The following is a 144,179-nucleotide window of genomic DNA, read 5'->3' on the forward strand; positions in this document are numbered from 1 at the left end:
AAGTGGTAGGACCATCGCACAGTAAACGAAGGGTCCGGGTTCGAGTCTGGCCTAGTTTCGACTTTGTTTTTCTTTTGACGCATGTATGACACCATCATACACACTGTAAGAACCTTCACTAGGCGTCTACTAGCAAGGTCTAGGAGGCTCGAGAGACGTCCGAGAGACGTCTGAGAGACGTTCGATAGACGTTCGAGAGACGTTCGAGAGACGTTCGAGAGACGTCCGATAGACGTTCGAGAGACGTCCGATAGACGTTCGATAATAATTGCGGGGCCCAGGTTCGATAGTAATCACGGGGCCCAGGTTCGATAGTAATCGCGGGGCCCAGGTTCGACCCTACCTACACCGCCGCCATGTTTGTTCTTTTGAGGTATGCGTGACGTCACGGTCGCCATCTTACCCGTAACGTGACGTCTACTAGCAATAGGCGACGGTGGTCTAAAAGGTTCGAGCGCACGATAGCAACTGCGGGACCCAGGTTCGAGTCTGGCCTACCCCGCCGCCATGTTTTTTCTTTTGACGTATGCGTGACGTCATCACACACATACTGTAAGAACCTTCACTAGACGTCTACTAGCAACAGGCAGCAATGGTCTAGGAGGTTCGAGCGTCCGATAGCAACCCGCGGGGCCCAGATTCGAGTCTACCCAGCGTCGAGCCCGACGCGTTTTCTCTCGTGACGTCACGGCCGCCATCTTGCTCATAGAATCAAAAATTCTGGGGTGGAGGAGGAGAGTACCAATAAAGAGGGGGTATCAATTAAGAGGGGGGATCAATAAAGAGGGGATATCAATTAAGAGAGGGTATCAATTAAGAGGGGGTATCAATTAAGAGGGGGAATCAATTAAGAGGGGGTATCAATTAAGTGGGGGGTTAATTAAAAAATATTAATCAATAAATAACATCTTTTGCATAATTAATTAGCAATTTGGGTTAGAATCCCCCTAGTCTATCTACTTAGTGCGTCAATTTTTAACTGATACTTTCCCAAACCGATGGATAACAAGATGTGGAGAAATAGAGTGGCCCACTAGATCACCAGATCTTTCTCCATTGGACTACTTCTTATGGGAATATGTTAAAAACAATGTGTACGGAACGAAACCTGCTAACTTGGCAGACCTTAGGGAACGCATACTGCACCAAGTAAATCTTATTTCACCAGAAATGAGACGAAACGTTTTAAATGATTTCATCTACGATAAGGTTATTGTCAAGCAGTAGACGGAAGACAATTTGAACACTTAATTCAATAAAAACCCGTCTACATACACACGCGCGCGCACACACACACATACACTCACACATAGCAGAGAGGGTTTGGAGTCATTAAATACTGCGGTAATGACGAACCGCGGAGGGACGAACCTTATTTTTGCTGACACATACACACACACACACACACACACACAGGGAGGGGGGTGTAAAGTTCGACCATGCAACCTCCACGCGGTATATCCTGGATAATACTAATATTGGCGGCACCGTAAATTCTAAACCTCATAACTCAGACAATTCTCAATAAAAATAGGTCATCAAGTAGTGTTTTGGAAACGTCTCGCTGTCATCTTTAACACTGTGTGATAAAAAATGGGATATTCTATTTAAAAAAATTATGTTGGCATTGACCTCGCCTTGGTCGCCTCCTCCACTCAAGGTCAACCGGATATAATCATTCAATAGAACTTTTAAAACCCTACAACTTTAGTTGGAAATATTTTTCTTAAAAATGTTTCGTTTTCGAGGTATTTGACCGTTTCTAGACTTTTCTAACTAAAGTGACATGGTCCATTATCGATGATTTTATTAAAAAATTTTACGAACGAAAGTTGCATGGCTTGAAGGACGACACATGACGGAAATGTGGACTTGACCTTGAGTGAAGTGACCTTGTCAAAATCAGGCCAAGGTCATTAATGTTTTTTTAAATAGAAACTACGGTTTTTTATTACATATTCTTGTAGCTTATCTCGAGAGCATTGCAAAATACTCTAACAAAGTTACATTTCATCGAGTACTTTCCGAGTTATGAGGCTTGGAACTTAAGGCAAGACCGATCACTGATCCGACCAATTAAGGCAAGATCAATTCGAATATGTCTTTAGCTGTTAATAAGTCTTGGCTTTAGAAGTACGAAATAAAACCTCCTTGCTTTTATTACAATATCCTGTAAGTTAACAAATATTCTTCGCACATACAAACATAGTATTATTATATTTTTATTGAGTAGTGCACTGAACAACTATGACATTGTTCTGAGAGTTTTCTCATTTAGAGCGACGAAACAAATAGATTTTATGAATTTTTTGTCGCGCAGATAGAAAATTTCACGGATGTAATTGTTTTTGGAGATTATTTAATACTGTATGAAAAATATTTATTAACTTACAGGATATTGTATTGGGTGAGTGCAAAAGTTCGTGCGGAGTTTCAATAGATGGAGTTATAAGCGTCGTAAAGTGTTGTTATTAATACTTCCATCTATATTATATAACGTTGGAAAGGTGACGTCTTCAGCTGTTATTAAAAAAAAAATCATTTGTTTTCATACAAACTGCTTCGAGAAATATCACTTTAAAAATGAGTATCGATAAGGTGCATTTACGGCATGTTATGCTTTACGAGTTTCGGAAGGGAATAAACGTTGCCGCAGCCGTAAGAAACATTCAGGATGTTTATCAGGATGAAGCACCAGCTAAACGAACTGTGGAAAAATGGTTTGCTAAATTTCGGCGCGGAGAATTTAACCTTGAAGACGAGCCACGCTCTGGTCGACATTCTGACATTGATGACGATGTTTTGCGTACTTTAGTGCTCAATAATTCGCGAATTTCAACAGAAGAAGTTGCTACAGCACTAAACGTTGACCGATCAACCGCTTTTCGGCGTTTAAAAAAGATGGGATTCGATTTGAAGCTCGATATATGGGTGCCCCATTTGCTGACCGAGAAGAACAAAATCAAGCGAATTTCTGCAACCGTTTCTTTACTCGGGCGGCTCAATAACGAGTCGTTTTTGGATCGACTAGTGACGGGCGATGAGAACTGGGTCCTCTACAACAATGTTCAGCGCAAACGGACATGGAAACAATCAGGTGAGCATGGTGACGCAATGCCAAAGGCCAGTTTGCACCCGATGAAGGTGATGCTCTCTGTTTGGTGGGATTGCAAGGGCATAATCTATTTCGAGCTTCTCCCCGCTGGCGAAACGATTGATTCGGACAAGTACTGTCGCCAATTAACCAATCTGAATCGAGAAATAAAAGAGAAACGTCCGATTTTGTCAAATCGCAAGGGAGTCGTCTTTCATCACGACAACGCCAGACCACACGTTTCAAAAAAGACGCTGCGCAAACTGAAGAGCCTGAAATGGGATGTCTTAACGCATCCACCGTATTCTCCTGATATCGCACCATCTGACTATCACTTGTTCCGGTCATTGCAAAATTATTTAAATGGAAAAAACTTGACTCTTTGGAGGCCTTAAAAAACGGCGTCTCTTCGTTCTTCGAATCTAAATCGCGCAGTTTTTATGATCGAGGCATCCGTATGCTGCCAGAACGTTGGGAAAAGATTATAGAAAACGATGGAGAATATATCATTGATTGAATAAAGATTTTTGTTTGCCTAATCACTGTGTGACTTTTACTCACAAACTCCGCACGAACTTTTGCACTCACCCAATAATAAAAGCAAAGAGGTTTCATTTCGTACTTCTTGATTCTGTTACAATATTCTTTTATATTTCATACTACATCCTTGTATAACTTAAAATTATTCTTAAAATATTATTAAATAATTCAATAATCAAACTTGTGAACCTGCCCGACTCCGCAAAATAATTAATAAAATATATTTCATTTTCTTGGCGCCGAATATTATTAATACTATTACAAATAATATTACGAATGATATAAATTTTTACAAATAAAACTTGTAAAAATTTGTATTATTTGTAACATTATTATACAATTACAAATAAAATTACAAACAATAATATTACAAATAATATATGTTACAAATAATAATATTATTAATAATAAAATATTTGTAATAATTTCGGTGCGCCGAGTAGACAAAACTTTTCAGTATTGTCATAGAGAGGAAAGGAGAGAGAGACAGTCGCGCCCGCGATTCAGATTATGGGTAAGAAAGAATTAGACTCGCTCGCTGAGCGAGAACGAGAGCGACAAGAAGGGAATGATATTCTCTCTCTCTCTCTCTCTCTCTCTCTCTCGGCGCGTCGACGATTGCCGATCGCATGGTTCACACGGATAGATCGAGCTGACTGTGTGCGTGCATGAGGTGGGGGATGGGGAGGATCCTCGTGCAAGCCCGTCACCAAATTCGCATCACTGATACCAATGATGTCAAAACCGAACAAGCTGCGGACAAGCGTAACTTGTAAATACCGGAGATCGATTGTTTATCAGCTCATAGACAATTAATACGACGAGATACCCGCGGAGACCCGTGTACTTCTCTTTCGTCTTTGCGTACAATTGCGATCAATAACAAATTTTCACGAATTGTTCGGTTTTGACATCGTATATGGTATACGTGTGTATGTATGTGTGTATGTGTACAATTGCGTACACGTACAATTGCGATATACACTTATCATGTTAGCATTCATCATTTTTATTCATGCTAAAAAAAATAAGTATGATTATATAAAGAATTTGTCTGCGTATTATTATACATTCTACATAGTTTTCCCTGTGCTAGTAAAAATAACACACTTGAACAACCTCTACGCTCATATCACAAAGTCTGATCCACTGCGCTACTGAAGCAAATTGGTAATTCTTCTGCTATAACGACATTAACAGAAAAGACTAAACTTCAAACTGCATTTCTCAAAAACATTTAAGATTTTCACCGTTTTTGGATAGCATTTATTACTATTACATCAATATTATACTTTTCTAAAAGCAAAATCGCGCGGTGATTTCAAGGATGAAGATTCCTCTTGTGTGAGATATTAATTATTCATTCTTTATTAATGGGAAAAAATTTTCCTTTGGTTTAAATGTTCAAGAAAAGTTATTTGTTCCCTGCGAATTTTTCAATTTTTATGTTTGTGAAAAGTTTATAAAATTCGTAAAGAATGAAAATTATTTTACTACCTACCTGTTCAAGAGTTGCGCATAAGAGATATATTAACAAATTTGAATCTGAATCAGTCAACAAATTAAATTTTTCATGCAAAGAAGCTCATGTAGGGTAAGCATAAGTAAGATAAGTATAAATAATAAATTAAATATTATTCTCTGAATATAATAATAAATATTTTTTTCTTTAGCTGAATCATCGAAGTAAATATTCTATTATAAATTAACTTTTCGGATTACAATATTAATTTGATTTTTCAGAGTACGCTTTCAAATTGACTTCGGAATACGCTATTAAATTGACTTTTCGGAGTACACTTTTGAATTGACTCTTCTGACTACACATTTGTTAGTTGACTCTATGGAGTACATATTTTTTAATTAACTCTTCGGAGAGAAGAGAAGAGAAACATTTTATATTTTATTTAGAAAATCTTAATTTTTGCAGAAAACTGATTGATGAAGAAAAAAATTAATTCACGACCTCAACGAAGATCTTAAAAAAATTATTGCAAGAAATGAAGTTGTTGTTATTATTAGGAGCGCAAAAAAGTTCTGAGCTCTAGATTTCATACTACTAAAACCACAATTTAAATTGCATTAATTTTCCCGCCCTCTTGTGTTTTTAAAGCAGTGACATTTGGTCTTTCGAAATATCGTGCGATTTGGCGTTTGATGCACATAACCTTAAAATCAGCAGTGTTCACGATGGCAATAACAAAAGAGCATATTCGATTTTCCATCCACTTCGCGTTTCATCTGAAGAAAAATGCTGCTGAAGCCACTGAAATGATCTGTGTTGCATGTGGAGAGAACGCTATAAGTTATGCTACGTGTAAAAGGTGGTATCAAAAATTTCGCCAAGGAGATTTCAGTCTTGAAGATGAACCGCGTGCTGGACGCCCTCAAAAGATTGAAACGGACGAACTGCAAGCATTGTTGGATATAAACTCTGCACAAACTGAAAAGGAGCTTGCAGAGCAACTTGGCGTTACGCGACAAGCCATTTCCACACGTTTACATGCAATGGGAAAAGTTCAAAAGGAAGGCAGATGGGTTCCGCATGCACTGTCCGAAGACAACAAAAATCGACGGCGTGACACGGCACTCACTTTGCTTTCAAGGTTCCGGAAAAAGGATTTTCTGCACCAAATCATTACAGGTGATGAAAAGTGGATACTTTATGATAATCCGAAGCGTAAAAAATCATGGGTTGACCCTGGTCAACCTTCGACATCGACGCCAAAGACCAATATCCACGCCAAGAAGGTTTTGCTTTGCATATAGTGGGATTGGAAAGATGTATTGTATTACGAGTTGTTACAGCCGGGTGAAACAGTAACGGCAGATCGCTATCAGCAACAATTGAGCAATTTGAGCGATGCGTTTGAAGAAAAGAGGCCATTTACTGGCAAAGGACGTCGTAAAGTGATACTGCTTCATGACAATGCCCGACCACATGTTGCGAAAGTGACTCAGGACCATATCTTTGCGTTAGGCTGGGAACTTCTCCCGCACGCGGCGTATAGCCCAGACATGGCGCCTTCCGATTACTACCTATTCCGGTCTCTGCAGCATTTCTTGGCTGATACACATTTTGTAACACTTGAAGAGATACGAAAATGCATTGATGACTTTATCGCCTCGAAGCCGGTGAGCTTCTACCATCAGGGAATTCGCAAGCTGCCCGAAAGATGGCAAAAGGTCATCAATGCAAACGGGGAATATTTTGTTGATTAATATAGTTTTGTTTGTTTTTAAATAAATTTTGAATTTTACAAAAAAAGGCTCAGAACTTTTTTGCGCTCCTAATATATACCATATTGTACAATATTAAAACATACGCGCAATAATTATCTATAATTTGCATATATGGGCGTTTATGTAATTATAAGTAATATAAAAGTCATGACAAATTAATGTGGCCGCGTGTTATCTCTGTCGCGTCATTGCTAGAAATCGTCCGAACTCTCGAAATTATTTTCTTCCCGAATTACGAATATAAAACAATATGGAAAGGAAAACAAGGGGGTGAAAGGGGAGATGGTGACGTCTGCCTTACGGTAACATCGCTGGCTCGCTTCGTCGCGATTGTCTATTCGCTGGTGGTGATACAAAGACCGATTCTTCGTTTTTATCTAACTAATCTAGCTCGCTCGTTAACATAGCACAGAACAGAACCAAATAATTATGGACATAGCACGGAATAGTACCAACAAATCGTGGACATTGGCTTAGTAGTTCATGTCCATGAAAAATGGACCCAATTGGCGCTGCGAATCAGCCAACTTTTCCATAACGCTGTAAATGCAGCCATGCCCGCTCTCAGGCTTCTCTCTGCTATAATTTTCAACCTATAAAGTCTTTTGTTCGTCTCCGTGGCGGTTGGATGTGGTTCCTGTAACTACGCAAATTTTTTGATCGTGGGAACTGCGTACGCGTGTTACTGTTTTTCTTTTACTTTCATACTACTGGAAAATACCCCTACAAAATTTAATCTATCTACACCGTGAGAGTGGCGTTGGAGCAGTATCCTATTTTGCCCAGAGCCATTTATTGAATTGAATTGAATTGAACTTTCAACGTGCAACGAGGACGGGAGGGTGCGGGAGGGGTGGCAAAGGCCCCCTTGCACCCCCGTGTGTGTGTGTGTATACATATGTTTGGTACTGTATGTATACATATGTTTAATACGAGGGTGGTCCGATAAGTACTTAGCCTACAAAAGAAAAACGAAAATTTTGGAAAAGTGGCGATTTATTTCTCAACATAGTCTCCTTTTAGCTCGATACACTTGACCCAGCGATGCTCCAACTTCTTTAACCCGTCTGAAAAATACATTTTCTCGAGGTCTGCAAAGTAGGCCTCCGTGGCGGCGATGACCTCCTCATTCGACTCAAATTTCTGCCCGGCGAGTGACTTTTTCAAGTTTGGAAACAAAAAGAAGTCGCACGGGGCCAAATCTGGAGAATACGGTGGATGAGGCAACAGTTCGTAGCCCAATTCGACCAATTTGACCGTGGCGAGGGCGGAGGTGTGAGCCGGTGCGTTGTCATGGTGGAAGAGCACTTTTTTCTTCGCCAAATGGGGCCGTTTTTTCTGCAATTCGGCGTCGAATCTGCCCAATAATTCGGCATAGTACAGCCCTGTGACCGTTTTGCCCTTCTCCAGGTAGTTGATGTAGATCACACCTTGTGAATCCCAGAAAACGGTGGCCATCACCTTTCCGGCCGATAGGACAGTCTTCGCCTTCTTCGGAGCACGTTCGCCGGGTGAAGTCCACTGTTTCGACTGTTCCTTGGTCTCTGGTGTGTACCAGTGGATCCATGTTTCGTTGACGGTCACGAAACGACGCAGAAACTCCTTCGGATTGCGCTTAAACAGCGTCAAACACTGCTCTGAAGTGGTCTCACGGTTGCGCTTGTTGTCCGGAGTGAGCAAACGCGGCACCCATCGCGCCGACAGCTTTCTCATGCCCAAAATTTCATGCAGGATATGACCCACGCGGTCTTTTGAGATGCCTACTGTCTCAGCTATCTCGCGCACCTTCAATCGGCGGTCTGCCAATACGAGATCGTGGATTTTTGTCATGTTATCCTCCGCGGTAGCCGTTTTCGGGGCACCTGGGCGTGGCTCATCAAAAACCGACGTGCGACCACGTTGAAACTCGTTAAACCAATTTTTGACGGTCGCCATCGAAGGAGAAGAGTCACCGTACACAGCATCCAAGTGCTCTTTGATTTCGCTGCGCGATTTCCCTTCCAAAAACAAGAATCGAATCACCGACCGATATTGCTCTTTTTCCATTTTTCTAAAATCCGCGAACACGCCCGCTTCCACACGCGGTCAAAACAAAACTACGAGTCCGATTCGGCTGAAATTTCGACAGTAGCCGTCTACGAGAATGTACTACACGATAGTAAATTTCTCTTGCGATAGTGGCGCCATAGGTGAGGCTAAGTACTTATCGGACCGCCCTCGTATATGAAAATGTCTTTGGGGAGAGGGCTTCGCCCCTCCCTAACATGTACTATTTTACATTTTTCGACTAAAAAGAACAGACCATAAGTCTCTGTATTATCGACATGACAGATTTCCTAACCTGGCATGTGTCACTTTTTAACTATTTATTTCTCACAAACTAGAGCCGAGCGACCATTTTTACTTGCAGATTTGGCTTCTACACGTCAAAATACACAAGATAGGTGAGTTTGAGCGAAATCCAAGGTGAGGTCCGTCTTCTAAATAATTACCTACGTTACATATACATTATATGAAACAGTGTTGATAATCTTGAAATCATTGATATATTTGAGCAAAGCTTACGTAAGAGAGTCAAACTATATGTTCAAATTAAATGACGCCAAGATGAAATTTTATACACCTACTATGTTCAGTAAAAATATATGCTTAGTAAACACTTAGTGATTATTCTATATTCTTCTAGATTTATTAAAGATCTAAAATATAATCACAAACATTGATTATTAAAAGAGCATTTTCTTTTCTATCCTTAAAAACAATTCTAAAAATAGCTTGCAAGCTTTCTTATTGGCTATAATCCACTTTTAGAATTATTTTTATCAATAAAAGTTCAGGATATTACTTAAATGTTTAGTAAATGCTAAATGCTTTCTTTTATTGGAGATTGGTGATGAATTCTTCTCACTAGTATGCATTTGTGAAAAGTAGAAACTTTTTAACTTGGAAGCTTTTAGAAATGACTATTTTTTATAAATTCACATTAGGAAAAAAATTCATGATTGCTCTCCTGACCTAAGGTATTGTTCATATTGCTCACAATGGAATTTGAAGTAAAATCCTATTTATAATTTTATGTATCATATAATATTGGATGAATGCAAAAGCTCATGCCTAATTTCAATAAATATTAGGAGCACAAATAAGTTTCCACCGTTTTCTATCAAAAATTAGGAATTTATTGTGAAAGAACGATACATTACGTTTTATTCAAAATATTGTCCATCACTAGCCACTACTTTTTCCCATCTTTCTGGCAGCATTCGGATACCACGTCGGAAAAACTCTTCATCTTTTGAGGCTATCCACGAATCGACCCAATTTTTAGTATCTTCATATGATGTAAAGCGCTGCTTAGACAGGCCATGTGCCATCGACCGGAACAAGTGATAATCGGAAGGGGCAATGTCTGGTGAATACGGCGGGTGGGGTAGGACTTCCCAATTAAGTGTTTCCAAATAGGTTTTGACCGGTTTTGCAACATGTGGCCGAGCGTTGTCATGTAGAAGAATAATTTTGTCGTGTCTGGAGTAGTAATGGGCGCGTTTTTCCTTGAGTGCTCGGCTCAATCTCATTAATTGTGTTCGGTAGAGAGCTCCAGTAATGGTTTCGCTCGGTTTGAGCAACTCATAATACACGACACCAAGCTGATCCCACCAAATACACAGCATGAGTTTTTTTCCATGAATATTCGGTTTGGCTGTCGATGTTGAAGCATGGCCAGGTGGTCCCTATGATTTTTTCTTCTTTGGGTTATCGTAGTGGATCCATTTTTCATCACCAGTGACTATATGATGCAAAAAACCCTTTCTTTTATGCCTGGCAAGCAGCATTTCATACGCACAAAATCGGCGTTCAACGTCTCTCGGCTTCAGTTCATATGGAATCCAATTTCCTTGTTTTTGAATCATTCCCAATGATTTTAAACGATGTGAAATTGCCTGTTGAGTCACTTCTAATGTAAGTGCAAGTTCTTCTTGTGTTTGGCACGAATCTTCCTCCAATAATGCTTCCAATTTCGTGTCTTCGTACACTTTCGGCCTCCCATTATGTTCTTTGTCTTCCGCGTTAAACTCACCGTTTTTAAACTTTTGAAACCACTCACGACAATTTCTCTCACTTAAAGCAGTCTCACCATATACTTCTACAAGCAATCGATGCGCCTCAGCTGCAGATTTCTTCAAATTAAAGAAGTAAATCAAAAGTTCCCGCAAATGACGCTTATTCGGCACAAAACTTGACATTTTCGCACGAAAAAAATTATGTGATGCTGATACGGAGTCACTAATACTTCAAGGTTATGTTATTACCAGATGTCCAAACTTACGATATTACGTTTTACATCTGACAATTTCAATATAACCTTCTGGTGGGGCCATCTTTTGTCAAACGGCGGAAACTTATTTGTACTCCTAATATCATTATTGATATTGCAAAGTGGTTATATTATTAAGTAAAATTTATATATTACATGTAACTAGAAAGGTGACATTTCCAACTGTCATACAAATGTAAGATTGGTTTGCTTTGATTGTATTTCATTTAACAAAAATGATCAAATATAAGTGAAAAAAGGTTCACTTTCAACATATTATACTTTATGAGTTTTGAAAAATATTAAAGTTGGAACTGCAATAAAAAATATATTCAGAAGGTTTATTAGGATCATATACCATAAGAATTATAATGAAATGATATAATAAGTTTTTAAAATTTTGATGCAATAATTTTAATCTGGAACATAAACGATTTGGATAGCTTTTAACTATTGATAATGATTATGAGTAATTTAGTAGATAGTAATTGTAAGAATTTTAACAAAAGAAGTTGCAAAGAAATTAAATATCTGTAAATTGATAGTTTTTAATAAATTTTAATACCTAAAAAAGATTGAATACAATTTAAAACTCAATATTTAGATACCATATGTTTTTACTAAAAATAAGAATTGACCAAGTTTTTTTGGAATAATTTCTTTGCTTAACTAATTAAAGAAGGATCCCTTCCTGAATTGATTAGCAACTAGTGACAAAAAATGGATCTTACATAATAATATTCAATATAAACAGACTTAGAAAAGAAAAGAAATTAACCTGGTCAGCCTATGTCAATACCTTACATTTTCAGAAGACGATATTATTTCTTTGATGAGATTGCATAGATTTAATTTTTTTTAATTGCTTCCTATTGGTGAAATGGTTAATTCCAACAAGTATTGTTAATAACTGGATAATTTTTAGCAATTTAAGAAAAACATCTGATTTTAGTCAAATGGAAAGGTGTCGTCTTTTATTTTTAGCTCTTAAACTTCAACACAAACAGAGCATAAAGAGCTCTGAAGGAGCTAAATTGGGAACTTTTATTGCATTCTCCTATTCTTTGGATATGCGTTACACTATCATATCAGGTGTAGTAAAAAGAAATCCATTATTTTTGCATGAAATTGAAGGCTTTAATTACCATAGTTAGAATGATCCGATTTAGGTCAAATATGCGCCGTTTTGTTTGATAACTTGTTGCCATTTTGAAGGTAATTTCATTATGCCTCTCTCATAGAAGCCCTCGTCCCTATTGGTAAAAAATTGAGACAGTTGATTTTCACAAGCCTCTCTTGAAGCGAATTTTTCACCAGCAAAATTGTTCGCCATGAACAGGAACAGATGGTAATCACTTGGTGCCAGGTCCGGACTATAAGATGGATGCATAAGAACCTCCCAGCCAAGCTCCCGGAGCTTCTGGCGAGTCACTATCGATGTGTGTGGCCTGGCGTTGTCCTGATGGAACACAATTCCTCTTCTATTGGCCAAAGCTGGCCGCTTCTGGGCGATTGCTTCCTTCAGACCAATTGTTGACAGTACAGTTCCGAGTTAAGAGTTTTGCCGTAGGGGAGCAGCTCATAGTAGATAATTCCCTGCCAATCCCATCAAACACACAGCAAAACCTTCCTGGCCGTCAATCCTGGCTTGGCCACCGTTTCCGCTGGCTCACCGCGATTCGACCACGACCGTTTTCGCTTGACGTTGTCGTAAGTGATCCACTTTTCATCACCAGTGACCAACCGCTTCAGAAATGGGGCGATTTTGTTGCGATTCAGCAGCGATTCGCAGATGGAAATTCGGTCCATGAGGTTTTTGTTCGTTAACTCGTGTGGCACCGATACATCGAGCTTCTTTTTGTATTCAGCCTTATTCAACTGGTTCCAAACGGTTTTTTGTGCAATCTTTAGCTCTTGGGCAATCGAAACAGTGCTTACATGACGGTCGGACTCGACAATGTCCATGATTTCATTGATATTTTCGACAATTGGCCTTCCAGTGCATGGTGCATCTTTGACATCGAAATTACCAGAACGGAATCGACGAAACCAAAATTGCGCGTGATTGGCTGTTACAGTATGAGGACCATAAACATTATTCACATTTTCAGCCGCCTGGCTTGCGTTTTCGCCTTTATCGAAGAAAAACTGTAAAATATAGCGTATTTTCTCTTTGCTAGTGTCCATCTTTGACACGCGCTCAAACAAAACTGAGTCAACTAATCACAAAACTGTCAGAAAAGTTTTTTTAGTACGAAATCTCATCTTTCTAACGCCATCTAGTGGAACCCGATCGGACTTATACAACGCGAGATACAGATAACTAAAGCCATCTATTGGAAAAATAATGGATTTCTTTTTACTACACCTGATATTATTTATTCTAGTCATTATAAAACTTACTCTTATTCATTATATTCTACTCATTACAGTTCAAATAAAAATAAATGTTCATTTAACGAAGCTTTAAAAAATATATTAAAATTTTTTAATGAGAAACTGCATACATCCTACGACCATAACATCCATATGTCACCAGAATGTTGGAAAAATATTATACCTCTTTGAAGCTGGCAGCATCAAATTGGCAGAATCGAATCGCACCTATAAAATTTTTTATAGTACATATTTTGTGTTTATAGTACAATATTTTTAGTACATATTTTGTGTTAGTTTGTATTATTAATAAAAATTTTGTATCTCGTGCCATTTTGAAAAAAATCTTGGCGCTACTACTTTCATATGAAGTCGGCAGGACCACAGCAAAAAATAATTAAAAAATAAAAACAAGTACATAAATAGAAAGAGCATAATTTGTGCTAATTTATTCCATAAAAGAAAATTTGATATTTTGAAAAAAAGTGGCACTTTACTCTTGAGCGTAAACTGGGTATGTGATGGTTTCTGAAGAAATGCAGCGGGTACAAAATCTGCAATTACATATTTTAGTAGCACAAAATAAGCGATATTTATTGCAAAACTCGCGACTCGATTCTGCTCATTACACATGATGGCTTTTGGATTGGATATCGCTTATTTTGTGCTACTAAAATATGTAATTGCAGATTCTGTACCCGCGGCATTTCTTCAGAAACCATCACAGACCCAGCTTACACTCAAGAGTAAAGTGCCACTTGTAATGAGCAGAATCGTGTCGCGATTTTTGCAATAAATATCGCTTACATTGTGCTACTAAAATATGTAATTGCAGATTTTGTTCCCGCGGCATTTCTTCAGAAACCATCGCAGATCCAGTTTACGCTCAAGAGCAAGGTGCCAATTGTAATGAGCAGAATCGAGTCGCGACTTTTGGATTGGATTGCGCTTATTTTGTGTTACTAAAATATGTAATTGCAGATTTCGTACCCGCAGCATTTCTTCAGAAACCATCACAGACTCAGAATACGCTCAAGAGTAAAGTGCCACTTATAATGTGCAGAGTCGCGACTTTTGCAATAAATATCGCTTATTTTGTGCTACTAGAATATTGGGTCTGGGAGAAAGTTCGTGGCGTTTTTAGTAAAATTCAACTGGTTTTCTTGTAGTGTGAAAATGAATTTATTTAAAACAAATATGCTCCATTATTATCGACAATGTTTCGCCATTTTCGGGTAGAGCCATAGTGCCATCGGTGAAGAATTTCTGTGGTTTCTGGTTGAAAAACTGAATCAAGTGGTTTTCACAGGTTTCTTTTGAAACCAGCTTAATTCCATTGAGAGAGTTCTGCAAAGATCAGAACAAGTGATAGTCAGAGGGTGCTATGTCTGGACTATACGGTGGATGCATCAAAATTTTCCAACCAAGCAATTTTTGACGGGTTATCAAAGAAGTGTGTGGGCGTTGTCATGATGGAAGACAACACCTTTCCCATTATTCAATTCGGGCCGTTTTCTTTCAATTGCCTGGCGTAATCTCTCTAGTTGTCTACAGTAGAGTTGAGAATCAATCGTCTGACCAACTGGAAGCAGCTCATGGTAGACGATTCCCTTCCAGTCTCATCACACACATAGCATCACCTTTTTCGGCGCCAATTCTGGCTTCGCGAACGCTTGTGACGGCTCACCATCCCTTATCCACGATCTTTTACGTTTCCGATTGTCGTACGTGATCCATTTTTCATCATCGGTTATGACACGTTTCAGACATGGCTCGATTTCATTGCGTTTCAGCAGCGCATCGCAGATGTTAATTCGGTCTATCATGTTTTTCGCGTTCAACTCATGAGGAACCCGTACATCGAGCTTCTTTTTGTAGCCAGCTTTGTGTAAATGGTTCAAGACAGTTTTGTGGTCAATGCTTAGCTCCATACCAATATCGACACTGCTGATATGCTTATTTTGCTGGACTTTTTCAAGAATTTCATCAGCTTTTTCAGTGATTGGATGACTAGAGCGTGACTCATCTTTCACATCAATATTACCAGAACGAAAGCGAGCGAACCATTTCCGCGCAGCAGATTTTGATAAAGTACCTTCACCGTACACAGCACAAATTTTTTCACAAGCCTGTGCAGCGTTCTTTCCTTTGTCGTAATAATATTGCAATATAGCGCAATTTTTCATTACTTTTCTCCATTTTCAAACGCAAACATCTTTCCAACCTCTGCACCAATTTCGATGTTTATACACTCAAAGTAACGCTCGAAGTATCACCTTTCCAACGAGCGTTTAGTAGTGTCGCTGCGATCTGTGTTTCCTGAGTTATTTGCAGTTGACGCCATCTATCGGGAAAAACGCCACGAACGAAAGTTCGTGGCGTTTTTGGGAGAAATCCCAGACCCAATATGTAATTGCAGATTTTGTACCCGCGGCATTTCTTCAAAAACCATCACAGATCCAGCTTACGCTCAAGAGCAAAGTGCCACTTGTAATGAGCAGAATCGAGTCGCGACTTTTGCAATAAATATCGCTTATTTTGTGCTACTAAAATATGTAATTGCAGATTTTGTACCCGCTGCATTTCTTCAGAAACCATCACATACCCAGTTTACGCTCAAGAGTAAAGTGCCACTTTTTTTCAAAATATCAAATTTTCTTTTATGGAACAAATTAGCACAAATTATGCTCTTTCTATTTATGTACTTGTTTTTATTTTTTAATTATTTTTTGCTGTGGCCCTGCTGACTTCATATGAAGGTGACAGTGCCAACATTTTTTTTCAAAATGGCACGAGATACAAAATTTTTATTAATAGCACAAATTAGCACAAAATAAGTACTAAATAATTTGATACGGCATTTCAATTCTGCCAATTTGATCCTGTCAGCTTCAAAGAGGTAAATATTATAGATGATAATGAAAACTGTTTGGTTGATTAGATAAAGACTTTAGTATGCAAAATGATCAAATGACTTTTGTTCAAAAACGGGCATACACTTTTTCATTCATCCAATATTATTATGATTTGCTTGTATCCGATAATCACAATTTTACAACACTCTTACTCGCGTTTGTTATCACAAATAACAAATGTATATTGATTAAAAATCAAAAACGTTTAATAGCAAACTAAGAACAAAGGAGGAAGATTTTCAACTGAACACAAAATAATTAGATATAGTAATTTCTGATCACAGTAAAATTGGACATTTTTCGATTGGATACGCTTCAATTAAACACATTACGTTTAGATGTTACGGTAGATTCAGGCCTGGTCTACAATATGTGTTGTAAGCTGTAAGCCGTAAGATCTGACCAGTTATAGACGATTATTTTTGTAATAATCGACTGTGATTCGCCAATTCTTACGGCTTACAACTTACGACACGTATTGTACCAGGTCTGTAAATATGAAACCGGAATTTGCCCATAGATGGCCCTAGCTGTCAATGTAGTTACCGTCAAACCGCGTCATTGGCGCCATTTCCATTTGTTGACATCTGACAAAGATTTTCAACTCATAACAATACAAGTTTCATACAACAGCATAGTTTGTAATAGCGTTGAACATATCGAATTTTGTGCCTGGAAGCTACGATTTGCGGACAGCATTGATTTTCTGTTACCATTTGAAGAAAACTGCTGCAGTATTGCATCGAATGCTTGTCGAAGCTTACGGTGAGCATGCTCTTGGTAAATCACAGTGGTTTGAGTGGTTTAAAAAATTCAAATGTGGCGATTTTGACGTGAGAAATGAAGAACGTGGAAGATCATCGAAAAAGTTTGAAGACAGCGAATTGCAAGCATTGTTGGATGAAGATGACGCTCAAAGGCAACAATAACTCGCGGATCAATTAAATGTGACACGAAAAGCCGTCTCCATACGTTTGAAAGCCATGGGAAAGATCCAGAAGATGGGAAAATGTGTTCCACATGAACTGAATGAAAGACAGCAGGAAAACCGAAAAACCACTTGCGAAATGCTGCTTGCCAGGTACAAAAGAAAGTCATTTCTCCATCAAATTGTGACTGGCGATGAAAAGTGGATATATTTTGAGAATCCTAAGCGTAAAAGATCATGGGTAACTCCAGGCGAACCATCGACATCGACTGCAAGGCCAAATCGCTATGGACGGAAGACAATGCTCTGTGTTTGGTGGGATCAGAATGGTGTGATCTATTATGAGCTGCTAAAACTTGGCGAAACCGTTCATACTGAACGCTACCGACAACAAATGATCGATTTGAATCAAGCTTTGCGTGAAAAATGACCAGAATATCAAAAAAGGCAACACAAAGTGATTTTGTTTCATGATAATGCACCATCACACACAGCAAAACTGGTCAAGAAAACGATTGAGGCGTTTAGTTGGGAAATACTTTCGCATGCAGCTTACTCACCAGACTTGGCTCCGTCCGATTACTACTTATTTGCATCGATGGGACACACACTTGCTGAGCAGCGCTTCTTACGCAAATGTACGAAAATTGCTCGATGACTGGTTTGCCTCAAAAGAGTAATAGCTTTTTTGGCGTGGCATCCACAAATTGTCAGACAGATGGGAAAAATATATAGCTAGCGATTGGCAATACTTCGAATAAAATATTTTTTATCATTTTCATATAATAAACGTGTATTTTCTATACAAAAATTTCGGTTTCATATTTACATACCTGGTAGACCAAGTCTCACACAGCGTCCAACATACGACATACGTGATCCGTTCTTTTTAGCTGCACTGCTGAACTGGTAGAATAGGTTAGAGTGAGAAAAAATATAGTGACCTCACTTTAACTTATTGCATCAGTTTAGCAGTACAGCTACTTCTTCTTTTTCTTGTTCTTCTAAACTGGCTCCGGGGGAAAGTAGGTGTCCTCATACAGCTGTGTGAACTTGACACCCGACTTTTTCAAAATTAACTTTTCTGCACAAAAAATGTTAGATTTTCGTTTGTAGTTGTTTGTAGTAACATTAATTTTGTTTGTAGTTCGACCGTTCAAAAAATATAAAATTAAAAATATGACACCTATTCGACTTTGAGATATCTCAAATCCGCTTTCGCAGCCTTCTTTAGAATCGTTTGTAATTGTTTGTAGTGCTTTCCGTTTCGTTTGTAGTTGAACCGTTCAAAGATTGTGACAATTTAAACAAACGGCCAAGAGGCCATTCTGTCAATTTTTGAGATATCTCAAATCCGCTTTCGCCACCTTCTTTAGAATCGTTTGTAGTTGTTTGTAGTGCTTTCCGTTTGTAGTTGAATCGTTGAATCATTCTTGAGCATTTTTCTAAATTATTACAATTTTTGGACGGTTCAACTATAAACGAAACGGAAAGCACTACAAACAACTACAAACGATTCTAAAGAAGGTGGCGAAAGCGGATTTGAGATATCTCAGAAATTGACAGAATGACCTCTAGGATGTTTTTTTAAATTGTTACAACTTTTGAACGATTCAGCTATAAACGAAACGGAAAGCACTACAAACAACTACAAACGATTCTAAAGAAGGCTGCGAAAGCAGATTTGAGATATCTCAAAAATTGACAGAATTGCCTCTTGGGCGTTTTTTAATTTGTTACAACTTTTGAACGGTTCAACTACAAACGAAACGGAAAGCACTACAAACAATTACAAACGATTCTAAAGAAGGCTACGAAAGCGGATTTGAGATATCTCAAAGTCGAGTAGGTGTCATTTTTTTTAAATTTATCTTTTGTAAACGGTCAAACTACAAACGAAATTAACGTTACTATAAACAACTACAAATGAAAATCTAACGTTTTTTATGCAGAAAAATTAATTTTGAAAAAGTCGGGTGTCAAATTAACACAACTTCCCCATACTCCATTCCCAAGTTCAGCAATGCAACTAAAACAACGGATATTTATGTCTATTTCTACCAACCTCGGTTAACGTAACCGGTTAGTTATTCTAACAGAATTGACCAATCGCATTGATCGTTAATCAGAATTGTTAAATGCAATTAGTCCATTCTGATGGAATAATCAGTCGGTTAAATTAACCATGGTTGGTAGAAACAGACATTAGGCTGTATTCCGATATTTACTGCCAACAATGAAAATCTATAGTATATATGGCACAAACTACGAAGGTAGTTTGATAAGTCAGTGACTTTTTTAATAAAAGATATTTTTTTCGGCAAATAAGCGTTTTATTTCTCAACGTAGTCTCCTTTTAGCTCGATACATTTAGTCCACCGTTTTTCCAATTTTTTTATTCCTTCCAAATAATAGGTTTTCTCAAGGCCCTCAAAATAGGCGTTTGTTTCAGTGATGACCTCTTCATTCGACCCAAATCTCTTACCGCCCAGCCATTTCTTCAGGTTTGGAAACAGGAAATAGTCGCAGGGGGCTAAATCTGGTGAATATGCTGCATGGGGTAGCAGTTCGTAGCCTAATTTATGGATTTTTGTCATGGTGACTACACACGTGTGCACCCGTGCATTGTCCTGATGGAACAGCACCTTTTTCTTCGCCAAATGCGGTCGTTTTTGCTTCAAATCAATATCGAATTTGTCCAAAAGCTCTGAATAATATTCGCCGGTGATCGTTTTACCCTTTTCAAGGTAATCGATGTGAATGATACCGCGTGCATCCCAAAAAACTGTGGCCATGACCTTGTTGGCCGACAGACCCACCTTGGCCTTCTTTGGTGCACGTTCACCCGAAGAAACCCACTGTCTTGATTGTTCCTTGGTCTCTGGTGTGGTGTGATGGATCCATGTTTCGTCTACGGTAACGAAACGGCGCAAAAACTCGTTCGGATTGCGGCTGAACATCGCCAAACACTCCTTTGAAATGGTCACACGGTTGCGTTTATGGTCGAGTGTGAGCAATCGCGGCACCCATCGCGCGGATAGCTTTTTCATGTCCAAATATTCATGTAAAATGTGATGTACCCGCCTACAGTTGAGATGCCTACAGCCTCAGCCACTTCACGCACTTTCATTCTCCGATCGTCCAATATCATTCCATGGATTTTATCGACGATTTCTGGCGTGACGACCTCTTTTGGGCGACATGAACGTTCGGCGTCACTTGTGCTGGTATGACCACAATGGAACTCAGTAAACCACTTCTTAACCATTGAAATTGATGGTGCAGAGTCCCCATAGTATTTGTCAAGCTTTGCCTTGGTTTCGGTGATGGTTTTTTTACGCAAAAAATAATGCTTAATCAGCACACAAAATTCACTTTTTTCCATTTTCGTTAAAATTCACGAGGTTGTCTGCTTTCAATGGCTGTCAAACACTAACTAAATGGCGCAGCTTGCCCAAACTTGTACAGTAGTCTATTAATAGATGGCAGTTGACGGGAGCAGTGCTGCATTTAAAGTTACTGCGCGGAAAATTCAAAAAGTCACTGACTTATCAAACTGCCCTCGTATGTATTTTTAGTACAGTATCGTATTGCGTATATGATATTTCATCAGAGGTAGGTTGTTTCAACTTCTTGGTAAGTTAATTGATAATTAAATCATATGTCTTTGTCTAAATTAAAGGAAAAACAAAGACAAACATATGATTTAGCAATCAGTTAACTTACCAAGAAGTTAGAACAACCGACTCTAAGACAATTGGCTGAAAATCGTAATATCTAGTGACATTCATGAAATATCGTATGAGACATTTTTTAAGAATAGAAGAAGAATAGAAGAAGGCCCTAAGAATGAATATCGGAACACTGCTTTCATAGGAAAATAGCTCTCTTATGAAGAATTGTATTCTCTATGAGAAATCTATTCTCCTATTGGATATCATATAGAAAGTTGGTTAGGGAATACTGTAGTAGCCATTCAGTATCTTGCTCGCCCAGAAATCATATTTAAAAAACATGCGACATGTAGGACGTTGATTGGGAATACCGCAGTATTCCTTAGTCAATTTCCGCTGAGCGGCAAGCGTTGCTGCGTCCTGTGTGCAATCAGCTATTGAGACGGATTTCAAGGGATACTTTTTCTGATGCGCCCCATGAGAAACAGCAAAAAAAATAGCAAAACGTGCACGATTCTTCTTCACTTTACTTCTTTACAAAAATAGTAAATTAAAAAGTCACAGACGACCAATTGCTCTCTGTCTCTGTCTTATCACCGATGAGCGAACTGCGTGGCAAAAATAAGCACGAGGCGAGTCAGCGGCGATCTTATTACTAATTGTAAGCAAGAATATTCCTGTCTCTTTCCCACCTTATATTTTATGCGATGCGCTATCTGCAATTCGAAAAAAATATTTCGAGATCGCACGGATAATTTCTAACAATGATATAATAACACTAATAGGTGACAATTTTTTATAATTTTTATTTTCAGTTTCATAATTTTTACACTTAATTATGAACATAAATTTGCATATATGTTGTAAATAATAATATGTAATAATTATTAAATTTTAATTATAAATATTAAATAATTTTATTAATGTTAATAATATAAATGGTATCAGTAACTTGAGGTACTCATCTTCTTGCAAGGAAATTAACATACTTATCTATTTTAGAAAAAATTTCTTTATATAAAATGTTTACGAGTCAATATGCAAAGTTATATGATGGATTGTTGAGTGTTTGCAGGAGAAAAATGAACAATTTGGTATACAGGGTGCACGATTTATCTGAAGACATTGAAATATCTCGAGAACTATGCATTGGATAAAAAAAAGTGGGTGATGAAAGTTGTTAGTCTCAAAGGGGGACATCCAATGATACCAAACTCGACCTCCCACCCCACCCCCTGGGGGTGGGGGTTGGGGGCAACTTTGAAATCTTAAATGGAAACCCCCATTTTTTATTGCAGATACGGATTCTACGCCACAAAATACGTAAATTTTGTCCGAAACTTTTTTTTTAATTCGTGATAGATGGCGCTGTAATCGCAAAAAATTATATTTTCCGCAATTCTCCAGAAATGATCATTGGATTGAGAAATAAAAAATACCTGTTCAATATTTTTAAAGAACATAATAAAAGTTATTCCCCCCCCATCCTCTCGGGATAGGGTGGGTGATAACGTTCAAATCTCAAATGGGGACCCACATTTTTCATTGCAGAATTTGCCTTTTATAATAAGCCGTAGTTCGCCATACACCCACAGTGGCGCGTCGAGCAGTTCCCTCTTCGATTCGGGTTCCCATTGGAGATTTGAACGTTACTACCCACCCTACCCCGAGAGGATGGGGGGGGAATAACTTTTATTATGTTCTTTAAAAATATTGAACAGGTATTTTTTATTTCTCAATCCAATGATCATTTCTGGAGAATTGCGGAAAATATAATTTTTTGCGATTACAGCGCCATCTATCACGAATTAAAAAAAAAGTTTCGGACAAAATTTACGTATTTTGTGGCGTAGAATCCGTGTCTGCAATAAAAAATGGGGGTTTCCATTTAAGATTTCAAAGTTGCCCCCAACCCCCACCCCCAGGGGGTGGGGTGGGAGGTCGAGTTTGGTATCATTGGATGTCCCCCTTCGAGACTAACAACTTTCATTAACCACTTTTTTTATCCAATACATAGTTCTCGAGATATTTCAATGTCTTTAGATAAATCGTGCACCCTGTATAGATATTATGCACAATTGGAGGTACTAAAACTGCTGCGACTAAGAATATAAATACTAGTATTGTAGTCGCAGAGGCAAATACTTAATTTATTATACTGAAGAATAGGGATACTAAATTTCGTATGTTGTTTTGTTTCTCATTTTTCTCATTTTCTTTTCCAATATATCAAAATATTATTTAATGCATTTTGTTAATATTGGTATATTTAAGTCGATATTGATATATTTAATATATATTTAACTTATGATATAATTGTGTGTAAAATATTTATGCTTTACACGGTGTGTATGTTCATAAGGTGCGTACCTAATATGCTGAGAGAAAACAAACAGGTGTGTGTGTGTGTGTGTGAAGTTGACGTAACATTTTTCGGAAAATCACAAATTATTGCGAGTTCTGGCTTCCTTTTTAATAGTTCTAGAGTTCTTGCTAAGTTAAACAAATAGTTCCGCTGAATAACGTAAAAAAATGGTCTCGGACAAAGTGATTTGCTAAGTTCACGCTGCGTATCACTTTGTCCTACATGATTTCCGCGCACATATTAGGTGTACAACTTTGCTTCCGCCGTTTTTTTCCGAAATTCGAGGCTTTATTGTAAAAAACTGGTTATATATTTATGATTCAAAGTATTGTCCATCGCTGGCCACTACTTTCTCCCATCTTTCGGGCAGCGTACGAATCCCGCGTTGAAAAAACTGGTCATCTTTTGAAGCGATCCACGAATCGATCCAATTTCTTACTTCTTCATAAGACCGGAAGTACTGGTCAACCAGGCCTTGTGCCATTGACCGGAAGTACTGGTCAACCAGGCCTTGTGCCATTGATCGAAACAAGTTATAGTCAGAGGGAGCAATGTCTGGAGAATACGGCGGGTGGGGTAGGACTTCCCATTTCAACGTTTCCAAATATGTCTTGACCACTTTCGCAACATGGGGTCGAGCATTGTCATGCTGCAAAATCACTTTATCGTGTCTCTCGTTGTATTGCGGCCGTTTGTCTTTCAATGCTCGGCTCAAATGCATTAATTGCGTTCGATAACGATCGCCTGTGATTGTTTCAGTCGATTTTAACAGCTCATAATACACTACGCCGAGCTGGTCCCACCAAATACAGAGCATGACCTTGGAGCCGTGCATATTCGGTTTGGCCGTCAACGTGGAAGCATGGCCAGGATATGCCCATGATTTTCTGCGCTTGGGGTTATCGTAATGAACCCATTTTTCGTCCCCAGTCACAATGCGATGCAGGAATCTCTTCCGTCTTTGCCTTTCAAGCAACTGTTCACAAGCAAACAAACGCCATTCAACATCTCTCGGTTTCAACTCGTACGGCACCCAATTTCCTTGCTTCTGAATCATTCCCATGTCTTTGAGACGTTTTGAAATTGCTTGTTGAGTCACTCCCAATGATCGTGCCAATTCTTCTTGACTTTGACACGAGTCTTTATTAAGTAATGCCTCCAATTCTGCATCTTCGAAAACCTTCTCTCTTCCACCGCTATGCCGGTCTTCGACGTGAAAATCACCGTTCTTGAAGCGTTGAAACCACTCACGACACGTTCTTTCACTAATGGCAGGCTCACTATAAGTATTTAAGAACAGAGATTCGATGAGCCTCAGCTGCAGATTTCTTCATATTGAAGCAGAAAATTAAAACCTCCTGCAAATGACGAGAATTTGGCTCGTAAACTGACATTTTCAATCGAGAATAACTTTATAATGCAGACACTAATCAACTAACGTTTCTATGGGGTTATGTTGACAGATGCTCAAGTTTATTGCATGACATCTATGATCTATTTATTTCGACCACTATTTACCGCTAAAGCCATTTATAGGAAAATGGCGGAAGCAAAGTTGTACACCTAATATATTGTCAGATTTCGCAAAATATATAGTTCTACAATAGTTCTGTAAAGAGTTCTGTTCCATAAAAGCAAAAAAGAATTATTTTAATTAAGTAAAGGTTAGCGTTAATACAGTAATAAGCGTACCGACTTGAGATGCTATCAAAATCTCAGAACTCTGGCCTTTCCAAAAGAGTTCGTCGATCGTTCTCTCTCGCTTCTCTCGGGAGCCTTGAACGAGTAAAAGTGAACGAGGCTGCTGCTTCTTACTAACGGAGGAGCCGACGTCCCCACTCTTTTTTAAATCAGGTACCACGGTCTTTTGACAAAGGATTCTTTGTTAGGCTTCGAGTCGAATGCGAACGAGAAACCAACGGCCAAATTCAAACACGTTGAATCCTCTGCTATATTGTCTCCATCAAAATATTGGAGTGTAGAGCAAAGCAATGCTTAACACATTGGATGCAAAACAAATAATATTTAAAATCGACTGCGATACTACAAAACAGGATTTATAAGTGAAGTATGAATAATATCACTGTTCTTATTTATTACGAATATGTTCTTATTTATCACAATGTATGCAGAAAGAAATATATTTTCGAATGTTAATGATTTATGTTTTCCGGTCTCGCTTTTAAAACAACCATGTGCCTGTAAGGAAAATGCTTTTATACGACGTGCATGGTGCTCTGTGAATTTATGTTTTTTCTGTTTCTATGATAAGTATCACCCTGAAATTGTTCATTTCATATAGAGGAATCTGTGATGTAAGAATTATTTAATATTACTATAACTATATTTGCATACAATAATAAAATACCATTTGTCTCCACCAATTCTTCGCATTTCAGTTTTCTATCCTAGAATTGACCTACATATTAAATACTACATAATCATAACACAGTTCTTACTTATTACGAATATCACGATATATGCTGTGAACATTTCTTGCTAATTGATAAAAAAAAAGAATGATTAGAACCGAACTTGGGTCCTACGGCGTACTAGCTGCAACCGCAGTCGCTGCGCCACGTCCACTGACTCGAAAGTTACTGCTACGTACCGAGTATTCTAGCGCGTAGAACTTCAAAATTTTTTCTCCGAAACTAAGGCCCATTGAGGAAAACCCTTTGATCCTCATGCACAGGGGAGGTCCCTTACAATATATTCGAGAGCCATCAAAATCCTTTATTAACAGGTCTGAGGGTCTCCTTGTGAGTACTTGTGACTTGATATGCTGTCACCTATATCAGGATTTTACGTTAAACCATGGGATTCATAAATAATCTAGCAATATATATGCAATACATATACGCAAACTCATTAGTAGAATTAGTAGAATACATTGATAATGTGGGGATATCAGGCAGGTATAAAATATATCGGCCCACTGCAGATTCTCTCCACTGGCAAAAACTGAGAATTTCGATCTTACATATGTATCTCAGAGGCCTTAAAAGCCCGTATAAACTTTGTCCGATCCAAAAATCTTCGATATTTTACAGGTTTTACATTTGACAAATTTGCGCGTCTGCCATTTTGAATAGAGGGCCTAATTTAAAAATCGGGCTTGATATGATTGTAGAGCAATTCGCGAGTAAATTTAAAAAGAAAGAATGGAAATCGGTTAAGAATTACGCTGTCTAGCGATTTTTGTCCACGAAAAGACCCATTTGACCCACTATGCGGCGGCGAGCGTTCGGATCCCACCGACGACTGCTTCACTTCATGGTTTTTTTCTTTTTTCTTTAATTTTCGACATACAGTAATACGTTATTAATAATTATTTATTTATTTATTTATTTTTTAATTTATTTCGTTTTTATATAAAAAATAAGGACATTTCGGGATATTTGAACGCAATATGAAATAAAAAATATATAAATCGTATGAACTGATTATATATTTTTCAAGCAACGTATAAATTTTATACATATCAAAATCAAATACAAACTTTATAAATGTCTACATATTATAAAATGTTTCCATCGCTTCGTTGTGGATGAAAATTCATGTAAAAACATTGGAAACATAAAACTTTATCGCACCACGAACATTTTATAAATGAATTATGTTGTTCACATACACATTTTTTATTATAAATATTTGGAGGAAAGCATAGCTGGTTAACATTTAAAAACATTTCTCTTTCGTCAGCTAATTTGGACGCATATCATGCATATTGAAGCATACATTTAAATCCAAGATTTAAATAAAAATATATAATCAGTTCATACGATATATTTTTTATTTCATATTGCGTTCAAATATCCCGAAATGTCCTTATTTTTTTATATAAAAACGAAATAAATTAGAAAATAAATAAATAATTATTAATAACATATTACTATATGTTTTCATCACCTACATACAAGCTATCGAACGCACTATGACTCGTTCGAAAAATGATTTTCTATGATAATTGGCGTCATCCCCTTGTTAGCTCTATGTCCTTACGGAGCCCGTGTGCCAAAGTTCTGAGACATCCTGTATATAACCATATATAATTATGTCAAATTAAACATTATTTTATTTAATTATATTTAAACAATTTCCCGAATGATAGGGGAACTTGGGGTATAATGAGACTACGGGGCATAATGGAGTATGGTCGAAAACTTTTTACGGAGATGCTGTCATGCAATAAAACGTTTTGCCATTATTACTGTTAAATGTCTCTTATCACATACCATTATTAATTGTCATATTATTTTTAGTTGAAAGATGCTACAAATTGTTTAATGCGTTTGCTACGTCCTCCGCATCTCTATTACAATTTGCTACGTATATTTACATAAGTTAAACTATGACAAAATTCTTTTTTCGTTTTCGTATGAACATTAATGTTATTAAACCATCTTTTCTCGTCATTTTAATCAAATTCCTGTACAAACACCGATTATCTCTAACGTTTTATATTACATAATCCAAACTTACATATGTCTAGGCATAATGAGATTATACCATTATGTTCTTAAAACATTAAGTTATATTATTTCTGATTGTATGCTTGTTTTATTTTATATAATGAATTGTATATATTTTTTATATATTATATATATTTTATATAATGAATACGAAATATAAAAGCTAGACGCTAGCCAGCTGGAAGCTGGACGCTACCCAGTTGAAAGCTGGACGTTAACCAGCTGAAAGCTGAAAGTTGGACGCCAGCCAGCTGAAAGCTAGAAGCTTGGCGTTTCAAATTTTAGGGGATAATTTTTTTGTTAGTAATTTATTTCTGTCAAATTAATGACCGAATATGTTTTCATACGTATTGATTTAATCATTTTTATTAATATTATATAAAATATTTTTTAGTTTAGTTATACGCGCTTTACAATTGTCGTTAAAATTTTACAGGCCTCTAATTGTATATATAATTTTATAATATATTGTTAAATTATATTATGCGCTAAATAGGTGAAATCATATTTGATAACATTTAAGCGATAATATAAAATTCATTCACACACATACATAATAATGTCTTATAATAAACATATTAGTATATCTAGTTAATATTTTTTTAATTTTGTGTTATATTATCAAGATATTCAATGCACTTCATGCATAACGCGCTTGCCCTTTCTTATTCACTTTGACTTTTCTGTAAAATTGTAGTATAAACATAAATTTCACAAATATGTGATTCAGGAAACAAACGAGAATAAAAAGACAATTGAGCTAGTACGCTGTTAATCATGCGTCAGTTATTTACTTTTAATAATCATAGTTAAAATCTACAAATATCCATACGTATGTTCCAGTCGTAATTTTTCGACTTTTTTCAATAGTAAAATATAAAAATTATAATTCGTGACATTTGTATGATAGTTCATTCGGGAATCGCGGAGATAACATATTTTATAATTGTATTGCATATATGTAAGTTTGTGTTATTCGGAACTTGTCTGTGTAGAGTCCTTATTTGTAACAATGAAGGATTTATAAAATATTCCGTCAACGAATCCGGTCAACGAAAGTTGAGTATTTTCATGACTAGATAAACGTTACTCACCAACAGTAAACGCCGAAGTCCCGCTATTTGCAAGTATTATGTGTGAAAAGTCAAAACCCTACAGCGCCCAATAGCCTCGATAACAAACGTGATTCACCTGTAGGTTAAACAAAAATAAGGAGCAATGCAGATTCGTCAAGAAAAACAACTTCAACAAAGTAATCGTTCACCAACCGAATCAAACACAAACAATCACAATGAAATCGAGCACGTGGTCCAATAATAAACAATAACCATTATTGGCGTGCGATAAGAGATATAATAAACATTGACTATTATTGGCGTGCGTCCACGTTCAAAAATCAAGGACGAGTGACGAGTACCAGACGGCAGAAAGACTTAAAATATATCTTGAAAACTCTGTTTGTAAACAGGATGATACATTATAATCTATCGAGTATTTTGATGATAGATAGATAATTCAGGAAATATACATTTGAAATTTCTGTACAAATAGCGCGCCTCACACGCATTTGCTATGTTGTTATATATGCGATTTATCTCTGCTCACATGTTTATTTTGTGTAAAGGACTGGTCTCACGATGCTCGATTGTGTTAATAATTTTCTATAGGCTAACTTTTATGAAGTTGCATATGGAACATTATATGATAACGTTCATGATTTTGAATTGTTAGTATTATTGTTTTTGTCGAAATCATGAAGGTTGCCATGCAGAGCTCCGTGCACAACTTCATAAGTTAACATATAGAAAATCATTAATATAATCGAGCATCGTGAGACTAATATCATATCATTACGATTAATTAGAGCATAAGAAAATATGCACAAGCAGTCGTGAAGCATAGTGCAATTGTAGAGAAATATCACAGTGTACCTACCTATAGTATTTATCTACTCGGGCAGTGCGGCACATATACCATGAAGTTTTCTCATTGTGTTTTGTCCAAAATATTAAATACCATTTTCTAATATTATATATGGATGGATTTGGTATTTAATGCTCTACAATTTTTGTTCTTACAAAAACTTAAAAATTTTTCCAGAGTAACAAGAGGGGGGGAGTAGTTCAACATTTGAAATTTAAAAAACTGAACACATGGTTGCAAAGAGCATAAAATATTGCAAAACTTTTGTCTGAAACTTTTTTTCATATGACTCATAATTTAGAAAATATTTGATAAAAACGATAACGGCTATTTTTTTTAAGGGGTGGTTTCATTCCCTAAACATGCTCCGAAGCCGATATAAAAAAATATGTATCCCTTAGTTTTTGATGCTCTACAACATATCCGAAGCCCATTCAAATCGGTGAGGGACAGTTGTGACACTCTTCTTGTTAGTCTACTTGATTTTAGAGTTTTGTCTTTTGATATATAATATATACTGGGAAATGTCTTCCATTCAGTCTCAGGTGATCGTTTTCTATTGGGTTACAAGTCCCCCATTTAATTTTCTTTTCAATCAGAGTACTGTGCGACCAACTCAATTCTCTAGCTAATGCAGTTCTAAAATCCAGAAAAGCCATTTTTTGTCTGTCACCAAAAGAGTTATACAGGGTGCACGATTTATCTGAAGACATTGAAATATCTCGAGAACTATGCATTGGATAAAAAAAGTGGTTAATGAAAGTTGTTAGTCTCGAAGGGGGACATCCAATGATATCAAACTTGGCCTCCCACCCCACCACCAGGGGGTGGGGGTTGGGGGCAACTTTAAAATCTTAGATGGAAACCCCCATTTTTTATTGCAGATACGGATTCTACGCCACAAAATACGTAAATTTTGTCCGAAACTTTTTTTTTATTCGTGATAGATGGCGCTGTAATCGCAAAAAATTATATTTTCCGCAATTCTCCAGAAATGATCATTGGATTGAGAAATAAAAAATACCTGTTCAATATTTGTAAAGAACATAATAAAAGTTATTCGCCCCCCCATCCTCTCGGGGTAAGGTGGGTAATTTTTATTGAAACAATTTTTTTCATTCGTGATAGATAGCGTTGAATTTTTCCGAGAAACTACTTTTAGCGTTACACAAGAACAACGACGAGGACGAAGTAGTTTTATGTTCCCTTCGGGTGCTTTTTTAATGTAAGTCCCCTTGCCTCTCACAGATCGGGGTGCTTTTTTAATGTGAGTCCCCTTGCCTCTCACTGTTCAATTAATTAGAGTAAGTGTTCGAAATTTTTACCTTCAACTTCAATACACTTATTGATCCTTTTTTCAAATGACTGTACACAGGATAGAAGCATATCTGCGGGAGTTTCAGCGCAAGCGTTTCTTATGCGTTCTACCATGTTTTCACGAGTTGTTGGCACTTGTTGATTTAAAAATATTGAACAGGTATTTTTTATTTCTCAATCCAATGATCATTTCTGGAGAATTGCGGAAAATATAATTTTTTGCGATTACAGCGCCATCTATCACGAATAAAAAAAGTTTCGGACAAAATTTACGTATTTTGTAGCGTAGAATCCGCATCTGCAATGAAAAATGGGGGTTTCCATTTAAGATTTCAAAGTTGCTCCCAACCCCCACACCCCCAGGGGATGGGGTGGGAGGCCGAGTTTGATATCATTGGATGTCCCCCTTCGAGACTAACAACTTTCATTAACCACTTTTTTGTATCCAATGCATAGTTCTCGAGATATTTCAATGTCTTCAGATAAATCGTGCACCCTGTATAGCACGTATGAGTTAAAAATACTGACATCCAAAAGACGAAAATAGACTTTCATGTACCATTGTTTACTTTTTCGTAGTAAATTATACGGTTTTATAAATTGATCGCCAAGCTCCCATATTTTCATTATAAAAAAGAACGACATTGGGTTTTTTTATAACATCTCCATTATATTTTTTTGTTCAGTTTCAATCATTTCAGGGCAGTGAATAGTACTAAGCATTCTTACAATCTTTTTATCTTTCCAAATAGTCAAACTTAGTTTCGGCGTATGATATATTTTTATATCGCCTGGTTTCATTTTTTTTTGTTTCGACATTTTTTGGCATATATTTTCTTTTTGTTTTGACAGTTCCACAAACATTAGTTTTTTCGTCAACTAATTGTTTATAAAGTACTGGGGAACTGTACCAATTATCAATAATACATAATGTACGACCTTGTTTTGCCAAATTGCCTAATAATAGTTTGACTGCTTTTCCTGATTCCAATTAGTTTGTTTGAAGACAAACTATTATCTTTTCCAGCGTATATCTTGCAATTGAAAACGTAACCACTTTTTGACTCAGAACATTGATAGAATTTTATATCAAATCGTGCCTGCTTTTGTGGGTTATATTGTTTGAAGGCAAGTCTTCCTTTATATAAAACAAGAGATTCATCAATGGCAATGTACGGGCCTGGTTGATATACCGCTTGAAACGTTCGATTAAAGAATTCAAAATACCAGAAATTTTGTCTACTTTATTTGTTCATATATCATTATCAGAAAAGTGAAGGTATCGAGTAATTTCTTGACATCTTCTCAAAGTCATATACTTTCTGAAAAATAAAGTTTCTAACATGTCATCGATAGACCAATACGAAGTAAGACTTGGTTTTTTTACAATGCTCATTACAATCATTAGAGCAAAGTACGTATGTAAATCATCAGAGATTAGTTTTTTCTATCTTACAAGGGGAGGACGCATCGACCGGGACCGTTTGGAACGAAACTTACGGAGTTAATAGTACTTGACTACTAATAACTCATGATAATAGCATACAACACAATATCTCTTCGTTTTCCAGAAAAAACGATCTAAAGAAAAGAACCAACAAAGTGTACGAGTCAGTAAGAAGGGTATTCAACGAAGCGGCGTATCGCAGCAGCGAAGGTAACGGACTACCAAGCTGACGGCTGAGGTTCGATCCCTGCTGTATGGTTTTTTTACTCTGTAAGCATAAGAATGAAACAGAAAACATTAATAAGTAATAAAACTGCGTTTCTTGAATATATTAGTGTTTGTTAAATATATTATTAATGATTTAAATTGCAAAAAAACCGTAAATCTTATCTATAAAATATATAGTGTATGAGAAAATTTTTATATAATAATTGCAATGAGAATAGGAATAAAAATATTATTATGAAATATATAGGAGTGCTATTAACCCCCGGTCGATGCCGTCACAGTGGCGGCATTCGCAAGTCGTCGTAGAAGTCGGTGCCGCCAGGCTGGTATTCATGATTGCCTAGAGTGCGGCACGGCAAACGAGGCTAGCGATAATGAAAGAAAACCTCCCGATGCTAGATTTAAATATTTAGATCAACAGATATCAATGTTTATCGATCTCTTCGAAATCGGCCGACCGCAAAGGGTTAAACTAGTATGAGATAATTTTTCGTAACCTTATATCGTATATATAAAATATTTGTTTCTGTTACAACTCTCTATGTTGTGTTAAAGTCGTGTTGTGTTGAAGTTGTGTTGTATCTTTATCTCTTCTGGTAATCCCCCTCCAAAATCTTCTTTTGTGTCATTCTAAACGATCGTTAAGAATGACGAAATGATTCGAGCATCGGAACAGTCGTCAGTAGAGCAAGCAGCAGTGTGCGTTTACTAGTGATACAGAGCAGTTCGGTGATCATATTTAAATTACATATATCATAACAATGTCAGAGAATCCTTCAACAAGCAAAATAGTTGATGTAGAATCGCTAGAAGAAAAAGATCTTTTGAAAATGAAGATTTTAAAGGTGAATTCACTAATGCTCTCGTATATGCGAATTCTATTTACAAGAGTAATGAATTATTATCGAAAAATCTTCCAACGAAAATATAATATATTTTTACTCCTATTTCCACTGCAATTATTATATAAAAATTTTCTCATACACTATATATTTTATAGATAAGATTTACGGTTTTTTTGCAATTTAAATCATTAATAATATATTTAACAAACACTAATATATTCAAGAAACGCAGTTTTATTACTTATTAATCTTTTCTGTTTCATTCTTATGCTTACAGAGTAAAAAACCATACAGCAGGGATCGAACCTCAGCCGTCAGCTTGGTAGTCCGTTACCTTCGCTGCTGCGATACGCCGCTTCGTTGAATACTAACTCGTTGAATACTAACCTTCTTACTAACTCGTACACTTTATTGGCTCTTTTCTTTAAACCGTTTTTTCTTTAAAATAAAGAGGTATTGCGTCGTATGCTATTACCATGAGTTATTAGTAGTCAAGTACTATTAACTCCGTAAGTTTCATTCCAAACCGTTTCCCAGTCGATGCGTCCTCCTCTTGTTAGTATTCTAAAACTCTGTTTCAATTTTCCAGATAATCTTTAAGTGGAAAGTTTTTTTTCTTGATATTCATTTGTGAAGTGACATATCATTTCAATAATATCATCGGTCAAGAATAATTTAAAAATTTCAGCGGGGTACTTCTCTTATTGATATATATGTCTGATTGAATTCCTGAGTTTGGATCACTAAAAGGGTGTACAGTTGGTACAAACGTACCGTTTTCAGTCCAAGTTAAATCAGAAATAAAATCTTTCCATTGTTCTGACAATGGAACCTCTGACTCATCGGCTGATACATTATCATTTTCGTTCATTCTTATATCAGTATTATCACTAGATAGTGATTAATCATCATCACTATCATCACTTTGTGAAAAATTATTACTATGATCAGCACTCAAGTCCATACTGATGAAGTATGTTGTTTATTATGTAGGGTATCCGAGTGTGTGAGTAAGAGAGAGTGTATGTGTGAGTAAGAGAGGGATGTGTGTGAGAGAGAGAGAGACGGGATGTGTGAGAGTGAGAAAGGGTGAGAGGGAGAAACTGAGGAGAGACCGCGGCGTCTGATGGAGGGATCGACGTCGTTAGAACAGGGCAGCGGCGTCATCAATGGATTTCGCGCGACGTTCGGCGTCGTTTGACCGCAGCGCCTAAAGGAATATACGGATAACGAGTGTTCGGTAGTACCAAAAAACAGAGGATGTACGACGAAGAGCGAATAGCGAACGAGTCAGTTCGCAGCGAGCAGCAAGAGCGTTAAGAGCGATTTTATATAAAAATCGTTAATTTAGTGACTTGAGAAATGACCAATTACTTTTATTTATAATATTAAGCATTTCTAAACATTTTAGTCGCCATATTGATCCACCATTTTGAATTTCTATATTTTGACCTCAAATTCGGCTTCAGCGACCAAAAAAACTGAAGTATATAAATTATTGAAAAAATCCGCCCCGTCATTTTTTGGGGCGGTTTCAATGCATTTTACTGAATTTTGCTCTGCCACGGAAGGGGTTAAAATTCAAGGATAAATTTATTATTAAATTAATAATGCATTATATTCTGCAAATAATGAAAAATCAAGTTATAGTCAACTTTTTATTATAGATACTAACGAAGCGACTAAATGTCATTTAGAAAAAAATTCTAATCTTGATAGGGAAATTTTATATGCAGTAGATGATATAATGCGTAAGAATAATATTTTCGCACAATCTTACCGAGTGATGCATGAAGAAATTCAGAATCAACAACAAATGTCTGGCATTCAAACTATACATGAATTACAATTAGGACTTTTATCTAAGAAAGGTATTGATCGTGATTGATATAACATACAAAAAGTTAACGAAGTTGCAATAATATTTCCTACCACAGCTAACGGGGAAATTCCAGAAACTTATGTCACGATTTATAATAAAAATAATAAGACGTTACAACAAGTTAGTACTATGGATCTAAATATAGTATCATGGATTTATCCATTATATTATCCGTATGGTAATCAAGGTTGGCATAGAGACCTACAACACCAAAACAGTAATAAACGGATAAATAGAAGTAAGTATGTAATAAAAGTATCGGGTGGCTATACGTGACAACTTTAATACTTTTATTATGGGAATACGATTATTCCAATAATGGGTTGTAGATAATTATATTAAAATAGAGAAAGACAGAATCAATTATTGTAAAGAAAATAAAAAACGATTACGAGCTGAAACTTACTAAGGTTTGATCGATTATTTGGAAAGTTCTGCAAATAATGCTCGTACACGTGTAGGAAAAATGATTATTCTTCCGTTAACATTTATGGGTTCATCACGTAACATGATGCAACATTATCAAGATGCAATGGCTATAGTTCGGAAATATGGGAAACCAGATATTCTTATTACCATGACATGTAATCCAAATTAGCGCGAAATTCGAGAAAATTTACTTCCAAATCAACAACCTGCAGATAGACCAGATATATGTGCTCGAGTATTTAATATAAAGAAAGATTATTTGATTTATATTATAGTTAGACAACAATATTTTGTTGAAGTTCTGGCATATGTTTATGTAATTGAATTTCAAAAACATGGTTTACCACATATACACATGTTAATTACACTAAAACAAAATTACAAACTCTTAAATCCTGAAATAGTGAATAAATTTATTTCTGCGGAAATTTTTGATCCTATTGAAAATAAAAATTTGTATAATATTGTTATGAGACATATGATTCATGGATCATGTGGAGCTTAGTGTTTTGTAAATGGTAAATGTTCAAAGAAATTTCCTAAATCATTTAATTCTGAAACAACTATGGATGAGGACGGTTATCCACAATATCGTCGGAGAAATGATGAAACATTGTATGAGAGACAAGGAAGATGTTGACAATCGATATGTTGTTCCATATAGTCCAATATTGTTACTTTTATTTAACAGTCATATTAATATTGAAATAGTGTCATGTATACGATCTGTAAAGTATTTATATAAATATATTTATAAAGGTTACGATGCTGCATTTGTAATTGTAGAAAACGATGTAAATAATAAAGAAATAGTTCGTGATGAAATTCAAGAATATATTGAAGCTCATTATGTTGGACCTGTAAAAGCATGTTGGCATATTTTGAGTAAACCTTTGCAAGTAAAAAGTCATGCCATTATACGTTTACCGATTCATTTACCAAATGGATATAGTATAATTATTGATGATAATTGTAATAACGACTTGATGGAATTTGCTTTGGAACGAGTAACTACGTTACTAGATTATTTTGAATTAAATATTCGAGATGAAGAGGCCAAGCAATATTTATATACTGATATTCCATGTCATTATATATTTAAAAGAATTAAAATGAACGATAAAACTGTTCATCGTTGGGAGAAATGTAAAAAATATTTTAACTGTATTGGATGCATGTATTCTGTTAGTCCATCGCAATTTGAATTATATCATCTTCGGATATTTTTACTAAATACTAAAGGAGCACCGAGTTTTCAAGAATTAAAGACAAGTAATAATGAAGTACATTCGACTTTTACTGCTACATATTTAGCATTAGGACTTATAGAAGATGATAAAGAATAGAATCGTGCAATGAACGAAGCTAAAATTTGGATGATGCCAAAACGGCTTCGTAGATTATTTGTTCGAATTTTGATTCATTGTCAATCAGTGAATCCTAAGAAACTTTGGGATGAATTTAAAACAGATATGTCGGAAGATTATATAAAACGATATGGAGTTCCCATGGGAATAAAGAAAACTTATAATCATATAGTTTATATGTAACACATTGAAGATTTGAGTATTTCTAAGTTTCTTGAGTTGGATCAAGTAGAAGAAGAATATGAAATAAATCATGAAGATTATATACAAAGAAATCATTAATAGGTATACGACAGTATGAACAACTGAACATAAAACAAAAAGAAATTGTTGATACTATCTTAGCAGTAATAGAGGGTAAAAATAATTGTGATAATTGTTTTTATATTGATGGTCCAGGTGGTTCTGGGAAGACTTTTATTTATACAACTTTGTACTATTTACTTGAAAGCAAATATAAAATAGTAAGTAATATGGCTTTCACTAATATTGCAGCAACATTACTTCCAAATGGGAAAACGGTACATCAAGTATTTTGATTACCCGTACTTCTTTTTCCTGATTCTACATCAAACATTAAGACGCAATCTAAAGATGCCGAAAACTTAAAGAAAGTAGTTATGTTCATTTTAGATGAAGCGCCTATGGCACCGCGTTATGTTGTAACGACCAACACTTCTAGCCGTTAGACTGACTGTCGCCGTCGAGCACGCGGCAGGCAGCTGAGCGCGCGCTTCCCCGGATCGCGTTACCATCGCGCTTAAACAGCGCTCACATCTATCCGACAATAGCCGAACTCCAGGCAGCAACGCTCGGGAATAATCGGCTACCGAGTTGTACTCGCGGCGTCGCCGAAAAATAATCGGTGCTCGCCGCATGTTCACGATTAATCCCGACCCTATTCGGGATAATCAACGAATTACATACGGAATAGACCGAAGATGCAAAATCCCGGGTATATAACCCAATCAAAATCTAACAAGAAGGATGAATCTTAGGAAATCAGTCGTCTAGGAATAGTCGTCAGAGAATCTGCAAAACGCTTCCAGAAAATTGTAAGATTCGAGTAAGCAATCTACCAGGCCACAGCCGTCGGCATCTGCGATTGCTTTCTGTTCATTGCGATCTAGAGATCGAACGGCAAGTTTGCCGTTGCTCCGGTGCGTTTTCCGGAACGTTCTCCTTATTGTGTCGTCTTTGCGATCTAGAGATCGAACGGCGAGTTTACCGTTGCTCCGGTGTGTTTTCCGGAACGTTCTCTCGTTATCGGGCCGTCTTTGCGATCTAGAGATCGAGCGGCGAGTTTGCCGTTGCTCCGGTGTGTTTTCCGAAACGCTCTCGGATTGATATTTGTTTTTTTTCGCGACAGAGATCGAACGGCGCATTTGCCCTTGCTCTGGTATGTTTTCCGGGACGATCTCTCACGGGTTTTTTTTGTGTTCTACTTATTATAGAGATTCGAGAGAGAGGCCTCGGCCACTGCCCAGAGGGCGGCTATCAACGACCAGCGGACCCCGGCCTCACATCTTCGCTCGAACCTTACGTTTCGCGGCTCCGTAGCATTTTCTGTATTCGAATCCGTAATAACAAGAAATCTATTCGGTCAGCTGCCAACAGTATACCCGCAAGATCACAGCGTATGAGCATAATTATAATAAAATCGGATTTATCGACATCCGCAATCAGCATAAATAGTTGCTATTGTGTTTTTTCCTCGGAAGTCGACAGCGAGCCCTGCGCCTCGGCCTGCGGCCGACTTCTTGTATATGTACACTCAGAGGCAGGTATGGTGTCCCTCGGCGATGTCGTATATGCCTGTAAAACAATCGAGAGCGATGACAGGCATATATGTATACGCATATGGGCGTACTGTACAGCGCGAAAGAAGTGAAGAAGGAGAAGTGGTGGGAGACGTTCCGATGTTGCATCCTTATCGCACGTCGCACGATCGAGAGAGAAAGCATTATCAGACGTGGTACGGTTAATGGTGTCCCCAATAGCTATCTCACTCACTCTACGCTTGAATGCAGGGAATATGAGTGAGACAGCTATAGAGACGCCACGCTGTCTCTATAGGTGTCTCGCTCGCTCTAATAGCCATGTATCGCGCTTTCCTCTTTTCTCATTAGCAGAAATGCCGATTAAGGGAATTCTGTCTGTAGACCAGAAAAATAAGCTATTTTCACGAATTTTTTTTTCGGAAACTAAGCAGACGATTGATTTCAAACTTGATAGAAATAATAATATATGTTTTATTGATAAGAATAAATTTTTATAGCGTTATATGAATAATAATGTAGCAAATACACAAAAAATAACGTGACGTGTTTAGGCGCGCGCCGTTTCACGGTTCTTATAAAATCTCGAAATATGGTGGACTGGGACAAAAACGCAAGTAAGATAAAAATGCTACTTAAAATGTAGGCTCCGCTCTTGAAAATATAAAAAAAATTAGGGGACTCTTAATAATAATAAAAATTACAATTATAATAACGAAACGCTATACAGCATCTCTTAAAACCAGAGAAAAAACCTTTTTTTATATAAAAAAGTCGATCGATCGATTTCAGCATGTAGTTACATATTCGAAACATGTCTATCTATCGTGTGAACTAGCGAAATTAAAAAATATTAATTTTTTATATGCACCGCGCTGTCTCTATAGGTGTCTCGCTCGCTGTAATAGCCATGTATCGCGCTTTTCTATTTTATAACGCTATAAAAATTTATTCTTATCAATAAAACATATATTATTATTTCTATCAAATTTGAAATCAATCGTCTGCGTAGTTTCCGAAAAAAAATTCGTGAAAATAGCTTATTTTTCTGGTCCACAGACAGGATTCTCTTAATCGGCATTTTTGCTAATGAGAAAAAAGGAAAGCGCGATACATGGCTATTAGAGCGAGCGAGACACCTATAGAGACAGCATGGCGTCTCTATAGCTATCTCACTCATATTTCCTGCATTCAAGCGTAGAGCGAGTGAGATAGCTATTGGGGACACCATTAACCGTACCACGTCTGATAATGCTTTCTCTCTCGATCGTGCGACGTGCGATAAGGATGAAACATCGGAACGTCTCCCACCACTTCTCCTTCTTCACTTCTTTCGCGCTGTATAGTACGCCCATATGCGTATGCGTATATGCCTGTCATCGCTTTCGATTGTTTTACAGGCGTATACGACATCGCCGGGGGACACCATACCTGCCTCTGAGTGTACACGCGCCACGGAAGATAACGCGGCGCGACGCGTTTTTGCCTTCTTCACACCGTAAGTCTCGGTTGCTGAAGCCCCAAGCCTTTTAAACGTCCCAGCCTACCGAGACAATATACGCGTATGATCGCCGATCGTACGCGCTACATCGACACAGCTCTTCAGTTCGATACCAATAGGGCGCCTCAGGCCCTTCATTTCTCTGTATACACTACTAAGATTGGACTGGTGGGAATATCCACTAATTATCTGATATAGAAAATCCACTTCGGCGTACACAATATTTATATTTGGGTTTGCGAATGCGGTCCTCATCGTTGTAAACAAAGCGGCAAGATCCTTGCGAAACAACGAGACCGAGATAGTAGTACGTCACGCGACAACACGCGGTCTCCGTGTGTATAGAAGATAATAAAACATCAATTTACACCCATATATAAGTCTGAATTATTAAGCGTTCACCTTCTCCTAACGATTCCTGCGCCCGAACGAGCCGGAACGCAGAGTCGGATCGTAAGAAAAACCAAACCGGAGGCGAGACCATTATATGGCGATCCTGCTAGGATCCTGTAATTAGAAGAAGGTTATACACGCTAAAATACACCCGCGGTAATCCACCGCCAAGATGAGTACCGCGCCCCGAGCGTGGATCCAGGAACTCAATAAGGCAGAAATTAGCCACCGGCTCGGCCAATACGGCCTGGACACGAGCGGCACGATTGAAGACCTACGTCGCCTATTCCGCCGTTTCGTTACCGAAAACCCAAGGTTATTTAATATACAACACACGGACCGCCGGGTGCTTAACCGGCCCCGAGTACCAAGTGCTGCAAGCACCGACGATGACCCAATATCCGGGTGGGATCCGGCCGCGAAGGCACCCACCGACGCAGAGGCCATCCACGAGATTTACAAGTGGGACTGTAAGTTTACAGGGAAAGATCCTCTCAATTTCCTCGAGCGCATAGACGAACTCCGTGTGTGTTATAGGCTCACGACCCGACAACTATTGGGTCTGGGAAAAAGTTCGTGGCGCTTTTTTTAGTAAAATTCAACTGGTTTTCTTATAGTGTAAAAATGAATTTCTTTAAACCAAATATGCTCCATTATTATCGACAATATTTCGCCGTTTTTCGGGTAGAGCCATGATGCCATCGGTGAAGAACTTCTGTGGTTTCTAGTTGAAAAACTGAATCAAGTGGTTTTCACAGGCTTCTTTTGAAACCAGCTTAATTCCATTGAGAGAGTTCTGCAGAGATTGGAACAAGTGATAGTCAGAGGGTGCTATGTCTGGACTATATGATGGATGCATCAAAACTTCCCAACTAAGCTCTCGCAATTTTGGACGGGTCATCAAAGAAGTGTGTGATCGAGCGTTGTCATGATGGAAGACAACACCTTTCTTATTCAATTCGGGCCGTTTTCTTTCAATTACCTGGCGTAATCTCTCTAGTTGTCCACAGTAGAGTTGAGAATCAATCGTCTGACCAACTGGAAGTAGCTCATGGTGGACGATTCCCTTCCAGTCCCACCACACACGCAGCATCACCTTTTTCGGCGTCAATCCTGGCTTCGCGAACGCTTGTGACGGCTCACCATCCCTTGTCCACGACCTTTGACGCTTCCGATTGTCGTACGTGATCCATTTTTCATCATCGGTTATGACACGTTTCAGAAATGGCTCGATTTCATTGCGTTTCAGCAGCGCATCGCAGATGTTAATTCGGTCTATCATGTTTTTCGCGCTCAACTCATGAGGAACCCATACATCGAGCTTCTTTTTGTAGCCAGCTTTGTGTAAATGGTTCAAAACAGTTTTGTGGTCAATGCCTAGCTCCATATCAATATCGACACTGCTGATATGCTTATTTTGCTGGACTTTTTCAAGAATTTCATCAGCTTTTTCAGTGATTGGACGACCAGAGCGTGACTCGTCTTTCACATCAAAATTACCAGAACGAAAGCGAGCGAACCATTTCCGCGCAGCAGATTTTGATAAAGTACCTTCGCCGTACACAGCACAAATTTTTTCACAAGCCTGCGTAGCGTTCTTCCCTTTGTCGTAATTATATTGCAAAATAGCGCAATTTTTCATTACTTTTCTCCATTTTCAAACGCAAACAACTTTCCAACCACTGCACCAATTTCGATGTTTATACACTCAAAATAACGCTCGAAGTATCACCTTTCCAACAAGCGTTTAGTGGTGTCGCTGCGATCTGTGTTTCCTGAGTTATTTGCAGCTGATGCCATCTATTGGGAAAAACGCCACGAACTTTTTCCCAGACCCAATTATTTTGGGGAATACCAGAAATGTTACACAGGGAACCCTTGTTATGGTACCGCAATCACCGACCGAATTGGAGACATTGGGACGATTTCTGCAAGGCCTTCCTCGAACAATACTTGCCATCCCGATACCGTGAGGAAATGCGACAACAAATGCCGCCAGACGACAAAAACCCGGAGACCGTACCGGAATACGAAAACGCCCTATTAACGTTGATACGACGCAGCGGAGACAGCGACGGAATAGATAATATTACCAATCGCTTATACGACAACCTAGATCCGGGGTACAAGATGTTCCTAGGAGCATACGAAATATCACCGACCTGGGACGGTTGGCCCACAAATACGAGGATTTGCTGCAACAACAACGGGCTCAGGGGAGACCATCCCGTCTAAGCGGATCCACCGTAGCCATCATGACCTACGACCGTGAAGCATGTTGTTGGCGATGCAAACAACCGGGACATTAAAAGCGAGGCTGCGACCAACCAGCACTAAAATTTTGCTCGCGATGCGAGAAGGACGGGGTCCTCACGAGACAGTGTCACCTAACCCCGGGAAACGCCGGCGTGGCCGAGGACGAAGCGGACACTCTGCGGTCCCGCAATTAGACTACACACCGCGCCCGTGTTTAACCATGTACTACCAAGATCGCCCTTTTAGGGCACTAATTGACTCTAGGGCGGAGACATCGCTGATTAGCGCTAAGCATTTGAGATCTGAGGACCGACCCCGCGGACCCCCCGAGCGGATTACCCTGGCCAACGAGACACAGGCTACCACCTGCGGGAGTATGTATCTGTTGTTCCGGGTGGGAGACCGGTAAATGAGCCACCGGTTCACTGTAATGCCACGACTAACTACTTCGATTATCATAAGCACATATTTATGGTCCCGAATTGGCATAACCCTTCGGCCACCGCCGCCTCCCACTAAGATGCACATTCCGAGGATTGAGGTAATCGAGGAGATAGAACCACTCCGGACAGTCGACGAAGAGGGGTAACTATGAGAGTTCTTAAGTAATGAGTTGGGGAAATTCGACACGATCTCTGGACCCACCCCAGCTATCCGCCACGAGATCCGACTGTGACGAGGAGTTACCCCGATCAAGCAGCGTTACCGGTCACTAAATCCAACTATGCAGAATATCATCGACGAGGAGGTGGACAAGATGGAAGTGGACGGCGTTATTGAGTCCTCCCGCAGCGCATGGAGCTCGCCCGTAGTCGCCGTAGATGACGGACCTCGATTTTGCATCGATTTTCGAAAAATCAACGAGGTCACCGAACGAGATGCCTACCCCTTGCCGCAAATAACTGCAACTCTCGACAAATTAGGGGGAGCCAAGTATTTATCGACTCTGGATCTCAAAAATGGCTACTGACAGGTCCCTCTCACAGCGAACAGCAAGGCGATCACCGCATTTACCGTGCCCGGCCGAGGGCTCATGCAGTTCCAGGTCTTGCCGTTCGGACTACACTCCGCACCCGCGACGTTTCAGCGGTTGGTGGACACTATTCTTGGACCTGAATCAGAACCCAACGTATTGGTTTATTTAGACGACATTATCGTGCTGAGCTCCACCTTCCAGGAGCATCTCACTCACTTACACGAGGTCTTCCGCCGACTGAGAGAGGCCCGACTGCGTCTAAAGATCGATAAATGTCATTTTTGTTGCCCACTACTAAAATATCTGGGCCATATAATAGATAAAGAGGGCATTCACACCGATCCAGAGGAAATTAGCGCCATAGCCACATGGCCAGCCCCGACCACCGTAAAGAAAGTACGGCAGTTCCTAGGCCTGGCGGCTTGGTACCGCTGCTTCGTGCCTAACTTTTCACGAATAGCGCAGCCATTCACCCACCTGACGAAAAAGAAAGAAAGATGGAGATGGGGAGACGAGGAAAAGGACGCCTTCCAGCATCTCAAGGATGCTCACGTCACCGCACCGGTCTTGACATGTCCGAATTTTGAGTGGTGATTTATTCTGCAAATCGACGCCAGCCAATCCGGACTGGGAGCCGTGCTGACGCAAGAAACCACGGAGGGAGAAAAGGTCGTCACCTATGCAAGTCGAACACTGAACGACGCTGAGAAAAATTACAGCGCTACCAAATTGGAATGCCTAGCTGTGGTATGGGGCATCCGGAGAATGCGTGAATACTTGGAGGGGTACACCTTCACTGTCCTCACAGATTACCAGTCACTGAAATGGTTCCAAAATATAGAATCACCGACAGGCCGACTAGGACGTTGGAGATTCGAGCTACAACAATATAGTTTCGAGATTCGTTACCGCCGGAGATCCAGTAATCCAGTAATCCAGTAATCAAATCGTCGATGCGTTATCTCGACAACCAGAGGTGGCCGCTCTCACCACCGAACCCGGATGTCCGTGGTACGAAAACTTAAAGGAACAGGTGACCAGGCACCCAGATGATCACCCCGATTATCTGATACGGGACCATGAGGTTTACCGTCATTTTCTACACAGCTTAGATTTCCGGGAAATTCCAGCCACATCACAATGGAAACGATGTCTCCCCATGCTCGAACGTTCAACGGTACTAACTCGAATGCACGACGATCCCGCAGCCGGACATCTGGGCATCGCTAAAACGATTATTCGAGTCGCCGAGCGCTATTATTGGTCAGGCATGGCTCGTGACATCGCGCGGTATGTCCGCGGATGTCACGAGCTACCTGTTTGGCGCATAAAACATGCCAACAAAAGCCACCAGGCCTGCTACATGCCACTCACGTAAATAGACCTTGGGAACAGGTGACTATTGATTTGGTCGGTCCGCTACCTCGGTCCCGCCAGGGACACATTTGGCTGTTCACCATGCAGGATCGTTTCACGAAATGGCTAGAAATGAAACCTCTGCGCCAGGCGACAGTCACAGCGATCGTGAACAGCCTAACCGACACGATTATTTACAGGCACGGATGCCCGGATGTGATAATATCCGACAACGGTCCCTAATTTATCGCCGACGAATTCGTGCATCTTTGTAAAAATTTCGGGATCCACCATCCCACCACTCCAATCTATACGCCGCAGTGTAACCCCGTGGAATGAACCAACCGAACCATAACCATGATCGCGCAATACGTCGATAAACGACATTATCGCTGGAAGGAGTACTTGGCTGCCCTGAGATTCGCGTATAACATAGCCCGGCACGACGCCACCGAATTTAGCCCGGCGTACTTAAACCACGGACGCGAGTTAATCTGCCCGCACCCCGAGGATCGAGGAAACGAAACACCGGCCGTGCCACCGACAAAAGCAGCAAAGATTTTGGAAGAAACCTACGGGCTCGTCAAGTTCCATCTAGCCCAGGCCTTCCAACGACAGGAGCCCCATTACAATCTGCGCCGAAGGGCATGGCGACCACACCTCGGGGAAATAGTCTGGAAAAAGGCACATCCACAATCAGACAAAATAAAGGCGTTTAATGCCAAACTCGCACTCAAATATATCGGACCATTAATTGTAAACAAGATCCATTCTCCGGTAATTGTTGACTTAAAGGGGGAACCTGGTTTATAGGGTCAAGATTTTCGAATTTTTTTGCTTAATCGATAATTAAACTATTCAAGAATATATTCCCAAAGTTTCAGAGCCCAATTCAAAGTATTTTAAAAGTTATAGAATACATGGTGAGTCAGCGTCGCGCAAGTATACGAGCGCTCGGCCGGAGTGGGCCGCGCGCTTACCCGATGCAGATACGTGCTATATGCCGGCACAATATTTGATTACACATTCCTATAGATTGTCACGTAGGTGTATGAGTGTATGCGTGTCTATGTGTGTGTACGTGTGTATAGTTTATAGTTTCAACGATCAGTTTTGTTCTGATTCTTGACGAGTAAAAAGAGTTTCTATTTAGCAAAAGTCGTTTGACAGTTTTAAATATGTATCCAAAAGGCTCAAGAAGTACTTCGCAGCGCATTTCGAAACCGCCGAAAAGAAGATTTTGTGGCAACCAGCATTCCAAGAATGAAAGTGATAATTTAGACGAGAGCATCAGTGCGAAAAAATTAAGTACAGCGAGTATTGATAATATTATTGTGAATCCATTACATTATTATAGAATCATAGAAAAAGAAAAACTTATAAGTCCATTTTGACTTTGAATCCGTATGGCGAAGATTGCCCCGTAAAAAAAGTGAGTACGTCGGACACGTTCAGAAGCGGATGAGGACGCGGCTTCGAAATATAAAAAAAAGGAGAAGCTTGGCGGCAAGGGGAGATTGACCGATCTCGTCATAAAAAAATTAACCACTTACTATAGTTTAGCCATAAGATGAAATGTAGATTCTGTGGGTAATATGAAAAAAAGCATAATGGCAACACTCTATCACTATTGCTTGACCGATGAAAAGCCGAAACATGGAAATTGTCCCGCAGGCGCCGACAGTTGGTGCGAGTGGCGCAAAGCTAAAGCCGCCGGTCAACTCGTAAACTATAAACATCCTGCTCCAGTTATAAAGCCTGATATTGAGAAACACCTTACTTCGATCTATGAAGATCTTTTGACTAGATGTTTAGGCGGGCACACACAAAATTCCAACGAATCCTTCAATTCGACTGTGTGGCGTATCGCTCCCAAACACCTCAATTCGGGCTTTAAAATTGTTCAAATCGCTGCATATTTGGCTACTGGCATCTTTAATGAAGGCTACACTGCCATTTTATTAACAATGCAGTTATTAGAAATCAATATCGGCCAGCAATGCAAAATGTTCGCTGATAATTACGATGCGCAGCGAGTTACAAGAGGGGAGCGGCGCCGAAGCAGCACGACCAAGGAAGCTCGCACAGCTCGTAGACTGGAGCAAATGCAACGAAACGAGTTTTATGAAGGAGCTGAAGGCTTGCAGTATGGCCCTGGTATAGTTGATTAGCATAAGATTGCGGTAAGTCTCCAATAAATGATATTTTTTTGTACCACAAACTTTTTCTCGAAATATAATTTTCGTACTTTCTTAAAATCTGCGGGAAAGATAGAAAAAAAACTAATTGATCAATCGACTTGATTCAAAGTGCGTTAGCTAGAGAATGAACAACCATTCTATGTGAACCTCAAACATTGGTAAAAACATTAATTTAAATAATTGTTATTGCATAAAAACGGAGGAAATTTTTTCTCAAAACTGTCATTTTTTTGTTCAAGCGCTAAAAAGTTCTGTATTTTACGGTTTTTAACCATGTTGTTGGTTCACATAAAATAAAAATACATGAAAATTAATAATCTTTCTGGTTTTTTTGTTTCAGATCAAAATTGCAGGCTACATTTTTCCCGCAGATTGGCAACTCGGTTGGCGAGGCGCTCTGATACACCATGGCGCCATTTTGCAATTATTTTACAATATAAAAATTTTTTTACATCTTCAAATAGGCAGTTAAATATTATAAAAGTTTTAGGAACCTCAACTGCATCATTGTCAATAAAAAAAATTCATAAAAATCTTTTTTTTAGCCTCTTAAACCAGGTTCCCCCCTTAAGAGACGAACGAGGTAAATATTACTGGAATATTCACGTGCACGATCTGCGCGCCGTAACCGACGACAAATCAAAAGAGATCAACAGCCTAATGATAGAAGGAATACATAACACAGGAAGATCAGACCATATTTCAGAATTAACGAATGTTAAAAGCGCTGAGCGGCCGCGGTAAACACGTAGACATTTGGTATAGGCGGAGTCAACGTGCGATAAGAGACGAGCGCGCGCGACGAGTAGCGAGCGAGCGCGAACGACGAGCGAGCGAAGGCAAGCGACAAGAGGTGGCCGCCCAGCGCTCTCTACGCGCTTATTGGCTCACATGTTTCAATTAATAACTCGATAACTATTGCCAATTTGACATTATGGTATATGACTTTTCTTCTCGGCTACACCCAATCTATCTCCAACTTTCGTCTGTATGATAAGCTTTCAAACACCCTGTATATGTTTGGGAGTTATATGAGAATCATTTTCTTTCATTTTTTTGCTAACTTTTACATATGCAATATGCGAAGGAGGAAAGCACTTTCCATTTGAATCAATACATATAAATTCTGTAGTTTTCAATATCTCTAATAATAAGTTATAATCGTACATTTTTTATAAAAACTAAATAAAAACTGAATAATAAAGAAATAAGTATTAAGACACTTATACACCGTTATGCAATGCATAAATTCTGAATAATATATATTATAAAAATCTAACATTACTGAAGAGAGATCTAATGAGAAAAACCTCCTCGCATCGAGCGAGACACGCGCCATTCGATGCTGCAGTTCTTCAAACCTTAGTGACAGTGGCTTCCTTAGTTGAAATTGCTGCTTATACCTGTCGTCTTTTGAACAAATACCGAGCTGTAACAATAACTTGCAATCATATAATTTTTTGTAGATTGTAAATAAAATAACTCTCTAAATCTGTAAATAAAATAAATTTCTAAATAACTCTCTAAATCTGAATTAGTAAAATTCATTGTCTTTTTAAGTAAATTTCATTCTTTCAGATTTAGAGAGAAAGAAAGAAATATTAATACTCACCAATTATATACAGGTATATACTTATATATAGGTATATACTTATATGTATTGTATAAATTCTGAATCGTATACACATTGTGAAAATCTGAGGATACTAAAGAAAGAAAAATTTCCTTAAGGCACTTTTCGATGCTGCTCCTCTTCGATAAATGCTGGCGACTGAAGACCAGCGGGATTGAAATCGCACTGCTTCTCGCTAACTGAAACAACTGCCTGTTGCGAACGCGAAGTGGCTAGTCGTCGCGTTTGATGAAGCTGCTATCGCTAGAACTCGAAAAACGGCGGCATCAAGCGGCGTCTCAAAAAGTTTTTCTCATTAGATCCTTTTTCAGTATTTTCAGATTTTCACAACGTATATATTATTCAAAATTTATACAATGCATATATATGCATAATTGTGTATAATTAGTACGTATTAATATTCATCTCTTTATTTAGTTTCTATTTACAATCTATAAAGAAATATACGTGCGAATACAATTTATACAGATTAGTTACAGATTAGTATTTGTTCAAAGCGTTTAATGTATTGGGTGAGTGCAAAAGTTCGTGCGGAGTTTCAATAGATGGAGTTATAAGCGTCGTAAAGTGTTGTCATTAATACTTCCATCTACATATTATATAACGTTGGAAAGGTGATGTCTTCAGCTGTTATTAAAAAAAAAAATCATTTGTTTTCATACAAACTGCTTCGAGAAATATCACTTTAAAAATGAGTATCGATAAGGTGCATTTACGGCATGTTATGCTTTACGAGTTTCGGAAGGGAATAAACGTTGCCGCAGCCGTAAAAAACATTCAGGATGTTTATCAGGATGAAGCACCAGCTAAACGAACTGTGAAAAAATGGTTTGCTAAATTTCGGCGCGGAGAATTTAACCTTGAAGACGAGCCACGCTCTGGTCGACTTTCTGACATTGATGACGATGTTTTGCGTACTTTAGTGCTCAATAATCCGCGAATTTCAACAGAAGAAGTTGCTACAGCACTAAACGTTGACCGATCAACCGCTTTTCGGCGTTTAAAAAAGATGGGATTCGATTTGAAGCTCGATATATGGGTGCCCTATTTGCTGACCGAGAAGAACAAAATCAAGCGAATTTCTGCAGCCGTTTCTTTACTCGAGCGGCTCAATAACGAGTCGTTTTTGGATCGAGTGACGGGCGATGAGAAATGGGTCCTCTACAACAATGTTCAGCGCAAACGGACATGGAAACAATCAGGTGAGCATGGTGACGCAATGCCAAAGGCCAGTTTGCACCCGATGAAGGTGATGCTCTCTGTTTGGTGGGATTGCAAGGGCATAATCTATTTCGAGCTTCTCCCCGCTGGCGAAACGATTGATTCGGACAAGTACTGTCGCCAATTAACCAATCTGAATCGAGAAATAAAAGAGAAACGTCCGATTTTGTCAAATCGCAAGGGAGTCGTCTTTCATCACGACAACGCCAGACCACACGTTTCGAAAAAGAGGCTGCGCAAACTGAAGAGCCTGAAATGGGATGTCTTAACGCATCTACCGTATTCCCCTGATATCGCACCATCTGATTATCACTTGTTCTGGTCATTGCAAAATTATTTAAATGGAAAAAATTTTGACTCTTTGGAGGCCTTAAAAAACGGCGTCTCTTCGTTCTTCGAATCTAAACCGCGCAGTTTTTATGATCGAGGCATCCGTATGCTGCCAGAACGTTGGGAAAAGATTATAGAAAACGATGGAGAATATATCATTGATTGAATAAAGATTTTTGTTTGCCTAATCACTGTGTGACTTTTACTCACAAACTCCGCACGAACTTTTGCACTCACCCAATAGTAACATACGAGGGTAGTCCCAAAAGTACCAACAAAGAAAACACAAAAAATTTGGGAAAAAATATCTTTATTTCTCTATATAGTCTCCTTTTAGCTCAATATACTTTTCCCAGCGATGTTCAATAGCTTCGATACCCTGTTTACTACATGGGCTGAAAAGTCTTTAGCCTGACATATAGATGGCGCCACAAACTAAAAATCCTTATATTTTCTATAGAGTACCAACCTTAACTTAGAAGCTGTAAAAATTTCATGATATTTCGTTGACTCGTGTACAAGTTATAGCTTTCGAAGTGACGTTACCTCTGAATTTATTTTTACTATGGAAAAAAGTGAATTTCGTGTTTTGATTAAACATTGCTTCCTGATGGGAAAAAACACTGTTGAAGCAAAGGCATGGCTTGATAAATGTTACGGCACATCTGCCCCACCGAATTCAACCATCAAATATTGGTTTGCTGAGTTTCGTCGTAATCGTACGAGCACAAATGATGCACCACGTTCAGGAAGGCCAAATGAGGCAGTTACTCCAGAAAACATCCAGAAAATCAGTGAAATCGTGTTGAATGACCGCAAAATGAAATTGAGTGAGCTAGCTAACATCATAGGCATCTCAAAGGAACGCGTTGGTCATATCATTCATGAATATTTACACATGAAAAAGCTTTGCGCGCGTTGGGTGCCGCGTTTTTTGACAATTGAGCAAAAAGCGGAACGTGTTCGACTTTCAAAGCAAAATCTGGCCCTGTTTAACCGCAATAAGAAGGAGTTTTTGCGTCGATTTGTCACAATGGATGAAACATGGATCCATCACTACACACCGGAGTCCAATCGGCAGTCAGCGGAGTGGTTATTGCCTGGTGAAAGCCGTCCGAAGCGCCCGAAGACACAACAATCAGCCGGCAAGGTTTTGGCCAGTATTTTTTGGGATGCGCATAACATAATATTCATTGATTATCTTGAACATGGTAAAACTATCAATAAAGAATATTACTGTACATTACTGGATCGATTGGACGACGAGGTTAAGGTCAAACGGCCACATTTGGCAAAGAAAAAAATTTTGTTTCACCAAGCAATGCTCTAGCTCACTCGGCACGACCGATAAATTAAAGAAATTGTGCTATGAATTGGTCCCGCATCCCCCGTATTCTCCAGACCTGGCCCCCAGCGACTATTTCCTTTTTCCCCGACTGAAGCAGTGGCTCGCTGGTAAAAGATTTTACTCGAATGAGGAGGTCAAGTTGAAAACAAATGCCTATTTTGAGGGACTTGACACCGAGCACTATAAGACCGACATCGAAATGTTAGCGGACCGTTACACTAAGTGCATTACTCTAAATGGAGATTATGTCGAGGAATAAAACACTTTTTTCATTAAAAAAATCGTTTTTTCATTGTTAAGCCAAAGACTTTTCAGCCCATGTAATATAGTGGGAATCGTCGAGCTCCTCAAAATAGCCATCAAGCCACCTTGGTCCATCGTTTTGACTGTTCCTTCGTCTCAGGTGTGAAGTGATGGACCCATGTTTCATCCATGGTTATGAATCGACGCAAAAACTCGGCTTTATTGCTGCGAAACTTCGCCAAATACTCGATTGAAACATCCTCACGACGCTGTTTTTGTTCGAATCGCGGCACCCATCTTGCGCACAGCTTTTTCATGTCCAAATTTTCAGTCAATATGCGATACAGCACTTTTTGAAATTCCTATCATGTCTGCTAACTCGCGCATTTTCAGTCGACGGTCATCCAATACCATTTTGTGGATTTTCTTTACCATTTCTGGCGTGGTCACCTCATTTGGTCGACCACTGCGATGTTCGTCTTGGCAGCTCGTACAGCCTCGTTTAAACTCTGCCACCCAATATTTTACTGTTGTAAACGAAAGAGCAGACTCCCCCAGAGTAGAATCTAGCTCCGCTTTGATATTCGTTGGACTGAGGCCTTTCAAATGAAAGTATTGTATCACATAACGATAACCAATTTTTTCCATGTTTACAAATTCACTGAGAGCGTTCACTATTGATGACTGCCAAACAAATACTAAACAACGTAGCGTCGTCAAACTTCAAACTTAAACTTTATAAGGTTGGTACTTTCTATCATATTCATTATTTTCAAACAACAACCGCTATCTATACATCAGGTCAGGTACTTCTGAGACTACCCTCGTATAACACCGAAAATTTAAATGCTAATACGTCTGATGCTACTTTTCAATATTATCAACATTCGTTACAACACAATACTAAGATTTTTCGTTTAATTATTTCTAAAAACAAATGAAACGAATTAAACCCGGTAAATATAATCGTCATTACTTAAAATTGAAGTTTGGGAAATGATTTCACGTATTTGCCTCTAAAATATAACAAAATAAAATTTTTTATTATGTTCAAAAACGCGATATAATTCTCAGGTTATAATACAAAATGTTTTATTAACTTTTATGCCGTATGCAAGGAATGTAACGTAATATTACAAGGCGAATTGTTTCGAAAACCGGTTAGTAAACAAGATATATTTGAACGCACCTTAAATGGATCAATGATTAAATGAATTACTTAAAAAAAAAAGATAATGAAAAGGCTTTCTGCAGCAGAAAATTACAAGTGATTTATTAACTACAAAAAGAGATACAATAATCTGGCAGTGAAAAAACAACAACAAGATTAGATATAGAGATATAAAGCCATCAATTTTATATTTCTGTCAGAGTTCGTAAAATATGTATATGGTTCTACAATAGTTCTATAAAGAGTTCTGCTCCATAAAAGCAGAATAGAATGATTTTAGTTCAGTAAAGATTAGCGATAATACAGTAATAAGCGACTGGAGACACTAGCAAAATCTCAAAGCTCTGGCCTTTCCAAAAGAGTTCTCAAATAGTTATGAGCATAATAAAACATTTTTCAAAGAGTTCTGGACATTCGCAACGTTGTATGATTTTTAAATCAGTTAAGACTGCCCAAGCGCGTCATATTTTGAGAGAATAAGGCGACATGATAGACGAAATTTTGTAATTCTCGAGCTCTAATTTATTTATTTAAAAATCATATAACGTTGTGAGTGCCCGGAACTCTAGAAAATGGTTTAGTATGTTGAGAACTATATGAAAAATATTTTAAATGAACGAGAACTACAAGATTTCGGCTAGCGTATCATCCTATTCTCTCAAAGTACGGCACGCTCGGGCAGTATTAATTTATTTAAAAATCGTATAACGTTGCTAGTGCTCAGAACTCTTTAGAAAATGTTTTTTATGCTTATAACAATTTGGGAACTCTTTTGGAAAGGCCAGAGCTTTTGAAAGGCAGAGATTTTGATAGCATCTCAAGTCGGTACGCTTATTACTATATTATCACTAACCTTTACTTTATTAAAATCATTCTTTTTTGCTTTTATGGAGCAGAACTCTTTACAGAACTATTGTAGAACTATATATTTTGCGAAATCTGACAATGCACATATATGCATGGAAATCATGTAGGACAAAGTGATACGCAGCGTGAACTTAGCAAATCACTTTGTCCGGAGCCATTTTTTCGCGTTATCCAGCGGAACTATTTATTTTATTTAGCAAGAACTCTAGAACTATTAAAAAGGAAGCCAGAGCTCTCAATAATTTGTGATTTTCCGAAAAATGTTACGCCAATTTCACACACACAATAAGCAGTTGGTTTGACAGTATTGGCGTCCCCTTATCTTCAAAGAAATATTGTCTATTGAACAAATTACGCGTTAGTCAACGACATATATACCTAGACCAAGCATTCTCTCTATAAAATATAACTGGAAGTTGGCAGTTTGAGACAGAAAGGAATAGTTTTGCGTCTATTTCTTTCTCATTCTAGCTTATCTCGATTGTCAAGAGTCGCCATATTTGTATTACAGTTACCAAATTAAGTATATCAGGTGTAGTAAAAAGAAATCCATTATTTTTCCAATAGATGGCTTTAGTTATCTGTATCTCGCGTTGTATAAGTCCGATCGGGTTCCACTAGATGGCGTTAGAAAGATAAGATTTCGTACTAAAAAAACTTTTCTGACAGTTTTGTGATTAGTTGACTCAGTTTTGTTTGAGCGCGCGTCAAAGATGGACACTAGCAAAGCGAAAATACGCTATATTTTACAGTTTTTCTTCGATAAAGGCGAAAACGCAAGCCAGGCGGCTGAAAATGTGAATAATGTTTATGGTCCTCATACTGTAACAGCCAATCACGCGCAATTTTGGTTTCGTCGATTCCGTTCCGGTAATTTCGATGTCAAAGATGCACCACGCACTGGAAGGCCAATTGTCGAAAATATCAATGAAATCATGGACATTGTCAAGTCCGACCGTCATGTAAGCACTGTTTCGATTGCCCAAGAGCTAAAGATTGCACAAAAACCGTTGGGAACCATTTGAATAAGGCTGGATACAAAAAGAAGCTCGATGTATGGGTGCCACATGAGTTAACGCAAAAAAACCTTATGGACCGAATTTCCACCTGCGAATCGCTGCTGAATCGCAACAAAATCGACGCATTTCTGAAGCGGTTGGTCACTGGTGATGAAAAGTGGATCATTTACGACAACGTCAAGCGAAAACGGTCGTGGTCGAATCGCGGTGAGCCGGCGGAAACGGTGGCCAAGCCAGGATTGACGGCCAGGAAGGTTTTGCTGTGTGTTTGATGGGATTGGCAGGGAATTATCTATTATGAACTACTCCCCTACGGCAAAATTCTTAACTCGGAACTGTACTGTCAACAATTGGACCGTCTGAAGGAAGCAATCGCCCAGAAGCGGCCAGCTTTGGCCAATAGGAGAGGAATTGTGTTCCATCAGGACAACGCCAGGCCACACACATCGATAGTGACTCGCCAGAAGCTCCGGGAGCTTGGTTGGGAGGTTCTTATGCATCCACCTTATAGTCCGGACCTGGCATCAAGTGATTACCATCTGTTCCTGTCCATGGCGAACAATTTTGCTGGTGAAATATTCGCTTCAAGAGAGGCTTGTGAAAATCGACTGTCTCAATTTTTTGCCAATAGGGACGAGGGCTTCTATGAGAGAGGCATAATGAAATTACCTTCAAAATGGCAACAAGTTATCAAACAAAACGGCGCATATTTGACCTAAATCGGATCATTCTAACTATGGTAATTAAAGCCTTCAATTTCATGCAAAAATAATGGATTTCTTTTTACTACACCTGATATTTATAGATGAAAGAAAAATATAAAATATATGAAAGAAATATAAAAAATATGTAAAATAAATTTAATATCTCAAAATATATTAAGCAAATAAAAAATGTTCCAGACAAAATTGTTCAAATTAATTGGTAGAAAAAGATAATATAATAAAAAATTTGGATTTCCATTTAAGAAAATCGATAATCAGTAAATATCTCGAAAATGGAGCCATCGACAAACAAAATGCTATTGCTGTCCTATGTCTCCCTTCAAGCTAAACAATTTTTGTCTTAAGCATTTTTCGATTTAACGCAGTGTTTCTGAGATATTTGAGTCCCTTTAAAATGGGACACCCTGTATATCACAGTTAATATTTTACGATATATTTATATGAATATTATTATTATATTTGCATGTGTGTGACTTGCATATACGACTTGAGTGATTTGCATATACTAAGTATCTAAATATGACTTGATTACCAGTGGTTTCCAATACAAAAATATATTTGTTGTTTAGAAGTACGAAAACATATCCATTGCTTTGCGTTATATCATATTTGGGCACATAAAATTTCAACCTCCCAATTCATATAGTTTCAACATTTGTTATTCAAAACCTACTATAGCCTTGGTATTCTTTATGTAGATCAGTGCTTAGAATTAGTTTCACTTTTCAGGCGATTTTTGGAAGTTTTCCTCTCATTTACCTTCCCCTTATTATACACTTTACTACCGAAGACTTTTAACTAGCTAGAAGACTAAAGAAAGGCTTTTCTACTTTATTTGGTCTCAAGAATATATTGTTACAATAATGCCCTATCTTCTATTAACTTATCGACCTTCGGAAATTTCAAAATCATCAAATTAACAAAAGTCAAGGTGCTATTATAACAATATATTCTTGAGATCAAATAAAGTAAAAAATACTAATACCACTTTTTCATCCAACAAACAGTTAACGAGATATCGTAAGTTAAATACTGAAATGTTATCAAGTTTTTTTTAAATATCTCAAAAAATGTTAGGCAAATAAAAAATGTTTTAGACAAAAGTTGTTAAAATTAATCAATAGAAAAAGATGATATAATAAAAAAATAGAGATTTCCGTTTTAAAAAATTAATCTGACCTTAACCTGACCTTAGCAACGCCACTTAACATCAAACTGATAAGGCTAATAGATAGACCTCTTGAAACTCTACAATTTTCATTTATAACGTCTTTCAAAAACTGAATCCCTCTGAGATTTCAGGTTACAGGATATTACTCATCTTTTTGACTCACCCTATATATCCAACAATCGTACTTTCCGTCTTCGTTGATATCATAACATCTAAGAGGCGCTTACCAATAGTTGTAAAATTAGCTATAATTACAGTTACTGATAAAGTCTGGCCATCGGTCGTGCAAGTGGAGTAAGGGAAAGGAAAGGAGAAGTGTGGGGAAATACTGTCTAAAATCGCCTGAAAAGTGAAAGTAATTCCGAGCATTGATGTAAATTATTGTTTCTGTTTAAACTTTGGGAATTATTATATTAATTCAAATCGCGAGAAGCGAGTCTTATGTCAGATTTTTGTCTCCAATCCAGAAATTCATATTCTGACGTCTTGTTTTGATACTTCGTAGCGTGAACTAGAAATTTTATAATTGCAAATATAAGAATATTGAGACATTTAAATTATATTTTTATTCTACGAAAACGAGCATACCCAAAATTTGAAGATTCACTTTATTATGATGAAATTTTCAGTTAGCAAATGTTAAATCGAGATATAGAAAACCCGCAACACAACACGAATATAAAACATCATCGCAGAATATATTATTGATAGAAAATTATTATTTTGATGTCTTCTTTATTTTGTACAAAATTTGTCGGTTTAATTTTTTAACAACTTTCATGCGTGCATGCATGTGTGCGTGTGCGCGCATATATGTATGCATAAGTTACATTATATATATGTGTACATGTATATGTTGCAGATCATTTAGAAAGCAAGGAAAAAATGACATTACAACAATTCGCGGATTTATTGAGTGTAATAACAATCGGCATGTGTTTCGTGTTGAAAATTCCGCAAATATTAAAATTGATGTCCGTGAAATCAGCCGATGAAATATCCACATTAGGATTATTTTTAGAATTAACAAGGTACTTCAAAAATTATCAAATTCACTTTTGCAAATAATTGATCGATCAATTTTATCATCTTTTTTTCCAGTTATACCGTGATGACTAGTTATAATTATACGAACGGATATGCCATACTATCTTACTTGGAGTATCCGATCATACTAATTCAAGAATACATCTTGATATTTCTAGTCTTAAAATATTTAAACAAGATCAATATGTGGGCTTTTATATATTCCCTAATATATTTTACGTTGAGCAGTTGTTTGGTGTTGGAAATTGTACCAAAAGTTGTTCTTACACTCTTAGCAGTTAGTATCTTTTTTTGTGCTGAGATATCTCTCATGAAGGTAATTACCATTTTAACAAATATTTTTGGATCTTTTTAGCCTATGTGCACTCCAATTTCCGCTTCCAGTAAAGTCGTCCAATTACTAGCTATACTTCGAGCTAAGAATGCAGAGTCTGTATCACCTCTTACTTGGTTCATATCTGCCTTTACGAATCTGAGTGAGTTCGCAAATAAAATAATATTTTTTCTTAGTAAATCGAATTTGATAAATAACTATGTTTCAGCTAGAGTATTTACGATATGGATGGACTCGGCTGACATGTTACTCCTGGGAAACTTTATCATCTCGGTGCTGCTAAGTTTCAGCGTCATGTTCTCTGCGCTTTACTACAAACACCGTCCTGTAAAGCATGACTAAGAAAGAAAAATTTATACGATTGGTCTAGCCAAGCGTATCCTATGAAATTGATGACTGTATCCTATATATTTATTTTTATTTTTAATAATTGTAAAATATTTATTTTTCTGATAATATTGTGCATATAAAATAATGCAAATTGCAAATTTTAGTTTTTAATTAAATAATTATAAAATTAAATTATTAATTAATTATAAAATTAAAGAAGAGATTTAGTCGAAAATTATATTTGTCGTATTCGAATCAATTTCATTCCCGTTTCACTGGCCTAATTTACGAGACAATATATTTTGGAAGAACTATAGATGCGAAACTATATTCTATGGGAACGGCGCACACATTTGAAGGATACCATATGTTTTCGATCCACATGGTCATTCTTTTGGATCTCAGTGATCTTCAAAGTTGCACTCTGTCCCATCGTCAAATCACATGGAAATGATAGTGAGTGTAATAATATTTTGCTATAAACAAATTGCTATTGCATCCTAAGAAAGTTTCTATTCAGCGCATATATATGAAAATATTCGTAACTTATAATATTTACCTAAGAAAGATATAACAAAAATATCAATAAACAATGTATATAATAATGATTATAACAAATCTCTAGAAGAATTATGTAATTATTCAGATGTCAATCTTTTATCTTAAGTAGAAAGTTGACATCTATATTAAAACACAACACGTAATCAGCAAGATATAAAAATTCAATGAATCCATGCTAAGCTGCGATTTGAAGACCACTGATTCATTCCACCCCCACCGGGCCTTTCTCATCTGGCGAGTCGCCGGCATGTTAGATGAAACGTGGTCTGGATAGTCGGTACCAAGAAGGCGCGCAGGCATCATAATCGTCAGTATCTCTCTCGCTTGGAAGAGCGAGAGAGCGCCAGTGAGGCGGTGGGTGCGGAAGGAAGACGAGTGTAAAAAGGAAGAAAGAAAGTATAAGAATCCCTCGGGACAAAGCTATAGGAGAAGGTGTTGATTTTCTGTTGCTGGCGGGATGCGGTCACTGGCGATCCTGGTCGGGCTCCTGCTGGTCATTCGGCTCTCCAGGTGCGAGATCTTGACGCCACCGTATTTCAACCTAGCCGAGGGCAAGGAGATTGTTGCCTCAGCCACATGCGGTGTCGATACCACTGGTCCAGAGCTTTATTGTAAACTTGTTGGCGCAAATGCAGACCAGGACGAAGATATCAATTTGATTCAAGGACAGGTACGAATAATTATACCAAAAGATATCCGAAGCGTATATAACGTAATGCAATATATTATACATAGAAAGATATATCTTCTAATAATCCTATAATCGAAATTATAGCGAGATTCATTTGTTCAAAATTGAAGCGTGCGAGCGCGCGCGCGTGTGTGTATGTATAACGAGAATGAGAGCGGAATATTAAAAAAATCTTCCGTTATCATGAAGAAGGATAAGTGGATTGAATTTTACAATTGAAAGGATTTTAGAAATTGTCATGTTTTAAATTTATATTTAATATAATTACAGCGATATTAATATAGGCAACGAGAGAGAGAGAAGTTATTTAATATTTGTCTAATATTCTCGCGCGTTAAGGAGATTGTGATATTTTCATCTCCAGTATTCACATTGAGGTTTTTTACCATTGAATTCTGTAAGTCCAAGAGTTTATCGGTTACGAGGCATCGACCCGTTTATTCTCTACTTCCTTTTCTTCTTCTCTTCTTTTGTGTAAAAAATATGTATCGCGTAAACATTTAAAATGATCTGCCGAATGTGACTTTCCTCTATCTTGAAACCTCGATAAGAGAGAAATAATTATCTATTACTTTGGAATACATGAATGATACTGTTCGTGAAAGATCGTTTTTATCAATTGGTCATTGAATACAAAGGTGTTTATTAATCAAAATCGCATACCTTTCTTGTTATGATATATGAATTATGAAAAATTACATCATATATATTATACAAAATTGCGCAAGTATATGTGTATGTATTAAACATATATATTAACATGTATATATATTAAATATTATATACATATATATATATAACATTTAATTATATAGATACATATATATATCCAGGAAAAAGAACCATATAAATTTATTCATAACCATACGTAATCATATATGTATAATTATATATGCTCATGATAAAAAAAATGCTGTTATACAAATACAATCAAAGTAAAAGCTTATGATTTTAGCAACATATGATGTCAACGTTTATTTGAATATAACTATTTCTTCTTTTTTTCATATTTAACATCATTCTTTTTTTCATGCAGACATATGATTGTATATGTGGCCATATATGGACAAACTTATATATAATTTATTTACAATTGTATATAATTTTATATAATTATATATAATCATATATGATCTTTTTCTCCCGAGTATATATTTTAAATATCTTAATTAAAATTTATAAATATTTCAGTTAGGAAAATTGCTATGTCAAGAACTAAAAAATATAACTAAAAACTTAAATAAAAGAATTATAGAATTCTTTTACTTAAGAATTTTTATTTAAGAATTATAGAATATGGAATAAGAATTTTAAAATTTCTGTGTAATCTTCGTATACTCTAAGAGATCATAGTTGTACCGTTCCAAAATGATCACCATTCTCCAATGCTTTTCTGAAATTACGGGTCAGCATTCTATTAACGTTTTTTGAAAAAAGAATTTGTCGACAAGTCAGAACAAAGGACACGCGGCTTCCTTAAAGAAGATCCAGCCAAGAAAACCAGTTCGCGTAGGATTTATCATTGTATTCTCACTATGCGACAGACTCGCAGGATCAGTGTAATATTTTCTATAGTGACGATTCTTTCGAATTTAATTAGAAATACGCGTTGTGAATTTAATGCGTTCATCATGAATATAAATAACTCGCGCGTATTATGTGTGTATCGATATAATTTCGCTGCGATATTAATAATGCATGATTTGTTAGATCTGACAATTTTAATTCGCACTCGTAATTATAAAATATTCAGTGAGGACTGTTTCATCTATATTCATATTTTAATTGCCGCACCGGACATAGCATATGAAGCAGATTAACAATACTAACTTGGCCCTTCTTGAACTGTTAATATTTAGATCACGAGGCTGTAATTCACAACGTCGTCGTGTCCGCGTACCTATTTCGAGCGCAGAAAAAAGTGACATCGCGTAAATTAGAAGTAAGAAGACCGATAATATATAAGATAAGGATGACCCCTCGATAACATTCGATCTCGTTTATATGTCCGAAATTAAGACGCTTTCTATAACATCAATGGCTTATATTAGAAGTAATACTATTTGTCAAGTTTTGAAGCTCCGAATAACTCGACTTTGAAACCTCGATTTTTTAAATTCTATTCAAAGATTTGAAATATGGAAGTTCTTAATAAAATTCATCAAAGATTTGAAATATGGAAGTTCTTAATAAAATTAATCTTGGCGAGTGCAACAAGATACTGTGCAATTAATATTGTTCAGATATTTGATTATTTGAAAATTCTCTATTCAAAATTTCGTTGTTTGAATATAATGCTTGAAATATAATGCCATAAAAATTTGAAACTTGGAAGCTTCGAATAAATAAAGCTTCGAATATAATTTACAGCTTCAACGTGTATAAGTTTTAAGAGTTTCACTCGCTTGGACAATTTCTTGAAATTGCTTTCTTAAGTTAGTAATCGTGATTATAAACATTTTGTTAATGAGAAATTTTCCTTTCGAAGAAATCTAATTTTTTCTGTTATCTCACATGTAGAAAAGCAACCTTTTGAAATTACAGTTTATTGATTTATTTATCCTTTCTCTTCCTATATACTGTTATAAATTTTGTCTGTTCAAAGGTATGCGATTATTGCGATCCTGATAACCCCGAGAAGAGACATCCGCCTGAATATGCAGTCGATGGTATGGAGACTTGGTGGCAATCACCACCGTTATCTAGGGGGATGAAATATAACGAGGTTAATTTGACGATCAACCTGGGACAGGTAAGTTTTAATTGCGTGAAGTTTAAAAATTATTAAAAATTATATATTGAAAAATTTTTTAATGCTCATTAAAAAGAAATCTATGACGACAGGAAATGATGAGACATGGCAGTCTTTTATCGGCGACATAAACATTCTATCATTCGCGTAGGCGTTTTCCTGCAAGTGGGAAGATTTATCGTTGGTCGTTTCCGGAGAACAATGAGCAAATCAACTTTCATATCTATCTTGAATTTTATAAAAATTATTAGTTCTACTATATTATTATTTGCGTGTTGTTATTTACAATAAATCAAAAAATGTTTTAGTGTTTATTATATAATTATATAGATGAAAATCGCGACATATTCCGTAAAATTAATTGTAATAATTAATCAATTGTACATATAATTTAATATTTGCGCGAGGTAATTAACTGTTACCGAGAGCGCAAACTGCTTTCGTAAGTATGAAATGCGTGCGATATTTGTCGCCCCTTCGCTAATAACCTTCGTAGAAAATTTTATTTACGTCTTCTTCGTTCCATGTCTCTTCTCCCCGCTTCCCCCTCTCTCTCTCTTTCTCTCTCACTCGCTCTTCTCTTTCACCTCTCGTTCCTCCTAGCTTTTGCTCTCCTTCTTTCTTCTTGCACCTTCTAGTTTTCTGTTAATAATTCGCTTGTATAAATTATTTTTCGATTGATATCGATTGATATCGATTGATATTGATTGTTGCCTGTTTTTCTCGTCATCTTCAACATTTTATTCCGCTATTTATTATACTTTTCAATCTTTCATAAAACTATTGTTTCAATAAATTAACTTTATCTCTTCTTCCTCATTCTCGACTTCGTCCATATGTCCATGGTCTTCATAAATATTCATAGAGCATGGAGAATAGCGTATAGCGCACATCTGGCGTTCACTTCTTGGTTTTTACTCTTGATCGTATTATTTTGACTGAAACAACAAGAATGGGTTCTCATATATATCGCGGATATAAAGGCTCAAACAGCAGAGCAGCAATAGATTTCAGATGCAACAGTAATAGGTTTTCTTTGTGAGAAAGGAAAGATCAAGATAACGCAAGTGAAATTACGAAAATTTTTGATTATAATTTGTTCGAGTCTAAATGAATTCTTTTCTTATATATCTTTTCTCTATTTTTGTCCCCAGGAATTCCATGTGGCTTACGTTTACATGCGAATGGGCAACTCTCCTCGGCCGGGACTTTGGGTCCTAGAGAAATCAAAGGACTACGGCAAGACTTGGTCACCCTGGCAGTACTTCTCGGACTCCGCCAGCGATTGTCTCACGTACTTCGGTGTGGACAGTCATAAGCCGATTATTCGGGACGACAGCGTGATCTGCACGACTGAATTTTCGCAAGTGGTCCCGCTCGAGGGTGGCGAGATTCCGATCTCAATCCTAAACAACCGACCTTCAGCAAAGCACTACTTCAATTCGACTCTACTGCAGGAATGGACGAGGGCAACTACTGTCCGTTTCCGCTTTCTTAGGACGAAGAACTTGTTAGGCCATCTGATGTCCGTGGTTCGTCAGGATCCTACCGTTACCAGAAGAGTGAGTATCATCAATCATCTTCACGCTTAAAATTTCCTTAGTATTGTACGTTATGATAAATTATCAATGTTTTATTAAGTATTAATGATAACTCGATAAAAAGTTTTTGTTTAGTAATGCAAGGACATTCCGATTAGCAACAATTCTTTTGATAAAAGTAAAGAATGGGTCTTAATTTACATGCTTTCCGATCGAACAAAACAATATAACAGGAAATATTATCATAGCATAGAAAAAGAATGTTTTCTAAATAAATTTTTGATAGGTGTCATAAATTCCTACAAAAAAATAACATCAGAAAATTAATAATAATATTAAAAAGTTACGCATACTCGAAGTAAAAAATTACATATTGAAAATAATGTTCTTTTATTTTAAATTTATAGAATATTTTAACACAATTACTATAAAATATGTGTACAATTTATTGAAATTTGTGATTTAGTGCGTATGCGTGCGCGCATATGTGTGTGTATATATATGTGTGTGCGTTCTTTTGGCTCCTGATTTTTGTTCAAAATTTTTACCGTTGAAAAATCTTCGAAATGAGCTAAAACATTAGATAAATGTTTATCAACGCTAGCTTTGACTATTTGTTCTGGGTGTCTAAGACCACTCGTACATCCCTTTTCTTTCAAAAATTAACTTTTTGGAGAAAAATGTTTTAGACAAAAATTGTATGGTTTCAAGGAAGACATAAAACAACTACAGTCTGTAAAGTAAGAGCGTGCACGGCATACCATAAATGGCAGTTGGCTTCAAATATCGTCCTAGTTTTTTTGTGAGCCGATAGATGAAACCTTTGTCGTGAATGCTTTGTCACAAAAGATTCAGTTGGCGTCGAACTCTAACTTGAGAAACACGTTAACCGCCATGAGTGCCGTATAAGCATCACGCTACGAGGCTGTGTTCCTTTGTTCCCACCCCAAAGGACCAAAAATGTCATATGCAGTGGCTGCTAAATACATGGGAAAGTCAAAATCGTTCGTCGCTAAGTGGGTTCAGCAATATAAGAAGATCAAAAATGTCGATGACTTGCCAGAACGTGGCTCGATAGGCAAAGTGATGCCGAATATGGAAAATAGAATATGGAAAAAAAAATTGTGAATTTGTTTAAGTGGAACCCGACCTTAATGCTTAAAATTTATGAGAAGTGTTTGTTGCCAACTGCTGAACGATGTTTCATAAAAAAAACGAGGACTGGATCTTACAGGAAGACAACGACCCAAAACACCGGAGCAAGCTTTGCACTGAGTGGAAAGAGCAGTCTGCCATTGTCACACTTGATTGGCCATCGCAGTCGCCAGATGCAAATCCCATTGAAAATGTGTGGGCATATCTCAAGCATAAGCTTCGAGGAAAAAGAGTCTGCACTTTGAAGCAGCTGACATGACAAATTCGTCTCATTTGGAGGTCTTTACTGAACGAATACGCAGTCAACTTAATGGAAAGTATGCCTCGGAGATGCCAGGCAATTATCAATGCTGGTGGTGACTGGACTCATTATTAATGATATAGCATTTTTCTTCTCATGGAGTACAACAAATCTATGTAATTAAAAATCATTAAAAATAAATTTTTCTATACATTAACCCGTGTACGCTCTTACTTTACAGACTGTATATGGTTTGTTTACAGATGGCGCCTTTCGAGATATTCACTGATCATTACTTTTCTTAAATGGAAACCCCAATTTTTTATTATATCATCTTTATCAATTAATTTTAATAATTTTCGTCTGAAACATTTTTTTATTTACCTAATATTTTTTGAGATATTTAAGGAAAACTTGGTAATTTTTTCAGTATTTATTTTTCAGTATATTTAACTTACGATATCTTGCTGTTTGTTGGAAGGAAAAATGGTACTAGACTTTTTTATTCTACTTGGTCTCAAGAATATATTGTTACAATAACGCCCTGACTTTTGTTAATTTGATGATTTTGAAATTTCCAAAAGTCAATAAGTTAACAAAAGTTAGGGCACTATTGTAACAATATATTCTTAAGACTAAATACAGTAAAAAAGTCTAGTACTATTTTTTTTCCGACAAATAGTTAACGAAATATCGTGAACTAAATCTTGAAAATGTTACCAAGTTTTCCTGAAACATCTAAAAAAATATTAGGCAAGTAAAAAAATGTTTCAGACAAAAGTTGTTAAAATTAATTAGTAGAAAAAGATGATATAATAAAAAATTTAAGTTTCCAAGAAAAGTAATGATCAGTGAATATCTCGAAAATGGCGCTATCTGTAAATAAACTGTATAGTTTGTATATATATTGGGTGTACAAATTAGTTCGGTTCGTTTTCAAAAGATGGCTCCGGCTGTTATGAATGGTTCATAGTGACTGCCGATTTTGACGGTTTCAGAGAGGTTAGACATCTGCCAATAATATTCAGTTTATATCGCTTTGAGTTTCATACAAAAACCTTGCTTTTTACAGTGTTGAAAATGTCGAATTTTGTGTTAACCAAGCAGCATTTGCGGGAGGTTTTAATTTTCTGCTTTAATTGGAAGAAAAGTGCAGCTGTGCAGCAAATGAAGCCCATCGAATGCTTGTTGAAGTTTATGGTGACGCTGCTCCAACTGATAAATCATGTAGGGAATAGTTTCGACGTTTCAAGGATAGAGATTTCAACGTCGAAGACAAGTCTCGCTCTGGACAGCCAAAAAAATTCGAGGACAAAGAATTAGAGGCATTACTCGAAGGAGATCAGAGTCAAACGCAAGAGGAGCTTGCAGAATCATTGGGAGTGACTCAACAAGCCGTTTCCGTACGATTGAGAGACATGGGATTTATTCAAAAACAAGGAAATTGGGTGCCTTATAAACTGAAACCGAGAGACGTTGAAAGGCGATTTTTCACTTGCGAGCAGCTGATTTAAAGGCAACAAAAAAAGGTTTTTTGCATCGGATTGTAACTGGAGATGAGAAGTGGATATTCTACGACAACCCCAAGGAGAAAAAATATTACGCCAAGCCCGGTCAATTGTTGCCATCGACCTTAATATCAACACCAAAGCCGAACATACATGATTTGAAGATCATGCTCTGTATGGTGGTGACCAAAAGGGTGTTGTTTACTATGAGCTGCTGAAACCTGGAGATCCCATTACGGGCGATCGGTATCGGCTACAATTGATTCGTTTGAGCCGTGCATTGCGAAAGAAACGACTAGAATACGAGCAAAGACATGATAAAGTTTTTCTTCTTCATGACAACGCTCGGCCTTATGTCGCAAAAGTCGTAAAAAAATATTTGGAAACGCTCAAATGGGACGTTTTACCGCACCCGCCGTATTCTCCGGACATTGCTCCTTCTGATTACTAGTTGTTCCGAAGGATACGGCACGATTTGGCAGGTCACCGGTTCACTTCTTTCGCAGAAATCGAAAATTGGCTCCCTTGAAACCATACAACTTTTGTCTGAAACATTTATCTCTACAATCAAAAAGAAAAAAGAAAGTTATTGGAGTGAATAACTTAAAATGACTCACTCTGTACATGCGATTGGGAGTACACCTATATTTTCTGTTGTTAAGTAATCAGAAAAAAGCCTAAAATATATTTCTTCGGTCTGTCTTACACATTTCGTTCTACCGTATATCTCGCGCATTCACGCGAATTGATACACGAATTTTGTTTTATCAATAATTTCAATAATTACCATGATAACTTATAAAATTATAAATTTTTCTATACCGTTTAACAAGTTCCATATCTATACATGACCACGCGGACAACTTGGTTCAAATAGTCTGCATATTTTATGCTGCTCTTTACTTCCTGCTTTCTATTTTTTTATTTTTTACGTCATCTGATGGAATAAGAAATAAAAAGACGTTACAAAACTTAATTGACAATGACGACAATGGAAATGATGTTTGCTAATCAAGAACTTGACAATTTCAAACTTTATGCTAGAATATCATATATCCGCCTATAAAGCATATAGAGTAAGAATAGTAATATGGTTTCGTATGTAATTGGACACCGAGATATCGGTTTAACTCAGAGCTCAGTCGGATCAGCCGTTACGGCAATACACGAGAGATAATCTTTCTTTTTCTTAATTAAAGACATCGTATAAGTACGATGACCATATATACAGGGTGTGGTAAAAGTCTGGAAACGTTCAACTATCTCTTAAAAAATGAATTTTAGAAAAAAACGTTTTAAACAATAGTTGTAAGGTTTAAAAAGACGCATTCAAAGGTATCCGCTTGATCTTGGGTGGCGTTGCCAAAGTCAAGTCAAGGTCAACCTGATATTTGTAAATGGAATTCCCCACTTTTTATTACATATTCTTATAGTTTACCTCGAGAGCTTTTCAAAACACTATAACAAAGTTTTTTTTCGTTAAGTACTTTCCGAGTTATGAGGCACGAAGGTTGTAATACCGCCGACATTAGCATTATCCAAGATGTACCGCGTGAAGGTTGCACGGTTGGATTTACATCTCATGTGTGCATGTGTAAAAAAGTGAGTGAGTGAGCGATTGAATGAGTATGCGTCTACAAATATAAATGTTCAAATTGTTGACCTTCTTCAATTTGACACTGAAGCAGTCGATCATGAAAGCTCCTACAAACATTTTCCAATGTTTCGGAGGTAGTTAATGTCACTTCAGTGGTAATTCGGTGTCGCAAATCATCCAAATTTTGAGGATTTGTTTTGTAAACGCGGTCTTTCAAATATTTTCGGTTTAAATTTTGATACAGTTTGGTTCAGTAGTATAGTGCCCCTCCACATTTTGGATTGCAGGTACGACAGTTTTTAAATGACACTTTTCCTGATAGATTGTTAGGAAGGAGGGGACCAATCGAGTGGCCATCCCAATTACCTAATATGAATTCCTTAGATTTTTTCTTTTGGGGTTATTTAGAAGATTGCGTTTACAAAACAAAAAACCTCAAAATTTGGATGATTTGCGACACCGAATTACCACTGAAGTGGCATTAATTACCTCCGAAACATTGGAAAATGTTTGTAGGAGCTTTCATGATCGACTGCTTCAGTGTCAAATTGAAGGTCAACAATTCGAACATTTATATTTGTAGACGCATACTCATTCAATCGCTCACTCACTCACTTTTTTACACACGCACGCACATACACACGCACACACGAGATGTAAATTCGACCGTGCAACCTCCACGCGGTACATCTTGGGTAATGCTAATGTCGGCGGTACTGCAATCTTCGTGCTACATAACTCGGAAAATACTTAACGAAAATAAACTTTGTTATAGTGTTTTGATAAGCTCTCGAGGTAAGCTATAAGAATATGTAATAAAAAGTGGGGAATTCTATTTACAAATATCAGGTCGACCTTGACCTGACCTTGCCAACGCCACCCAAAGTCAAGTGGATATTACCATTAAATGCGTCTTTTTAAACCTTACAACTTTCATCTGAAACGTTTTTTCTAAAATTCATTTTTTAAGAGATATTTAAATGTTTTCAGACTTTTGCCACACTCTGTATAATTGTCCTCGTTCCGTGCGTGCACATAATACACGATACTATCGTATTTCTAGTTCTATATATCAGGTGTAGTAAAAAGAAATCCATTATTTTTGCATGAAATTGAAGGCTTTAATTACCATAGTTAGAATGATCCGATTTAGGTCAAATATGCGCCGTTTTGTTCGATAACTTGTTGCCATTTTGAAGGTAATTTCATTATGCCTCTCTCATAGAAGCCCTCGTCCCTATTGGCAAAAAATTGAGACAGTCGATTTTCACAAGCCTCTCTTGAAGCGAATTTTTCACCAGCAAAATTGTTCGCCATGGACAGGAACAGATGGTAATCACTTGGTGCCAGGTTCGGACTATAAGGTGGATGCATAAGAACCTCCCAACCAAGCTCCCGGAGCTTCTGGCGAGTCACTATCGATGTGTGTGGCCTGGCGTTGTCCTGATGGAACACAATTCCTCTCCTATTGGCCAAAGCTGGCCGCTTCTGGGCGATTGCTTCCTTCAGACGGTCCAATTGTTGACAGTACAGTTCCGAGTTAAGAATTTTGCCGTAGGGGAGTAGTTCATAATAGATAATTCCCTGCCAATCCCATCAAACACACAGCAAAACCTTCCTGGCCGTCAATCCTGGCTTGGCCACCGTTTCCGCCGGCTCACCGCGATTCGACCACGACCGTTTTCGCTTGACGTTGTCGTAAATGATCCACTTTTCATCACCAGTGACCAACCGCTTCAGAAATGCGTCGATTTTGTTGCGATTCAGCAGCGATTCGCAGGTGGAAATTCGGTCCATAAGGTTTTTTTGCGTTAACTCATGTGGCACCCATACATCGAGCTTCTTTTTGTATCCAGCCTTATTCAAATGGTTTCCAACGGTTTTTGTGCAATCTTTAGCTCTTGGGCAATCGAAACAGTGCTTACATGACGGTCGGACTCGACAATGTCCATGATTTCATTGATATTTTCGACAATTGGCCTTCCAGTGCGTGGTGCATCTTTGACATCGAAATTACCGGAACGGAATCGACGAAACCAAAATTGCGCGTGATTGGCTGTTACAGTATGAGGACCATAAACATTATTCACATTTTCAGCCGCCTGGCTTGCGTTTTCGCCTTTATCGAAGAAAAACTGTAAAATATAGCGTATTTTCGCTTTGCTAGTGTCCATCTTTGACGCGCGCTCAAACAAAACTGAGTCAACTAATCACAAAACTGTCAGAAAAGTTTTTTTAGTACGAAATCTTATCTTTCTAACGCCATCTAGTGGAACCCGATCGGACTTATACAACGCGAGATACAGATAACTAAAGCCATCTATTGGAAAAATAATGGATTTCTTTTTACTACACCTGATATACTTAATTTGGTAACTGTAATACAAATATGGCGACTCTTGACAATCGAGATAAGCTAGAATGAGAAAGAAATAGACGCAAAACTATTCCTTTCTGTCTCAAACTGCCAACTTCCAGTTATATTTTATAGAGAGAATGCTTGGTCTAGGTATATATGTCGTTGACTAACGCGTAATTTGTTCAATAGACAATATTTCTTTGAAGATAAGGGGACGCCAATACTGTCAAACCAACTGCTTATTGTGTGTGTAAAATTGGCGTAACATTTTTCGGAAAATCACAAATTATTGAGAGCTCTGGCTTCCTTTTTAATAGTTCTAGAGTTCTTGCTAAATAAAATAAATAGTTCCGCTGGATAACGCGAAAAAATGGCTCCGGACAAAGTGATTTGCTAAGTTCACGCTGCGTATCACTTTGTCCTACATGATTTCCGTGCATATATATTGTCAGATTTCGCAAAATATATAGTTCTACAATAGTTCTGTAAAGAGTTCTGCTCCATAAAAGCAAAAAAGAATGATTTTAATAAAGTAAAGGTTAGTGATAATACAGTAATAAGTGTACCGACTTGAGATGCTATCAAAATCAAACAAAACTGAGGCAACTAATCATAAAACTGTCAAAAAAGTTTTTTTAGTATGAAATCTCATCTTTCTAACGCCATCTAGTGGAACCCGATCGGACTTATACAGCGCGAGATACAGATAACTAAAACCATCTATTGGAAAAATAATGGATTTTTTTTATTACACCTGATAATTCATGATTAACCCATTAACGCCCAAAATTCCTAAAATATTAGCCTTACTTTGCAACTATATTTTATGTAGAGAAACATATTATATAAGGTTCGAATAATATTTCCTTATGTTTTCGGGGTCGTTCTACAAGATTCCGGCATCAGAATTCGTTTAGATTCACAATAAAATCCAATATAGCGGAATCTTTGGAAAAAGTCATAAAAAATCGACAATTTTATTTTTTATAAGATTGATTTCGTATCAAAAACGTTACTTTGATACAGATACAAGTGTCACATCTTGTCTCAAAAATGTTGAACTTTCAAGATATGCATTGGTGAAAATGTGAATTCAAGATGGCTGCCTCAAAATGGCGGTTTGAACGAAAAAAGCTTAAAAATAGTGTATTTTTAGAATAACTTCGCAAAATTCTAGTATTTAGCATCAATTTCTAGATCCTGTGTAGAGTAGCAGGCCCGCGATGTCCGACCACTGTGCATTTATTCGCTCATTTATTTAATAATTTTTCTCAAAACTTTACGTAGTCGATTCAAATTTTTTTCCCGTCCGTTGTACTTATCTCGATATTTCTTGTTTTTTATAAAGTTTGTAAGTTTATAATTACCCACTCTGTATATGTGCGTGCGTACGTCTCGAAAATAATTCACGAATATGAAAATAAGAAGAAAATTCGTGAAAATCTGGAAATTTTCACGATTATTCGTGTCTTTTAGTCGCCATTTTGGATTCGCCATTTTGAAATTCTCTAATATGAATTAGTTGTCAGCAAATATCCTAAAATCAGTACGTTGGATACTAAATTGATGTTAAACACTAGAATTTTGCGAAGTTATTCTAAAAATACGCTATTTTTAAGCTTTTTTCGTTCAAACCGCCATTTTGAGGCAACCATTTTGAATTCACATTTTCACCAATGCATATTTTGAAAGTTCAACATTTTTTTGATAAGATGTGACACTTGTGTTTGTATCAAAGTAACGTTTTTGATACGAAATCAAGCTTATAAAAAATAAAATTGTCGATTTTTTACGACTTTTTCCAAAGATTCCGCCATATTGGATTTTATTGTGAATCAAAACGAATTCTGATGCCAAAATCTTGTAGAACGACCCCGAAAACATAAGAAAATACTATTCGAACCTTATATAATATGTTTCTCTACATAAAATATAGTTGCAAATTAAGGCTAATATTTTAGGACTTTTGAGCGTTAATGGGTTAAAGTCCCAATAAAAATGTTATCAAAGATATTAGATTTTACAATCTGATTTCTGAAAAATATAATTTATGTTGCAGTATTTTTATTCAATTAAAGACATCAGCATCGGCGGTCGTTGCATGTGTAACGGACACGCTGATACTTGCGATGTTCAGGATCCTAATATGCCAAAAAAACTGGTCTGTCAGTGCCAACATAATACTTGTGGACCTCAATGCGCGACGTGTTGCAAAGGCTTTGAACAGAAAAAATGGCGACAGTCTACGGCGTCCAAGAAATTCAAGTGCGAGCGTAAGAGAATAGTTTGTCTCACGTACACGTTGCCAGGCCAATCGTTGATACTTTTTGCCATTAACGACAAATGCGAAAATACTCCGTAGCCTGCAACTGCTTTGGACACTCAGACGAATGCATCTACGATCCGGAAACCGACGAGAAGCATTTATCGTTGGATATTCACGGTAATTACGAGGGCGGCGGTATCTGCCAAAATTGCAGGGACAATACCGAAGGCATCAACTGTAACCGTTGTAAACCGAAGTTCTACAGGCCACGAGATAAGCCTCTGAACGCGACTGACGTATGCCAATGTAAGCAAAAACCCGAGTCTAAATTAATTCCGACACTTTTGAACGTTAGACATTTGACAAAAAAAAACTTATTGCATGTTTAACCAGCTTGTGACTGTGATTACTTCTATTCAACGGGAAATTGCGCGGACTCCACCGGTAGGTGCGAGTGCCGAAAAGAGTTTACACCACCAAATTGTGACTCCTGTAACTACGGATACTTCGGCTATCCCAATTGCAGACCATGCGAATGTCACTTGCCGGGTACCGACGGTTACCACTGTGAAGCGACGGACGGTTATTGCCCTTGCAAATTGAACTACGCCGGTCACTACTGCAATCTCTGCGCGGAGGGATACTACAACTTTCCCGAGTGCCTACGTGAGTGAATCTCTTCAATAAATTTTTGATGTTATCAGTTGGATTTTACACAATTAGACTTAATGTTCATTTTACTTTCTGATATGATAAACAGCCAGCAAGAAAAAAATTATTACTGCTATTAATCATTCTACTACTATTGATATTATTATAACAGTATTCAATAACATGTAACGTAATGTTTTAAAATATACAGGGTGTCCCAAAAGTAACGGACCACCCTAATAACTCTTCAGTATTGAAGTTTCAAGGAAAATGATTAAGTAAAAGTTGTAGGAATTTAAATGAGCTACCTTATGGTGACCTTCACTTTGATCTTGACCTCTATTTTCAAGGTCATTTGAAGGTCAACTTGCGTTTTTTAAATGGAAACCCTTATTTTTTATTACACTTTTTTTCTACTAATTAATTTGAACAACTTTTGTCTAAAACATTTTTTCATTTGTCTAATATTTTTTTAGATATTTGAGGAAAACTTTATAACTTTTTCAATATTTAACTTACAATATCTCGTTAACAATTTGTCGGAAGAAAAGGTGGTACTAGACTTTTTTGCTTTATTTAGTTTCAAGAATATATTACAAGAATATATTATTACAATAGCGTCCAGACTTTTGTTAACTTACTGACTTTTGGAAATTCCAAAATCGTGAAATTAACAAAAATCAGGGCGCTATTGTAACAATATATTCTTGAGACTAAATAAAGCAAGAAAGTCTAGTACCACTTTTTCTTCCGGCAAATAGTTAGCCGAGATATCGTAAGTTAACTATTGAAAAAGTTATCAAATTTTCCTCAAATATCTCAAGAAATGTTAGATAAATAAAAAAATATTTTAGACAAAAGTTATTCAAATTAACTAGTAGAAGAAAACAGTGTAATAAAAAATAAGGATTCCTATTTAAAAAACATAAGTTGACCTTCAAATGATCTTGAAAATAGAGGTCAAGGTCAAAGTCAAGGTCATCATGCGGTAGCTTAAATTCTTACAACTTTTATTCAGATCATTTTCCTTGAAACTTCAATACTGTAAAGTTATTAGGATGATCCGTTATATTTGGGACACTCTGTATAGTACTTAATGTATACTATATCATTGTGAACAAACTTAGACATTAATTTGGACATTTTAGTAATGTCGAAGTTAGAAGTGTTATATCGTTATAATTCATATTGCACCTCTTTAACATCCTGGCAATGTTTATGTTTGGCAGATAATATTGAATAAATGATATAATTTTATATTAATTTTATATTAGTGTGGATATTGGAATATTATCATAGCAACATCAAAGTAATGTTAATTCTAATATTTATTTAAAATTTTATTGTGCTACTGTGATATTTTATTTCGGCTACGTTTTCAACAGATTCTCAAAATATATTGGTAAAATACTTAAAAATATATTGCGAAATATAATTAAAATTAATGAAAGAATGTAAAAAAACGAATTCTTTTTGAGAAACTGTATTTCTGTCAGTTATTAAAAATATTAATTCCATCATTCTTAATTTTTTAACATTACTTCCATTAGTATTTTTCTCGCAAATATTAAACGTACTAAATTTTATGTATATTAACTTGCATATGTTGTATTGGGACTCATTGTTGCAGAAACGAATACATCTTGATAATTTTATAGTTTGAGCAATAAAATATTTAACGACTTCGTTACGTAGTCAAGTTGTTGTTGTATAAATTAACGAATAAATTAACAAAAAAGTGTACCTAAAAAAGTGTTTATATTGTATATCGTTTACGATGAAATTAGGTATATAATTGATTTTTTCTCTATGTGTACAAATATTCTAATGTATTATATTTTCTTTTAATAAATATATCGCGATAACATTATAAAAATTTTTCTATTTATGTTTTTAAAATATTTTAAGAATATTTCGAAAGTCGTGTTATTACATAATGTTTTAAAATATATGAAAATGATCAAATATTATAATATCAACATTTAAAGAAGTAGATTTAATATTTCTTATTTATTAAGCATCTAACTATACTTTTAACAGTTACTACACTAGCAGTTTACTTCTGGATCATTATTTTAACAATTAAGTTATTTTTAATTAATTATAAATTAACATTTGAGCATTATAACAATTAATAAATTTAAGTTATTTATTTGTTAAACAATGTTGAAGAGGGTCCAAAAATTAAGATCGAAATGTTCGTATAAATTGTAATAAAACTTCATTTGAAGTTTCAGTAAAATTTCATATAAGGCACGATTATTTTCATTATTAAAGATTCGCTCATTATTTTTATATGCTTTTTTATTTTTCAAAATATCTATCTCATAGTTTTCAGTTATGCGAATAACTGAAATTTTACGTCAACTTTTACGATTTCAGCATGCAGTTGCAATCCTCTGGGCGCTCTGAACGACTTATGTGACGTAGTGTCTGGTAACTGCACATGCAAGAATAACTACGGCGGTAGAACATGCGATATTTGCGAGAATGGATATTTCAATTATCCCTTCTGCACATGTACGTTAAAATATTCAGAATATTCTAGGCATATGTGACTATTTTGATTAAGATTTTGTGCACCAATCACCTTCCTCAGATTGCAACTGTGACCCTCGCGGAACTGAATTCAGCATTTGCGACAAGCAAGACGGCGTTTGTCTGTGCAAAGAAGGATATGGCGGTACTAGATGCGATATATGTATCCCCGGATACTATGATTATCCCAATTGTAAACCGTGCAATTGCAGTGTCGTTGGCTCGTCCACTGTTAGCTGCGATTCCTCAGGCAAATGCTCGTGTCTTGCCAATTTCGCCAGTAGAACTTGCGATCAGTGCAGCCCAGGATATTATAAGTACCCGGAATGTATTCGTACGTAACCCGCATTAAAACTCTCCGATATTATTAGATCATTAAATATAAAATGTCCGATTTTGAATCAAAAGTTTGGCTTATATCTCAAACTATAAATAGTACAATTAATTAAAGTATGCACTTAAACTATCGACAGTTCTGCCATTTTAACGGTAACTTATTTATGCCAGCAGCGAAGAAGCCTGAAGAGCAGGTGACGATGAAATCGTGAAAGACGTTTTTCAACTCGTTCAGAATTGAATATATTTCCTTGTAAGAAGTGGTCCAGTGCTTGGAAAAAGTAGTAGTCAGGTGGTACAAGGTCTGGTGAATATAGTGGGTGACAGAGAGTTTCCAGGTTCAGTACCTGTAATTTGAGCAATGTTGTTTGTGCGACTTGTAGTCGAGCGATGTCTTGCAAGAGGATTGGCCTGTCTCTATTGACCAATCTTGGCTGCTTAATCGCAAGCATCCTCATCATTTCGTCCAGTTGATTACAGTAGACATTCGCTGTAATCGATTGACTAGGTTTCATGAAGCTAAGTGGATAATACCACTGGATCATCAAACAGACACTATTAACTTTCTTTTGTGAATATTCGATTTCGGACTGTGTTTCGGCATTTCATCTATATTCAACCATTGTGCCGAACATTTGCGATTATCGAAAAGAATCCACTTTTCATCACACGTAACAATACGATGTAAAAATGGTTCGCCTTTATCTCGTGATAGTAAAGAGAGACAAGCTTTAAGACGATTTTCCTGACGCTCGTTTAATTCATTCGGAACCCGTTTATCTAACTTCATTACTTTGCCGATTTGTTTCAAATCGTAGTTTGATATTATTAGAATAGTAACGTTAAATCTTGCTGTTAATTCACGCATAATTTGAGATGTATCCGTTTCCACTATAGTTTTCAGCTCATCATTATTCACCTTGGTCTTAGGTCGCCCACATGGTTCATTTTCAAGATTATAATTGCTAGAACGAAACTTTTCAAACCATCGACGTACTGTGCGTTCATTAGCCACATCTTCACCAAACACTTCGTTGATATTCCGTCTGTGCTGCATGACGGTTTCATAACAGAACTCATATTTGAAAATAACATGAATTTTTTACTCATCTATGGTTACACAAAAATTGCTGTAATAAAGACAATTCGAAAGATAATTACAAACTAAAATATGCGTTTGAAAGAGTGATAGTGTACCTTCACGACAAAAAAAACCAGAGACTGTAAAAGTGAAATGTCAGAAATACCGACTGTTGAACTTAGTACTTAAAGAAATCAGACATTTCATATTTAATGACCTAATACATTAATTTCGAAACATTTTATAATGTTTTCATAATTTCAATTGCAGCGTGTAGCTGCGACAGCCACGGTTCGATCGGCGTGTCCTGCGATGGCGAAGGCATGTGCCAATGTCGCGAGAATTTCGATGGCATTCGATGTGAACAGTGCAAGGAGGGCTATTATAATTTCCCAACCTGCGAAGGCTGCAATTGCGATCCTGCTGGTATAGTCGCGACCTTCCAAGGTTGCGGTTCTCTGCCACCTGGCGAACTCTGTCAATGCAAGGATCGTGTCGAAGGCAGAATATGTAACCAGTGTAAACCGCTTTATTGGAATTTACAACCTTACAATCCGGACGGATGTGAAAGTTTGTGTTTATTCTGAAAATATACTATTTTCCTCTTCCATAAAATTATTATAGAACGTTAATATCACGTTTGCATTTAAGAATGTCATTGCAATATTTTCGGAGTCATCGGCGGTATCGGCGAATGCGATACCAAGACTGGACAATGTATATGCAAACCCGGCGTAACTGATAGAGAATGTAGTCGATGCGTCGATGGAACATACAATCTTCAGGAGAGAAACATCTTCGGCTGTTCCGGTAAGTCGGTTTTTTCCGCTCCGCAGAATTTCATTTCTAACGTGATTCTACATTCTTCGGTTAGATTGTGCCTGCGATGTTGGCGGTTCTGTGAGTCCGATATGTGACAAACAAACCGGTCAGTGTCCTTGCCAACCGCGAGTAACCGGTCTGACGTGCAAGGAACCCTTGAAGGCGCATTACTTCCCTACTCTTCATCAGTATCAGTATGAAGCTGAGGACGGCAGGACACCGAGCGGTAGTCGCGTCCGCTACGGCTTTACGGATGACCATTTCCCGGGCTATAGTTGGAAAGGTTACGCCGTATTTTCTGCTCTGCAAGATAAGATTATATTGGACGTTGATATCATCAAGTCCTCGCTTTATCGGATGGTCTTGCGCTATGTAAATCCCAACAACGAACCAATCCTTGGTATTATTACTATCATTCCGGACAACCCGTCCGAAGTAGAGCAACAATTTAAGGTAAACTTCAAGTCGTCCAGCCGACCATCTTTCCTGACGGTTGCCGGAATCCATGGCAATCAGCCGTCGCCCATGGTTATGAATCCTGGACATTGGTCCATCAACATCGCTGCGAAAAAAAGTCTGTTCCTCGATTATTTCGTCCTTTTGCCATCCGAATATTACGAAGGCACAATACTGACGCAAGATGTAAATATGCCTTGCGAAATCGGCTACAAAGGACTTTGTAGGCACTATGGCTATCCGAATCTAATGCGATTTGACTTAGTTCGTGGCGCAGGTGGTTTTATCACCGAGGAAAACCTTAGAATCTCATTAACTGATCACTTGACCGATCAAGAAGTTTTACAAGAGATCGGAGAGGACAAGATACCACTCATTAACGGCCAACAGGAGGAGATTCTCTTTGAGCTCAGGATCAGTAAACCTGGTCCTCATGTTCTCGTAGTAACTTATGTAACTCCACGCGACGAACAAGCCACGTTAGTTCTACTGATTGAGGCCGATACTATCGGTAAAGGTAAAGTTACTTTGAATCCCTGTAAATATACCAGCATTTGCCGACAAGTCGTCACTGATACTTATGGTAAAATATCCGTCATGAATTTTCCGTCCAATTATATCAGCTTAGTGTTGACCGGCGATTCGACATCAAACGTCGGTATCCACTCGATAGTGGCTATCCCCTACAATCAATGGTCACTGGACTACGTGAAGCCAAAATCCATCTGTGTAAGAAAGAATGGCAAATGTGTCCAGGGACTCTTTCCCGACGCTGATGCCAAGAAGATCGAGTTCGAAACGGCTGGTGTACTCGAGGCTGAATATCGACCTCCTGATATCTACGATAACACCACTAAACTGATTTACTTGGGTGGCAATAGTAACAGCGTAGATATTCGCGCCAAAGTGCCTCAGCCAGGAGATTACGTTTTCGTGATGCAGTATTATCAACCGGATCATCCTCAGTTCAAACTGGAAATGCTCGTGCAGAACGGTAAATTCTACGAAGCGGAGATTCCAGTGCCACACTGTCCCAGCAATAGTGGCTGCCGCAGCATTGTTCGCCAGATGGATGGTGGCGGTATTACGTTCCAGTTGATCGAAAACGTCGTGTTGACTTTGAAACAACCTGCTGACAATCGTAGCATTTGGTTGGATTACATGCTGGTGATACCGGCAGATCAGTATAATGAAAAGATCCTCGGAAAGTTGCGGTTCGATCAGACGAAGGAATTCATCAAGCGCTGCGGTAATAATCACTTTCACATCAATGTCACTGAAGACGGTTTCTGCCGTGATTCCAGTTTCTCACTGACTGCCAATTACAACAACGGGGCACTGCCCTGCAACTGTATCATCGATGGTTCCACCAGCTTGGAATGTGAAAAATTCGGCGGCCAATGTCCCTGCCGGCCGAACATTATTGGCCGGCGCTGCGAGATTTGTAAGACCGGCTTTTATGGCTTTCCCCGATGCAGACCTTGCAACTGTCCCACAACTGCTTTATGCGAATCCGATAGCGGTAGATGTATTTGTCCATCCCACGTAACAGGAGCACGATGCGATCAATGCGAAGTTGGTACTTACGGTTTCCACCCTATTATCGGATGCGAGGAATGTAACTGCTCACCAGATGGTGTTTTGGATGGTGATTTACAATGTGATTTACTCGATGGCAACTGCCGTTGCGAAAAGAATGTAGTCGGCCGTCGATGCGACCGTTGCCACGCCGGTTATTCGCACTTTCCGCGTTGTGAGCGCTGCGACTGCGACTTGCGCGGCACTACTAGCGACATTTGTGACCAGATTACTGCTGAATGCTTTTGTAAGACAAATGTACAAGGTCTGGCATGCGACGTATGCCGCGAAGGCACTTTTGATATCCAGGCGTCGAACGAAGATGGTTGCACCAAATGCTTCTGCTTTGGTAAGACCACTAGATGCGCCTCAGCGAGCCTCTACTGGGCCCACTTAATGAATATGGAAAATTGGGAGCTGGTCTTGCCCATCGACAAGAGCGGCAACTTTACCGACTTATCGACCTATCCCGACGACGTGAATGCAACCACAATCGTTGCCTCTCTCACCACCAACGATACTTTCGAAAATGTCGTCTACTTCTCGGCGCCGGACACCTATCTGAATAAAAAACTGACCTCCTATGGTGGCTACTTTAATTACACTATACATTATAGCACGGGACCGTTTGGTAAGGCTGTCGGCGTCGCCGACGTGATCCTTCAAGGCGCCGACACCACGTTGTTCTACCACTCCGAGGAGCAGCCACCATCATTTACGAACTTCAGAGCATCTGTTCATCTCGTCGAAACTAATTTCCTCACTGTCAACAAACTGAGCGTCACAAGAGAACAAATGATGGTGGTTCTCGAAGACTTACGTAGAATATATATACGCGCTACATATTGGAATCCCAGCATCACTGCCTCGTATGTATTTTTAATTTTTATCTTAATTTTACTTAAGTCGGAACCTCTAAAAATCAATATGCTTCGTCTACGTTAAATATTCTTCAGGTTGTCCTATGTAACTCTAGACGTCACGACGGAACAATACTCAGCTCAATATAGTGTCCGGGCTAGCAGCGTGGAGCAATGTCAGTGTCCGCCTAATTATCAAGGACTTTCATGCGAGGAATGCGCCCCAGGTTATTACAGAGTACAATCAGGATCATATGGCGGATATTGCGTGCCTTGTCAATGCAATGGCCACGCAAGCACGTGCGATGTAAACACCGGAATCTGCCAAGTAAGAATGTTGGAGTTTTGCAAGTGTAATTCTTTTAAATCTTCCAGACTTCTCCAAAATTTTTCGACTATCTCGTAGGACTGCAAGAATGGCACCATCGGCGACCACTGCGAATTCTGCGAGCAGGGCTATTATGGCAACGCTACTGTGGGAACACCGACAGACTGCCTGATTTGTGCCTGTCCGCTGCCGGTTGTCTCCAACAACTTCGCCATCGGTTGCGAGGTGAACGATGAAGGAAACAAGATCAGTTGTGACTGTCTGCCTGAATATTATGGCGCTCGCTGCGAAGCATGCGCCGCTGGCTACTACGGTAATCCCGAAGTATACGGCGACTATTGCAAGCCGTGCGAATGCTCCGGTAACATCGACACTAATCAGATCGACTCATGCGACTCAATTACTGGTGAATGCTTGCAATGCCTGAACAACACTTATGGCGAGGCGTGCAATCTGTGCGCGCCCGGCTACTTCGGCGACGCCGTGCAACGGAAGGATTGTAAGAGCTGCGTGTGTGACGAGTGCGGCATGGAGCACTGTGACAGTTACAGCGGTAAATGCTTTTGTATGGAAAACGTGATCGGTGAACGCTGCGATCGCTGCGCGCCTGATCACTATGGCTTCAGCAACTGTAACGGCTGCAAGGCGTGTGACTGCGGATTAGCATCCGAAAGTAGCCAATGCGACGACGAAACGGGTCAGTGCAAATGTATGCCGGGAGTCACTGGTCGTAGGTGCGACCAGTGTATTCAAGGATATTGGAACTACAGGCCAGACGGATGCGCATGTAAGAGATCCTATTTCAGATTGCTTAGCAGTATTTTTGTCAAATAATCGTCACAGTGAATCAAAATTTATAATAATGAATTTATAATAATGAAAATTTATAATAATGAATTTTGAATGAAAGCAAAAGAATAATCATACACTCGTCTCTTTCAGCATGTGGATGTCATACTGGCTACTCTGTCGGGGTATCATGCAACACAACGACTGGCCAATGCACTTGTTTACCGGGTGTAATTGGAGAAAAATGTGATCATTGCCCGTATCGACACGTACTCATCCCGACACAGGGCTGTTTTTCTTGTGGTTCCTGTATCGGGAATCTCTTAGACGTAACAGATGAATTGACCGATTTATTAGAACCTATCTCGCGCGAATATAGTGTAAGTATAAAAAAGAAATCTTTAGACACCGAACTGAAAGACAAATGCATAATTTAACATGTTGTTCAATGCGCTTGCAGACAGTCGCGGAGGGCTACTTTACGAATCAACGATTGAAGTTTATCAATGATACGGCGAACGAACTCTATCCCGAAGTGAGAGTACTAGATCCAAGCAGAGTGAACCTGTTACCATTGCAGAAAAAACTAGGAGAGTTGGAGCATGAAATGTCCAACCGGAAACGGCAGATTGAGTTTGCTGCCGAAGACAGTATCAAATGGAAAGACGCCGCAGGAAACACGCTGAAGGACATGAACCATTTGGAAGAGGATGTAGTGCGTGAAATTGAACTAGTGAATCAAATCGTGTCTGAGGTGCAGTCTCTAGCGTTAAATATCGAATTGGGAACGAGCGCGAAGGTCGACAATGCTCTGAATGAAGCAAAGGAGATCCTGAAGAAGATCAAGGATGTTTCCTTCGTTAAATTCCGGGATGACGCGGTAGACCAAGTAGACCAAGCGAACATCCTGGTGTCCGAAATGCAGAAGTATAACTTCCCCGTCAGTAATCTGAGTAGCACCGCAGCCAGTCTTAGTGACAAAATTAGGAACGCTAGCGCCAAGATGGATGATTTGTTGGATATCGCGCAGAAGGCTCAAGAATTGGCCAATATGGTGGACAAACTTAATAGAGATAACAGATTCGCCGCCGAAACCGGTAATTTTGATGTTGTGAAGAACTATACGGTAGAGGCAAAAGAAGATTTGAAAGCCGGAGATACTCTCAACAAAAATGCCAGTCAGCATCTTGATAAAGCAAAAGAGATCATCGATATTCTACGTGAGTATTGTTTCTTTTATCTCGAGACAAAAATGAAAACGATGGTAACAATAGTTTTCCCCTTTCCCAGTGATGCACAACATCACAGATGCTACCATGCAGTTAAATAGCACCATTGTCGAAAACGATCAAATGCTGATTGAGTTGGAGACACCGATGCGGGATGCCCGCGATCACGCGGCGTACCTCTACAATCATTCTCTGGCACTAGACAATTTGTTGACTGACACTCGCAATACAAACGCAGTGAGGGCCGTTTCTGCGTACAAAAACATCGAAATCGCGATTCAAGCCGCGAGAAACGCCGCAGATGAAGCCATGATTGCTGCCGAGAATGCGACATCACTGGTAAGGAATTTAACATTAATTCTTAATTATTTATTTGAATTAATTAACTTTTCCCTACTTACAGTCCAGTGATATTGAACAGAAGATGTTGAATTCTCAAAACGAGTGTTACAAGTTACTAGATGCCGCACGCCTCACTTTAGAGAAAACGAGAGGACAGCCTGAGAACGATTTGCAAGACGCAAGGAACCACGCAGCTCTAATCGACAAGCAAAACAAACACAACAAGGAATTATTGGATTATATCCATAAGTACGATTTTCTTCCATAGTATTTAATAGTTTTATGTTATTAAATTAATTAACAAATAGTCTTACATTATTAGTATAAGGTGAATCACTAAAGGCGTTACAGGCTAATATTTCTCAAAACAACATATGAAATTCTTATTTTTTAATGACTGTTTTGGTATTGAAGCAGACACTGTGTAATGAAGTTAATTGTTCTTTTGGTAATTATTTAGAATAGGGGAGCCCCCGATTTCAATAATTCACACATATATTATTATTACTATCCTCCCTTAATAACATGCAACAAATTTTAATTGTTGGTCGATGCTAATTAAAAAGTTATTAACAAAAAAGTGTAATGAATAATGCCCACGTATTGAAGTATCACGTGTCTTCTGTGGAAATAATTATACAACACTGTGTATAGAGATTTATTTACGTATTATCTTCTTCGCTTGATTTGTTTAGTTTAGTTACCTTTCTTGTACTGGTTATACATCGAAAGAAAAACACACGTCTATATGCTGATGAAAATGGGTTTGCAATTTTCCACGCAAAACTAGGACGGACGGGGAGGGTGCGGGAGGGGGGCCGAAGGCCCCCCCTTGTACCCCCTGTGTGCGTGTGCGTGTGCGCGCGCGCGTGTGTGTGTGTATGTGTGCGCGCGCGCGCGCATGCATATGATTGAGACATTTTCATTTATTAAATATATGAATTTTTAGCTCATGTATTAGTGGTTATTTTTGTTGTGTAATAACCACTAATATATGAACTAAAAATTCATATGTTTAATAAATGAAAGTGTCTCAAACATATGTATACATACAGTACTAAATATATGTACACACACACATACACACACACGGGGGAGGTACAAGGGGAGCCTTCGGCCCCTCTTCCGCACTCTCCCCGTCCGTCCTAGTTTCGCATGGAAAGTTGCAAACCTATGCGGAAACTTGATTCGCATTAAAAAATTTCATTTATCTATAATTCTAAATAATTACCGTTTTTTTAAGTGAAGTCGTTAAAGTTATTTGAAAGACATTTTGTTTTTTCAATGACAACACGTACTTTTTATTACATATAATTGTAGCCCGTCTCTTTATGAGTAAAACAGTCCACACATAGTCAAAGTTATACCAAGGACAAAATATTGTGAGTTGGCAAAAAGTGTTCAGTTTTTGTTGTAAACAGTTTTTAAAACAAAGTTACTGCCATAAACTGTGTATTCGATGGAGACATGTCTGATTTATTGATATTAAAAGAGCTGCTATTCATATAAAGTTAGTCATGTTAACAAATAGTTATCCTAGAGAGCACAAAGATATCTAAAAGTTGACTAAAAGATGACAGATTTTCGATATGGGCGTCTTTTTGGTAGAGCGTATAGTTGACGAAAAGATGACTGAAAGACATCTTATGTCCTACTATTTGTCGTCTTATTTCTGCAACGTATAAGATGACTAATATTAGACATGTTCCCATATAACACAAGGATGTCCGCTGGACGTCCGACGGATGGCTGATTGGTCCGACACGGACGTTCATGGGACATTCATAGGATGTACATATTATAACCTAAGGCTATAGCCGGCCGAAAGACGTCCGATGGACGTTGGACATGGAGGTCCATGGGATATCCGTATTCGTCCAATGGCTGTCCATGAGATGTACATATATTCCAATACTGACTAAAGGACGTCCAGTGGACGTCCCACGGATGTCCGTGTCGGATTAATCGGCCGTCCAATGGACATCCTTCTGTTATATGAAATGTGTCCAACAAACACAATGTTACATGTAACCTGCATGTTAGTTGTAATTTCCTACTCAACAAGATAATTGTTATATAAGACATGTTATATAACAGTTACATTGTTGAATGGGAAATTACAACTAACATGTACGTTACATGTATTAGGTGCGCAACTAAGTTCCCGCTGTTTTTCAAGAGATGGCTCCAGTAGTAAGTGCTGGTCGATTGTGACATAACCAAAACGTCATGAACCAAGCTTAGACATATGGTAAACAAACCATTTTGACACATTAGTGATTTTGTTTTTGCGTCATATACTTTTGGTTGTGTGAAAATGTCTTATTTTGTGCCAAATAATCGTCATTTGCGGGAAGTGTTGCTTTTCTTCTTTCATTCGAAGAAAACGGCGGCTGAAGCGCATCGAGAACTCCAAAAAGTTTACGGAGATGCTGCTCTAAGTGAAATAACGTGCCGTGATTGGTTCCATCGCTTCAAAGACGGTGATTTCGATGTTGACGACCGTTCGCGTGAAGGAAGGCCAAAAACCTTCGAAGACGCTGAATTGGAGGCATTGCTCGATGAGGATCCGTGCCAAACGCAAAAAGAGCTTGCTTCAGCATTAGAAGTTACCCGCCAAGCCATTTCCAAGCGATTGCATGCGTTGGGAATGATTCAAAAACAAGGAACTTGGATTCCTTATGATTTGAAGCCAAGAGATGTTGAGCGTCGTTTTTTCGCCTGTGAATAACTGCTCCAGCGGCAAAAAAGGAAGGGTTTTCTTCATCGCATCATTACGGGTGATGAAAAATGGATTCATTACAGCAACCCAAAGAGAACAAAATCATGGGGACTGCCCGGTCATGCTTCTACATCGTCGGCTCGGCCGATTATTCACGCTGCGAAGGTTTTACTGTGTATTTGGTGGGACCAGGGCGGTGTTATTTATTATGAGCTGTTGAAACCGAACGAAACCATCACTGGGGAACGGTATCGAACTCAATTGATGCGATTGAGCCGACCACTGCGCGAAAAGCGGCCACAATACGAGCAGAGGCACGAAAAAGTGATTCTACAGCATGACAACGCTCGGCCTCACGTTGCCAAACCCGTTAAAGCCTACTTAGAAACGCTCAAATGGGAAGTCCTACCCCACCCGCCATATTCCCCAGATATTGCGCCGTCCGATTATTACTTGTTCCGTTCGATGGCACATGGTCTGGCTAATCAGCAGTTCCGCTCATATGAAGACCTCAAAATGGCTTGATTCGTGGATAGCCTCAAAAGACGAACACTTCTACCGTGACGGTATTCGAGCTCTGCCAGAAAGATGGGAAAAAGTTGTCGCTAGCTATGGACAATATTTTGAATGATTCATTTGTAACCATTTTTTCACAATAAAGTTGCATTTTCATCAAAAAAACAGCGAGAACTTAGTTGCGCACCTAATAACATTATGTTTGCTGGGCGATGAAGGAAAATGCAATACTACCCAGTGGATGTTATGGTACAGAATGAAACATATAGAACAGGTTAGCATTAATTTTATTACTAATCAACGGATTTTAAAATATTATTTTGTACGTAATATTGCACATAACTTTATAGGATTTTATATATTATTATATTGCGGAATTGCCAACAAGTTAAAGTTACTGATTAAGGCTGCTGGATACTTGCCACAGCCAGTTTGTTTTAAGTCGTCAGAAGCGAGAAATTCTGTCCACAATTCTTGTAGTATACGAAATCCATAAAATTTGCTGTCGATTCAGCAAATATATAAATATTTCAACCATTATCTTTTTGTTGCAGCACTCAATAAAAAACTACAAAATTTCCGTGATAGCAATTATAACATTACGTAGGACCTAGCAAGATAAGTTATACGTCACGTTAATTTTATTTATAGTTATTTGTTGAGTCACAACAAACAGATAGTAGTTGAAATATTTTACAAATATGTGCTTTATTAATTGCAAGTTTTATGGACTGTTATTTTATGGATATATCGTTATAAAAACATTTTAAAAACATTCATTCAGTCAATATTATTCATTATATGCTATTTGTAGTACTTTTCATATAAGTCGTCTTTTTAATGACTTTTGGCCCAGTTGAAAAGTCGACTTTTTATATAATCGGAAAGACATATTTTAGACATATTTATATCGTGTCGAAAAGAGGACTTGCGAAAGATGTCTTTTTATCAACTAAAAGTAGTTTTGACATTCGAAAGATGTCTTTTAGTCATCTCCGCGTCTAGTCTAAAAAACAACTACAAAAAGACACCTTTTCGTCATCTTTTATTTTTATGTGCTGTCTGGGTATGTGTTTTGTAATAGCTTACATGAAAATTAATTTCCTTCTCACAAAAATAGCTGATAAGAACAATTCCATCGATATGTTTTTAGTTTTAGGAGTGTCAACGAAATTGTAGACGTGCTGCAGTTGTATATGTATGTACAGAGTTTATGACTATCCACCCTGATTTTTTCGAAAACGCGACATTTTACATAGGCAGTCGACAATTAGCTCATGAAAATAAAATAAACCACGCTTCCGTATTCAGAATTTTGCGAGAAAATAAATTTTATCTACATATTATTACATCAAGAATTGTCTGACATATGGTCGAATATATTTGTAATGAAAGTTTTGTTTATAAATGAAGCAATATTTAGCAATGTTGGGAATGTGAACAGACATAACATACACTATGGGGCCATTGAAAATTCGAAGTAGATGAAAACTGTATCTGTGTAACATCGTTGATCGCTAAATGTCTAGTGTAGAATCTCTGAAAACCATATCATCGGACCACACTTTTTTTATAGTCTACTTAACGTCAAAATATATATGAACTTTTTAGTTACCACATTGTCAGAATTCTTAGAAGATGTATTTCTTCACGTATGTGAAGAAACATGAAACATATGGTTTCAACAAAATGGAGTCATCATTGCTGATGCTTATTATGCTTTTTTTACGCGACAAACATTGGATATCGTGTTTTCAAGAAAGTAAGTTAGGAGCAGAAGACGTATCAAATGAGAATTACCATATTTATTTGATATTACATCTCTCGATTTTTTTTTATAATATATAGAAAACGCTATATAGAGAGAACGCAATACCGATAGTTTCAACAATTCATAAGGATACAAAAGAAAAAATGAAAGAAGCTTGTGAAATGTAAATGTTAACTGCTGTCCCAAATGTTAAGTGTAGAGAGTGAAGTTTATTTTTGCATTGAATACGCGCATATTTACTTGTGAATAACAGTAATTCAAGCATTTATTTAAAAACTCTTCGCAACAAGAACTGAGAACACTTTCTACCACTTCACATTGTTTCTTCATTGTAACTTTGATATAACTTTGTGTTTAACTATATGTGGTCATTTTAATCATCAGGAGACAGCCTACAATTATATGTAATAAAAAATATGTGTTGTCAGTTCAAAAAGTCAAGGTGTCTTTCAAATGACTTTAACGACTTCGCTTAGAAAACAATTAATTTCATATTGCACCGTTTCGAATAATGTCCGTTTCGATACTAATTATTGTGAAATAAAAATTTCATATGTCGTTCAGTTTCAGAAAGAAATACCAGCTTGTAACACTTTTAGTAGTTCACTCTGTATATGATTAGAAAATTATATACTTTTATTTAAAGACATTCTCTCTCTCTCTCTTTCTCACTCACTCATTCACTCTCTCACTCTCTCCCTCCCTCTCTTTCTCTCCCCTATTTTTCTCTGCCTCTTTCCTTTCCTCTCTTCCTCCCTCCCTCTCTCATTCTCTTTTTTATTCTTTACTGTGCATGTTCTTCCAAATTTGCTAATGAAATATAACATATATTATACGTATGAATTGCAGGGCACTTACGAGTATTCCTTCGCAATCATCCACGGTAGCACATGACGCTATGAATCAGGCAATGAGTGTCGAGCGCAATATTCAGAGCGCTATAAATGGTATGAACGGCATTGTAGATCGAATTCCGGAAGATTTGCGGGAAACGAAGCAGTTGTCAAAGGATACGTCGGAATCGATTCGTGATATCTCACAGGCGAACAAGCAACTGGATATTGTGGACAAGGTGGTGCCGAACATCACCAATCTGTTGAATAGCTTGAACAGCAACCAAAAGTCGATAGATACTACCGGTAAAGATTTGCAGAACAAGATCGAAGCCCTGAAGAACAAGATCGCGAATGCTCGAGAACTGGCTGACCGATTCAGGTATGGCTTAACTTTCTACAGAAACACTACTCTAGAGCTGAAGAATCCGGAGAGCCTGCCGCTGCTGGCCACCTCCACCAAGGTCTCCCTCTACTTCAGAACCAACAAGACAAATGGCTTTTTACTATACCTCGGTAACGAGGAGAAGGCAAATTTACCACGCTCTAAAACAGTGAGTTTGTTAGAATCGATAAAAATCATTATAAAAAGAAAAGCATGAATGAAAAATATATCGTCAATTTTATATTTTACAGCATGATTTCATGGCGTTAATGACCGAGAGCGGATACCCAGTGCTAATAATCGACCTGGGTGCCGGACCTGAGAAGATAATTCATAATAAATTTGTATCAGATAACGTGTGGCGGCAAATAATTATCTACAGGTTCAATAACTCATTTAATAACAATTTAACAACAATTGTTCAATAATTCGGATCAATCCTGATATGATTCTATATGAATGTTCTTCGAATGTTTCTTCTTTCAGAACGGGCAAAAACGTGAAGTTGATAGTTCGTGAGGATATCGGAGAAGGTCGGGACAAGTTGTACGAGAAGGCACGTGTCCTGACAGGCCCTTATTATATCTTCAACGTGGATCGGGAACAATCGAAGCTCTTTATAGGTGGCTACCCGTCGTCTTTCCATATTCAAGATGCTGTGACCGCATCGTCATTTGAAGGCGAGATGGAGGAGTTGGTAATAGGCGACATACCAGTGTCTTTCTGGAATTTTGTTTACGGAGAGAACAACCAGAAGAGCGCGCTCGAACGCGATAAGCTCGTCAACTTCCAGCCGAGCACGGGATATCGTTTTGATCGGCATGGTTATGCGATTCTCAGTAAGAAAGACTCACAGATCACGCCGGACTCCAAAAGATTTAGTATCAAATTGTCTTTCAAGACCTTCGCTGAAGACGGGCTAATTTACTTGATGGGTAAAGGCAGACAATTCCTGTCACTACAAATGAAGAACGGTCGGTTGTTGTACCAGTATGATCTTGGTGAAGGTGTGATTCCCTTGGAATCCTTAGACAAATACAATGACGGTGACTGGCATATCTTAGAGGCTCTTAGACTCGAAAGAAGTGGTGTGCTCAAAGTAGACGGTCACAAAGTAGATAATATCGAATCAAGTGGAACTGCCAGAACTTTATCATCTTCGGATCATATCTTCTTTGGTGGATATCCGCCCAACATGAAGCATCCCTACCAGTCGGTCACTAACAACGGTTTCGAGGGTTGCATCGACAACGTTATTATCTTCGACACTTCGATTGATCTCACGCGCAATGTGCAGGCATTTGGAGTTATTCCTGGTTGCCCAGTCAGGGTAATAATGCAATAAAATTATGTAGAATACATAATTGTAAATATAGAAGTTTCATGTTCTTGCATGTATGCCGAAGATGTATAGAGTATTGTATATATAGGTCAATACAACGGATTGGATTCAGTAGGCCTTGGCGGAATACTCCCTTGAAAGATATGCAAATGAATATACCACCAAAGTCTATTGATTACAAGCCCATGCTGAGATTACATACGTTTGCCAATGAAACAAACAGACAAATGTTGTACTAGCCTGTATATTAACACAACACTCTGTACACTGCTTGAAAAATAAAATTTACGGAACCTAACAATCTGTGCACATTTACATCTTTTGATGTTATTAATTATTTCTTCAATCTGTTGCAGTTCGCTAGCCTCGTTTCCTTCGAAAAGGATATGCCTGGCTACGTAAGATGGCAGAACTTTATGTCAGATGGCTTGCAAGTAAACCTGAAATTTAAGACTTCAGCCAATAACGGACTGATCTTCTATGCGATTGATGACGACCAAAGCACGAACAACGGTTATCTCTCATTGTTGAATGGTCGGTTAGTGTTTATTAGCCAGGGTGTCGAGTTATGGACTGATCCCTCGGACATGAAATTCAACGACAACGAATGGCACGTGGTAACAGTCACTCTGGATCAACAATCGGGCCTTAGCCTTGACATCGATGACACGAAGAGCTACAGATCAGATTCGTCGCCACCACTTCTACACTTCCTTCATGGTAACCTGTACATCGGCGGATTGCCATTAAGATTGGATCCCGATAGTACAATTATGCCTTTTGTCGGCTGTATCGGCGATGCAACACTGAACGGCGAGATTATCATCAATTTCGCTAATTCGACTGAGAGGCCGCACGCATTTTTGGGGAAATGCAAAGGTGGTGATCAGACAGGTATATTGCAACACAGACTATTGCTGTTCGCCGAGTTACATTTTGGATATATTTGATTGCTTGAATTCTTCTCGATTTATAGCTCCACCATCAATCATCGAACCCGAACTTCCATTGTTGCTACCAGTAGAAGGTTCAGAAGAACCAATAGAGCTATCGACTCAGATTAGTAAGAACGAAAGATAAATATGTCACAAAACGAGTTTTAAAATAAATAATTTATATCTAATTACCAATAAATTTCTTCTCGAAATTCATTTCATTTTAGGCATAGTAGACATCGATCTTGAAAAAGAGGATGAGGAAGAAGAACCCGATTTGGAAGGCCGAATGAACGTTGAGAAAGTTGATTTTATTACCACAAGTACTACGCAGATTCCAACTGAACCTAGTATTCAAATGGATGACGAATGTCATCTGCCCTATTATCCAGCTGTAGATCCTAATTTGAAAAACATGGTTTGGCGATTCGGTATGCAATTGCATTTTTCTAAATAAGAAAGAAATTTAAACTTTAAATGAAAATATTGCATTTAATCCATATCGAATTTAAGTAATTTAAGATGTCGTACTTTTCTACATGGTTAATGATATTATTTTAGGTATCTTCAGGAATAGTAGGTTGCAATATAAAATGCTGAACGAAAGATTTAAGGACAGCTACAACTTTCAGATCAATATAAAGACACTGGCCAATGACGGAATTATATTCTATAGCTCCAACCTCAATCAGCAGAATGACCCAGACTTCGTTGCCGTGTATGTGCTCGATGGAGAGGTAATTCATTTGCTTAAGCAATCGCCCATTTTGTTGCTTTGATCCTAAGAAGTAACACTTAACGACAAAATCGAAGGTTCATTACAAATTCGATTGCGGAAGCGGAATGCTGTCGCTAGTAAACGATAAGAAAATTAATGACAATGAATGGCATACTGTGCTCTTTACGAGAGATGGTAAACACGGCCAGTTAATTGTGGACGAGGAAAAGGTAGAAGGATACTCTCCAGGGGATTCTACTGCTATCGACGTCAATCCACCGTTCTTTATTGGCGGAGTATTACCGCAAATGTCCAGCACCGCGCATATAAATATTGTAAGAACTAATTTTTTATTTACCCTTCGAGGAATGTCTAGAGAGTGTGATGAATGTATTTTGTCACTTTCAGGGTCTCAATAAGACATTTAATGGATGCTTGGGAAACTTCATGGTAAACGGACACACAGTAGAACCATCGCAGAAGGTAGATGTGATGCCTTGCTCAGAAAAGGTTGAATCTGGTATCTTCTTTTATCCAGGAAACGGTAGTAACTTGTACAAAGCAGGTGAGAAGGTTAATTAAAACGTATTGTACGTCCTGAGGAAATATACCAAATGATTACCGTAAATGTCATTTAGTTCCATTTTGTATTTAATTAAAATTTGATAATATAATATTGAAATATTAAGAAACGGAAGTAGAATATTTGATCGTTGAATTTTTCCAGCTGACCGATTCAACGCGGATCGTGGGTTTGATATTCAATTAGATATAAAACCACGTACAACATCCGGGCATTTGTTATCAGTGCACGGTAAAAGAGACTTCATCATCTTGGAGATGATCAACGGCACTATCAAGTTCGTTGTAAAAACGCAGAAAGGCTCGATCGAGACCTCATTCGTAACAAATCCGAACTCTCTATGCGACGGTCATTGGCATAATATTCGAGGTATACAGTCAATATTATATAATAATTACTCTGATTGTGTGTATAGCATGTTGCAACATACAGATCAATACGACAGATTGTCTATTCGTTTAGCCAGCAAACATGCGTCTTAGCGTAGATTTAGTAGGCCTTGGCAATATACACTGAGTTTTCAAACGGTTTGAATATTTTTTATGCAATTCAGAATGCAGCCAATGTTTCAATGAGAGAACTGATTTCTAAAAAATTCTTAAAGATTAAGTTGTCGCATTGGATGTACACTACATTCTGAGCTACATCCAAAAATATTCAAACCATTTTGAAATCTTACATATTTGAGTTTGTGACTATACTGCCAAGATTTATTGAGATCACACGCGCTTGCTACCGAAATAGGTAGACAACTCGTCGTACTGATCTGGCTATTGATGCAATATCCGTTATAGGATATACACAGGGTGTGAAAAAAATTCCAGGACGGCAAATGTCTCGAAAAAATATAAGTTTTATAAAAAAATGTGTCAGGTAAAAGTTGTAGAGCTTAAGAAGACTGGAGCTATATCAATTTGACCTTGAATGGTGTCACCAAAATCATGTAATTTTATCCACTTTGGATCAGCCATTTCAAAGTTATTAAGCTTTTCATAAAAAAATATCGACGACTATAGTTTTGCTTAAAGTAAAATAAGTAGAGATACTATTATTATACCTGTATATGGATGAAAGAATGATAATGAAAGGATGATGTAAGTGTGAAAATAGGATGAAGTGCGAATAAAATATTTTAAGATGGGAAAGGCGTGAGATAGAGATAGTTTAGTAATAAGAACTGATTGTAGTAGATGTGTATCAGTTACTTGACACCTTTGACAAGAAACTTTTAAGTATTGACAATAATATTCTACTCATTTCATTTTAGACAAAACTATAATCGTCGATGTCTTATTATAAAAGAATCGTAACTTCGGAATGATTGACTTAAAGTGGATAAAATTATAGTGGTTTAAAAAGATCTCAAAATATGTATGTGGGTTATTAAAATATGTAACAAAAAATAGGGGATGTTATTTAAAAAATTCAAAATAATCTTGACCTGACGTCTTGGCGATGCCACCCAAGATCAAACTGATAAAATCTGTAAATATATCTTTTTAAGTCTTACAACTTTTACTTAAAAATTTTTTTATAAAACTTATAGTTTTCAAAATATTTCATCGTCCTGAAACTTTTTCCGCATCCTGTATATTTCAGAAACTTTAATTCTTTGGTTAATCTGTTGATGGTAGTAGAAACGAAGTATTAACAATTCTTCTACACAGACATTGCTGTTCTAATTATCAAAATGAACATGATTACTATTATTATATATTCTTAAATGCTTTCTTTGATATTCTATATAAGTTAAGATTCCTATCTACTCCGTCACAGCCATTTTATTTTATAATGTCAGAAGGAAGAAAATACACGCTCAAATTTTTTGCAAAATATGTTGAAATAAATAAAAAAAATGTTCACAAAATAAAACCTAATGAATAAATTATCGCAAAATCAACATGATATATTTCATTTAAAAGCAACTTCTCTTTTTCTTATTTATTTTCATGATTTTGTCACATTAATTTTACAGTAATTTATTGATTGTTACAGCTAAAGGAAACTATCCGAATTATTTTATAAATTTGGTCCATCGATTACAAAAGCCATTTTGTGACCATGTTTTTTTTTTTATTTCAATGTATTTTACATAATCTCATAATGATATAAATCAAAATGATCGCGGTAAGTAAGTAGGAGTCTTAAACTAAGTGTATATTTTATGTTCTCTATTTTCTTTACAGCCATCAAACGGAAAAACGCATTGTTGCTGTCAGTTGATCATAAAGCAGCGACACCTGCAATCTTCAGCGGCAGAAGCGTGGTCAGGGTTCTATCGAAGCATCCGGTATTTATCGGCGGCCAGCCGAATTTGGGAAAGGGACTTCGAGGCAGTATGTCGCAGGCACAATATATCGGCTGCATCTCCAACATTTTAATTAACTCTCATAGCATCGAAATCACGCCCGAGCGAGCTTACGGTCGAGTTCTTGCTGGTGTATGTCCGACCATTTAAAACGTAATAATCTCCAAATGAGCTATGAAAATTTGTTTATCAACTTTTTTTTTTGAAATATCACAGTTATTATCTTTAGTGCTTCATTGAAAGATGAAAAATAAACATATAACGAGCGAAAGATTGAACTCGTAAATTCGTTTGATTCTTTTTCGAGAAGAAAAAACTTCCTCGTTTTTACTAGAAATTGAGAAAAAACAACTGGTACAATATGATACAAAAACTTTTTCTTTTTTTACCAAAGATACGATTTAAGATACCTGATTTTCTGCCACGGCTATCTTGATTGATGACGTCAGAAGTGAGCAAATATACATTTAAAATTGCAAAATATGAAAAAACAAATGAAAGTATATACAAAATGACAATTGTGATCAATTGAACAGATTTGTAAAACACTTTGTTTACGAAATATTTATAAATCTGTTTATCTGTTAATACATCTCATAAAATGAAATATTTTAAAAGATATGTGAAAAATTGTTCACATAATATATGAACAACTTTTTAACTATGTGCTTTTATCGTTAATTTTACCTATTGATCATGTTTTTATGAGTTAAGAGGTAAGTTTTCGGACTACATTATTATTTTGAACAGCCGATCACAAATGTCATTTCATTGTAATGTATTTTATACGAATTTTTATTGTATATATTTTCGTTTTTAATATCATTAACCCGTTAACACCCAAAAGTCCTAAAATATTAGCCTTAGTTTACAACTGTATTTTATGTAGAGAAACATTATATACGGTTGGAATAATATTTCCTTATGTTTTTGGGGTCGTTCTACAAGATTCCGGCATCAGAATTCGTTTAGATTCATAATAAAATCCAATATAGCGGAATCTTTGGAAAAAGTCATAAAAAATCGACAATTTTATTTTTTATAAGATTGATTTCGTATCAAAAACGTTACTTTGATACAGATACAAGTGTCACATTTTGTCTCAAAAATATTGACAATTAATAATTTTTCTCAAAACTTTACGTAGTCGATTCAAATTTTTTCCCGTCCGTTGTACTTATCTCGATATTTCTTGTTTTTTATAAAGTTTGTAAGTTTATAATTACCCCCCACCCTGTATATGTGCGTGCATACGTCTCGAAAATAATTCATGAATATGAAAATAAGAAGAAAATTCATGAAAATCTGGAAATTTTCACGATTATTCGTGTCTTTTAGTCGCCATCTTGGATCCGCCATTTTGAAATTCTCTAATATGAATTAGTTGTCAGCAAATATCCTAAAATCAGTACCCTGGATACTAAATTGATGCTAAATACTAGGATTTTGCGAAGTTATTCTAAAAATATACTATTTTTAAGCTTTTTTCGTTCAAACCGCCATTTTGAGGCAGCCATCTTGAATTCACATTTTCACTAATGCATACCTTGAAAGTTCAACATTTTTGAGACAAGATATGACACTTGTATCTGTATCAAAATAACGTTTTTGATACGAAATTAAGCTTATAAAAAATAAAATTGTCGATTTTTCACTTTTTTCAAGAAATTCGGCCATATTGGATTTTATTGTGAATCAAAACGTATTCTGATGCCGGAATCTTGTAGAACGACCCCGAAAACATAAGAAAATACTATTCGAACCTTATATAATATGTTTCTCTACATAAAATACAGTTGCAAAGTAAGGCTAATATTTTAGGACTTTTGGGCGTTATAATCGGTTAATCAAAATAACTGCAGTGATGGTGTAACTTCAAAAGCTTTTATAAAATATATAAATTATATAAAAATATTAGAACATATTTGTATGTAGTACTGATGTGACTAATCAATTTTAGTACGCAGAATGCGGGTAAAAAAGGCAGAAATATGTATGGAAGTCATAAGCGTTTTATTTTGTGAATATATATCTATGTGTATACGTACACACATATACACACATATATTGTGCGCGCGCAATGTAATATTTGTGCGTTATCGCACTCGGCACATCTTGTAAATAAATCCAAATTTCTATACAATAAGTTCTCAAAAGTTCGTTTTGGGAGATTTCTATTTTTGGCTCAGTCTTAATATTGTTAGGTCATAAGTATCAAAAGTCGTTCTTAAATAACTCTCTCATCTTTCCATATTAAAAAAAAAAATGCACGCAACATCGTTTCTTCATAATAATTATAATTCAAGAAATTTATCGTCTCAGTAATAAACAAACACAATAATTATGGAAATGTGAATAAAAGCGGTGAATAAAAAGTGCAAAATGCGAGTTGACTAAAATGCACATCGTGCTACAACAAAATAAATGATACATTTAATTGTTAAATATAGAATTAACTCTGAAATAAGAGATACACAAGTGCAGTCGCGAAAAGTACGTGCAAGTGAGGATAATAAAATCAACTTAACAGTCAAATAAATTACATTTTTCGAAGAGCAATTCATGAGAATACCGTGAATAAATGTCAAAACTATAATTCAGGAAATGATGCATGCGTAACTTTTTTCGGTTTTCTTTAGAGAGGAAGAAAAATGTTAAAAGAAATGCTTACTTTTTATCGCAAAGTAGATAATAACTCTACTAGTTTATATCACGTTGTGATTGTTTATAATATTCGATATTTAATATTTTGAAAAAATATGAAGAAATCTTGCAGCATCATTCGCTGAATCACAATGCACAGCCATACCATTCATTCTTGCTACATTTGCCTACACAAAAATGTGTACACACACACACACACACACACACACACACATATATATAATTTCTTGCTTCTTACGCGTTACTTGTTAACTGATTCAATCATGTTTACTCTGCCATACATAACTGGGACGGGATTTGCGAATTGATTCACATATTTAAAGAGAAAAAAATAAAAATATAAGGTATATTAAATCACTTATAATACGTAAAATCTGATTTTTATTACAATTATAATATGTATGCTATATATAATCAGCCTGTTCATCGATTTGTCTTACTACAATCTTTAAATGTATATTCTTATGTTTAATCTTCACGTGTCAAGATCGATATTTCGCGTAATCAATGACGCTTATCGAACAATATGATTTGTCGAAGGAAAATATACAAAAGACACTTTCGTATGATTCTCTCATTTGCTGACGACATCCCGCGCATTCATATTCAACACTGACTTCTTCCAAAAGAGACTTATTGGAAGTAACTAATGCGAAATGATATCTCTAATATACTAAACATGACAAAAGAATTACTTTAAGAGAAACAAATTCGAACGTTTAAGCGAACGAATAATAAATATGAGTTCTTTTTATTTCGCGTTGCGTTCTAAATATTAATTAAATTGTCGAATTTGAACAGTCTATTGGCTCGTTTTGTATGCACCAATACACTGTCGTGAAATGAAAAGCATCACGTTGTTATAAATTAGCAATGTGCAATAGAAGCTAATTGATACAATAAATAATTTAGATAGGTCATCCCATTGTCACTTACATCAAACGATATCTCAAGCAAAATAAATTTTTTCAAGTTAACACGTTTGTTGCTACGTCACATGTATAACGTATCGATCTTTCATGAGATATCAACGTTACATGTGATGGCAATAATTTCTTTTTTATGTCCATATATAAATTAAGTCTCTTTATGTTATTGTATAAAAAAAATTAAAAGATGAACTGTGGGATTTACCAACCCACTCAGCAAGCAATATTTCAGCAACATATCAACAATGTTGACTGCAACATTGCTAATACGTTGCTTAAATATTGCTTGCCGAGTGGGAAGTAACAAACATGATAACAAATGTTTTGATTAACAAAAACAAAAAATTTATTATATTAAAAAACAAAAAATTTATATTAATAAATCAATTTAAGAAATATTTCATAAATAAATTTCATTAATGATAAATATTGTAACTTAATAACTTAGAAACTTACTAACAATTTTAATATCGTTCCTTCTCTTGACAAAGTGACAATAGGATAACCTGTAATATCGCTTAAAACAAGAGCAAAACATGCCTTTAATTTAAAGTAACAAGCCATTTGCAATGTATCTCTATGTTCTTCAACAAACAACCATTGGCAATGATTTTTAGGAAATAGTGACGTGTGGTGTGCAGAAAGAATGATAAAGACTAACTTGTCTACGACATACAATTTGCAAAAAATTTACAAGGAGAGGTTCGGAAAAGATGACTAAGATATTTTGCAAAAAAGAAAAAACTCAGGAAAAAGAACGCTGCCATGTCCGAGATTTTCAAGAGTAGAATCACATCTATAACAAACATATCGTGTACTCAGATCACTGATAGAGAGGCTTCTATCAGCTTCGGTCATCAGTTACTCCTCTAAGATATTATAATAAAACACTCACAGACTTCGAAGTATTCGTAAAACGATCCTGAAACGAACGATAAACGGACCGTCGGCGAAAATGTACAAATCGATCGATGGACCGGCCGAGGGATGGTCGGTCATTTATCACGCGATTTCAGGAAGTTTCTTAGCGAAGTGGTATATCACAGTGCAACGATCCAGACATTCTATGGGTTGGATTTTTTTTTTTGGGATAGAGATTGGGAGATGGGAAGCAGGTCGATTAAGGGAACCGATGGACGACGGATTAGATATCGTACAGATTGCTTCAGGGAATATCGCGTTGACTTGTCGAAGTTACTAAACCGTCTTACAGTCGTCTCGATCGACCCGTACGCGGCAATCGCGCCTGTACAATTGCATTTGTATCACAAAACACGACGGTGTGCATCATCGTTTGTAAAATTGAGTTCGACGGCGATTTATCTGAGGACCGTGCTATTTCGAGTTCCAGCCATAAACACGCGAAGAACTTTCCGATGATGAATCTTCGATGGAAACTTGATAAAGATCGAATACTTCTCGAAACAATCGAGCAGATCGACCCAGAGTAACATATATCAAGCTACAAGTGACGAAGAGCGAATAGTAGTATTCACTACCTCCTTTTTGTGTATAATACTTGGTCACTTTACTCGATTCCATGCGCAAAGATCATCACTAATCCCGGCTCGACCATCATATCTTCTGGCATGTGTGTGTTATCACAATGAAGGACCAATACTGCTTGTTTGCCGGGCACTCTTTTGCACACGTAATTGTCATATTGCCGCCGAGAGTTCTGTCGTGTTTCGAGTGAACTAAGGCCTGGTGGCCACCTTCTCTCATGACAGTTCTCCATCAGCTCATCAATCACATGCGGTGGACAATTGTATTCTGACAATGTTCTCTTTATCATAGTCTGCAACAAAAAAAGATATTAATAAGTGCAATCAAAACATTCATTAAATGTTCCAATTAATCTAAATTGATGAGCCAATTGATAATTGATACAAGTTGTACCTGAAGCAACTCATCTGGTGTCGAGATCATACCACCCCATCTAGTAACCCTTGCACGTGGAAGAGTAGCTGACCATCTCACAACGTCGTCCCGTTCCATTTGATCAGCTATTGCACGCATTGTTGGATTAGAAACTCTAAGTGCCCGCATAAAATCTTTAAGCAAATGAATTTCACGTTTGTGCTCATTGATTTGTAACTGATGCTCGCTGATTTCTCGCTTCATATCTGCCATTTTTTGCTGTTGCGACTGTATCAAGTTCCTGAGTTCACGTACGCAGTTGTGATCCTTCAACTCATTTTTTGGAATGATCAAGCTGCAGCCTTGTTCACAGAGCATTGGTCTCTTTGGATTGTATTCACATTGTTCAAGATGAGAGGCCAAACTATCTAACTTGACAACCACTGAGCAGCCATATACAACATTGTCACATTTAATGGACAAGCGAGACAATAAGTTTCTAAGGATTCGGGGAACTCCTCTTAGCTGAGTAACTACAATTGGTGTACGGTCCAATGGACATGTATGTTGACGATTTATCCATTCATTGATGCATGAACGACAGAAAGCATGTTCACAAACTGGTGCCTGTAACATATCACTTGCTTGCTGATTATTATAATTTATATAGCTCCTCAATATGCTATGCTTGATAAAATATAAGTGCGTACTCTCCTAAAATAGTAGTAATAATAAGTAGTAATAATAGTAATAATAAGAATTATATCAATAAATAATAAGAATCCTTTCATATAATGTACATTATAAATTGTTTTAAGTTAAGCAAAGCTATGAAACTTGTCACAAGTGCATCAACTGCTTGCCAAGTTCTGTTGGGACGGAGAAATACCAAAGTTTGGAAAAATCTGGATATCTGCAATTTCGTTCTCTTTCAAGGATTATAGTACTTTTTGCGTAAAGTCATTTTCTTTTTCGTGCTTGATAAATCTCTCGCACAATACATGTAGAATTATTAGAATTGAGGTTATGGTAGAGTCGCGACAAGGTCTTTTTAGCTCAAGCGCATATAATTGTTCTACCTGGACAGCATCTTCGAGTACTCCGGAGCATATAGGGCAAACAAGTTCCTCATCGACGTCGCCCTGGAAACGGTTTACATCGAACCCCATCGTTCGCAAACGCGTATGTTACCTTTAGTTACCTCCCGTATTTCTTGTCGCTTTTAGCGACTGATGCGAATTCAGCGAGAGCACGTGTGATTCAAAATCGACTCTCGAATCGTTTGAAACTCTTCCAACTCACGTTTGTTTCATTTTAAGTGCAAATCCAGATACTCGTATTCTTCGTTATTATGCAAAAAAAAAAACACCTGTAATTATTTTGGAATTGATTTCGTTGCGATGATTGAAGCACTCGAAATGATGAACGTAAAATTTTAGGATCTTAGTATTTTTCTAATCCATTCATCTACCTCGAAAAGAAATACGACTTCCTAAAGAAATTAGAATCAGCATTGATGTCGAATTTATTGCTTATTATTATTATTATAAAATCGTCAGCCGCTGCCGAAACTCCGCAGTCTCGCATTAAACGATCCTGGGGCTTCGATGTATATGAAGACACCACTGAACCCCTCACTTCTTTGCAGAAGTGAGGGCCGCAGATTTGCTACTGCTGGACGACGACAATTGTACCGTTATGTTCGCAATTCTCGTCCATCCACGTCTGTCCCGTTCTCGTGCTAATCGACCCGCTGCTCCCGAAATGCATGATCGGAATTAACCGTCCGTTCCATTATTAGTGACCGTTGAGAGAAAAGTATCTTTGACGTAACTTTGTTATAAACCCTGTATAGAATGTCGTATTTAAAAGTATTGTTTCGCATTCACGAGATTTCGTCGTGAATTCTGCTTTGCGGAAATCTCGGATTGGATCGCGGGCCAATACTTTTCAATGCTACGGGAAATAGAAGATGAAAATCTTGTATGCCTCTGAATCCGAAAACAATTAGGAGAAGAAGTGAATACTTTTCAATGCGAAAGTTCGCATTTAAAAATTATCGATTGCGATTGAATGCAAGGCATATTTGAAATGAACTGAATCCTTTTTAATACAAAGCATTCACCACTGCCGTCTCGCATTTAGCGCGATGAAATTTAATGGGAATTAATACTTTTCAATCCCTTCCCTTGGATCAGAAAGCAGAATTCAGACATATTAAAAATGTCGATACTTTTTAATACGTTTCAATTCGACATTTTATACAAGGAAGTACAACGAATTTCAAAACGTCCTGAATATATTTTTTATTATTTTGGATATCGTTCGAAACGTAGCCATTGGTCTAACAAAGAGAACTTGTTTCTGAGAAATTCTCACCCAAGTAGAACATAAAATTATGGTCACATCAAAATGATGGAAAAATTATCGATCACGGTGAAAAATGAATTTTCCTCATCATTTTAACGTCATCATGATTTTCTGTTCTGCCTGGGCAGAAGTTAAATTTTCTTATTAGATAGCACATAATATTACAGCAATATTATAATAATATTACTTCTCCATTGCAATATTACAACGTAATATAGGCTGTGTTCCAATATTCACTGCCAGCACTGAAAATCTATAATATACGTAACATAAACTATGTATTTTCAATACTGGTAGTGAATTTTGGAACACAGCCATAGTAGAAATATTACTACATTATTACATGATATCACAGTAATATTAAAATGTCTGTCGAAATGCATCACAGTAATATTATGGTGATATACTACAGTAATATTGTGATAATATATCATAATAATATTGTCACAGTGATACATCACAATAATATTATTGTAATATTGTAAAGTTATAGAATACTCTTACGGAAAAAGACGCTCAAATTTGAGTGTATATTTTAAAGTAAATTCGAATAATTGAATGTAAACACTCAATATTTGAATGTTTCTTTCATAAGAGCTAATTTTATATTAATTAATCTAATATTAGATTTGAAATGTTATCGTTGAAATGTTATGTTTGTTAATCATTTTTACCTTCTGAAAATGTAAGCAATTCAGTTTTCTGTGATGTATTTACATCTTTTAATTCGGACTTTTCTGCCTTTATTCTAAAATTTTACAACTGCTATATCTCGAAAACTAAACATTTTAGAAAAAATGTTTTAGGCAAAAGTTGTATAGTTTCAAGGGAAACAGAATAACTATATCATTTTGTTTACAGATGATGCCGTTTTTTAGATATTCACTGATTATTACTTTTCTTAAATGAAAACCCCATTTTTTATTATATCTTTTTTTTCTATCAATTAATTTGGGCAACTTTTATCTAAAACATTTTTTTATTTGCCTAATATTTTTTGAAATATTTAAAGAAAATTTGGTAACTTCTTCAATATTTAATTTACGACATCTCGCTAATTATTTGTTGAAAGAAAAAATAGTGTTAGATTTTTTACTCTATTTACTCCTTTTTGTCTGAAACGTTTCTTAATATCTTTCATATTTTTCGAGACTTTTGCCTGTCTCATTTAAAATGAGATGCCTTGTATTGTTACGTCCTACGAACTCCGGACAATTAATTAAAATTTTTTTTCTCTCTTCTCTTTTCTCTCTTTCCTTTCGAACTTCTATTCTCCTAATATAACTATATAATAGGAATATATATATATATATATATACAGGGTGTTTGATAGCTGATCATGCAGACGAAAGTTGAAGATAGATTGGGTGTAGCCGAGAAGAAAAGTCATGTACTATAATGTCAAATTGGCAATAGTTACCGAGTTATTAATTAAAACATGTGAGCCAACGAGCGCGTAGAGAGCGGAGGGCGGCCGCAGTAAGTACGTAGACATTTGATACAGGCGGAGTCAGCGAGTGGCGGTAGGCAAGCGCGCGCGGCGAGGAGCAACGTAAGCGACAAGAGGTGATCGCGCGCGACGAGGAGCGAGCGAGCTTTTTCTTTATAGCTTTTTCCTTATAGCTCGCTCAACTCCTCGTCATTCGCGCTCGCTCGCTCTTCGTCGCGCTCGCTCGCTTCTTGTCGCTTGCGCTCGCTCGCTCCTCGTCGTTCGCGCTCGCTCGCTCCTCATCGCGCGCACTCGCCTCTTGTCGTTTACGTTGCTCCTCGCTACACGCGCTTGCCTACCGCCACTCGCTGACTCCGCCTGTATCAGATGTCTACGTGCTTACTGCGGTCGCCCTCCGCTCTCTACGCGCTCGTTGGCTCACACGTTTTAATTAATAACTCGATAACTATTGGCAATTTGATATTGTGGTACATGACTTTTCTTTTCGGCTACACCCAATCTATCTCCAATTTTCGTCTGCATGATCAGCTATCAAAACACCCTGTATATATATATATACGAGGGTGGTCCGATAAGTACTTAGCCTACAAAAGAAAAACGAAAATTTTGGAAAAGTGGCGATTTATTTCTCAACATAGTCTCCTTTTAGCTCGATACACTTGACCCAGCGATGCTCCAACTTCTTTAACCCGTCTGAAAAATACGTTTTCTCGAGGTCTGCAAAGTAGGCCTCCGTGGCGGCGATGACCTCCTCATTCGACTCAAATTTCTGCCCAGCGAGTGACTTTTTCAAGTTTGGAAACAAAAAGAAGTCGCACGGGGCCAAAGCTGGAGAATACGGTGGATGGGGCAGCAGTTCGTAGCCCAATTCGACCAATTTGACCGTGGCGAGGGCGGAGGTGTGAGCCGGTGCGTTGTCATGGTGGAAGAGCACTGTTTTCTTTGCCAAATGGGGCCGTTTTTTCTGCAATTCGGCGTCGGATCGGCCCAATAATTCGGCATAGTACAGCCCTGTGACCGTTTTGCCCTTCTCCAAGTCGATGTAGATCACACCTTGTGAATCCCAGAAAACGGTGGCCATCACCTTTCCGGCCGATAGGACAGTCTTCGCCTTCTTCGGAGCACGTTCGCCGGGTGAAGTCCACTGTTTCGACTGTTCCTTGGTCTCTGGTGTGTACCAGTGGATCCATGTTTCATCGACGGTCACGAAACGACGCAGAAACTCCTTCGGATTGCGCTTAAACAGCGTCAAACACTGCTCTGAAGTGGTCTCACGGTTGCGCTTGTTGTCCGGAGTGAGCAAACGCGGCACCCATCGCGCCGACAGCTTTCTCATGCCCAAAATTTCATGCAGGATATGACCCACGCGGTCTTTTGAGATGCCTACTGTCTCAGCTATCTCGCGTACCTTCAATCGGCGGTCTGCCAATATGAGATCGTGGATTTTTGTCATGTTATCCTCCGTGGTAGCCGTTTTCGGGGCACCTGGGCGTGGCTCATCAAAAACCGACATGCGACCACGTTGAAACTCGTTAAACCAATTTTTGACGGTCGCCATCGAAGGAGAAGAGTCACCGTACACAGCATCCAAGCGCTCTTTGATTTCGCTGCGCGATTTCCCTTCCAAAAACAAGAATCGAATCACCGACCGATATTGCTCTTTTTCCATTTTTCTAAAATCCGCGGACACGCCCGCTTCCACACGCGGTCAAAACAAAACTACGAGTCCGATTCGGCTGAAATTTCGACAGTAGCCGTCTACGAGAATGTACTACACGATAGTAAATTTCTCTTGCGATAGTGGTGCCATCGGGCGGTGAGGCTAAGTACTTATCGGACCGCCCTCGTATATATATATATATCAGGTGTAGTAAAAAGAAATCCATTATTTTTGCATGAAATTGAAGGCTTTAATTACCATAGTTAGAATGATCCGATTTAGGTCAAATATGCGCCGTTTTGTTCGATAACTTGTTGCCATTTTGAAGGTAATTTCATTATGCCTCTCTCATAGAAGCCCTCGTCCCTATTGGCAAAAAATTGAGACAGTCGATTTTCACAAGCCTCTCTTGAAGCGAATTTTTCACCAGCAAAATTGTTCGCCATGGACAGGAACAGATGGTAATCACTTGGTGCCAGGTCCGGACTATAAGGTGGATGCATAAGAACCTCCCAACCAAGCTCCCGGAGCTTCTGGCGAGTCACTATCGATGTGTGTGGCCTGGCGTTGTCCTGATGGAACACAATTCCTCTCCTATTGGCCAAAGCTGGCCGCTTCTAGGCGATTGCTTCCTTCAGACGGTCCAATTGTTGACAGTACAGTTCCGAGTTAAGAGTTTTGCCGTAGGGGAGTAGCTCATAATAGATAATTCCCTGCCAATCCCACCAAACACACAGCAAAACCTTCCTGGCCGTCAATCCTGGCTTGGCCACCGTTTCCGCCGGCTCACCGCGATTCGACCACGACCGTTTTTGCTTGACGTTGTCGTAAATGATCCACTTTTCATCACCAGTGACCAACCGCTTCAGAAATGCGTCGATTTTGTTGCGATTCAGCAGCGATTCGCAAGTGGAAATTCGGTCCATAAGGTTTTTTTGCGTTAACTCATGTGGCACCCATACATCGAGCTTCTTTTTGTATCCAGCCTTATTCAAATGGTTCCAAACGGTTTTTTGTGCAATCTTTAGCTCTTGGGCAATCGAAACAGTGCTTACATGACGGTCGGACTCGACAATGTCAATGATTTTATCGATATTTTTGACAATTGGCCTTCCAGTGCGTGGTGCATCTTTGACATCGAAATTACTGGAACGGAATCGACGAAACCAAAATTGCGCGTGATTGGCTGTTACAGTATGAGGACCATAAACATTATTCACATTTTCAGCCGCCGAGCTTGCGTTTTCGCCTTTATCGAAGAAAAACTGTAAACTATAGCGTATTTTCTCTTTGCTAGTGTCCATCTTTGACGCATGCTCAAACAAAACTGAGTCAACTAATCACAAAACTGTCAGAAAAGTTTTTTTAGTACGAAATCTCATCTTTCTAACGCCATCCAGTGGAACCCGATCGGACTTATACAACGCGAGATACAGATAACTAAAGCCATCTATTGGAAAAATAATGGATTTCTTTTTACTACACCTGATATATATATATATATATATACAGGGTGGACCATTTTAACCTTTAATGGAGAATAACTCGACCGGTGAACGAAATAATGAAAAAAGTTTCATACAAAAGTTGTTGGACAAGGAGGGGGACGTATGACCATATCCTTGAATTTGACCTTGACTTTGACCTTAGGGGTTATTTGAAGGTCAAATAACATTTTTTAAATGGAATTGCCTATTTTCGACCCCGGATTTGGAAAGAGCGGGAAATTTTAGAATAGGATATGGTATGATCGATAAGATCAAATGTCATGTTTTGAGGTCATTTCAAAGTCAAAAGGAACTTGTACGTGTATTCATGCGAAAATCGTATCTGTATACGGGGATTTCTAAATTATCTTCTACACTTAGCATTACCCAGAGACAACGACGTGGACGTGGTAGAATTCTGCCTCTTTCGGGGTGCTTGTTTAGAGTGAGTCCCCTTGCCTCTCACTATGCATACTTTGCTATTGTTAATCTAGCTATTCAAAGGTTTTCGAAAGTTGCACCGTTAGCATTTATGCAATAATTGAGCCTTCTTTGAAAATGGGCCACTGTGCTGAGCAAGACATTTCGTGGAATCGCTTCGTCTTATGCGATTTTCCATATCTTCTCTTGTTGTTGGTTCTTCTTTGAAAACAACTTCTTTCAAATAGCCCCAGAGATATTCAGAGATTTGAGCGATGGCCTGGGTTATGTTGACTTTAAGGACATCGGTCGATTGCGGCTTATTGGCATAGACCTGCGATTTCAGAAAACCCCACAAGAAAAAGTCTAGCGGGGTCAAATCGCACGATCTTGGTGGCCAATTCACGTCACCTCTGCGAGAGATAACCATATCCTCAAATCGTTCATGCAGAATGTCCATCGTGGCGTCCGCTGTGTGGCACGTAGCGCCGTCCTGCTGGAACCACATGTCGTCCACGTCCATATCGTTCAATTGAGGCCAGAAGAAATTGGTTATCATCGTTCTGTAGCGCTCGCCATTGACGGTGATGGCCTCACCAACGTCGTTTTCGAAAAAGTACGGACCAATGACGCCGCAAGCCCAAAATCCGCACTAAACAGTAACTTTTTGTGAATGCATTGCTACCTGTTGAACCTCGTGTGGGTTGGCGTCGTGCCATATACGGCAATTATGCTTGTTAACATAGCCATTCATCCAAAAATGCGCCTCGTCGCTAAAGATGATTTTTCGGCCAAAATTGGGGTCCTCTTCCAAATGCTCCGAAGCCCAGTCAGCGAACAAACGGCGTTGTCTATGGTCATTAACTTTGAGCTCCTGGGTCAGTTGGATCTTGTACGGGTGCAGGCTCAAGTCCCGACGCAAAATTCGCCAAGTTGAAGTCTGCGAAAGGCCGAGTTCTTGTGCACGGCGAGGAATTGACTGCATCGGGTTCACCTGCACACTTTCACTTACAGCGGCGATGTTCTCGGCCGATCTGGCGTTCCTTTGACGTACGGGTGTTGGCTGATCGTTTACCGAACCGGTTATCTCGAATTTGGCCACCAAACGTTGGAGAGTCGACTTTGAAGGGCCACCACGTCTGCCGTAAAATGGGCGCAACGCGCACAACGTTTGCACTAACGAACACTCATTTTGATAATAAAGTTTTATCATTTGGACGTGCTGCTCAATCGTGTAACTTGTCATGGTGATTTGGCATCAGTGACTGAATAATAAACAACAGGTTAGACAGACGGCGCCAAAACAACATGGCCGCCACAGGCTGCCAACATCGACCCGCACCAATTGAAAAACCCTGTAATTAAATCTTTGACATCATTGGGTTCTCCTTGGGGCTTCACCCCTTCCCAAAAGGCAATCTCTCTACCCACCTTGGCAGGTCCTGCCTCCGATCATCAGTATAAAAACCGTGACATACGCCTCCGCGAGCACACTCACTCAGATATTCAGATTTTGAGCATTCGGACTCAGATTCAAATCTTCAGAATTCCAGTTTATTCAGTATTCAAGCATTCAAGCACTCAGATTTTGAGAAAAAAGGGGGCTTCCTGGTTCTAACAAGTGAACAGTTATTTGGTGCCTTAGTCGGAATACTCGGGTGGTGCAAATTTCCAAATACTGGAGCCCAGAACACCTACGCAGATCTGCGCCATTCCCTTTTGCTTGTGTCAATTCATCTCGAATCAGCAGTAAGTTTGTTTAACTCTCTATTCATGTTCCTTCCGTTTTTCATTCCTTCTTCTTCCACTTCTCATACACACACACACACACACACACATACACAAACAACCATTCGTATAAATTGTCATATGCTAAACTGATCCGTCGTATCATTTGTTATTAACTTCATTGTAATAAATCTGTTAATAGTCTATTTTCACCCAATTAATTTCAAAATCTCCCACCCTTCCAACAGTTGACTTATGGTCCTATCCCCGGCAAAGGGATTCGCGTCCTTGACCGAAAAACGGACCGCTCGTCGTACGTCAGTGACCGAGTAAAGGGATCCTGACCCGTCGGGTTCCTGACCCGTTCTCTGGCACGTGTGTACGAACGAGGTTCGCCTTTCATGCGAACGAAAAGGCTGTGCTCCTCCTCTAGGACTTAACAGTATTATCCCCGAAATATTTTATTTATGTTCTAATGTGATGTATAACGTTTAAAGTAGCAAGTGACATTAAATGACGTTTCAATGACGTTTCTAATGTCCATAAGACCTAACGAAAACGTTATTTGACATTATCTTGCTACTTGAGATGAGATATATTGCAATATAATATTACAGTAATCTTTTAATGTTACATATAAACGTAATATATCATTCACTATTATTGTAATATTTCAACATCATATATAAACGTGATATATGAGTAATATTTCTGTAATATTATATTATAATAAGTAATATTAATGATATATTGCAATCTACCCTGGCGGAAATATTTCTACAAGAAACTACAAGAAACTGCGTGAATTGGAACACTTTTAGAGAAAGTAAGAGATCATTTCAGACTCTGTAAGAATTCGAAAAACTGCGTTTCTATGAAATTCTTTATTCATTGCCTGAGTAATTATGCAATTTCTTTCTTTTCTCTAAATCTTGAAATATTGAAATGTTCCTAGAAATAAAAAATGAAGAGTGGTAAATATGGAGAAAAGGGGCCACCCTTCTAATGTCAGTAATTTCATATTTGTCATCAAGGTTATTACCCCCATTAATGTTATGAAGATTAACATATTGTTATAAACAATAAGCGCAAGTTATAATCTTATATTATATTGTTGTGCCCGCGCGTGAAAGAAATAACTCGGGATATACTAAACGAGAAAAGCTTTATTTTCAGCCAAGAAAAACGGATCTTAATCAATTCCAAAATAATCGCACGAATTCGCTTTACGTCCGTACGCTGTGACAGGACTAGAGCGACTCTCTTATTATTCCAGTTGTTAGTAAACAAATTCCTTGACAACGATAACAACTGTCAAACACTCTCTATATGCCTTCTTCACAGTCTTCTCCCAAGAGCGTGGGAACAATACGTTCCCCAAAGGTGTGGGCACAACAATATCTTATATTATAGCTTGCGCTTATTGTTTATAACAATATGTTAATCTCCATAACATTAATGGGGGTAATGACCTTGATGACAAATATGAAAATTATTGACGTTGGGAGGGTGGTCCCTTTTCTCCATATTTACCACTCTTCATTTTTTATTTCTAGGAACATTTGAGTATTTCAATGTAAATGTTTAGAGAAAAGAAAGAAATTGCATAATTACTCAGGCAATGAATAAAGAATTTCATAGAAACGCAGTTTTTCGAATTCTTACAGAGTCTGAAATGATTTCTTACTTTCTTTGAAAGTGTTCCAATTCACACAGTTTCTTGTAGTTTCTTATAGAAATATTTTCGCCAGGATAACTATGATATTTTTGTAATATTACATGCTATGTGGGTACTTACTGCGTTTTGAACTGCATCTAAGAAAGGAGAACCTAATTATTTAAAAATGTAATGTATCTTCAAAAAACCATATAAAAAATTTACAACGATATTCTTCTTTCTTTCAACTGAAATTCCATATCCGACCCTGGTCCGATTTTAATGAAAGGACGTAAAATCTTTATGAAAAATGGTTTTCGACTAAATTTGTTGAAGATTTGCTATATAATAATTCTTGATATGTAGATTAAATGTGTCAATGGGCCTAAAATCTGGTAATAAACATTTTCCGAGCTACAGCGGTTCAAAATTGGGGTATTTGTAAATCATACAACATATAGTGAGGGAACATATTTATATATATATATGTACTCATATATTCGGATCTGTGCGTGCGTGCGTGTGCGTGTGTATGTAGGATAAATGCCACAACGTTTATATAATTGTGGAGACATTTAACTTTTTTTTACATGGAATAATAACGTAGATGAATACTTTTTGAGATTTATATTAAAAGAAAAACTAAAGTTCCAAAATATTTAGCTGAAATATTTTTTTTATTTCGTTTTACAAATATTTTATATTGTCATATAAAATTATAAACATTAATGTATTAAAGTATCATTATTAAGGAAAAAAATAAAAAATTGGAAAAATTTATTTTCTTATATTTTTTATGTAATTAGTATCTAAACAATAATAATAGTTAAAATTAATATCTAGCTTATATTTTCTGATATGAAAATATTGGGTGAGTGCAAAAGTTCGTGCGGAGTTTCAATAGATGGAGTTATAAGCGTCGTAAAGTGTTGTCATTAATATTTCCATCTACATATTATATAACGTTGGAAAGGTGACGTCTTCAGCTGTTATTAAAAAAAAAATCATTTGTTTTCATACAAACTGCTTCGAGAAATATCACTTTAAAAATGAGTATCGATAAGGTGCATTTACGGCATGTTATGCTTTACGAGTTTCGGAAGGGAATAAACGTTGCCGCAGCCGTAAAAAACATTCAGGATGTTTATCAGGATGAAGCACCAGCTAAACGAACTGTGGAAAATTGGTTTGCTAAATTTCGGCGCGGAGAATTTAACCTTGAAGACGAGCCACGCTCTGGTCGACCTTCTGACATTGATGACGATGTTTTGCGTACTTTACTATCGTATAATAATCAGTAATATTTCTGTAATATTGTACTGTAATATGTAATATTAGTGTATATTATAGTCTAACTATGATATTTGTGTAATATTATGTGATATGTGGGTTGTATATGTGCCTGGACAAAATTAATCTAATAGCAGGGTCATATTTAAATTTAATTTAAATGCATATTAAGAACATATTTGAATTTAATTACTTTTTAATTTAATATTTCGTTTTCGTTTGAATTTAGCTTGCTTCATACAAAGGATAAATATAAACTATATTTAAAATATATTTAATTGTTTTCCACAGAATGTTATTGGGTGAGTGCAAAAGTTCGTGCGGAGTTTGTGAGTAAAAGTCACACAGTGATTAGGCAAACAAAAATCTTTATTCAATCAATGATATATTCTCCATCGTTTTCTATAATTCTAAAAACGATATTACTGATATTAGTGCTCAATAATCCGCGAATTTCAACAGAAGAAGTTGCTACAGCACTAAACGTTGACCGATCAACCGCTTTTCGGCGTTTAAAAAAGATGGGATTCGATTTGAAGCTTGATATATGGGTGCCCCATTTGCTGACCGAGAAGAACAAAATCAAGCGAAATTCTGCAGCCGTTTCTTTACTCGGGCGGCTCAATAACGAGTCGTTTTTGGATCGACTAGTGACGGGCGATGAGAAATGGGTCCTCTACAACAATGTTCAGCGCAAACGGACATGGAAACAATCAGGTGAGCATGGTGACGCAATGCCAAAGGCCAGTTTGCACCCGATGAAGGTGATGCTCTCTGTTTGGTGGGATTGCAAGGGCATAATCTATTTCGAGCTTCTCCCCGCTGGCGAAACGATTGATTCGGACAAGTACTGTCGCCAATTAACCAATCTGAATCGAGAAATAAAAGAGAAACGTCCGATTTTGTCAAATCGCAAGGGAGTCGTCTTTCATCACGACAACGCCAGACCAACGACACACGTTTCGAAAAAGACGCTGCGCAAACTGAAGAGCCTGAAATGGGATGTCTTAACGCATCCACCGTATTCTCCTGATATCGCACCATCTGACTATCACTTGTTCCGGTCATTGCAAAATTATTTAAATGGAAAAAACTTTGACTCTTTGGAGGCCTTAAAAAACGGCGTCTCTTCGTTCTTCGAATCTAAACCGCGCAGTTTTTATGATCGAGGCATCCGTATGCTGCCAGAACGTTGGGAAAAGATTATAGAAAACGATGAAGAATATATCATTGATTGAATAAAGATTTTTGTTTGCCTAATCACTGTGTGACTTTTACTCACAAACTGCGCACGAACTTTTGCACTCACCCAATAACATTCTGTGGAAAACAATTAAATATATTTTAAATATAGTTTATATTTATCCTTTGTATGAAGCAAGCTAAATTCAAACGAAAACGAAATATTAAATTAAAAAGTAATTAAATTCAAATATGTTCTTAATATGCATTTAAATTAAATTTAAATATGACCCTGCTATTAGATTAATTTTGTCCAGGCACATATACAACCCACATATCACATAATATTACACAAATATCATAGTTAGACTATAATATACACTAATATTACATATTACAGTACAATATTACAGAAATATTACTGATATATTACGTTTATAATAGCTTTATTGCTACCCCCTGGGATTACAATTCTTCCCCCTCCCCCTACCTTTTACACTCTATTTTCTTATATCTATATCCTTACAAACTATCCTCTGTCCGCACGAGAGAGAGAACGCTCCGCACACATACTCTCATTCCTCCACTCTTTCATTCTCTCCCTCTCTCTCTCACTTTCCATTCCTCTCTTTTCACACCTTGACCTCCGTTTCCGCCGCTCTTTCTATCTCCTCCTTCCTCCTCTTCACCCCCTTCCCTCTCCACCATTTCTATACCTCCCTCATCCACCCCTTCCCTCCTCTCCTAGCACATCCTCTTCCATTTCCTGCCATCCCTTTTCTTCCCCCCACCTCGTACACTCCTCCCATATGTGCTTCCACGTCTCCTCTCTTCCCCCACGCATCCTGCATCTCCTTTTTTCCTCTTCCTCCCAGTACTTACCTCCCTTCAATTCGCATCCCAGCCTAAACCTCGCTATCTTCCTCCATCTATTTTCCCCCCAACCCTTCTTTAAATACTTTGGTATTCCCCTTCCCTTCACCCTTCCATATCCCTCATTGAATCTTGACTCCCTTATCTTTTCCCATCTTTCCTCCTCCTGTCTTCTGCTTTCCCTGCTCTTTAGTTCCTCCCCCTTTATTTTCCCTCCTTTTTCCCTTATCTCTTCTATCCTGTCTATTTTCCACCCTCTGCCCTCAAAAAACTTTTTCTGCTCCTCCTCCCATCTCCCTACTTCTTTTCCTCTCCTCGCCCTACCCCTCATCTCCATCCAACACATTCTTGCTATCTCCCCCCTTCCCTCACCCAACCTCTTCTCATACCTCCACGCTCTTATTCCCGCTCTGCTCCTCATTAGTTCCCTCTGCATTTCCTCTCCCACCATGTACCCTGGCGTCCATCTTTCTACCCTCAGTACCCATCTCAGGGGTACTGCTACTATCTTTCCTGCAATTTCTTTATTTTTCAGCTCTCTCTTCATCCCCAAATATCAACCCCATAACTCACCACCAGCCACACCAATTTATCAAACAACCATATCTTCTTCCCCCAATCCTTTCCAAATCTTCTTTTCCCTATTTCCCATACCTTTTTTTTTCTTCGTCACGCAGGGGAAATCCATTATGGATACCCTTGGCCTTTGGGGGGGCCGAGGGTTATGTCAGACTCCTACTGACTAAAACCCTTGCGGGATGGCTACCTGTCGGGCCGTTGGGTGGGGAGTCAGGGGAACTGCTCCCGCATTCCCTCCCCAACCCCCCGGCCCCAAGGCTCTTAGGGAGCCCCACGCCTCCGTGTACCGCGCCCTGTTTCACCAAGGAAATCCAGGCCGCGGTCCCCGGCGGGTTTGTCCCGCCGGTTGGCCTTCTGGTGTCACCTAGGAGAGAGGGGACATCCACCCTCCCTCCTTACCATCCCCCTGCTAATCAGGGAGGGGAGGATTTTGGGGAAGTGGACCCAGCCCCAACTGGGTGTTCCATTCCCCTCCTTCCTTACCTGTCCGATGCACAGGGAGGACCAGGGAGATCCACTCTGGGTCGGGTCCTTTCGCGGACCTACCCTATCCGAACCCCCCGGATCCTTCCCCGTGTCCGGAGGCGGGCCCGAGGCGGCCGAGGATCTGGCCCCCTATTGTTCAGAGGTCCCTCGTCCTCCTCGGCCGGTGTCATCTCGGGCCCGCTACCTAGACCCCCCCCCCGGGGAACGTCGACTGCCATGCCGCCTAGGGCGACGGGTCCCCGGTCGACGCTCCCCTATTCCCCATACCTGTCCAATTACCCTCGCTCCCTTCCTTCCCTATCCCTCACCTATGCCTCCTGCCCTCCACTCCTCATCACCACATACCCTAAATATTTATATTCCTTCACCTCCTCCACTCTCTTCTCTTTCCATCTCCAATCCACCTTCCTCCATCTCCCTCCACTCTTCCTGCACCTCATTACTTTCGTCTTTTCTATGTTTACCTCTAACCCTCTAACCCCTTCCTTTCAAAATATCTTTCTAGTCTTTCCATCATTCCCTTCATCCCCTCCTCATCTTCCGCCAATATCGCTAGGTCATCTGCGTACGCCAGCGTATATACCCTCCCCTCCACTAGCCTTACCCCCACCCCTCTCTCTTCAGCTCCTCATCTATATTCGCTATTAATGTAAATAGCAGCGGACTCAACGGGCACTCTTGTCTCACCCCCCCTTCTTGTCAAGAATATTTTTCCTTCTCTCCCCCCTACTCTCATTCTGCTCCTTGTCTCCCCTAACACATCCTCGCATCTTTTCACCAGTCCTTCTCTTACTCCCCTTTCCCTCATCACTTTTCCCAACACCTCCCTATTCACTGAGTCCAAAGCTGCCTTGAGATCCACGAATAGCACTATCAGCCTCCTATCTCTCCTCTTCACCTGCCTGTTTATTAGATAATTCAACGCATATATATTGTCCATTCTCCCCTTTCCCCTCTTAAACCCCGCCTGACTCTCCGGCAGTATCTTCTTCCTCTCCACCTCCTCCCTCAGCCTCTGCACTAATATTGTTGTGTATACTTTATATACTGTCTGTGTCAGAATCACCCCTCTGTACTCCTCCACTCTCTTCCCTTCTCCCTTCTTCCTGATCGGCACTACCACTCCCTCGCTCCATTCCTCTGGCCAACTCTCTCCCATCCACACCCTTTTACATATTTCCCCTAAGCATCTCTGCACCTCCTGTCCCCCGTACTTCCCCAATGAGCAAAATGAGTGCAAATTGAGCGCAAATTGGCAGCAAATTCGATCAAAACTTGATGCCAAAACCATATGCAACTGTATCCTCTTTAGGATTGTGTTTTGACGTCAAGGCTTGATGCGGGGCAACTTGCAGTAAATTTGCAGTAAAAACCGCGCAAGTTTTGTAGCGCATAACTTAGCACCAAATAGGCACCAAACACCGAGCAACACTTGCGCACAAGACACGAGAGCAAATTGGCAAAAAATCCGCAGCAAGCCTTGCACTCAATCAGCTGATCGAGATGGTAGCGACGTGCGTTAGGTTTTAAATGGCTCCTAACCTATATATTGCTAAATTTTAATTACAATTCTGCATTTAAAAAGGGAAAGGTATATAGAAATAAATATTTGACAAAACAGACTGTGTAATTTATTATATAAATATATATACATATAAGAACACGATATTCGTAATTATCGTTATTTACATGTAAACGAAAGGTGAGAAATGAAATATATGCGGTGGGATATATTGACTTGTGTATTCTATATAATTTCTATATAAATATTTTACAACTATGGGTATTATTCTGAATTTTGAAATTTTTACTACAAATTCATAATCAGCAATTCTAAAAATCTTTAGTAAAACGTGAATTAGACGCAGATTATTTCTAGAAAAAAGTCAGACACGGAAGGGTTAAGTCACATTGCATAAGTTTTTATGTTATGACTACGAAAGAAATATTAGTATACAAAACTATTCAGAATTCTTATTTTTACTTTTCACTACATGAAATGAGCTAACACGCGCACGGTAATCGTTATATACTACAAGAACTTACGAGAAAATATTATAAAAAAGGTATCAAAACTTGCCACCAATTTTTCACGCATCAAGAGAATACTTAGAAGGAAAGATCTCTTTCTCATTTCTTCGCGAGAAGTTCACGACATCGCGTTCTGAATTAACGTTCGCTCAAATACTTTCAGCTAAGAGTCCCGTCTTTTCGCGACTGACGACGATTCGGTCCGCCGGCGGAGATACTGCGTAAACAGTGTGACGCCTGGCGATTTGAAACCCGCATACGCCAAAAACTGTTCCCATTGGCCGACCCAACCAGATGCACGCAAATCGTCTTCTACAGTTTCGATAAGGATGGTGACGGTTTCGTCAGCTTCAGCGATCTTCTGGATGCCACAGCATCGATCGTGAACGGCATGGTCGATCAGCTCTCTTGGATATTTGGGTGAGCAGTAATCGCTATTAGTAACGGACTGTCTGATTCCAGGTTCATTTTCGAGCGCAACCTGAAAGATTTTTATTTCGTGTCAGTTAAGAAGTTCGGTTTGATTTTCTGTAACTTCTTCGGGCACAGACTGACCACTTTATACTTTTTTCTTGCTGTTTAATGATGGCTGTGCAGAGAAAATTTACATATATAATCATTTTTCCTCGGAATAATACTCAAAGTTAAAAAGTGACATTTAAAAATGTAATTAATATTTATTAAATTAATATTAGTCGCAATAGAAATTTTACTTGATTATTGGATATTTATTAAATATTTGATCACTAATACTTATTGAAGTCAATAACCTCGAAGATCATAACATGCGAAATATTCTCTGGACCTACTTTTCATCAGATTCTACGATTTTTATGGAGAAGGTTGTATCACGAAGCGAGAAATGTTGGTCATAATATTCGCGATTTATGAGATGGTGCAGGACGCGCAGACTATCCAGCCCGCAGTTAACATCCAAGTGGACAAGTTCTTCAAGAAGATGGACGTAGACAGAGACGGAATAGTCACCAGGAAGGAATTCATAAGCGGTTGTAAAAATGTACGAGCAATTAGTTTCCATAGCGTCTCGCGATACGACATCGTTATTTTAGTGATAATGAATAATAGAAACGTGTATACATTTTGAAATTTAATAAATATTTTATCTTCTTACAGGATACCATTATGTACAACCAGTTGAGTTTATTTCATAAGATTTGGTGACCGAATGAAAACGTCCTTCAGAGATTAACGAGAAATTTATCCACACACGCGTAAAGTCATTAAAATACTTTGTAACGGCCGAACTCCGCGGTTCGGTCGCTGCTACGCGTTTCGCGCGGATAAGGCTCGTCGGAGTCCGGGTTCGGTGAGGAGGAAAGCAGCGAGACGTTCGAGAATAATATAAGTACGTTAGCTTTATTCTATACTTAATTTGGTACAAGAGTTCGGCCCCGAAGACGATGTCGCGGGTTGCGTTTATAAGGCGCGTCGGTACGGTACGGTGCGGTGCGGTGAGCGGTGCGAGTGCTCGTACGAACGGATAGGCCGTGCGGAAGGCGGGGCCTATTGCGCGACGCGTGTAGACCGTAACGACGGTAACGGCGCGGTGATCGGTCTCGCTTCGCGACGCTGGGCGTCTCGGACAATTATCGCCCAATACTCGCTTCGGAATTGCTCGCGTAAAAATGGTCGCCGGACCGGAGATTTCGATTCTCGGTCGAGCGCACGCACGCGAGTCGCGGGAGACGCGAGATAATTTCGTCCGTCGGGGCCGAGGACTCTCGACAGAGAAGGCGTACGCACCTTCCCTTTTCCCTACGTTCGTGGAGGAAAGCGACCAAAGTGCTGCGGACACTCAGCGGAGACGGCGGACACACCGTCCCGGGTTCTTGGTCGCTAGACGGATCGCCTAAAGGCCGAGTACGCTCAGCGGAGTTCGCCGACGGGCGAACCCCTGGCTCAAGGCGGCGGGTAACGGTGATAGACTGTCGAGTACGCTCGACTGAGCACGCGTACACACGAGCCCAGGAAAACGGGAGACGGCCAAGTATCGAGAACGCTCGATCGAGACTGCGGACGCACAATCCCGTGTTCTTAGTCGCCGGTCGGGTAGTCGGAAAGCGGAAGGCAGAGCGAAACGGTCCTTCTTGCTGTTGGCATAGGGCGTCTAGCTAGAACGGCGGTACGGATCGGTCTGGTGACTAGGAGCTCGATCGCCGCCGTTTTATAGTTGTTCGCGCTACGATTGATACGGCGGCGATCGAGCGGCGTGCCTATCGGCGCGAGGCACGGTGACGGCGCGTGATCGCGGCCGCGCGCGCTAGCGGCAGCGCGTGATCGCCGCGGCGCGCGATAGCGGCGGCTCGTGATAACGGCGGTGCGATCGACTTCGAGTTTTTTAGGGTGGCGTAAAGCGCCGTTCTTCGGCCCGACAGGTGGTCGGTCGGGCTGGTAGTAACGAGGTGCATCTGCGCCTCGTTACAATTTGTAAAATCTCACCCGATTTCTCCTCTTAAATATCAGGTGTAGTAAAAAGAAATCCATTATTTTTCCAATAGATGGCTTTAGTTATCTGTATCTCGCGTTGTATAAGTCCGATCGGGTTCCACTAGATGGCGTTAGAAAGGTGAGATTTCGTACTAAAAAAACTTTTTTGACAGTTTTGTGATTAGTTGACTCAGTTTTATTTGAGCGCGCGTCAAAGATGGACACTAGCAAAGAGAAAATACGCTATATTTTACAGTTTTTCTTCGATAAAGGGGAAAACGCAAGCCAGGCGGCTGAAAATGTGAATAGTGTTTATGGTCCTGATACTGTAACAGCCAATCACGCGCAATTTTGGTTTCGTCGATTCCGTTCCGGTAATTTCGATGTCAAAGATGCACCACGCACTGGAAGGCCAATTGTCGAAAATATCGATGAAATCATGGATATTGTCGAGTTCGACTGTCATGTAAGCACTGTTTCGATTGCCCAAGAGCTAAAGATTGCACAAAAAACCGTTTGGAACCATTTGAATAAGGCTGGATACAAAAAGAAGCTCGATATATGGGTGCCACACGAGTTAACGAAAAAAAACCTCATGGATCGAATTTCCATCTGCGAATCGATGCTGAATCGCAACAAAAATCGACCCATTTCTGAAGCGGTTGGTCACTGGTGATGAAAAGTGGATGACTTACGACAACGTCAAGCGAAAACAGTCGTGGTCGAATCGCGGTGAGCCGGCGGAAACGGTGGCCAAGCCAGGATTGACGGCCAGGAAGGTTTTGCTGTGTGTTTGGTGGGATTGGCAGGGAATTATCTATTATGAGCTACTCCCCTACGGCAAAACTCTTAACTCGGAACTGTACTGTCAACAATTGAACCGTCTGAAGGAAGCAATCGCCCAGAAGCGGCCAGCTTTGGCCAATAGGAGAGGAATTGTGTTCCATCAGGACAACGCCAGGCCACACACATCGATAGTGACTCGCCAGAAGCTCCGGGAGCTTGGTTGGGAGGTTCTTATGCATCCACCTTATAGTCCGGACCTGGCACCAAGTGATTACCATCTGTTCCTGTCCATGGCGAACAATTTTGCTGGTGAAAAATTCGCTTCAAGAGAGGCTTGTGAAAATCGACTGTCTCAATTTTTTGCCAATAGGGTCGAGGGCTTCTATGAGAGAGGCATAATGAAATTACCTTCAAAATGGCAACAAGTTATCGAACAAAACGGCGCATATTTGACCTAAATCGGATCACTCTAACTATGGTAATTAAAGCCTTCAATTTCATGCAAAAATAATGGATTTCTTTTTACCACACCTTATAGTACATACATTCTCTATGTCATTTATCGTGAGAATTCCTGCGCAATATGTTACAGTCGTGATATCACCGTAAATGATCAGTCCATTTCATTAATATCACATACAAAGGGCTTTCAGAACAGTCTCTTTTGTGAAATGTAAAACACGCAGGCGAGGAAGAACGCGAAGGCCAGTGCAAGTAATACTTTATCGGTGACTTCGCATTTACCATATTTTCCTAAGAGCTTTCCCGATTGCACTATTACTTACTGTTGATGCTCCAGCTCGTTTCTCGCGTTATCAACTTTGTCAGAGGATGTTACTGAAACAAAACAGCAAAATCGGTAGAATCGTAATAGTTATTCTTAAACAGACAATATATAGTGAGGCGATAATAATAAATAATAATTTATCTAACAAAGAGAAATTACATGGTGCAGAAGTAATCCTTGCGGTGGTAACGCTTTTTTTCAGGTGATTCCTAAGATTTGAAGGTCATCTTTGTTTTTTTTAATCGAATGCTGTTTCTGAATTTATTTTTCGATAACAGTTATTAGAAGAAATATAACAACCTATAATAAAGAACGATTCAAAATCAGTTATGATACAAAAAAACATTTTAATAAATTTTATTACATTAAAACATTTTATTTAAAAAATAATTTAGGAAAAAACGATAAAGGATTTAGATTTTTAAAGCTTAGTTTACTTAGAAAATAAAACTTTATTACTATAAGACAATTGTTTCAGTACCATATATTTTCTGTTAAATATTTTTCTATTCTCATATCTCATATATTCAAGATATTCAAGATAAGATAATAGTTACTGCTTCATTCTGCATGATAGATATATAATAAATTCCATATTTTTATGAAATGATTCAAAAATATAGTACGTACACAATATGTCCAATATATCAGCACTTCTCTGAGTTGTCTTAGCTAGATGCCTTACGATGCTGAATAATTTGTCTGTGATTTGGCTAGAAGAATCTGTCAAACTTTGTTTGTCTCGTCGTTTACGAAGAGCATTTTGCCGCTCCTCTGGCAGAGAGAGCAGATTCTCCCAAACTAATTTATCTATGACACAAGTACTAACGACATTAGCCTTGCGAAAAACCGCCAAGAACACATTTAATTGCTCCTTATAGCTCTCAACAATGGAAAACAACTGTCTTCTTCTTCTCATTTGGTTCAGTTTCAGCGACAGACGCTAATCACTCCATGGAGGATTCTAACACTACAATTTTGGTCCTACCTTCGGCATTGAGTTCGTCTAACGCTTTCTACAACCCAGTGCATTGTTATATATCCTTCACAGAAAATACATGGTGATTTGTTATTTGGCTTATTATAATATAATTCCTAACATATTATTTATTATTGTAAACATGATCCTACTATTTATTATTGTAAAACATAATGTTAAATTTCTCTTCTTCTTTCCTTCTTCTTTTTCCAGAATTGATGTTAATCTAAAGTTGAGATTGAGATTATATACAATCTGTCCCAGATACGATGAGACTGGTTCCATCAAAGTTCTTAGCGCAGCGACATCTATGAGTGAATGATGGTAGGTGAATATTCTACCCTTCATCTACTTAACCTCAAAATTTGAGCGAATTCGGTTGATATTTCACTGTGGTTTGACATTTTATGTAAAGTCACTTTATGTACGTCGGTCGAAAAACTAACATGGAACAAAGAGCGAATATTAAATTCTGTTTTAAATTGGGTAAAAGTGGTGCAGTAACGTACGAAACGCTAAAAAAATGTGTACAGGGATGAATGCATGTCCCGTGCACAGGTTTTCCGTTGGTTTGGCCGATTCCGTGACAGTCGTGAGGACCTTGCAGACGATGACTGAGCACCGCCGCCAAAAACCACTCGCAATGAAGAAAACATCGAGAAAGTCAAAGAAATTCTTCGAAGCGACCGCTGTGTGTCTGCGAGACTCATCGAAGAGGAAACTGGGATACCGAAAAGCGCAGTCTATCGAATTTTGAACGAAGATTTGGGCAAACGGAAGGTCTGTGCGCGCTTCGTGCCACACACTCTGACAGACGACCAAAAAGATTGGAGAGTTCAGCATTGCAAAGACATGTTAAAAATGTCCCGAAGGAATCCGGCAAGCATGTCAGCCATTGTAACTAGTGATGAAACGTGGTGTTTTCAATACGAGCCAAAAACAAAACGTCAGAGTGCGGCATGGAAGTCACCAGAAGAGCCAAAAGAGAAAAAATTACGCTTTCAGAAGAGCAAAATCAAGACAATGCTGACCGTTTTCTTCGATTCAAAGGGAATTGTTCACAGTGAATTCGTCCCAGAAGGTCGGACGGTGAACGCAGAATATTATCTGGGAGTTCTACAACGATTGTGGGCCAGAATTCGACGAGTTCGACTGGAATATCGAGAGCCAGGCAGTTGGTTTTTGTTGCACGATAATGCACCATCGCACAAAGTCATCATGGTACGTGAATTCTTGACAAAAAAAGGCATCATTGTTATCGATCATCCACCGTATTCACCTGATTTGGCTCCGTGCGACTTCTGGCTATTTCCCAAACTGAAATTGGCGATGAAAGGAAATCCTTTCGATACCATCCCGGTCATCCAAAAGACTTTGACCGCCATACTAAAGGCCATTCCAGCCGATGAATATAAAAAATGTTTCGAAAAATTTGTTGTACGTTTCCAGCGCTGTATTGACTCAGAAGGATACTATTTTGAATAAACAAGAATAAAAAATCAAAATAATAAACGCTTTGTATTTTTTTTAGACCAGTCTCATTGGATCTGGGACAGACTGTGTATCTCATAGTTTATGAGATAGAATCACACATATATATACATATATTTACTTGTATTAAAGCGTTCACTTGAAGATGATCCTTCACAATATCCTGACATATCAGTTCCACCGTGTAATTCTCGGAATCCATTTATGTGTAAATTATTTACTCCTACGTGTCACTCCTCTCTGTATGCTACGTGGACAACAAAATTCTGGGACTCAATTATTTGGTCTGTTCTTTTCAGTTGCACTGCAGTCACTGCGGAACTAGTGCAATAAGTTAGAATGAGACAACTATATTTTTTCTCACTTTAACTTATTGCACCAGTTCAGTAGTGCAGCTAAAAACAGACCACTTGAAAGCGTACGAGATATGTCGCATGCGACAATTGTCACCTGTGACAATTGTCGCATGCAACTCGAGAGCGGTGTTGTCGCTACTGTCAGGAGACTCTTAACCAATAGAGAAAAAGCAATAACAAGAGCGGGAATTTTTCTCCACATGACGATTAATAGAGATGGATACAAAAAGCAGATATAATATTGATAGATATGGAAGCAAGTAACTTACTTCCACAGATGCATCTAATGCTGAAGATCTTTTTGGATGATGGTATTGCTCTACGATATCAATAATATTGTCAGCCTGTCTTGTAGTTAATCGAAATAATTTTATGAATTGGTTTTCTGGAAGTTCAAATGGAACTTCTCGGGTTCGGAAATGTCTCCCATTTCTTTGTACATGTCTTTCTGCTTCAGTAAGCATATCAGTACCAATAATATTTACTATATTGGCCATATTAACCAACTTCTGTAACAAAATTATTTAAGAGTATACGCTCGAACAATGTGCATAACTAACGTGGGATGTTTCCAAAACTTACCTTATTCAAAATGCAATAACATAGGCAACAATATAGGCTATGTTCTGATATTCACTGCCAATACTGAAAATATATAGTTTGTGTCACGTAAACTATAAATTTTCAGCGCTGGCAGTAAAATTGGGTAGATCCAAACTTTTGAAGTTAGGAATTAAAGCTTAAGGCCGATTTCTCTCAGTAATAAATAAGATAAGCCAATAAGAAAAATTATTTAGGCACATGTACACGTTTTCACGCACGTTTCGATCTGGTTTGGCAAAATGTCCGACAACGAAGAATATGTTGCTGACACTGCTCAGGTAGAACAGAAAATCACGATGACATCAAAATGACATCAAAATGATGAGAAAAACTCTTTTTCTCATCATGATTCGGTCATTTCTTGTCATTTTGATATCATCATGATTTTTTGTTGTACTTGGGTGATAACGAAGTTTTAATAACAATTATACAAGCAAATCCCTGTTTGTATGCAAAAGATAATAAATATTATAAAAATCACAACATAAAGGAAATGAAATGGGAAGTGATTGGTAAAGCTTAGACCAAATAGCTAAAAGCTTGTTACACCTATTGTAGACCCGACCTAATGAAAACATAATAAGCACAAATTAAATTAAGTAAGAAAGAGATATGTATTAGTATAGTATAAGGAGGTATTAAATATATGCTTGTACCTTCCATCATTTTTGCCAAGAGTTTCATTGTACTTAAGACCAGTCCACCAGTCATCTTTAATCCTTTGCACTCCGCGCGTTTTCTTATCACTGTCTACTCTGGCAACTCCGGCAGCACTTTTGCAGTGAAGCGTCTGGGAAAGAGAAATTTTATTTTGAACGGGAAAAATTACAAATGCTTGTAATTTCAAAAAGCAACTAGAGGTATTGATGTTAATACTAGAATGACTCCACAGCGGAGCCACCGGAGTTACGAAATAAATGATGGATATCTCCATAGCGGAGCCAACGGAGCGTTAAATTCAATTTTACCTATAATTATAAAATATTTATATAGAATCAGGATACATGATTCAAACAAAGATGAATTTTATTGGTATAAGATTATTTTATAAATAATAATTTTCTGCTGACTAACATATAAAACTGTAGGTCTTCGATTTCGTTGATTTGGAACAGATACCTCACAGCGATCTCCAATTTTACATAGACTGATTAAATGTTCTTCTACCTCCTCACGTTTTTTCTCTTCTTTTTTTTTCGTTTCTACTCTTTTTCTCATATCTTCTTCATTATATTTTCCTACTTTGTTCTTCTCAAGAAATGCTTTGACAGTATCTACAATATAAAACATAATTATAGATATTTACCTTTTCACCCAAGTGTGGAAATGATACGTGAGATATCCTTTTAAAATACCACTTCCACTTTGCAGTCTTCAGAAAGAGATGGACGAGATGAATCATCAGTTGCAACGAATGCACAAGTTAATGTCCCACCGCATATATTTCATTTCTCGCCTTTCGTTTACATGTAAATAGCGATAATTACGAATATCGTGGTCTTATATGTATATATGTTTGTATAATAAATTATACAGTCTGTTTTGTCAAATATTTATTTCTATATACACCTTTCTCTTTTTAAATGCAAAATTGCAATTAAAATTTATCAATATACAGGTTAGGAACCGTATAAAATCCAACATACATCGCAACCATCTCGATCAGCTGATTGAGTGCAAGGCTTGCTGCGGATTTGCTGCCAATTTGCTCTCGTGTCTTGTGCGCAAGTGTTGCTTAGTGTTTGGTGCCTATTTGGTGCTAAGTTATGCGCTGCAAAACTTGCGCGGTTTTTGTCGCAAATTTACTGCAAGATGCTCCGCACCAAGCCTTGTTGCACATTTGGTGGCAATTTGCCAGTAGAATTTGATAACATAAAGTTTGTTGCAAATTTGTTGCCTATTTGCCATCAACACTTGGTGTCAACTCTCGCGCGGAATTTGTTCGCTCAGGTTTGGCTATCTGGGTCCATACCTCACTTGGGATTCCATCTCCTCCTGCTGCATTTCCATCTTTCAATCCTTTCACCGCTTTCTTTATCTCCTTCTACTCTACCCTTTCCTCCCCATTCTCTTCCCCTCTCCTGTTTACCTCCCTCCTTACCCTTCCCTCCACTCCCCCTAATATTCTCCTAAAATAGTCCTCCCACTCCTTCATTTCAATCTCCTCATTCACCCCCCTTCTCCTCCTCCTTTCCCTATTTAGCATCTCCCATATCTGTTGTTCTGTCCTCACCTCCTCTAACTCTTTTACCCACCTCTCTCTTTGTTCCCTCTTTTTCTCCTCACATACCCTCTTATACCTTAACCTCTCTTTCCTATATTTTTCTCCAACTCCTCCCCTTTTCCTCCATTCCTTCAGCTCCCCCCTCAGTCTCTTCTTCGCCTCTCTACACTCTTCATCCCACCACCACCTTTCCTCCTTCTTTTTCTCCTCCCCCTTCACCCCCCTCAACGTTTCTCTTATTCCTTCCTCTAATCTCCTCCATTCCCCTTGTACTCTCTCCTCCCTTCTCCCCCTTCTCCTGAATTCCTCTCCAAACCCTTTTAATTCCTTCTTTGACCACCTACTCCCCCCCTCCCCTCCTTATCTTCCTTTCTCTTCCTTCCTCCTTTCTTCCCCTTCTCCCTCTTATCCACACTACTACCGGTTGATGATCTGACTCCATACTCTCTCCCACTTCCATCATCTCCACCCTTTCCATCGTCTCTCCATTTCCCATCACGTCTATCACTGACGCCCCCCTCCCCCTGTAAACGTCCATTCCCCCTTCTCATCCCTCTTCGTATTCTCATTTAATATCCACCCTCTTTCTGTCCCAGAAATTCACATAGCTTTCTTCCGTTCTTGCACACCTTCCCATCCTTGGATTCCTTGCTCCCCTCCTCTTCTCTCTCCTCCTCCCCCCTCCTACTGCTTCTCCTCCCTCTCACCCTGTTCTCGCATTCCGATCCCCCCCAACTACCGTCCTCCCTTCCCCCCTCTTTCCTCCACCCACTTCTTCATCTGCTTTAACTTTTCCTCCATATTCACATTCATGTATATCCCTATTACTCCCCACCACTCCCTCGCTATTCTCATCTTCCTTACCATTATCCCCTCTACCTATTCCTCCTCCTCCTCCCTCCTCACCTCCATCCCTTCTCTCACTCCTATCACCATTCCCCCTATTACCTTTCCTTTCCTGCTCCTTCTCTTCGCTCCCTGACATTCCCATCTGAATCCTTTCGGTAACTCTTTTTTCACTTTTCCCCAACCCCTCTCATCTATCCACGTCTCCGACAGCACCATTATATCCCATCCTTTCAGATCTCCCCCAGAATTCCCTATCTTTCCCCAGCCCCGCCACATTCCAAAATACCACCTCTTCCCTCTTTCCCCTTCCCCTCTTTCTCCTTCCTCCTCCCCCCTCTCCCCCGGCTCCTTCACTCCCTCTACCTCACCCCATTTTAGTTTCCCTTCATCTCCCACCACTTTTCCCCAACTTCATCCCATCTCTGTATCTTCCCGTCCACCCACATCTTCATATATCCCACTTGTATTCTCCTGCCCCTTCTTCTTTCTGCCTTCGCCTTTCTTTCTATCCTCCACTTCGTCTTTCTCTCCTCCACTGTTAAATCATCCTCTATCCTTTCCCTCCTCCCTCTCAGCTTCTTCTTCGCCTCCATCACTTTCCTTTTTTCCTCCAAGCTGCTTAACTTCACCAATACTGATCCCCTCCCCTTCTTTCTGCCCTTTCCCTAGCCTTTTCACTTCCCTCATTTCTACCTCCAACTTCATTCTCCGCCTTACCTCCTTAACACCCTCCTTTACCCTTTTCACCCCATCTTTACCCTCCTCACCACTATGCCTCCTAGGGCGGCACCACATTTTTCTCCTTTCCTCCCTCTCCTTTTTATCAATCCTTATCTGCAACTCCCTTATTCTTCTTCCCCCCTCCTCCCATATTCCTCCCTCCTTCATTCTCTCCCTCTCCCATTCCTCCCATTCCTACCATCTCCGCATCCTTTCCTCCATTTTCTTTATTTTTTCCTCCCCCTCTCTTTTCTCTATCTTCCATTCCTCCCATTCCTTCCTTCTCTCTTCTCTCTCCTTCCTCAATTCCTCTCTTAGTTCCCTGTTCTCTCTATTTCTTTTCTCTCCCTCCCTCTTCACCTCCTCTTTATATCCTCTCACTTCTTCCATTAATTTCCACACCATTTCCTTCATTTCCTCCTCTCTTATCCAACCTCCTTTTCTCCCTTCTCCCTCCTGCCCCTCTGATTTCCCTGTTCCTCCCTTCCCATCCCCCTCCTTGTGCCTTCCTACCTTCACATTCATTTTACCTATTCTTTCCTCTTCATCTTCCTCTTCCTCTCCCCTTATCTTCCTTTTCCTCTCCTACATCATATCTATATAACTCCCCATACTTCCTATGCTGCTCGTGCTGTCTCTCTTCAACCTTTTTGCATTCGTCAACCTCCCTCTCCTTTTCTCCTCTCTATTCTCCTCCCTCTTCCCCTCCTCTTCACCTCTCCCCTCCTTTTCCTTCTTCCTTCATCCTCTTACTTTTCCCTTCTTCCTCCACCTTCGCTTTACTTCCCTTCAAATTTTCTGCTTCTCTCTCCTAGTTCCCGACTATGCCACCAGTTCGCACCCACCCGTCTCTCTCCCCTATCCACCCGTAGACGTATAATAAATAGACCGCGCGTTCAGCGGAGGGGGCGTTCTATATTCGAAAGAGACAACATGCTTTTGTTGAGCAATCTATCGCTTTCTAACGATGCGTGGTGGGAGTAAAGCAGTCTTCCGTGACAGGGGAAACAGAAGTAGAAGAATATAGAGAAAGGAGAATTGTGAAAGTCAAAAAGAAGAAAATACGTCTGATATAAATACACGTATATGGAAAAATGACGATTTTGTATGGAAAAATGATGAATATGGACATATGACGATGGGTATAATTACATACCGGTAGGAAATAATCTGTTTGTCACTTTTATATGCATTACTGCGGCATACACAACAATATAGACTCATTGTGTTACGATTATACTTTTTATGTTATGATTATACTATTATGAGTAAATACGTTTTATAATCTTTAATGTCAATCGTCTTGTTTACATACGCTTTGTTTCACGAAAAGAAGAAGAACTGGAGACATAACACTCCACTCTAAACAAGTGGAGGGGCCAAATACCCCACCACGCATTGTTAGAAAGAGACAGACTGCTCTACGAAAGCATGCTACCTCTTTCTAATATGTGCAGAAAAAGGAAACGTTGCGAATGCGTGGTCTATATATTATAATATCCACCCTTTTCCGGCTTCCTAACCTCAACAGCCTGCACACTCTTCTTACTCTTCTGTTCCCCTTCTTCCACCACCCTCCCTCCAGTCCTTTCTCACCCTCGTCCCTACTCCCTCCCGCTTCCTCCCACACCCTTCCTTTCTCCTCCACTCTCACTACTTCCTACTGCAACCCTTGTCCTATTCTCGCCCTGTTACTCACTACTCGCACTTCTTCGTCGCCAGAAACAGAAGTTTATATTACGTTTATATATGATGTGGAAATATTACAATAATAGTGAATGATCTATTACGTTTCTATGTAACATTAAAAGATTACTGTAATATTGTATTGCAATATATCCCATCTCAAGTAAGAAGATGATGTCAAATGACGTTTTTGTTATGTCTTATGGACATTAGAAACGTCATTGAAACGTCATTTGCTACTTTAAACGTTATACATCACATTGGAATATAAATAAAATATTTCGGGGATAATACAGGACATCCCATTTTAAATAAGTCATGCAAAAATCTCGAAAAATATGAAAGATATTAAGAAACGTTCCAGACAAAAAAGAGTAAATAGAGTAAAAAAATTTAACACTATTTTTTCTTTCAACATATAGTTAGCGAAATATCGTAAGTTAAATATTGAAAAAATTACCAAGATTTCCTTAAACATTTCAAAAAATATTAGGCAAATAAAAAAATGTTTCAGATAAAAGTTGTTCAAATTAATTGATAAAAAAAGAAGATATAATAAAGAAATGGGGTTTTCATTTAAGAAAAGTAATGATCAATGAATATCTCGAAAGTGACATCATCTGTAAACAACATGATATAGTTATTCTATGTTCCTCTTGAAACTGTACAACTTTTGTCTAAAACATTTTTTCTAAAATGTTTAGTTTTCGAGATATAGCAGTTGTAAAATTTTGGAATAAAGGCAGTAAAATCCGAATTAAAAAATGTGAATACATCACAGGAAACTGAATTACTTACATCTTCAAGAGGTAAAAATGATTAATAAACATAATATTGCAACGATAACATTTCAAATCTAATATTAGAATAACTAATATAAAATTAATTTTTATGAAAGAAACATTCAAATATTGAGTGTTTACACTTAATTATGCGAATTTACTTTCAAATATACACTCAAATTTGAGCGTTTTTCTGTAAAAGTATTCTATGACTTTACAGTATTACAATAATATTATTACGATGTATCATTGTGACAATATTATTATGATATATTATCACAATATTACTGTAGTATATCACCATAATATTACTGTGATATCATGTAATAATGTAATAATGTAATAATATTTCTACTATATTATGTTGTAATATTGCAATGGAGAATTAATATTATTGTGATATTGCTATAGTACGTATTATGTGCTATGTGAGAAGGACGTCTGAGAAATTTTGGACCAACCAATTTGTACAGATAGAACAGGTGAAATTGAACAATAAAGTCAGTAAAATCTTCCAAAAATCACAATAGTTATTAACTCATTAATGCCTAAGCAGATGTAAATGGATATTTGAATACTAACTTTTGCCAGAGAAACTTGCTCCCTAGGAGTAAAAATGCGCTCTTTCGATTCCCGCCATTATTTTTTATCCACAACCCTCGGAAACCCCCTTAAAAGGGGTGTAAAGAGGGTAAATGTGGGAAAAAGTGTCCGTGGCACTTTAATAAATGAATAAACAACGAACATCCTGGGTTGCGTTCGAAAACGTCACTCGGATATATCTGCTGCGTTGATATGAGAGAAACATAAAAATGAGATAAAGAAAGAGAGAGAGTATTCGAGTGACGTTTCCGAACGCAGCCCTGATATTGGCGTGGGGGAGCGAGCGAGAGAGAGAGAGAGAGAGAGAGAGAGAGAGAGTGTGTCAGCGAATTCCGTCGTAACTCACGGGCACCTGCCGCCTTCTCCTTGCTTTTTGGGCATAAAAAATTTGCTTCAAAATTAAAAGTACATTACCTTGATATTTTCTTAGGACACTAGTGTATATTCGATGGTATTTTTAAATTCTAACTCCTTGTAAGAGTAGTAGATAGAGAAATAGGATTGAATTGCTCAAATTTCTGAAAATCGGGTTTTGAAACATCAAAACTTTTTCTTGAGTAGTCTTTACAATGTCTTCCATGTGTTTTATAATAATTCATCAGATGCAGCTCTCAGCAAGGATTGCAGAAGGTTGCAATAATATCTCAGCAACTCCCGGGCGGCAGACGCCCCCAGGAGGACGATGGGAGCGACAACGGGCTCGGGGCAGCGCCGGCCGAGGAGGGCTCCCAGACCCGCGAGGGACTCTGACTAGCAGGGAGGGGGGTAAGGAGGGGGGGTGGATGTCCCCCCCTCCTTGGTAGGAGACACCAGAAGGCCAACCGACGGAGGGTAATCCCCGCCTGGGACCGCGCCCTGGATTCCCTTCGTGGAACAGGGCGCGGTACACAGGTGGCGAGGGGCTCCCGGAAGGAAGCCCTGGGGCCGGGGGGTTGGGGAGGGAATACGGGAGTAGTTCCCCTGACTCCCCTCCTCACGGTCCGACAGGTAGACATCCCGCAGGGGTTTTAGTCGGTAAGAGTCCGACATAACCCCCTCGCCCCCAAGGAGAGGGGGTATCCATGAGGGATTTCCCCTGCGTGATCAAAAAAAAAAAAATATATATCTCAGCAAACACAATATTACATGTAACGTGCATGTTAGTTGTAATTTCCTACTCAACAATATAACTGTTACTAGATGAGCAACTAAGTTTCCGGGTTTCACACATGGATGGCGCTAACGACACATGTAGTCGACATATATGTCTGAAGTTGTGTTTTTTTATAGCTTAGACATCTGTTAACAATAACAGTCGTAATACCAACACATATCTCAACGCAAAAATATTTTTTCTAACAACGAAGGTGTCGAGTTTTGTGCAAAATAAACAGCATTTGCGGGAAGCTTTGCTTTCCCGCCTTAACTTCAAAAAAGTGCAGCTGAAGTACGTCATTTGCTTGAGAAGGCCTACGGCGAACATATACCATCGAAAACTACCTGTGAAGATTAGTTTAAACGCTTCAGAAGTGGCGATTTCGACATTGAGGACAAGGAGCGCTCCGGAAGACCAAAAACAATTGACGTTGATCTGCAAGCGTTATTGGATGAAGATGATACGCAAACATAAGATCAACTTGTGGAGGCATTAAACATGACTCGCCAAGGTATTTCCAAACGTTTACATGCCATGAGAAAAATTCAAAAGGAAGGAAAATGGGTGCCGCATGAGTTGACTGAAAGACAGATGGAAAATCGAAGAGCCACTTCCGAAATTTTGCTTTTGCGGCATGAAAGAAAGAGTTCCCTGCATTTAATTGTTACTGGCGATGAGAAGTGGATATATTTCGAGAATCCCAAACGCAAAAAATCGTGGCTTTCACCTGGCGAAGCATCAACATCGATAGCACGGTCAAATCGCTTCGGAAAGAAGACAATGCTCTGCGTTTAGTGGGACCAGAAAGAAATTGTGTACTATGAGCTGCTGAAAAGAAGCCGGGCGAAACTGTCAATGGGCATCGCTACCGACAACAACTGATCAATTTGAACCATGCATTGCTCGAAAGATGGCCAGAATGGGACACGAGACACGAACGAGTGATATTGCAGCACGAAGACGATCCGTGCCATTGCACTTACATCGTCCAGGACACCATCAAAACGCTGAAATGGAATCTGCTATCGCACCCGACGTATTCGCCAGACCTGGTCCCTTCCGATTATCACTTGTTCCGATCGATGGTGCATGGTTTGGCTGGACAACACTTGGTCAAATTCGAAGAAATGCAAAATTGGTTGGATGAATGGTTTCAGTCCAAAGACGTGTCGTTTTATCGTCGCTGTATTCATGTATTGCCAAAAAGATGGCAAAAATGTGTAGCTAGCGAGACACAATACTTTGAATATACCATTTTTTGTATTTCTTTGAAATTTTCCATTTTTCATTGATCAAAAAACCCGGAAACTCAGTTGCGCACCTAGTATCAGGTGTAGTAAAAAGAAATCCATTATTTTTGCATGAAATTGAAGGCTTTAATTACCATAGTTAGAATGATCCGATTTAGGTCAAATATGCGCCGTTTTGTTCGATAACTTGTTGCCATTTTGAAGGTAATTTCATTATGCCTCTCTCATAGAAGCCCTCGTCCCTATTGGCAAAAAATTGAGACAATCGATTTTCACAAGGCTCTCTTGAAGCGAATTTTTAACCAGCAAAATTGTTCGCCATGGACAGGAACACATGGTAATCACTTGGTGCCAGGTCCGGACTATAAGGTGGATGCATAAGAACCTCCCAACCAAGCTCCCGGAGCTTCTGGCGAGTCACTATCGATGTGTGTGGCCTGGCGTTGTCCTGATGGAACACAATTCCTCTCCTATTGGCCAAAGCTGGCCGCTTCTGGGCGATAGCTTCCTTCAGACGGTCCAATTGTTGACAGTACAGTTCCGAGTTAAGAGTTTTGCCGTAGGGGAGCAGCTCATAGTAGATAATTCCCTGCCAATCCCACCAAACACACAGCAAAACCTTCCTGGCCATCAATCCTGGCTTGGTCACCGTTTCCGCCGGCTCATCGCGATTCGACCACGACCGTTTTCGCTTGACGTTGTCGTAAGTCATCCACTTTTCATCACCAGTGACCAACCGCTTCAGAAATGGATCGATTTTGTTGCGATTCAGCAGCGATTCGCAGATGGAAATTCGGTCCATGAGGTTTTTTTTCGTTAACTCGTGTGGCACCCATACATCGAGCTTCTTTTTGTATTCAGCCTTATTCAAATGGTTCCAAACGGTTTTCTGTGCAATCTTTAGCTCTTGGGCAATCAAAACAGTGCTTACATGACGGTCGGACTCGACAATGTCCATAATTTTATCGATATTTTCGACAATTGGCCTTCCAGTGCGTGGTGCATCTTTGACATCGAAATTACCGGAACGGAATCGACGAAACCAAAATTGCGCGTGATTGGCTGTTACATTATCAGGACCATAAACATTATTCACATTTTCAGCCTCCTGGCTTGCGTTTTCGCGCTTATCGAAGAAAAACTGTAAAACATAGCATATTTTCTCTTTGCTAGTATCCATCTTTGACGCGCGCTCAAACAAAACTGAGTCAACTAATCACAAAACTGTCAGAAAAGTTTTTTTAGTACGAAATCTCATCTTTCTAACGCCATCTAGTGGAACCCGATCGGACTTATACAACGCGAGATACAGATAACTAAAGCCATCTATTGGAAAAATAATGGATTTCTTTTTACTACACCTGATATATTGTTATGTCCTGCGGATTCCGCGTACTCTAAATTCGTTATCAAGTAAGACAAATTAAATTTTATATTATACGACCAAATGTTCATGTTCCGCGACCTTCCGAGCACAGTGACGTCACACTCAGATTTCTCTTTTTTTTCTCTCTGTTTTAATCACCGAAGTTTCACCATTTCTGTCAGAAAGATCCGCTGAGTTATTTTAGCCAGATGTTTCCTCTTCAAATAACCTTGAATAACTTCCTGTTCGGAGCAACAATTTTCTTTGAGGACGGACCGACCAGACAATCTTTCATGCTGTCATATGATATTACTAGCCTTTGATCTTCGGAAACTCATGCGTTTTCCCACGTTTATTCATAAATTTTTATTGCGCGTAACCTCTGACTAGACCTAGCGAAACCTTGAAGATACCCGATCCTTTACAATATTAGGCCTCCCTAAAACCCCACTTCCGAAAAGTTTTGCAACAAAATCCTATACCCATATTTGGACATAAACTTTAGACCCCTGATGCAACTTCCAAAACCCCACCCTCTCGACCGAAGTGACGTTTTGAATAAAATGAAGACTATGACACTTCTACTTCTCCTCTCGACCGACCCGCAGCCAGGACAGAATCTTCTCTTCAGCACCCCTTCAAGGTCTCTTAACAACCTAGCCTACTAGTGGCTTAGACAGATCAGAGTTTCGCCAGTTGTTAATTATTCTGTGCAACGACCTCGTGCATTTTTGGGCCATCGTGAACAATCCAGCGGAAACCAGCTTTCTATTCTTGGCGCAAAACTTTGGTCCATCTTTACAGACACGCAGCAATTACATTCTTTATTTCCGACAAATAGCATAGATTCAGCAGTAAGTTATTTATACTTTCTTTTACCTGAATGACTCCTTTCTTTTCATTTTTCTTCTTTTCTTCTCTCTCTTTTCTTTTCCTTTCCTTTTTCTTCCTTTTCTCTATCTCCCTTGGCATTCCTCCTTAATTGTGAAATTCGGTGTCAGTAACCCAATCTTTCCGATCACAGTCGGACATAACGAACACGGAATTTTGCTCAAACCGCGATTGTTTATACATATGATATATGTATACGTACACATTATAAAATCTTACAAATTTTATTTCATTGTGATCTTCCATATAATCATCAATAAAACAAATTATTTGTAATTGTAAGCCAATCACGTTTTCCAACTAATTATTCTCAACAAAAAATTCTCCCTTCCCTCAACTGTCGTTCACGGTCCTATCCCAGGTAAAAGGATTCAGTTCTTTGACCTAAATAAAGGACCACCGACGTACGTCCGCGCCAGATAAAGGGGTCATTCCTTGATCTGCACCGCAGACTTGCGAGTACGTCGGAGCTTGTGAAAGCAAGCGTCAAGTTGCGCTCCTCCTCGAAGACGTAACAATATAACATATGTGTTTAGAGAAAGGGTGAAATACCAATATTCCTGTCGAATATGTATTTTTCGTACATTATTTTTCTTTGGAAATTTAAGGAATATTTTTTTCTCTTTCGTGCCATTTTTCGTAAAAAATTATCATAATTATCATAAAACACATTGAAGACATTGTGAGGACTGCTCAAGAAAAAGTTTTGATATTTCAAAACCCGATTTTCAGAAATTTGAGCAGTTCAATCCCATTCTTCTATCTACTACCTTTACAGGGAGTTAGAATTAAAAAATACTATTGAACACTAGTGCCTTAAGAAAATACCAAAGTAATGTACTTTTAATTTCGAAGCATTTGTTACGTCCTGTAGATTTAATTAGTAAAAATTAGTTCTTTCCTCTCGCGGATTTATATTCTCTTAATATAACTATAATAGGAATATATATATATATATATAAATATAAATTAGGAAACAGACCCATCTGGCGAACAGCCGTCGCGCCAAATGAAAGGCGATTCGGGAAAATTCCATAACAGGAAACAGTGCCCTGTTGTAAAAATCTACGTCTTCGTTTAAAGTTTATATCTGGGTAGTGTTCGCCAAGCGTCCGTCGTCCTAGCTATAAAAATTTGAAACTCCGCGCTAACAAACCTTCAGTAAAACAAAGCAACTCAGAGCATTCCTGCTCTAAAACTTGAAACTTACATCTTCCCAATCCAAAACTATATGTGCCCTATCAGTTAACCAACAAAGTTTACTTCACTGATAGTCGTAAAATCTGATCTCAGCCTTTGATTTACGGCATTTTGATTTTTCCAGCCGGCCACTTGTATATATTTCTCTATCTCAAGAATCCACCACCTCCAGGCGCTTGTCGCGCCTAATTCATTCAGCCAATCATATCATATCCACCTAAAACTATGAGACACCCACGCTCCACCCTTTAGCCTTTCCATATTCATATCTCCCAAAACTAACCGTCTCCTCCCATGATGTCTTTTAACTTCATCCTTAATTTCTAATGGCTGAGATTTTTTCCCACTAAGACCAATTCACCCCTTCCTCAAAGGCCATCTCTCTACCCACCCTGATAGCTTCTGCCTCCGATTATCAGTATAAAAACCGCGGTAATCCGCCTCCGCGACACCACTACTCCGAGAGACAGAAGAACACGGAAATGAAAAAGCTCAGACTCGCACTCTCACGCAGATATTCAAAACTCAGATATTCAGAACTCGGATATTCAGATCTTGAGCATTAGGACTCAGATTCAAATCTTCATAATTCCAGTTCATTCAAATATTTAGTATTCAAATATTCAAGCATTCGATTTTGGAAAAAGTGCGGGCTTCCTCTTTATATAAGTGAACGACTATTTGGTACCTTAATCGGAATACGAATATTGGAAACGAGAACACCTATGCAGATCTGCGCCATTCTCACTTCTGCTTGTGTCAACTCATCCTGAATCAGTAGTAAGTTTCATTTTCTTTACTTTATCTTCCTACTTCTATTTTATTTACTCCACCCTTGAACTTCCTATTCATATTCGTTCCCTTTCCCATCCCTTTCTTTTTCCATTTCATACACTCGTACACACACACATATACTCATTCATCTAATTATAATCGTCATGTTCAAACCATTCAATTACATCATTTTGGGTCGCTATTCATCTTAATAAACCTATAAAAATTCAATCCGCACCGTTATATCCTATTATTAATAAATTTGTTAATTCAAACCGTGCCGTTATATAATTTTGTCATCTTTATTTTAACAAATCTGTTAATAGTTATTATTACCAATTAATTTCAAAATTACCCCACCTTCCAACAGTCAACTCATGGTCCTATCCCCGGTAAAGGGACTCGTGTCCTTGACCGAAAAACGGACCGCTCGTCGTACGTCGGTGTCCGAGTAAAGGGACCCGTCGGGTCCCTAACCCGTTCACTGGCACGCGGTTACGAACGAGGTTCGCCTTACTCGCGAACGGAAAGTTGCGCTCCTCTTCTAGGACGTAACACATTTTTTCGTCGTTTATTCGTTTATTAAAGTACAACGGACACATGTTCCCAAATTTACCCTCTTTACACCCTTTTTAAAGGTTTTACCCTTTATAAAAAAAACCCTCAATTTTGAGTGTTAACACTCAAAAAACTTTGAGTGTTGAATACCGATAAAAAATGCTCAACTTTGAGTGTTATACACCGAATAAACGCTCAATTTTGGGTGTTATACACCAAAAAACACTCAAATTGGGTGTGATTTCAGATCGTCAATTGGTAGGTTAAATGAGAGTTAATGCTCAACAAAAACCCTCAAAATAACACCCAAGAAAACTCTCAAAATAACATCCAAATAAAACCCTGAAAAAGAAACCCTAGAGTTAAATGCATCTAAATTTTGCAATAGATGACAATGCAGACAAATGAAAGCATATGTTCGTGAAATCTTTGTTTATTTGTTGTTTTCACTTAAGAACTTAAAAATAAGGCATTGATCGAATAAATAAATAGGCTAAATATATTTTCATTTAACTATATCATATTCATTTTAATAGTGTTTGTTTTCAATATAATTGTAGAGTTAACTATCAACTGTTATACGCGAATGAGGTGTAATATTCGAATGAGGATATATATACACCCACTGTGCAAATAGTAAACATTAGATATTAAATACGTTTGTTTAATGTCCTACTCAGAAACTACGACATTAAACATATATGTTATGTATTTAATACCTAACGTTTTTACTATTTGCATAGTGAGTATATACAGAGTGTTAGAAAAGTCTGGAAACGGTCAAATATCTCGAAAACGAAACGTTTCTGAGAAAAATGTTTCAACCAAAGTTGTAGGGTTTTAAAAGTTCTATTGAATGATCATATTCGTTTGACCTTGAGTAAAGGGATCAAGGCGAGGTCAAGGCCAACATGATTTTTTTTAAACACCTCATTTTTTTATCACACAGTATTAAATGACAGCGAGACGTTTCCAAAACACTACTTGATGACCTATTTTTGTTGAGAATTGTCTGAGTTATGAGCTTTAGAATTTACGATGCCACCAGCATTAGTATTAAAAAAGTAAAAAAAGGCGCCAAGTACACGCGTCCCAGCGTTTATTCAGTATAAAAATCCGTATAAAAAACACTGATTTTTTAAAAATTGTTTTTAATATTGCAAAGAAATAAAGACGAAGATAATAGTTCTCGGATATATAATTAATCATTCCATATAGAAAATCCCGTAAAAGACTAATTTCTAAAAACAAATTCCAAAAGAACGTTACAAAAAATAAAGACAAAGATAATTATATTATAGAATATTATGGAATGTTATATTTTAACTTGCCAAAAACTGTATCCTTGCATAAAAAGAATGTTCAGGGAAAATTATTAATATGTTTGTACAAAAGAATGTTACTTTTTAATATCTTATAACAAAAATAATGAAATAAAAAATTGCACCAATTGGCAATGCAAAAGTATGTTATATAAAACATAACAAACGATGAAGCAAAAATACTAATAGAGTAAAAAGTTTCTAGAATTAAAACATTTGCGTTTTATAACTAAGAATAAAGAAATTATTATATTATACAAAGAATTTAATCTTAAGAAGTCATATTTATTGACATTACAAAAAGTATCTATTGACTAAAACTTAAAAAATGTAAAAAATAAAATTAAAAATATAAAATAATTTAAAAAATTGATAAATAATCAAATAATAAATAACAGAAATGAAATAAATAGAATAATAAACATAATATATATATTAAAAAAATGAAAACTAAAATTAAGATTTAGACAAAAACACTTGGCGTGCCCTTGTATATATAAAAATAACGTTAATATTATATTACTAGAAGATTGAAATGTACAATTTATTACGACTTTTGTTTTGATGCATCCTGAGCACGTATACAAGGGCAAGCCAAGTGTTTTTGTCTAAATCTTAATTTTAGTTTTCATTTTTTTAATATGTATATTATGTTTATTATTCTGTTTATTTCATTTTTGTTATTTATTATTTGATTACTTATCAATTTTTTAAATTATTTTATATTTCTAATTCTATTTTTTATATTTTTTAAGTTTTAGTCAATAGATACTTTTTGTAATGTCAATAAATATGACTTCTTAAGATTAAATTTTTTGTATAATATAATAATTTCTTTATTCTTGGTTATAAAACGCAAATATTTTAATTCTAGAAACTTTTTACTCTATTAGTTTTTTTTTGCTTCATCGTTTGTTATGTTTTATATAACATACTTTTGCATTGCCAATTGGTGCAATTTTTTATTTCATTATTTTTGTTATAAGATATTAAAAAGTAACATTTTTTTGTACAAACGTATTAATAATTTTCCCTGAACATTCTTTTTATGCAAGGATACAGTTTTTGGCAGGTTAAAATATAACATTCCATAATATTCTATAATATAATTATCTTTGTCTTTATTTTTTGTAACGTTCTTTTGGAATCTGTTTTTAGAAATTAGTCTTTTACGGGATTTTCTACATGGAACGGTTAATTATATATCCGAGAACTATTATCTTTGTCTTTATTTCTTTGTAATATTAAAAACAATTTTTTAAAAAATCTGTGTTTTTATTCAGATCTTTATATGGAACAAACGCTGGGACACATGTACTTGGCGCCTTTTTTACTTTTTTTTTTAAAAAGTAATTTTGTTTGGATTTCACATCTTTTTTTACAAATATGGGTGTATGCGTGTGTATATATTTACGTTTATATGTAGATATATTTATTTATTATTATTATTATTATTAAAGAGATGAGGTCCCACCACCACCTCCGTCGTATTTCTTGGCATATATTATCTGACGGTCTTTTTTACTGATGTTGTTACAAAACATATTATTATCTATATATTTTATTATTTGTATGTATTACTTATTATTTATCAGTTTTCCTTAAAAAAAGTATATAAAGGTTTCTAGCATCTCTTGGCCATTCAT

The 144,179-nt window shown here is 38.0% G+C and overlaps 5 protein-coding genes and 1 long non-coding RNA gene across 14 annotated transcripts; 2 read left to right on the forward strand and 4 right to left on the reverse strand.

The window, feature by feature from the left end:
- The first annotated feature begins 7,760 nt into the window (after positions 1-7,760).
- On the forward strand, positions 7,761-59,411 carry LOC105187361 (PQ-loop repeat-containing protein 3). Of its 3 annotated transcripts, none has more exons than XM_025300314.1 (6): positions 7,761-7,787; positions 9,288-9,321; positions 58,415-58,583; positions 58,654-58,876; positions 58,955-59,075; positions 59,146-59,411. In XM_025300314.1, the coding sequence occupies exons 1-6, from the start codon at positions 7,776-7,778 to the stop codon at positions 59,214-59,216; spliced, it is 630 nt and encodes a 209-aa protein (XP_025156099.1). In that variant the 5' UTR covers positions 7,761-7,775; the 3' UTR covers positions 59,217-59,411. The 3 variants fall into 3 exon arrangements, with proteins under 3 accessions (XP_025156099.1, XP_025156098.1, XP_025156100.1); XM_025300313.1 differs by having other exon boundaries at positions 59,142-59,360; XM_025300315.1 differs by lacking the exons at positions 7,761-7,787; positions 9,288-9,321 and adding an exon at positions 20,449-20,638 and having other exon boundaries at positions 59,142-59,360.
- Positions 25,525-90,855, reverse strand: LOC112588944 (uncharacterized). The gene is made up of 3 exons (XR_003113134.1): positions 90,812-90,855; positions 29,020-29,116; positions 25,525-26,242 (listed from the first exon to the last, which is right to left on the reverse strand). It is a non-coding gene; the product is annotated as an uncharacterized LOC112588944 (long non-coding RNA).
- Positions 60,282-97,634, forward strand: LanA (laminin subunit alpha). The gene is made up of 28 exons (XM_011148112.3): positions 60,282-60,494; positions 63,121-63,267; positions 64,422-64,829; positions 73,728-73,941; positions 74,031-74,240; positions 74,328-74,600; positions 76,968-77,105; positions 77,185-77,457; positions 78,811-79,110; positions 79,192-79,350; positions 79,415-82,265; positions 82,353-82,584; positions 82,663-83,371; positions 83,527-83,753; positions 83,834-84,593; positions 84,664-84,941; positions 85,006-85,193; positions 90,803-91,340; positions 91,423-91,553; positions 91,658-92,501; positions 92,870-93,407; positions 93,490-93,576; positions 93,676-93,879; positions 94,010-94,185; positions 94,262-94,501; positions 94,575-94,731; positions 94,894-95,118; positions 96,936-97,634. Exons 1-28 carry the CDS (start codon positions 60,282-60,284, stop codon positions 97,205-97,207), a joined length of 10,992 nt encoding a protein of 3,663 aa, XP_011146414.1. The 3' UTR covers positions 97,208-97,634.
- Positions 97,635-101,715: 4,081 nt separating this feature from the next.
- On the reverse strand, positions 101,716-103,679 carry elgi (E3 ubiquitin-protein ligase NRDP1 elgi). 2 transcript variants are annotated; one of them, XM_025300312.1, is made up of 3 exons: positions 103,590-103,679; positions 102,550-103,137; positions 101,716-102,448 (listed from the first exon to the last, which is right to left on the reverse strand). In XM_025300312.1, the coding sequence occupies exons 1-3, from the start codon at positions 103,677-103,679 to the stop codon at positions 102,179-102,181; spliced, it is 948 nt and encodes a 315-aa protein (XP_025156097.1). In that variant the 3' UTR covers positions 101,716-102,178. The 2 variants fall into 2 exon arrangements, with proteins under 2 accessions (XP_025156097.1, XP_011141594.1); XM_011143292.3 differs by having other exon boundaries at positions 102,179-102,448; positions 102,550-103,150; positions 103,590-103,654.
- Positions 103,680-120,093: 16,414 nt separating this feature from the next.
- Positions 120,094-124,794, reverse strand: LOC112588943 (uncharacterized). Of its 5 annotated transcripts, none has more exons than XR_003113133.1 (4): positions 124,375-124,444; positions 123,904-124,044; positions 123,743-123,794; positions 120,148-120,204 (listed from the first exon to the last, which is right to left on the reverse strand). XR_003113133.1 is itself a non-coding variant. In XM_025300316.1 (3 exons), exons 1-3 carry the CDS (start codon positions 124,661-124,663, stop codon positions 120,123-120,125), a joined length of 423 nt encoding a protein of 140 aa, XP_025156101.1. In that variant the 5' UTR covers positions 124,664-124,794; the 3' UTR covers positions 120,094-120,122. The 5 variants fall into 5 exon arrangements, 2 of the variants coding, with proteins under 2 accessions (XP_025156101.1, XP_025156102.1); XR_003113131.1 differs by having other exon boundaries at positions 120,161-120,204; positions 123,702-123,794; positions 124,375-124,437; XR_003113132.1 differs by lacking the exon at positions 120,148-120,204 and adding an exon at positions 120,634-120,671 and having other exon boundaries at positions 123,702-123,794.
- A 2,300-nt stretch (positions 124,795-127,094) lies between these two features.
- LOC109503830 (tubulin-folding cofactor B-like) lies at positions 127,095-128,652 on the reverse strand. Of its 2 annotated transcripts, XM_025300320.1 has the most exons (3): positions 128,248-128,652; positions 127,830-127,963; positions 127,095-127,215 (listed from the first exon to the last, which is right to left on the reverse strand). In XM_025300320.1, the coding sequence occupies exons 1-3, from the start codon at positions 128,461-128,463 to the stop codon at positions 127,158-127,160; spliced, it is 408 nt and encodes a 135-aa protein (XP_025156105.1). In that variant the 5' UTR covers positions 128,464-128,652; the 3' UTR covers positions 127,095-127,157. The 2 variants fall into 2 exon arrangements, with proteins under 2 accessions (XP_025156105.1, XP_025156104.1); XM_025300319.1 differs by having other exon boundaries at positions 127,095-127,963.
- Between the last annotated feature and the right edge of the window lie 15,527 nt (positions 128,653-144,179).

Source organism: Harpegnathos saltator, unplaced genomic scaffold (assembly GCF_003227715.2).
Source record: "Harpegnathos saltator strain DR-91 unplaced genomic scaffold, Hsal_v8.6 scaffold353, whole genome shotgun sequence".
Taxonomy (NCBI): Eukaryota; Metazoa; Arthropoda; class Insecta; order Hymenoptera; family Formicidae; genus Harpegnathos; species Harpegnathos saltator.

Coding starts and splice junctions, on each gene's coding strand:
- LOC105187361 (XM_025300313.1), top strand. Junction 9,322..58,414: donor CGTCAAAATACACAAGATAG/GTGAGTTTGAGC, acceptor TATATGTTGCAG/ATCATTTAGAAAGCAAGGAA. Junction 58,877..58,954: donor TTGTTCTTACACTCTTAGCA/GTTAGTATCTTT, acceptor GGATCTTTTTAG/CCTATGTGCACTCCAATTTC.
- LanA (XM_011148112.3), top strand. CDS start 60,282: ATGCGGTCACTGGCGATCCTGGTCGGGCTCCTGCTGGTCATTCGGCTC. Junction 74,241..74,327: donor CGCGACTGACGTATGCCAAT/GTAAGCAAAAAC, acceptor ATGTTTAACCAG/CTTGTGACTGTGATTACTTC. Junction 92,502..92,869: donor TTCCTGGTTGCCCAGTCAGG/GTAATAATGCAA, acceptor AATCTGTTGCAG/TTCGCTAGCCTCGTTTCCTT.
- elgi (XM_025300312.1), bottom strand. CDS start 103,679: ATGGGGTTCGATGTAAACCGTTTCCAGGGCGACGTCGATGAGGAACTT. Junction 103,138..103,589: donor TACTCGAAGATGCTGTCCAG/GTAGAACAATTA, acceptor GATATGTTACAG/GCACCAGTTTGTGAACATGC. Junction 102,449..102,549: donor CACCAGATGAGTTGCTTCAG/GTACAACTTGTA, acceptor TTTTTGTTGCAG/ACTATGATAAAGAGAACATT.
- LOC112588943 (XM_025300316.1), bottom strand. CDS start 124,663: ATGAGAAGAAGAAGACAGTTGTTTTCCATTGTTGAGAGCTATAAGGAG. Junction 123,795..124,374: donor TGATATATTGGACATATTGT/GTACGTACTATA, acceptor GTTTTGTTTCAG/TAACATCCTCTGACAAAGTT. Junction 120,205..123,742: donor AACGAGCTGGAGCATCAACA/GTAAGTAATAGT, acceptor AAAATCTTTCAG/GTTGCGCTCGAAAATGAACC.
- LOC109503830 (XM_025300319.1), bottom strand. CDS start 128,463: ATGTTTTATATTGTAGATACTGTCAAAGCATTTCTTGAGAAGAACAAA. Junction 127,964..128,247: donor GAAGACCTACAGTTTTATAT/GTTAGTCAGCAG, acceptor TCTCTTTCCCAG/ACGCTTCACTGCAAAAGTGC.